We start from the raw sequence: 136,757 nt of genomic DNA on the forward strand, positions 1-136,757 counted from the left end.
CCTGCCTGGAAAGCCCACAGGAAGGCAGGAGATTCATATGCAAGTAAAGGTCGGTCTCCATCATAAGACTGCCAGCAGATCAACCTGGATTTTCATATCTAGCAAGAGGAGGGCGGAAGAACAGTACAGCAGCGGCTGTGTATTGCATAGTTCCTCTGCCAGGAACTTCGTGAGCAAGGCCACATGCTTATCCCAGCAGGACAGTGCTTGCTCAACCCTGTTTGTTGCTTTGTGTGTGGCCTCCAACAAGTTACTTAATATTTTTGAGCCTTGATTTCATAATTTTTGAAATTGCGATGAGAACGCAAAGGATGTGGTGTTTGAGGCTCCTAAAGTTCAGGGCTATCTGGATCACAGTGGGCACAGAACCAGGTACTAGAAGGCCCTAGAAGATCTATTCTGGCCATATGTGACACCCAAAGAGCATTCTTCAGTTTGGTTACAGCATTCTTTCTGGAGGTTGCTTTGAATGACATGGGACTGTCCCTAGAATTCTGATGCACACACAACCCCAATACTAGTCTCCAGCAAGGCAAAGCAAAAATAAAAAGCCAGGCCCCTGACAGGAAGCAAAGCTTTAAAAGAGCATGTGACCTCCCTGGGGAGCCCACTGGGGGCCTACCCCCACACTCACATGGTTAGGGCCCGTTAGGGGTGTGGATCCCATGAGGACTGGCTGCCTGATAGGAGGGCTGCTGTGCTCTCAAGACTAGTGACCAGGCAAGGCCGCCAAGAGGAGGAGGCAGCCTACTGCCCCAAGCAGCACAGTGGTAAGGGGTTCCCTGGAGGGGTTGGTCTGTGGGGAAATGAGGCTCAGGGGAAGTGAAGGCCAGAACACACAAGCCCCTGAGTGCTGGGGAAGAGGAAAAGCAGAGTTGGTGTGGGTTGGTGGAGAGTCAGGTGGGCCCAGGTGGAGCAAGGGCTATGAAGATGGGGAGTCAATGAAAATTAAAAATATTCCAGACAGAAGTAGAGAGGACAGGGTGAGACAGTCTCAGGCAAACCTAATGGTACAAACCAGGACTTGGTGGAGGGCCAGGAGTTCACCAGTCTGGTGAGAAGGTCCCAGGCTAGGAGCAGACTGTGTAGCACCGGCCCGATGGGGGAAGCATTGGAGCTCATGACTCAGGGCCGCCAGGCTGTGGTCAGTTGCTCATACCCAGCTGACCCAAATGCCAATAGGGGTCACTTGCTCTCAGGTGGCCTGAGGCTCTCGAAGGCAGACATAGACACCTTGAGCTGGCCAGAACCCCTAAGAAGAAGAATGTACTGCCCCTCAATCCCTTAACTGAGGACGACTCCCCTCCCCCTCGCCCGCAGCTGTCTCTCCGGACCAAGGGAGGGGGAAGTGGCCAGAAGGGGAAGTGTGAGGAGTTCCCCTCCAGCCTTTCACCAGTCTCCTCAGGTCTTCGGAACAGAAGGCCTCGGGCCCAATCGTGGCCATGGAGCCCGTGGAGACTCCCATCAAGGATGGCGTTCTCTACCAGCAGCACATCAAGTTTGGCAAGGTGGGGACCTCTGGCTGCCAGATTGCTGCCCAGGACTAGCGGTAGGCAGAGAAAGGGGCCTCTGCCCCAGCCCCGGATAACCCACCTGGACCTGGGAAAACTGGGAAGGGAGTCAGGATGGAAGATGGAACCCAGAATTTCTTTTTCTTGCAGCATTAGGAATTGAGCCCAGAGGTACTCTGCCACTGAATTACACCCCTAGCCCTTTTTTATTTTATTTTTATTTTGAGATAGGGTCTCACTAAGTTTCAGAGGCTGGCCTCAGATTAACTATCCTCCTGCCTCAGCCTCCTGAGTCACTGGGATTACAGACATACCCTATGGTGTGTGGCTGGAACCCAGGAATTGGGGAGCAGAATAAAGTCCTGTTGTCTGCCTGAGAAGGTTGAGGTTGAACAGGCTTTTGAAACCCTGTTTTATTTTAGAGATGGAGTCACCAAGATGAGGGAAGGGTCTAAGAATCAAAACCTCTAGGCAAGGCAGAGCCAAGCAGCCTTCTGACCCATCTAATAGTGAACTGTTACCCATGGAAAGGGCCAGGGGCTGAGCTGAAGGAGCCCCTGGAGGTAGAGCCACGCCCTGCAGTCAGGGCTGGGCCCCAGCTCTGCGGAGGGCCTGGCCCTACACCCCACAACTCAGCTGCAGCTGCTGCTCAGGCAGATAAGTAGTCTGTTTCCTTTGTTAGAAGTTATTTGCATGTTTCCTTCCTAGCCATCATGAGGCTCAGGCCTCCCAGCTTCACCCCAATGTCTTTTTTCTCTTTCTTTGTGTGTATATGTGGGGGTGGGGGGTGACAGGTGGGCAACCAACATAACAGCAGTGTGCCCAAGACACTAGATACTCTATAGATAGAGAAGTCCAGTAGAAGACCAGCCTCACATTCTCACAGCCTCTTGAGAGACGAGGACACTGGGGCTATGGAGGTCAGAGGAAAGGGCATGGTGGATTTGAACCCAGGGCTGACTGAACCCAAATACAGACTTTTCCCCCTGCCTGGCCCAGCCCTGGCAAGGTCTCCTTCCCTAGCACCTGAAGACTTATGGGAGGGAGAGGCGAGACTGGGTAGACAGGTGTAGTTGCTGAGTAGCTTGTGCTGAGCCGAGTGGTAGGAAGAATCTGCCACCTAAGAGTCTCTTCCCCAACCCTCTCTCCCACAGAAGTCCTGGCGGAAAGTGTGGGCTCTGCTGTATGCAGGAGGCCCATCAGGCGTGGCTCGGCTAGAGAGCTGGGACATTCGGGATGGTGGCTTGGGGCCAGCAGGGGACAGATCTGCAGGGCCTGGCCGGAGGGGGGAGAGGAGGATCATCCGCTTGGCTGACTGTGTGTCTGTGCTGCCCGCTGATGGTGAGAGTTGTCCCCGGGACACTGGTGCTTTCCTGCTCACTACCACTGAACGAAGCCACCTGCTGGCTGCACAACACCGCCAGTCCTGGATGAACCCCATCTGCCAGCTGGCCTTCCCGGTGAGTACAGGATGGGCGGGCGAGCGGGTAGGGCAGTCCAAAGGCCGGCTTGTGGGGAACCACATCACCCTGTGCTTGCTTATCTCCTTTCTCAGTTTACATCCTGTCACTCGATAAGCATTGCCAAGCAACTGCAAGGCTGGGAAACAGCCCAGAAACCCAGAGAAGGAAAATGAAATACTGGGATGGAAGTGGAATAAATGGAGGAACTTTAGGCAGAATGGTCAAGGAAGGCCTCTCTGAAGAGACAGTGGGCCTGATTCTTCAATAACAAATAAAAGCCCACCAGGCAAAGGCCAGAGGAAAGGCCAAGCAAATACAGTAACATGAGGAGTGTTGTGAATGAGGGGGCAGTATGGGCAAAGGTCCACGGGCAAGAAAAAGTGGTGTGTTCACCACAAAAGGGTCAGAGAGAAGACTGGTGTGGCTGAAGGTAGAGATCAGGAGGAGTGCAGGAGGTAGAGAGGTCGGAAAGCTCCCTGGGAGCCAGCTGAAGCCACTTTGGGCTATGTGTGGGATTTGGGATTTGTGTCTGAATCAGAGAAGCCTTTGGAGGGTTTAAGCCAGACACTGATGTTTGTAAAGATTAGCTTTTTCAACCGATCTTGATGGGCCAGAACAAAATGTCTGGTGATTCCTCAAAAAGTTAGTCATGATGCCAGGCAGAGTGACACATGCAGGAGGCTAAAGAATCTCAAGTTCAAGGCCAGCCTCAGCAGCTTATACCCTAAGCAACTTAGCAAGACAATCTCAAAATAAAAAATAAAAAGGACTGGAGATGTGGCTCAGTGGTTAAGCACCCCTGAGTTCAATTCCTGGTACCAAAAAAAAAAGTCAGTCATGAAGTTATCATATGACACAGCAACTCTACTGCTCAATATATATCCAAGAGAACTGAAACAGCTATTCAAACAAAACTTACACATGGATGTTCTTGTCAGTATTATTCACAGTTGCCAAAAACAACCCAAATGGCCATTCCCTGATGAATGAATAAACAAAACATGTTCTATCCATATAATGGAATATTATTTAGCCATAAAAAATGAAGCTCTGATAACATGCTACAACAGGAATGAGAATTGAACACATTAAAGAAGCCAGACACAAAGACCACATATTGTATGATTCCATTTATACGAGAGGTCTAGACTAGGCCAATCTATGGTACAGAAAGTAGATTGAAAGAAAGAAATGGGGAGTGACTGCTAATGAGTAAAGGGTTTCCATTTGGGGTGATGAAAAAGTTCTGGAATTAGGTAGTGGTGATGGCTGCACAATCTTGTAAATATAATAAAAACCACTGCATTGTATGCTTTAAAATAGCTAAAATGGGAATTTTATATTCCATGTATTTTGTTACATTTTTACCTTTTTTAAAGGAACAGGATTAAACAGACAAGTGAGGAAGCAGTTGCATTTGACCCTGGCCATTCTCCCATGGGCCAAAGTGGTCATGGTGGAAGTGCCAAGAGTCAAAAAGAACATGAGGACCTGCTAAAGAACAGGATGTGGGATGAGGGATAGGAAGGGTCAACAGCCACTGGTTGGTTCAATCTTGTGTGCTGCCCCTGAGGCTCTTACTTGTCAAGCTATTAGAGACACCTACAAGCCAATCAAATCCAAGGCCAAGCTCAGGGGCTATGGGGGACATCCTCTTGTTTGCACAGTGATTTATAGCTGTCAGACACCTGTAAGCACAGCTCCCCCTTCCCCAGCTCAGCACCCTCAAGAGAGAGCCCAGTGGGGACTGCCACCTATCATACAGGTAGGGAAATAGCCTCAGAGGGGTATCTAGAGTCAGGCACAACTGGGACTATCACCTGGGGCCCCAGATGCCCTTACTTGTAGCAAAATCCAGGGGTGTGGACCCCTTGGGAGGGGTGGGGAAGAGAAGCAGGTAGACTCTAACCTCTGACTTGAGCCCACTCCCCAGGGCACAGGGGAGTGCTCCTCAGGACCAGGAGAAGCTGAGTCGCCCAAGAGGGGCCTCGTCCCCATGGAGGAAAATTCCATCTACTCTTCCTGGCAGGGAGGTGAGTCACGGGAGGCCCTGGGGCAACTTCAGCCCCTCCCACCCAGGATCTTTGGGGGACTGACAGGGTACCCTCCTGCCTGCCTACAGCGAGTGAGTTTCCAGTGGTGGTGCAGAGGACTGAGGCTGCTGTCCGCTGCCAGCTAAAGGGACCCTACCTCCTGGTGCTGGGCCAAGACACCATCCAGTTGAGGGGAACTGCCAGCCCCCAGGTCCTCTACAGCTGGCCCTACCACTTCCTGCGCAAGTTTGGCTCTGACAAGGTGAGGTGCTGGGTGGCTTCCCCACTTCCGCAGGTCCCTACAGGGAAGGGCTGTAGGTGGTCAGCAGGCTGACCCCTCAGCCCCTGACCCCTACCCATGTCCTTGTGTCTAGGGCGTGTTCTCCTTTGAGGCTGGCCGCCGCTGTGACTCAGGCGAGGGCCTCTTTGCCTTTAGCAGCCCACGTGCCCCTGACATGTGTGGGTCTGTGGCTGCTGCCATCGCCCGCCAACGGGAACTGCTGCCAGAACGGGCTGTTGCCAGGCCTTGCCCCCTGCCTCGCGCCACCTCCCTTCCCTCCTTGGACCCCCCTGGGGAGCTTCAGGAGGTGTCACCAGGGGCTGATCTGCCCACCTGCAGAAGGGCACCTTTGGTCGATCCCGGGCCCCAAAGCCTACCGTTACTACTGGGCCCTGCGCCTGAGGAGCCAGTGTCCGATCTCTACGCCTCGGTGTGCAAGCGTGCCAGTGGACCCCCAGCCACCATTGAGCACCTCTACGAGAACGTGTGCCTGCTGGAGGCCAGTCCTGGACTGCCCAATGGGGGCCCTGAGCTCCAAGAGAGCCTTTCTGGTGGCCACAGCCCTGTAGCCAGCCCCATCTATCACAATAGCGAGGACCTGAGCTGGTCCGGCCCCACCCACGATAGCAACCTTGAGGCTCAGTACCGGCGACTGCTAGAGCTGGAGCTTGATGAGGCAGGTGGCACCAGCCGCTCTGGCAGTCAGGTAGGCTTCAAGGCCAAGCTGGTGACACTGCTGGGTCGAGAGCGGAGGAAGGGTCCTACTCACTGTGACTGACCCTGAAGACCTGGGCAATGACGGCAGGATAGAGGTGCTCCTGGGACAGGAGGGTGGGCAAACTCCTGTCTACTCTGGCTTGCAGGAGCAAAGTAGGCAGCCTGGGAAGGATCCACACCCTGCCCTGTGTGTCCCCCAGTGTACAGTGTACAGATTAACCAATAAAGTGCCAGCTACCCCTCAGTTTTGCCTGTGGCCCACGCTCCATACCACCTCACTTCAGCCCCTGGCAGTGGCACTTGAGGGTCCCCATGAACATAAAGACCCTCACATTCATTGCACCAAACACCAATGTCCTGTCCTCCAGGGACACAAATGTCCTAGACCTGACTTCAGCTACCAGTGGGCTCAAATCCACTGAAGCAAATGGATGTGATGGCAATAGTTTGGGTTCCATTTGTGCAGTAGGAATGACATGAACAGTCAGGTGGAGGGAGACAGGAAGCTTGTTGAAGAGGGAGGTGCCCTCTGCCTTGAACTGGAGGGGCAGGCAGGGCCCACCAGGTGGATAGTGAGCCCAGGCCTTCCAAGCTGAGGACAGATATGCATGGGCCTGAGATGATGAGGAAGATGTGGACAAGAGGTACTTTGAGTGCCCTGTGGTGAGCTGGGTCTCATTATCAGGGGAGGGACATGGTCAGACTCAATGTGGAGACTGCACTTGAGGGGGCAAAATTGGAGACCAAGATGCCCAAGCTGGGAAGGAGGGAGTGGGGTTCAGAGGATAGTAAGGAGCAGATAGAAGGGATTTCAATGATATACACACCCAAACACTTGTTCCCTGCAGCAACAATATACAGATACTTCTGGGGGACTTCAGGCCTCAGTTTCCTCAACTGTAAAGGATCAAGACTAAATTAGGGGCTAGGTTTGAAGCTCAATGGTAAAGCACTTACCTAGCACATGTGAGGCACTGGGTTTGATCCTCAGCACCACATAAAAATAAATTTATAAAGGTATGTGTCCATCCATAACTAAAAACAATTCTATAAAAAAGATTAAAATACATGTGGGCCAGGGTATGGTTCAGTGGTAGAACTCTTGCCTAGCATGTGTAAAGCCCAGGGCCAGCACTGAAAAAAAAAATTACATATTAGACTTATTCATCAGAATTTTACTGTACCAGAACACTGTGGGACAAGGCCATGTTCACAGCTTTAGTCCTGTTCTCAAGGAGCCAACATTCCAGAGAGAGATAAGCACATTTCTAGAAGGCTTTAGTCCCTGCTTTCTCCTTCTCTCCTCTGCTGCTCCTGCTGACAACCTTGGGACCATCCATGCATACAATGTGATCCCAAGGATATGGCCTCTTTGTCCCTTGACTTCAATTCTATCTCAGCTGCCCTTGGCACATCTCGGATCTTGTCTTCAAACAGTAACACACTAATCTTATTTCCACCAAAAGAAAGATTTTTAAAAAGGTGTTGAATAAGCTGAAAAGCTGAGGGAGTCCAGGCCCTGGGTTCGATCCTCAGCACCACATAAAAATAAATAAAATAAAAGCATCCTCTTCTGGCCACTCCTCTCCCTCCTTCCAGCTAACTTCCTCTAGCATAGCCAATATTTCCTTTCCAGGCACAATGACCTACAGGGATTCTTTTCTCATGATCGGTAAGGTCCCTGTCTACCTTCTATCCTTGTCCCCTTTCAATTTCACCCGCAGAGTCATTTCTCACTCTCTTGTCTCCTTCCATCTTGTTTGACTGGCAAAGCCCCCAGCCTCAAGGGAACCCAACTTATTACTGTGCCTGTTCTCTGGCAGCTGCCCACAGTTGGAGAAATTCACATAAGCAGGCTGACTGCCTTGTGACACAATATTATTGCTGGTTCTCGAGGCTGCCCTCAGATCCTGTGTTGTACATAGACGGCTTTTCTCTTCCCTGAGACCTTCAATCCTTTCCTCTCCATTCCCTCTCATTTCCACTTCACAGATGAAGTGGGACAACAGCCATCAATAGAAGTGAACTTTCCACCACCTTCAGTCGTCCACCACTGCACCAGCAAAGGGGCCAGCGTCTGCATCCATCTTCTCCTGTTCCTACAGTGGAAGAAGTATCTGTCCCCAGCCATGTGCTCTGCCCCCAGCTTTTCTCAGTTTCTCAAAGGCTGGCACACCAAGATGTCACCTTTCTCTTCCGTTAAATTAGTCTCTCCCCCTTCCCACCTACTCTCTCTTTAGAGTTGGGGACTGAGCCCAGAGCCTCATACATTAGACAGTGACTCTATGACTGAGCTACACTCCCAGCTCCCCTTTCTCTTCTGGAGCCATCCATGATTAGATCATTATTGCCATCATCATCGTCGTCGTCATCATCATCACCATCATCATCATCTCCAGCCACATGCAAACATGGTGTATCATTTCATAACTTAAAAATAATCTTCCCTTGGGCTGGGGTTGTGGCTCAGTGGTGGAGTACTCGCCTGGCACGTCCGAGGTCCTGAGTTCAATCCTTAGCACCACATAAAAATAAATAAAATAAAGGTACTGTGTCCATCTACAACTAAAAAATAAATATTAAAAAAAGAAATCTTCCCTTGACCTCATATTCCCCTTTAGCCACCTCCCCATTTGCTCCTCCTCACAGTGAAACTCCTCAAAAGGGTTGTTGATTACTCTCATTTCCACTTTCTTACCTCCCATTCTCTCCTTAACTAACTACAATTTCCCTTTCTCCTCACCACTCCATTACACGGTTCCTACCACAGTTGCCAACCATCTTGCTCCCCAAAACAAAAGTACCCGGACTCTCTCAGCTTCTCAGCTTATTCAATAGCTTTTTTATTGTTCTTTTGGTGGTGGTGTTGGAGATTGAACCCAAGACTTCACACATACTAGGCAAGCACTCTACCACTGAGCTATATCCCTAGCTTAACACCCTTTCCTTTTTATTTATTTATTTTTATGTGGTGCTGAGAATGAAACCCAGTGCCTCCCACATGCTAGTCAAGTGCTCTATTGTTGAGCCACAACCCCAGCCCTTGACACCTTATTGAAACACCTTCTGTTCACTCAGTTTTTCTCCTCCTATCTCATGGTCTCTCCTTCCTAGCCTTTTTTTTTTTTTTTTTTTTTTTTCAGTGCTGGGATCAAACCCAGGTCCCTGTACCATCTTGCACCCTGTTAGGCAACTCTCCACCACTAAGCTATGTAGCTGATCTCTTTGTTCTCCTCTTTGTTAGAGTTCTTCCCCAGGGGGTCTGGCCTCAGACAAGGTGTAGCTCAAGTTTGGCTACACATGTCATCACCTGGAAACCTTTGAAAAATTCCTACATTCATCCCCAGGGGCTCTGACTTCATCAGTCTGGCAACATGGGATCTAGGCTTCAGTATTTGGCTTTTCAATTTCTGGGTGATTGTGGTATGAATCCTAGGTCAACAACCACTATCCTGAGTCAGTAAATCATGCATAGATTTCATATACATGAAATGTAGATTTCATATTTTAAGCCACCTAAGTGCAGATTACTCCCAAAGATATATCTTCAGTACACACCCCTGAGCTCCAGATTTAAGAATCTAATTGCACATTAGATATCTGGATGTTTAAAAGTCATCTTCAGAGCTAGGGTAGAACACTTGCCTACCATGTATAAGAATCTGGGTTCTATTCCCAGCACTGCCAAAATACAAAAGGCATTTCCAAATTTAATGTGTGAAGGGAAGTTTGGGGAAGGGGTCTGCATGCAGTGCTGCCCCAGGGTGGATTTAACCACAGAGGGTAGAGCCCAGGAGGATGTTGGAGCCAGGTGTAGGCAGATCTAGCGTCACTTATGGAAAAATTCCTGACAGGTAAAGGCTTCACATGATTGAGCAGGCTGCCATGGAGCAAGGTGAGGCCAAGAGTTGTGGCAATATCAGGGACCCCTCCTTTCAGTGACAAATCCAGGGCTGGGGCTGGGGCTCAGCAGTAACACACTTTTCTGGCATGTACGAGGCACTGGGTTCGATTCTCAGCACCACGTATAAATAAAAAAAATAAAGATCTATCAACAATTAAAAATAAAAAATAAAATCTAAGTCCAGGACTTGGCAGCTTAGAAAATCCCAGGATAGTTGGGCATGGTGGCACATACCCATAATCCCAACAACTCAGGAGAGACTCTGTCCCCACTCAAATAAAAATAAAAAGGGTCGGGATATAGCACAGTGGTAGAGCATCCCTGGGCTCAATCCCCAGTACTACCAAAAAAAGAAGAGAGGAGGAGGAGGAGGAGGAGGGGGAGGGGGAGGGGGAGGGGAGGGGGGAGGGGAGGGGGGAGGGGAGGGGAGGAGGAGGAGGAGGAGGAGGAGGAGAGGGGGGGAGAAGGAGGAGGAGGAGGAGGAGGAGGAGGAGGAGGGGAGGAGGAGGAGGAGGAGGAGGAGGAGGAGGAGGAGGAGGAGGAGGAGGAGAAAATCCTAGAACACACGAGTTACCCAGAAAAGGTCATGACCACAACTGGAACTCAGGACTCTGACCACAACTGGAACTCAGGACTCTGGGTCTCCAGTCTGGCATCCTTTCCCTCATTACAAATCTAAGCCTCTTTGTTACTTGGCAATTTCTGTGATTTTCAAACCAGACTTAGGAAAAGTCCTTGGAAACCTCCAGGATTCTAGAAGCCTTGTCTTGGAGTTGCAGCTCTTCCCAGCAGGGGGCACTGTGTCCTAGTCCAGCTCCTGTTCCTACTCAAGGGCTGCCTGTGCTGGGAAGGATATGCGACTTCATCCAGGCCTGAACCTTGGAAGAGACCTCAAGGGTCCTGACCCAAGGAAGAGACCTCAGGGTCCTCTCTGCTGTAAGACTTCCAGGAACCACCACCCAGGCTGCCACTTCTTCCTTGCTCATTTGCTGTTTCACTTTTGCAATCCTTCTTTCCTTCTTTTATCTGTTCATTCACATTCACCATGTATAGGCAATAGGGAAATGCTGGTGAACGAGAGACAAATCTCTGCTCCCATGGGATTGACATTCTAATGGGAATAAAGGATGATAAACAATATCATGTGAGAGGGTGGAAAGTGCTATGCAAAAAAATAAATCTGTGTAAAAAAAAATTAGGGAAGGTCCCTTAAAGGCGGAAATATCTGAGCAGAGCACAGTGGAAAAGACTGTTGTTTACACATTTGGAGAAAAGTATTTAAGCAGAGGGAACAGTAAGTGCAAAGGTCCAGGAAAGTGCAGGAATATACTTGGCATGTTGGAGGAACAGCAAGGAAGCCAGAGTGGCTCCACCAGAGTGAGCAAAGTAGTGGGAGGGTTGACCTGCTTTCTTAGTGTTGTGTAGGTATAACAATTTTAGTTTTATTTTAAGTACAGTGTGATTCCATTGGAAAGCTAAAAGCTGAGGTGTGATTTCTGCCTTAAAAATATCACTTTGGGTTGGGTGTAGTGGTGCATTCCTGTCATCCCGGTTATTCAGGAGGCTGAGGATCGAAAGTTTATGGCCACTGAGCAACTAACTTAGCAAAATCCTGTCTCAGAATAAAAAAAAGTGGGGGCGGCTAGGATGCAGCTCTGTGGTAAAGCTTGCCTACCATGCATGAATCCCTGAGTTCAATTCCCAGGACTGCAAAAACATAATAAATATAAATAAAGACATCAGGGGCTGGGGATGTGGTTCAAGCGGTAGTGCGTTCGCTTGGCATGCGTGCGGCCCGGGTTTGATCCTCAGCACCACATGAAAACAAAGATGTTGTGTCCGCTGATAACTAAAAAATAAATATTAAAAAAATTCTAAAAAAAATTTTAAAATAATAAACAAATAAATAAAGATATCATGGGGTGAAAGAAGGGAGACTTTCTAGGAGACTGTTAAGGTGTCCAAACACAAGATGACAGTGTCTGAAGCAACAGTGGCTACAACTGGGTTCCAGTGATTAGATGTGCAGACATATTGAAGGTAGAATTTGCAGAGACAAGAAGGGAAGGATAATTTTGTTTCTGCTGAACTAGTTGGATTATTGGTGGTGCCACTGCCAGGTGAGGAAGGGGTTAGAGAAAAATTACAGTTTTGAATTGGGACATATGGTTTGAGATATCTCAGTAGTCATCTTGACAGGCTATTAAGTATTGGAGTCTGCAATTCTCAGGGAGAGGTCAGGGTTGGCCACGCAACTTTGGAGTCTTTGGCATATAAGTGTTACTTGAAAGTCATAGGACAGCATCGGAACTTAAGGAATGAGTGTAGCGATTGCTAAGGGAGATGGAAAATAAGAGGTTAATGAAGCAGCAGAGGAGAAGCTTTGAAACCAGGGGAAAAGGGTGATTCCAGAAAAGAAAGTGATCACCCTGGACCAGTGCTGCTCCTAGGTAAGGTGGGATGAAATCTGAAAGCCACCATGGATTTGATGAAAGTTACAGAAGACCTTGAGAGCTCTTAGAGGACTGGTGTGGACAAGAGCTTACTGAAGTGGACAAGATAGAACAGGAGGAAAGGAAGTAGAGACAGGAAGGCAGATAAACTATAAAGGAAGTCTTCAAAGATGACAACGCCTACAGAGATTTGGATAGTAAGGGGAATGATGCAAAAAGGGAGATGTGATAATGGTAGAGAGGGAAGAACAGCAAGGGACAACATCCCAGATGAAGAGATAGGGTCTCTCAGCAAGAGGAAGACAGATGCCTCCTCAGTCACCCAAATACTCACCTGTATTCAATCTTCTCATGGCCAGCCACAGTCGCCTGGCTGAGGCTGGGGGCAAAGTGGGGACTCTGAGCAGAACCCCACTGGAGTCTCCAGCCCCGTTCTACCCTCACTGGAGGTGCTGCCTGCTCTGGAGTAGGGTGTAAAGGGACCATTCCAACAGAGTGCTGGGATTAAGCTGAGTCACAGGGCTGCTGGCTGTTGACTCTACCCAGCAGAAGCGATAGAAGTGAGGGCCCAGACCATTCTGTCAGGCTCAAGATGGACCAAGGGTTCTTTCTAGCATCATTCACTCCAGCGATATTTTTCTGGCTTCAGAAATGTTCTGCAAACCTACGTTTGGTTGGTGTAGGTACTGGAGAAAGAACCTAGGGTCTCATACATACCAACCAGGCACTTTATCACTGAGCTACACACCCTCAGCCTCTTCAAACCTAACTTGAAACCCTCTTGCCCCCTCAACTTACCCCACCTCGACCTGCCCCACTCCTCGAGTCTCTCGGATTTAGAAATTCTGGGGCCACGGATACTGAGCCTACCATACCCGACCTTCACGGCACCCCGAAATAAAGAGTTTTATTGTTCCATTTTTCGGAGGAGAAAACTAAGGTGAGATAAAGTCCAGGTCTGTCTGGTTTCAAAATGCCGCTTTCCCACCACTCCGCCAGCGGGAGGCGCACAGGGCTGGGCGAGACACAGGAGACGACGGATTAGAATCTCTGGGTCTCGGCGTCCGCAGCTCAGGCCCTGCTCGGGCCCCGCCCCACTTAGGCGGACTAGGAAGGGCAGAGCCCTCAAGCTCAAGGGAAGTTGGGGCTTCGTGATTGGGTGGGGCGTTCCAGCGGCCGGGGGAACGCCCAGGGGCGTGGCTCTGAGGAAGGCATGGACCAGGGCTCCGCCCCCTCCCGCGGACTCAAAGCGGACGGCGTCCGCGGAGGCGGGGTCAGAGCGCCGGCGGTAGATCGCATCGCTGCTGTTCCGAGCCCGCCGCCTACCAGCGCCCCGGCGGGGCAGAGCAGGTACAGGTGACCGCCCAGGGCGTCTTGGGCTGGACCAGACAGGGCCCGGGAGCCTGCTAAGGGCTCCGGAGGGCACTGGGGCTCTTGGCCAGAGCTGTGCTTTCTCCGGCGAGCTGGGGCCCCTGCCTCTGCCCCTACCCCCGCCTTCCTGAGGCGATGCCGGCTGTCGCTGGGCGGATTGGCGCCTGCGCCGCTTTCTGCGGCCGGGACTTGGCCAAATCGTGGGGCCCAGGCGAGAGACTAAGGGGAAACTGAGTCATGTCGTGGTGGGAGCCGTGCTGCGTGGGCGGCACCACTCCCACTGATTTCCAGGGTAGATCCCTTTCCTGACCACGCTTTGGGATCCCAGCCGCCGCCGATCTCCGGCAGCGCACCACTCCCGTCCCCCTTCTTCTTCTCCCAGGGGTCCAGCGTTGGCTCCCTGCAGCATGGACCAGTCCGGTATGGCTAGGACTTGCTCCAGCCGCCTCCTTTCCTTCTCCTCCCCTCCCCCTCGCGTCCCGAGCCCCCAAGTACTCCCTCCGCTGGCTCTCCGCACAGTGTCAGCTTACATGCCTTATATAGTCCGAGCAGGCTTCAGCCGCGGCCTGCCTGCCGGGATCTGGAGGCGGGGGAGAGGAGAGTGGCCCCTGACTCACCCCACCGCGCCATCCGAGGCTCCAGGCTGGTTTGGGGAGAAGCCGTGCCAAATTAGTCTCACAGTTCACCTCTGGATGGAAAGAACCTCTAGCATAAATGAGGGCTCCCAGTTCCTGGGCGGAGGGGGTCTGCCCTTGTGTTTATAAGTGAGGTCTACCTGACAAATCTGATAGGATACCTACTCACCCATGCCTTGTGTGTGCCCAGTGTCTTCCCCTGGTGCTTGGCAACTGTCCAAGGCTAGTGTCCAGCACTGGGCTGGCCTTCCTGCAATGCTAGCCACTGATCTTCTCTTCTCAGGAACAGGCACCATGGATTCCTTCAAGGTGGTGCTAGAGGGGCCAGCACCTTGGGGCTTCCGGCTGCAAGGGGGCAAGGACTTCAATGTGCCCCTCTCTATCTCCCGGGTGAGCCTGGGTTGAGGAATGGATGCGGGGGGGGGGGGGGGGCAGTCTGTGGGTCTTAGGTCTTCAGTGGGTGATGGGAGGGGAGGAATCTGAACAGGAACAACAGGGCTCAAAAGACCAGGAGGTGTCCAGAAATATGGTGGACACCTGCCATAAGGGCTCCCAACTAGGTGAATCCTGGAATAGGAATTCCTAAACTTCTCTAGCACTGGCCTAACTTGATGGCATTCCACCCAGCTCCTGTGTCCATACCTGAGGGCAAACAGGAGGCCTCCTTTGCAGAATGGGAACCTGATGTCTCCAGGGAGTGTCTGAACCTAAGGGAGTATTGCATGGAGTCAGGCCTCAGGCACAGCACTTTGACCATAGGATCTTATTTTAAGTTTGCTTTCAATCAGGGAATAACAGTTGCCATGCTGTTTTTCCAAATGAGACTACTTGGAAAGGCACAGGGGGATCATTCTGCAAGTCCATGGCAAAGCAAATTTTGAATTTAGGCGCAAGATGGCCAGCACTCTTGGTGGCCTAGAGGAAAAGGTTTCTTCCCAACCTTTTCCAACTCTTCTCAGCCTATGTCCCCATCAAGTGGTCCTATTCAGATTGTGGTAGCCCTTGACCCTGAACAGAGGTATTGTAAGACTGGGCTTAATAGCCCCTGTTGGGGGCTATTAGGGTTCTGACTCTTAATTCCTAGAGTCTGCCCTGGTGGGGCGGAGCTGGGGGCTGGCTCCTCCCTGTGGCAGGGGGATTGCCTTATAAGCCCAAGAATGCATCCCCAGCTGGCATAGCCAACAGTGGTTAGAGTCTACAGAGACCAAAAGGGCTAGCCTAGACCTGGACCCCTGGACTCCATTGGTGGGCCCCTCACCTGGTTGTCAGGTGGCAGCGCCAGCAGTGGGGTCCAGTTGTGGTAGAAACTGCCTGCCCAGAGTAGGTGAGACCAGCCTTTGGACTTGGTGTCTCTGATTGTGGCCTGGGGGTCAGAAGGGGGTGGGAACTTCCTGCCCCCACATCCGCCTGCCCAAAGAGGCCCACCCAGCCCCCTGTGGGCAGGCAGCTATTGGCAGGAAGCCCAGGGCAAGCCCAGCCTGGCAGGGGCCAGAGGTTTGTGGAGGCACTGCCCAGCCTAACAGGGGCCCCAAGGCAAGAGTCTGTCAGTGGGAGTTGGGCTTGGTGGTCTGGGCAAGCAGTGTTCTTTCCAGGAATCCTTCTATGTGTTCTGGAAAATGCCCCGTCAGCAGGATATCTAAGGGCAGTGGTCCTCCTACCACACAAAAATAGTCCCCTACACAATCTTTAAGCCTATTCTATATTCCATTCCCCTTCCTTTCCCTGGGGAAAGTGCTGGCCAATGTGGCTTGTCTCAGCCTCAGTTTCTTCATTGATGATGACCTTTTATATGTGTCCTGTTGGGGGCACTCTGGGTCTGGGCTCCCTTGTCAGCAGCCTTAGCATGTGGGTGGGGCCACCAGCTGAGCCCAGCTCTGAAGTTGGATTTAGGCCCTGATGGGTGGCCGGGTGGGGTGGTCTTTTCTGAGCTGGGCCAGCCCCCTATCCCTCCCCTGACCCCAGAGTAGAGGGAAGAGGGACGGGCTAGGGCTGGCTGTGGGCCCAGGCCTGGGAGATGAGGTAACGTCTGGGACTGGGGGGTTGGGCTTCTCGTTGGAGCCCTTAGGCTGACTCACCCCCCGCCCCGGTACAGTGTCCAGCCCCCTGGCTTTTCCCCTCCTTAATCCTTAAGGCCTCCTCCTGCTCCTAGCCTGAATTCCTCCTGCTTTCCCCTTCTAGCCACCTCAGAGCTCTCTCTTACTTCTTTCTCCACCTTTCTGACCATTCCCCTACTCCTCCTTCTGCCTCCCTTCCTCCAGGGAAGGAAGTAGTCCTTTACCTCCTCACACACCCCTTTTCAGGAGCCACCTGCTCCTGTCCACCCCAAGACCCCCACCTCAGACTCAGCCTATATAGCCTCCTGGGAGCCAGCTTGTGTGCTTAGAGAGTGACTGAACCAGGTTTCCCCTCCTGACTCACCATGACCTTAAGTAAGTCACTTCCCCTGAAGGTTTTTACTTCCCCATACCCATTGTAAGGGACTGTGTTGAACTAAAGGTGAGGCAGGGAATCAGGGAGCCTTTATAGGTGTGTTGATCCCTCGGTTGGGTGCCCACACTCAGCAGAGGTGGCCTAGAGTGGTGGAGCCTTAGAATCAGGGTCAAATCCTGGCCCTGCCTCTTAATAGCTGGGTGATTGAAGGTGCTTAATCTCCTTGTCTGTGTGAGAAATGGGTATATTCTCGGATTCTTCCACAGAGTATTGGAGGATTCACTGTCAATGTGTGCTCCAAGTTCTTAGTATTATTATTTAGCAGGTAAAGAAGGGTCCATCATCTTCATGTTCTTCTAACCTTTGCAAGCATGAAATAGAGCCATTGAACCTAGCTCTCCCTTTTGTCCCAGTGCTGGCAGTCTCTGCATCTGGCCCTCTGCCCCTGGCACCTCTCTGGAACCTCTCATTTCCCCTCTGCTTGCCTCAGCAGTTCATGTACCAACCCACCTGAGAAGCCTCTTGAGGCCTCTGGCAGCCTGTACCCCCCAATTCCCACCACCATCTGTGAAGTATAAATTAAGCCTGCTCAATGCAGTGCCATGCCCCTTGCCAAATAGCTGGGTAGTCCCATGGGCTCAGACCCATAGACAGCCATCTGCCTGTGTTGTGACTGGAAGGACTCAATTTGTTTGTCAGGGTCACCTCTGCCAGGGGCCTGGGAAGTGGCCCCTCTACTCTCAGGCCTTTATAAATAGACTCTCAGCCCTTCAGCAATGCATTCCATTTTCCTTCGACCAAGATCATTGCTTTCCAAACAGCTAATGCTGGTGGCTACCATTTCTCCCAGCCTGCTGTATCCCTCATTTACAACACAAACCCGGGATTTCTGACTCAGAGCCCAAGGGGTTGGGGGCATGGAAATGACATCATTTTAAAGCTATGAAACTCCTTTGGCACCATTCAGGCACCATTCACAGGGAAACTGGAGATGACAAGACCTACTCCAAGTCTAGACATAACCCTACAGAAAGCCCTGGGATAGGGTGATAGTGTAAGAGGTCAGTGAGTACACTCAGTGGTGCCAGGGATGAAGCTGCCACAAGCACAAGCCAGGGGATATATCTGGTAGGTGGAACAGCCTGAGAGGGAGGCCAGCAAGGGCCTCAAAAGACTGATCAAAACCTGAGGGTGGCTGTTTGTTGACATCATAGCAGTGTCTGGGTTGTGAAGGAGGGTCCTGGAGGTGCTTAAATGAGCAGTGTGAGGGAGGAAATTGTGCAGTGGATGAGCACCACCTCCTCCAAGGTTGCTTTAGAATCCAGCAGCCGCCTAGAAAAATGTTGACTATAATGGCCTCTGGGTACTGGAAGTGGGGCTAGTCAGGATGGACAACTGTTGGCCTCAGTTTGGGTTGCACAGTCCTGAGCCTCATTGGGTGCAGTGTCACATGTCTGTAACCCCAGCAACTTGAGGTTGAGGCAGGAGGATTGCAAGTTCAAGGTCAGCCTGGAAAACATACCTGTTTCAGAAAGGACTGGGGTATGTAGCTCAGTAGTAAAGCACCCCTGAGTTCAAACCCCAGTACCAAAAAGAGAGAGAGAGAGAGAAATCCTGGGCCTTTGTGACCCTTTCTCTGTCCACAGCTCACTCCTGGAGGCAAAGCTTCTCAGGCCGGAGTGGCTGTGGGAGACTGGGTGCTGAGCATTGATGGCGAGAACACAGGAAGCCTCACGCACATTGAAGCCCAGAACAAGATCCGTGCCTGTGGGGAACGCCTCAGCCTGGGTCTCAGCAGGTACCGCTGTGGCCTGCTGGTGGGTAGGGGCACCCTCTGGCTGGGCCCACAGTCACTTCCTTCTCTTCTTCTCCAGGGCCCAGCCAGTTCAGAGCAAACCGCAGAAGGTAGGCAGGGGGAAATCCGGGCTTTGGGCAGGAGGGGCATGGACCCCTGAGCTGACCTGCCTTCCCTGGCATAGCCTTGGCACCCAGTCCCAACTGGGAGCAGGGGGCAGATGCCAGAATGAGCAAGGTCTGGGGAAATGGGAGTGGAATCCAGGGCTGCCGCACGGTCCCAGCACCACGCATGCCTGCCCGTCTGTCCGCCTGCCTCCTGTGCTATGTGCCCACCCACACTTGGTCCTTCCTTGGCCCCATGTGGACTGAGATTATAGCTCCCAAATGGGGCCCTTGAAATTTGAGTCGCCCCCTCCCTGATGCCTTCAGCCAGATGTGTGGGGTGGAGCAGGAGCTGCCACTGCCCTTTGGTGGGGAATCGCCCCATTCCCACCCAGGCTCCCACCCTCGCCCTCCCTGCTCGGCTCTGTCTCCGCCCAGGCCCTGGCCCCTGCCGCGGAACCCCCGCGGTACACCTTTGCACCCAGTGCGTCCCTCAACAAGACGGCTCGGCCCTTTGGGGCCCCCCCGCCTGCTGACAGCGCCCCGCAGCAGAATGGGTACGTCAGTTCCTGCCCGCCCACCGCCCACACTGTCCAGTCCTATGTTGGCCCCACACCCACTGTCGTTGCTGCTGCTCAGTGTGCACTGCGCCCCAGCCGGGCGGGAACCGTGCGGCAGCGACCCCTGGCGGCCGGGGTGGGAGCTACAGGCACCGCCCTTCTGGGGGACTCTGAACAGAGTCATTGTCCCCCACTGGTGGCCTGGGTTGGGGTGTGGTGTTGGGCCAACTGAGCCTCAATCAGCGACACCTCGCCCCCAGCTCCTCCAACCCTTCCCCATCTTTTTTCCTCCCTTTGTGTCTGTCCCTTTATCTGTCCATCTATTTCCTTCACAGGTGCAGACCCCTGACAAGTCAGTGAGCCCCCTCTGCCTGTCCCTCTCTTCCTTCTTTTTGTCACTCTGGGCGGTGGTCCCTCCCCACCCCGGCTGGCCTACTCCCCTCTCTCACTCACCCACCCACCCAGCAGGGCCCTTAGCCTTACCCTTCTCCCTCTCTCTCCCATCACGGTGACCCATTTATACCAAATTCTGGGAGGGCCTGCCCCTACTACCCATCCCCATTGTGAGGTTCTGAGCCACACCCTTCCCACAGACAGCCGCTCCGACCGCTGGTCCCCGATGCCAGCAAGCAGCGGCTGATGGAGAACACCGAGGACTGGCGGCCAAGGCCAGGGACAGGCCAGTCCCGCTCCTTCCGCATCCTTGCCCACCTCACGGGCACCGAGTTCAGTAAGTGCCATCCCAGGGCAGGGTAGACTCTCCTGGCCCCAGCCCAGGCCTGACCCTCTGCCAAGGATTAAGGCTGGGTTGGCCCTCATTTCTCTCTGTCAATGCCTGCCTCTGCCCTCTCAGTGCAAGACCCGGATGAGGAGCACCTGAAGAAGTCGAGGTAAAATCCAGGCACCAGCCTGTCTCCCACTTCCCACCTCTTCCATCCCAGCACCACCCCTGTGTCTGCCCTGGACCTCCCCAGCCGGGCTCTCCATTCTCCTTTTCTTCTTTCCTTCCTTCCATCCTCCCTCCCTGCTTCCCTTCCATCTCTCCTTCCTTTCACTTCCTCCTTTCTCTGCCCCTCAGGGAAAAGTATGTCCTGGAGCTACAGAGCCCACGCTACACCCGCCTCCGGGACTGGCACCACCAGCGCTCTGCCCACGTGCTCAACGTGCAGTCGTAGCCCACCCTCTCCGGCCGGCTGCCCTCTGCCTCTTTCTCTGTTCCTCTTGCCCAAGGCACTCCCTTTGTGCCTCCAGCTTTTGCTTACCTTACCCACCCCTATCCTGCCCCTGGCCTGAGCCTTCTGCGGGCCTGGCCCCAGAAGCCGGCCTGGCACAGGGCCTGACTTCATCTGACACTGCCTTCCCTCTTTTGCCCTGTGGTACTGCTGTCTGCCGGTCTGCACTGCCTTGGGCATGGAAATAAACATTCTCAGGCCTGCTTTCTCTGCCTCTGTCTTCTCTCTATCGGCCTGGTTTGCATTTTAGGTACGGCAGTGTTAGATGGTTCAGGCTCAGTGTGGGCCCTGCCACACTGCCATAGTGGGAGGGGGTACCTGGCAAAGAGGGGGCTTTATCCCGCCAACAAAGTAGGCTCTCTGGGGTAAGGGGAGCCCAAGAGTTACCCTAAGGAGCAGGAGCTCTGCTTCACCTCCCAGCGCTACATGACAGACCAGATAGCTGGGACCTAGCTAAAAAAGCAACCCTCCCCATCCCTACTCTAGAGGGACCTGGAGTCCAGCTCAGCAGCTCTCATGTACCCAGGGCATCTCCCAGGGGCCAGCAGGACTAAACTGGGGGGTGGGACATGCCAGATGCTTCAGCCATTCAGTGCCTTGAATGGCAGATCTTGCAGCCAGGTGTCCAGGACAGAAGCCCCAGTCCCAGCCTCAACTACAGCCCAGGAACCCTGGCCTGGTGAGAGAGCGGGCTTGGGCCTCGTGAAGGGTGGGAAGCCTCCAGGGATGTGGTGGTGGTAGGCTCCTCTGAGCTGCCCCAGGCTCCACCCTCTACTCTTTGGGATCCCTGGGCACCCCTCTGGAGCCATTTTCCTTGGCCTTGGCAGGCCCTACCACCCCCAGCCCCAGCAGCCGCCCACCCTGGGCTGTGGACCCTGCATTTGCCGAGCGCTATGCCCCGGACAAAACAAGCACCGTGCTGACCCGGCACAGCCAGCCAGCCACACCCACCCCTCTGCAGAACCGCACCTCCATTGTACAGGCTGCTGCTGGAGGAGGCCCAGGAGGGGGCAGCAACAACGGCAAGACTCCTGTGTGCCACCAGTGCCACAAGGTCATCCGGTGGGTGACCCTATTTCCTTCCTACCCTAGCCTAGACCTGGTCTGACTATTCACCTACTTCTAAGCTGCTACTGAGGGAGAATAAGGATTCAGTTCCCAGTGGAAGCTGGGGTAGGGACCTGGCCCAGGTCCTTAGATTCTGAATCCTATACCACCTACTCCACCCTACCACCCCACTCATGCCAATCTCTAGCAATATTTGCCCTGTTGAAATGAAGAAAGTCAAGTGACATCTTGAAGCTGTACTCTGGGCAAAGAAGGGGCTGTCCTCTCCCAGCCCATCTGCATCTCTCTCTCTCTCTTTCTGCTCTTTCTGTTAAGCCTCTGCTCTCAGAGTGGACAGGTCAGAGGCCCCTCCCTCTTTGCACTGCTCCCTGGGGCCAGCAGAGTAACATATCACCTCAGAATCAGTGTGCCAGACTCTAGAACCTTCCTAGTTCTCATCTCCAGCCCTGCCCTGCTTTTGCCTCCCATCAGCTCTTAGGCAGATTTGCAAAGTACCCTGCTCCTTCCTTTTTTTTTTTTTTTTTGTACGGGGATTGAACTCAGGGGCACTCATTCACTGAGCCACATTCCCAGCCATATTTTGTATTTTATTTAGAGACAGAGTCTCACTGAGTTGCTTAGTGCCTCACAGTTGCTTTGAACTCGTGATTCGCCTGTCTCAGCCTCTAGAGCCACTGGGATTACAGGCGTGCATCACCACCTCTAGGGATCCCCCTCTTTCTTAGACCCCTATTTATCTAAGACCTGCATGCCCCTCCCCAAGTTGGAACAGGCAAGCAGGACAGGGCAGGCCATGGGATCTTTCAAGTGTTTATCAGCATGCAGGGCTTCCTGTCCGCTAGGGCACCAGTCCCTTAGGTGTGTCTCATTAAACTCAAGTCATCAGCTCCCACCATTCTCCTAGCTTCAAACTGACTCTTGTGTCATCAATTCTATGCAACATGACAAAGCTATCTCTCTTCAGTCTTCATCACTTTCACTTGAGGGTTCTGGGGAAAACAGCTTGGACTAGTCACTTCCTAAATCTGTACTCTGCTTTTTGTTGTTGTTATTCATTTGATGGACCTTTATTTATATGCAGTGTTGAGAACCCTGTGCCTCACACATGCCAGGCAAGCACTCTACCACTGAGCCACAACCCAGCCCATATATTCTGCTTTTTTTAGGGGGGGAAAAATTAGAATGAACTTCCTCATCTAAAATATCCTACTAGGTGCTAAATAAGCCCACTTGGAGCTCCCAACTCATTCCCTTTCACTGCCCTACCTCCCTATAGGGGCCGCTACCTGGTGGCACTGGGCCACGCTTATCACCCTGAGGAGTTTGTGTGCAGCCAGTGTGGGAAGGTCCTGGAGGAAGGCGGCTTCTTTGAGGAGAAGGGGGCTATCTTTTGCCCTCCCTGCTATGATGTGCGCTACGCCCCCAGCTGTGCCAAGTGCAAGAAGAAGATCACAGGCGTGAGTGAGGCTGGCAGAGGGATGGCAGGTGGGAAGGCAAATCCTGAACATGTCAGCGTTGAGGAGTATGGAGCACTGCCTAGCCTGTAGCTCTCTCTGCATGAGCCCTTTGGATCTTAAACAGCCTAGTAGGGGTAGAGGTGTAGCTCAATGGTACAGCACTTGCCTACCATGTAAGGCCCAGGGTTCAATCTCCAGCACCACAGAAAACAAATCAGGCAAAAAACAAACAAATAAACAAAAAAACCAGCCTAATAAATGGGTTGCTCTATTGGCCTCACTTTATATCATCCAGGATCTTCACAACCAAAGATCATAATTCTGTTCAAAAAGGCTTAAGCAGCCGGGAGCAGTGGCACATGCCTGTAATCCCAGCAGCTTGGTAGGCTGAGGCAGGAGGATCATGATTTCAAAGCCAGCCTCAGCAAAAGCGAGGTACTAAGCACCCAGTGAGACTGTTTCTAAATAAAATACAAATTAGGGCTGGGGATGTGGCTCAGTAGTCAAGTGCCTCTGAGTCCAATCCCCAGCATCCCTGCTGAGCCCCCCAAAAAGGCGTAAGCAAATTAAAAAAGAGAAAAGAAATGTATTAGATAGCTCAAGGCATTAACTTCAAGCCCACTAAATTCAGGTACCAAGGCCATGAGGACTCTTGCCTCACTCTCCCCAGGGCAGGAGTCTGACCTCACCAACCTGGCAGGTATTCCAATAGATGTTCTTACTGCTCAGTGGTTCCTTGAAAATTCTCCTTGCCACTTACTTTGTGCCACAGAATTGGCCAGAAGCTCTGGGGATTACGGGGAGATAGTAGAGACCTGGCCATTCTAGGTATACTCTGAAGACCCCTGTGCCACTCCCACCAATCCCTTATTCATGCTTTAGCCACTCTAACCTCTTCATTTTGACAGTGAATTCTGTTCCTTCCACCACAGGGCCTTTGTACACTCTTACAGCCCTTTTTTACCTCTCTCCTTCCTTCATTTAGAACTCAACAATCACTTTCCCTTGGGAACATCTTTCCTGACACCTACCCTCCCCACAGATCAGGCTCCCCAGTTTGCTCACTATACTCCAGTCATTTTGTCTCCTCTTATTTCCCTGGGTGTGAACTCCACTGGCTGAGAACAGGAATGTTTACATCAAGCCCTGTGCACTGTATATAGGAGGTTGTCAGTAAACACTTGAACAAGAAAGAAGTGGCCTCTAAGTGGAACTTGACCATGAGTAGGAATTCATTTGAGAAAATATACAAGCAGAGGGAACAGCTGTGTCATAAGGCCACACCTGAGAAGGGCGTGAGATAGGCAGAAGAGGTAGGTGGGGTTGGGTTAGGATATGGAGCTGGGGCTGATGAGGTCAGATGTTCCTCAAAAGCGTCTTCTGGGGCAGGGTTGGAGGTTGAGCTAAAGCCAGGGAACTGGGTGCTGCTAGGGTCTAGACCAAGACAAAAGGAATGCCAGACACTAGGGAGACAGATGTAGCATGCCCTAATCGGGAGACACACAAGTTGAGAACTGGCCCACAGGTGGCTCTACATACAGGCAGAAACCCCGCTCCCAGCTCTGGGCACTAGCCCTTGCAGTCAGCCCCTGTGGGTGCCCCCCTCCACTAGTTGGAGGCGTAAGTTCCTTCACTTTGGCCTGTTTGTTAACTTAGAGGGGGCAGCATCACTCTGTGGGAAAGGCCAGTTTTGGAGTCAGCCAAACATGGGCATAAAACCCATTTCTGCCCTCTATTGGCCATGTGAACAGGAGCCAGTTTCTTTCTCTGAGCCTCACTAAAGGGGTGGCAGTAACTCCTGACCAGTATGGTTTCAAGATTTACATGAAACTGAGTACAATGGCGCATGCCTATAATCCCAGCAACTGGGGAGGCTGAAGCAGGAGAATCACAAGTTTGAGAGAAAAAGAATTAAAACAAGGAAAAGGAAAAAATCATTATATAAAAAATTGCTATCTCAAAAAATTAAAAAGCCTGGGGATGTAGCTCAGTGTTTGAGTGCCCCTGGGTTCAATCTTCAATGCCAAAAAAAAAAAAAAAAGAAAAGAAAAATTAACACAAAATATGATACAGGTGTTGTAAAGGGTACAAATGAGCCATCAAGAGCTAGGTGTCACCCATAATTATTTCTTCCTTGGCCATCCTTTCATTTCTAAGTCAATGGTTATCATTTAAAAATCAAGCTGAAACTGGGCTTAGTGGCACATTCCTTTTATCCCAGTTACTTGGGAGGCTGAGACAGGAGGACCACTAGTTCCAAGCCAGCCTGGACAATTTAGTGAGACCCTATTTTAAAATAAAATTTTTAAAGGCAGGGGATGTAGCTCACTTGCCTAGCGTGAGTGAGACTCTGGGTTCCATCCCCAGCACTGCAGGACAAAAATGAAAAAGGAGATTTTACTTTCACACTTAGGTTTCAACCTGAGCCATCTGGGCATTCCTGAGTGAACCTATCCACACTGCCTCCAGAAGCAGAGCAGGTAGTCCCCCATAACACAGTCCCCCGCCCGGCCCTTGAGAGATTCAATCTGGACCCCTTGCTTCAAGCGTGGGGTCATTTTCACACCAGCCCTACAAGTCTAGGGTTAGGTTTCCAATTCATGAGGGAAACAACTGCATCTCCAGAGAAGGTAAAGGTATTGGCCATGTTGCCCTCTGCCTACTCCAGATCTGAATGCCACTGTCCCTGGTTGGCTTGAGGGTTCTGGGGAAAACAGCTTAGCCTGAGGGAGAGCCTGTACTGTGAGCCTGCTTCTTCCCACCTCCAGTAGAGCCTAGTTAACTCAACTCACCCTGATTGGTGAGGACCCACTACAGGCCAGGCACTGTTGGGATAGATTAGTTAATAGAGCAGTTAATGCTTCATGTCCTCCTGGCCCACGATTTAGCTAGGAGAATGGGGGAGAGAAAAACAGTAATAGACAGTAAAAATGTTATCTGTTAGATACAGAAAAAAGGAAAGGGGAAAGTAAAAGGTACCGGAAGCATGACATAGAGAAGGTGAGTTGGAGTGACTAGCGCGGACCACATGGAGCAGGTGACGTTTATGTAGAAACGAAGGAGGTGAGGAGCAGGGGGATCTTGAGATATCTGGGATGGAGAAATCCGGGCAAAGGGGACAGCCAGTGTATAACCCAGGACATTGGTGTGCCTGGCATGTCATGTTAGTGGCAGGCAAGAGTCCAATGTATTGGGGTCAGTGTGAGAGTGTGAGAGGACAAGGGAAGGAATTTGGCTAGAGCAGATAAAAGAATGGAATTACTAAAAATTGTGGGAGGAGCAGGTTTGTGGTGCAGAGTTGGGTGCTGAGTTTTGCACATGGTGAATCTGAGGGCCTAGTGGACATGCATGTGGAAACGTGGGGTGGGTGATGGAGTAATGAGGGTCCTGGGTGAGTGGATGTAAAACTTAGCAGGAGAAAGACTCTAGCCCAAGTCCAGCCTTCCTGCGTCCTGTGTTCTGGAAAGGGCTGAGCCTGATGAAATGACTGTGGCCCCCTCTCAGGAGATCATGCATGCCCTGAAGATGACCTGGCATGTGCATTGCTTCACCTGTGCTGCCTGCAAGACGCCTATCCGCAACAGGGCCTTCTACATGGAGGAAGGGGCACCCTACTGCGAGCGAGGTATGGGGTTGCCCGTGGAAGGCAAGGGCGGGCAAAGCGTGGGGCAGACAGGAATCCAGGCCCCTTTTTTTCTCTGCCTCCATCCCTAGACTACGAGAAGATGTTTGGCACCAAATGCCGTGGATGTGACTTCAAGATTGATGCTGGGGACCGCTTCCTAGAGGCTCTGGGCTTCAGCTGGCATGACACATGCTTCGTTTGTGCGGTGAGAGCCCCCACCCCTGCCACCCTCTGTTCTTCTCTAGCCCCATTCCTATATCCTACCTGTGGGATGCATGAGAGATTGGCAAAGGGCCTTTCCAGCTACCTATGACCCCATGTAACTAGACCTTTCCTGTCCCCAGATATGTCAGATCAACCTGGAAGGAAAGACCTTCTACTCCAAGAAGGACAAGCCCCTTTGCAAGAGTCATGCCTTCTCCCATGTGTAAGCCCAGGACTCGCTCAGCCTAAAGAGTGAGAAGTCTGGAGTCATTGCCCCCAACATTTCTGGGTAGGGCTGGCAATGGTTGCCCCAACCCCAACTCCTGGCCAGAGCCTGGGGTTCCCTGGACCCTGTCCCAACCTCTTCACTTACCCCCCATACACACTTCCTCCACCACCATCACATTACCGGTGCTGGCCACACCAGCCCCTGTTCACCTCCAGTGCCACAATAAACCTGTATCCAGCTGTGTGCTCTGTGCCTTTCCCTGTGCTTCAGTAACGGTGGGACTTGAGGCATTTAGCAGGGTACCAGTTAAGATAGTTTTCTTGGAGTTGGGGATATGGAAGGCATATGGTTACTGCCTCTAAATGTGAGGGGAGCCACTGGTCTGGCCTGGCATGGAGGTGAGAGTAGAGGAAATAGGGGCAGATCTACAGAGATGGGGTGTGAAAGACACTGACAGCCAGTATGAGTCCCCACAGGTGCCACCCACCATCTATATGCCTAAGAACTGAAACAGTGGGGCTGAGAACCACATCCCCAGGTCCTGGGAGGCCACAAGTGCCAGGCTCAGGTGCTGGAGCTCTCTTTAGGAAAGGAAAAGGCAGGACAAAGAGTTTGAGATAGTGAAGGAACCAGTTTGGATTTGTGTTCTTGAAAGAGGCCCCGATGTTAGTGAGAAGGAGGAAGGAAACTAGAGGAAGGTTGGGACAAGGATCAGAGGGCAAAGGCCAGGGGAAGAGAGTGGCAGAGATGGGACCCAGTGACTGGACCCAGGGAGTCCAAAGTGAGAGCCCAGGGAACAAGGGACAGGAAGAAGAGGACCAAAGCTAGTATAGGCATCCAGTATATACTGTATGTTGTTTACATCATCCCCACAATCTCCCCACCAACCCTAGGAGGTACCTGCAGTTACTTACTCCTTTTCCAGATGAGGTTAGAAAGGTTAGGAGACCTAGCAAAGGTCACATAACCTCTAGTCACAAGCCAGGCCCGAAACCAGCTGCCACTTGGTCCCAGTCTGGTATCTCAAGGATTGGAGGTTTTGTTGGTGGCCCATCATTCCCTGGGGCTTCTTGCTTCCCATTGATGCCTTCATCTTTCCTGTCCCAAGCATGGACTGGAGAGGGACTGAATGAAGAGAAGACTCATACTAGGAGAGTGCGACAACTCACTGTGCTCATGGTCACTGGTTCTTTGGTGCTCTCTGGCATGAGGACTTCAGCATATCCGTGGCCTCTTCAACATGTCCTTGGGCTCTGGATATGGTAGAGCACTTCCTTATCATGCACAAGACCCTGGATTTGATTTCCAGCACCACACACCCAAAATCCTTGGGACGATCCTCTTTAAGAAAAGGTTCTCTGTTGTGTTCTGTATGGGACCCTTGGAGAATGAATGCAGGGCTCTGTGTTTTATTTTCATGATGTTCTGCCAGAGGCTAGAACAGTGCTTGGTATATAGTGGATGCCCAATAAATGTTTGTTGAGTGACTGAATTAGTTACCTGTGGGACATTTAAGAGACAAATCTACAAGCACCTGAAGATTCAAGTCTAGATTCGCCTTGGATTCAATTCAGGAATGAATTTAGGACAGGTTTTGGGCACTCAACGTTAATGCTGATAATTGATACCTAGACAGAGCACGGAAGCAAGGCCTGGGCAGGTAGTATCAGGAGTAAAGCAAGTGGGAAGTGGCTTTCTTTCAGCCTAGACATCTCTGGCATTTTAACACTGAGTACCTCTCACTTCACAAGGAAATGTACTCTCTCCCACTTCTTTTGAACCATGAAGCCCTTTCAGTCCATCCTCAGTTTCCATGGATACAAGCGAGCAAGAGTACAGTGGCGGATGGCAATTGCTGATGGGAGCCGTCTGGGGGTAGCCACCCTTTGGCCTGAGCCAAGGGCTGCCGTGTGGGAATGCCAGGCAGTGCAGCCAGATCTGCCAGTTTATCGACAGTATCTAGAAGTTCAGATTTTATGTGAGAGCTAGATTTTGAATATTGGCAACTATATATATTTTTTAATCCTATTTAAAAAATAATAAATATGGGCCAAATCCAGTGTGAAGATGGCTAGCTTAGAGAACTGACGAAACCTGGAACACCAGCATCACAGCACTGGGCAAAGAAAGCAGATGGAGTCGCCAGAGAGGAAGGATGACAGCCTCCAGAGAGCTCTGGAGCAGGGAAGCCAGGGCCGGGCAAGAGTGTTTCCAGAAGTTGCCAACAATGTCAACCAGGCAGATAAGGCCTAGGAGTCCCCTTGGTGTGTTGCAACAAGGTGACATTTGCCAGATCAGTTTAGCTGAGAGCTGGGGCGCCTGCCAGGGTTAAAGAGGAACAAGGAGGGGGAGAGGTGAGGATGTGGAAGGAGAGTGCAGACAGCTCTTTTAAGAGGCTTGGCTGTTGGCGGTGGTGGGTCTGAGGAGGACATTGTCAGCTCAGCCATCAGTATCTGGGTGGAGGGAAGCAGCTGGGAGACTTCTGCCAAAGGATGGTGGTTGAAGAGGGGAGTTAGTGGAAGGGAGGGCATAAGAGAGAGTAAGATGAAGAACAAAGAGGCGTGGAATCAATCTGGGAGCGAGGAGCTAGATGGAAGTGAAAACAGGCACCTCCTCTGAACTGTACGCTGGGGAACAAAGCAATCCCTGCATGCCACTTAATCCTCTCAGGCCTTCCTGTACTCTCCTGCCCCACAGTCCCCATCTCCCCATCACCACAGGGCTGCAAGGATCACAATGCTCCAAGGCAGGGCTGCAAGACTGTGCGGGCGGAGGCCTCAGGGACTGGGAAATAAATGTCATTGTGCCAGGCAGAGGGGCTATTAGCACCCTTGGGTAGTGCAGTATCCCCAACCAAGGAGACAGAGCCCGTGGCAGGGGGCTGAGTGGGCAACCGGAGAGGCAGCAGGCAAGGAAGGGTTTTTCCAGCTCCCAGAGACTTGAGCTCATTTGGAGTCAGCAGGGAGAGGCGGTGGAGGGCGAGGGCCTGTTTCACCAGAACTGATGATTCTGTCACTGCCTTCTCAGTACTGGGCCCCATGTGGCCTTGGTACACACATAAGGTACACACAATCCCTCACTCTCCAAGCAGCCTCGCTATAGGGAGGGAGCTAAAGGACCTGGCTGCAGGTGGCCTAGTGAGCAGCAGGTGGGCTGGGATTTGTACTTGAGTAGGCCTGAATCCAAAGCCAACCCTGAGCAAAGGAAAAACTCCTTCGGATGGGAGGAGATCAAGTACTTTGGATTATGGGGGGTCATGATGGGACAAGAAGAAGCTTGCCTACTGGAGCCTGGGGAGAACTAGGAAAGCCAGGTGCTTGGGAGATTATACAGCGGGAGTCACTTCAGAGGCATCAGTGAGGACCCCAGGACCAGATGAAACCTCTTACTCAGGGACTGGGGGCATTAGAATGCCAACTCATGTTTCACCCATGTCCCTTGCCACTGATAAAAATGACCAGTACTTGGGAACCAGATAAATGAAGAACTGTCAGTACAATTCAAAATGTTTACGCAAAAACAGGGATAATGTACCTGAAATAGTTAACAGTTTTAAGTGCCCAGGGGTGTCTCTTGTGCTCTCTCCATCCCTCTCCTCTTCCCTCAGTGCCCATTTCGTTCTCAGGAGGCATTCCCTATTATTGGCAGAGACAGCCCCCAGCAGCTCCAGGTCCATATCCTGCCAATGCAGCAACCCCAGTGGCCAGAGAGAGTCTTTCTTAATGGTTCCAGCAAAAATCCCAGGGCTGATGCCCACTGGACTGACTTGGGTCATGAGTTCATCCCTGATGTAGTCACTGAGTCTGACCCACCAAGTCTGGATCACGTGCTCCCCTCTGGAGTTTTTGATGGAAAATCAGAAGACAGGGGCAGATTGTTGATCACGCCTGATGGCAGAGGGGGTGTCCACTGCACTTCCACCCCTCCTTGACACTCCTTCCAGAGCTTTCATCTGTAACCTTGGGAACTGCCTGTGACCAAACCCCAGACCAGGCCATCCCCTGGGTGTGAAAATGGAGGTAATAGAAGGGGAAGCAGGGAAAGGGTTTGGTATGCTGAAGTGACCCAAGAAAGACCTGGCTTCCCAAGTACCTAGGTTCAATCTTCAGTAAGAAAGAAATTTTTAAAATCCCTATCTAGACTTTATCACTCACTAGCTGTATGCTTCTGGGTGAGTCACTGTCCCTCTCTGAACCTCAGTTTTCCCATCCGTTAAATAATAATAACAGCTAATACACCCATAACACCTACTATGTACTATTACCATTTTAAGCACGTTCTAGATCCTTTTTAAAAATCCTCAAGCTGGGGCTGGGGTTCTGGCTCAGTGGTAGAGCGCTTGTCTCACATACATGGGGCGCTGGGTTGGATCCTCATCACTGCATAAATAAATTAATTAAAGATATTGTGTCCATCTACAACTAAAAATTAAAAAAAAAAAATCCTCAAGCTGGGACTGGGAATGTAGTTCAGTGGAAGTGCTTGCCTAGCACTCATGAGGTCCTGGGTTCAATCCCCAGCATCTCACACACTTGCAAAAAACAAAACAAAACAAAAAAAACTCAAAGCAGGGTTACAGTTAGCAGGGCCCAGCAGAGGCAGGGCCGGGGGTGGGGCATCAGGCTAGTCAGGAGCAGAGCTAATGTGGTGAATGAAAGTGATTGGCCCAATGCCAAGGGCGGATGCCTGGGAAGTGCTGTGAGCTTTGTAACAATGAGGGGGCACTTTTGAAGGTATGCTGGGTAGAATCTTGCAGAGGCATGATGAGACCAGAGAAGGCTTAACCAGCTGATGCTGAAAAAGTCCTGCAGCCCACATGCCTCCCCTCAGCCTCAAAGCCTTCCCTGAGAGATGTGGAGGAACACAAAACTGGAAGGTGGGGGTGGAGGGCAGGGCTGCCAGGAGGAAGGGAGAGAGTTCCCATTTTATCCTCACCACAGGTTCTCAAAAGGAAACTCAGAGAGGGGAAGGATTTCACTCAAGGCACACAGCAAGGAACCACTTTCTGGATCCAAACCCTCCTGGTTCTCATCTGCTCAACTCTGGGGTCCCAGAAGCCATTGGACCAGCCTCCCTGTATGTGGGGAGCTCTTGGGGTGGGAGAGACCAACATGTCAGTGACTTGAAGGGTGATCAACACCGGCAGGTGGCAGATACAAAGGCTTAGTGGGAGGACCTCGAAGGAGGCACCCACCAGCATGCCACCCTCTGAGACAGTGTGTGCATTGGGGGGGGGGCAGCTGGTAACTGAAAGGAGGCATGTTCTCAGAGGACAAAGTGACTAGTGGTCATCCACTCCCACAGTCAAGGAAACTGAGGACTACAATGGGTCCACTGAATTTGGCAGTATAGGGAGACCGTACAGGGGGACCTTGACTGAAGCACTGCCAGGAAACACAGGGAAGAGAAGACAAGTTACAGGTGAGAGACATTTGTATAAATCCTATACAAATTTTACGCTGAAGACGATGTGGAAGGTTGAAGGGTGAGGTGTGTCCTCCAGGATGTGCAAACAGGGGACCTCCCCCCTCACTCCTCTGAAAACAGGGAAAACTGGGTCTCGGGTTTATGGGAACTCTCTTTATGTAAACCTAAAACTTTTTTTTCTTTTTGTAGTGCTGGGGATCTAACCCCAGGCCGCCTGCATGCTAGGCAAGCACTCTACCACTGAGCTACACCCCCAGTCCTAAAACTGTTCTTAAATAGAAAGTTTATTTAAAAATATACATGGCAAGAGGTGAGAGTGGGTGTGGCTGGAGAGAGTCAGTAGGAGGCTGGTGGGGAGGCAGGAATTTGGGGGAGAGCTTTGATGACAACGCACATAGGGCTTCTGTTTTTTTGGATGTGAAATTGAGTGAGCAGGAGGCCAAGAAGGGACACGATCCGGGGGCGGGGGAAGTGGGAGGAGCTGTGAGCTAGGACCAAAGGAAGCAGGAAGGGGCTGAGGCCAGAGATGCAGATGCCCAGCCATCTGCCTCCCCATCCCAGACACCCCAGGGCCCTTGCTATAAGTTCTTCTCCCTCCCCAGAATCCTATTCTTCGTGCCTAATGATGGAAGAAGCTTGAAGCTCTGTCCTCCCCAAGGATCCTTACCCTTTCCCTTCCTGGCCTGGGCCACCCACTCCCTTAGTGATTTCCAATTGCATTTCAACTGCACCTACTGGCCATTGAGGTCTAGAGCAGAGGGCCTGAGTCTGACCCTGCCTGGCTTTCACTCTGAAAAACTGCCAAGGCCAGATGTCCATGAGCACAGTGAGTACCAAGAGTTCCTGAGGCAGGGACCTGAGATACGTTTTGAGTTTAAAAGAGTCCCCTTACTCTAAAGTGCTGGTGTGAATGCACACACTGCTGTCCTCTTAGTACAGCCTATTATTCAACTCAGGCGTAGCTGGAATCACATCCTCACCCCCCCACCAGAATGAACCAGGTGAAGTTTGTGCTGTTTCCTCGCTGGGACGATAGGGTTGGGATGTTTCACTGTCATGGAGAAAGCTTCTGAGAGGACTGGGGTCATAGCTCAGTGATAGAGTGCTTGTCTAGCTTCTTTGAGACATTGGATTGGATTCTCAGCACCAATATAAATAAAGGTCCATTCTGAGAGCTGTGGAGGGTTTCAACCCCCACCCTCACCCCCATCTTCAGCAAGGAATAGAGCTGTTGCAGGAGGCCCTGGCAGTGGTGTCCACTTCTCACCAAGGAACTTCTCTGAGGCCTCAGTGCCTTTTGTGCATAGAGCTTTGAGAAGTAAGGAGGCCAGGAGGCTAGCCATGGAGTGTCCCTGGAGGAGCTCTGCTCTGAGAGTCTGAGGTTAGATGCTGCTTCTGGGACTCTACTTGGGATTCCTCTGGGAGGTGTGAGGCTTAGGAGAGAAGACTGGATCTTCTAGGCTGGTCCTACCAAGAAGGGTACAGGCATGGATGGGGAAAGCTGTTGAGAATGGCAGGTGATTAGCTGTTGGGGCTGGGAATGGCCTGAGTAGGTCCTGGACAGGAATGGAGGATTGTAGTTAGGAACTGGGATAGGGATGGGACTAGGATAGGCTGGACTGAGGGATGGGAGTGGCAAATAGGTGGAGGTGTGTAATGCTGAGCAGAGGGCTGGGAATGGGGCTGGAGTTGGGATAGGAAAGAATTGGGTTGGATATGGAATTGGACCACAGAGGGTACTGGATAGTGATGGGGATGACTCGGAATGAATCTTGAAGAGAGGAGATGGGCTGCAGGCAGGTTAGAGGTGGGCTGGCATGTGAATTGTGTGGGGACTAAGAGTTGGGAAATGGGTTTAACATGGGGTAGGACAGACCTGGGAGTGGGGTGAGGCTGGATTGGAGATAAGTCAAGCAAGGGGGCGCTGAACCCGTTGAGTGGTGAGAGATGGGAGAAGAGAGGGACGACGCTGGGGCTGGGTGAGTTTGGAATCTTGGTGAGGTGGGGACCTGCTGAATTGGGGGCTGAGAAAACTGTGAGCGCCTAGGTTGGGGACAGGCACAAGGTAGGTGAGGGTATGGGGCGTATGTGGGACGGGCCCTGGGAGCAGAAAGGCAGATCGCATTCAGGGTGGCGCCCCACGGGACTGTAGGCGATGGGCTTGGGGGCGCCCCGGGGCAGGCCGGGAAGGGGGGGCGGACCTCCCCCTGGGCCGGGCCGGGGCGGCGCTAGGACCGAGCGAGCGGAGGGAGCGAGCCGGGCGGAGCCAGCGCCCCCCGCCCCCCGCCGGCCGGCTCCCCTCCCCCGGCCGCTGGCTCGCTCGGCTCGCAGCGCTGCAGAGGCTCCGAGGCGGCGGCAGCGGCGACTCCCTCTTTTCCTCCCTCCTGCGTCCGTCGGTCCGTCCGTCCGTGCGTCTGTCTGTTCGGCCCCGGTCCGGCCCGAAGCATGGCCGGCGTCAGCTTCAGCGGCCACCGCCTGGAGCTGCTGGCAGCGTACGAAGAGGTGATCCGGGAGGAGAGCGCGGCCGACTGGTGAGCCCCCCGCCCCCGCCCCCGCCCCCGGCCCCTTTGTCCCCGCGTCGCCGCCGCCGCGCCTTTGTTTCCCTCCGTCCCCGCGGTCCCGCAACCGGGAAGGGAGGGGGAGACCCCGAAATGGTGCATCGGGGCCGGGAGGGTCAGGGAGGGGCTGCCTTTGTGCGCGCCGGGGGAGGGGCCGGGCCGGGCCAGGCGGAGCACTGCCGGGTCCCGAGCGCCCGGAGGCGGCCCCAATCGCGCGGTGGGAACAGTGACTGGACTTGGGCCGGATAGACACGGGTCCAGATGTGTGACCCCGGGCCGCATGGCCCTGCAAGAGCCCATCCCCCTTCCCTCCCTGCCCCCTCCACGGGCCCGAGGGACAGGTGTGCACCGGCCGGCCAAGGGCACCTTCGCCACCTTAGAGCGGGCGAGGACCGGGCGGGGACGGGGCGGGGACCGAGCTAGCGGAGCCAGCGCAGCCTGCCTGGCCCAGCCCGGCCCGGCCACAGCACAAAGAAAAGCTAGGACGGGGGAGGAGCAGAGCCGGTTGGGGGCCAGGGCGCCCCGCCCACCGGGGGCTTCTCGGGAGTTGGCAGCTCCTATCCCCAAACCTGGGATGGGGTGTTGTGGAAGGAGATTCACTGCCACATGGCGACCGCGAAATGACTCCTTTACCCCTCGAGGGTAGCGGAGGAGGAGGCAGGGATGAGCCCTCCTTTCCCCAACGTGAAGGGGATTGCAGGGACTGGGCTGCTGGGCTGGGGGAGACCAAGGGGACGAGCTGCTGGTCTAGGGGGCCCACTGGAAGGAAGCATTCAAAAGAGGAAGAAGGATGAGGAGATGCACTGGGTCCCTAACCCTTTCACCCAGCAGCTAGAGGCGGTGAGCTCCTGATGGGGGAGGAGCTGGGCTGCCTCTCTCCCCCTCCCCAGCTGTTGTCTTCTCCTGAACTGGGGGAGGGGACAGGCCACCTGCTTTGGAGTTAGAGACCCCAGGGTGGCAACAAAGCCAAGAGATTCCACACTGCCCCATCCTGGACTCATCATCCCTCAGAAAACATTCTTCTCCTGGGACAGGTGCCCATTTTGTTCCTAGACCTCCTCCCCTGGCAGGCAGGAAATAGGCTCTTCTCAAGGAAATTGAGGCACAGAGAAAGGGCATGTCTGAAGGAAGCCAATTAGACTGGCCTTATCTTCACCCTGGGAGGGCGTCTAGGAAGGGACACTGACCTGGGGGCTGGAGGAGGGGACAAGATAGCCAGGCGTCCATGCCTTGGTACTGCAGCACTGGCTGGCAGCCAGGCCTGGAGGGATGGACTTGGGAGACAAGCTCTCGTGTCCTACAGGTCAGTCACAGGAGAGGCCAACACAGGCTAAGCAGGCAGGCGGCCCACCCGTTGTCCCAGCCCTGCCCCTGGGGGGCTGAGATCATGGGAGGAGTTCTGGGCAAGTAGCCGGTCTTGGCCTGGTGGAAGATCTGGACTTGGGATATAGCCCTGCCTAGGGAAAGACACAGTGTGCCCCAGAATGCCTCCTCGTTGGGGGTCTTCTACCAACATACTACTTGCCCCTAAATCCTCTAGAGTGTAGATCTGGCAGCCCAACACTGGGGCCAGCTAGCTGTTGCTGCACAACATGCTGCTCAGCAGAGGTCTGGGCTCCTACCACCCAGAAGCTTCCATGTGGCCAAAGGGAGTTATTCATCCCTGGTGCGTCAGCCCCCATCTGGGTTGTGTGTGGGACACACACAGATGCATATATGCTCCCTCGCATAGACACACATTTGCTCACTCCCAAGAGCCCAGATAGCATTCTGAAGGGTGTGAAGATCCCATTCTATGTGTAGGGACATGAGTATCCCCAGAACCAGTTCTGTGAGATTTCAAGACTCAGGGCAGACCCTGTACTTAGAGTGCAGAGAGTGGGGGTATTTTAGGTAAAACCGCTACCTGGGCAAAGGGAATTTGGTGCTGCCCTTTCCTTTAAACAGAGTGGAGTGGGGTTGAGAATAGCTCACATTAGGTGGTGGGATCTTTGAAATGGACCACTGCCTCCACACTGGGAGCTGAACACCCAGGAAGAAGTCAGGCTGTGTATGTAGTAGGAAATACCAGTCCCTGGTTGTGATATGACTCACCGAGTGACCACATGCAAGTTCCTGCTTCTCTCTGGTGTGCTGTTTTTTTTTTTTTTTTTTTTTGGTACCAAGGATTGAACCTAGGGACACTTAACCACTGAGCCACATCCCCAGCTCTTTTTATTTTTTATTTTGAGTCAGGATCTTGATAAGTTACTTAAGGCCTTCTTAAATTACCGAGGTTGGCTTTGAACTTGCAATCCTCCTGCCTCAGCTTCCTGAGTCACTGGGATTACAACGTGCGTGCCCCACCACACCTGGCTCTGGTGCTCTTGAAAAGAAGAGGGGATTGGGCACAATCATATCTGAAATTCCTAAGGGCTTTCTAGCTCTACTATCCTAAGAACACAATGGTCCTAACGGGTCCTGTGCCTCCCACCCCTCAGCTGGCCCCAGGATTTCCCTGGAGCTACCACAGTCCAGCTCCCACTTTTGGCCTGGAAGATTTCTAAGCATTTGTATCAATATTGCAAATACCTATGGTGCTACTCTGTGTTGGACCTAGGACCAGAGAGCAATATGAGTAAGCTGAGCCAGATTTTCTGCCTTTGTGGGGAGTGTCTGGGTTAGTGTCTGTCTCTAGGGTTTGAGGTTGGGCAGATGTGTAGATTCAGGGTCTCCCTCCTCCCATCCTCTTTCCCTAACTCCTACTGCCCAGGCCTAGGTTGCCTCTGATATGTTAAAGAAGCGCTGATCCAGCAGGGTGGTTGGTCCAGGTGCCTCTTGTGTCCCTGCTGGGGTGTGGTAGGTGTTCTGGGGAGATATAGTTCAGGTGAAGCTGCTGGGGTAGCTAGCACTGACTGTCCTGCAGGTCTAGCCCTGGATGTGAAGTGAACCACATATGCAAAGGCTCCAGGGTGGGAAGCATCCAGAACGATGTTTGGGATCAGGGAGCCATCCAGCGTGGCTCAGATGCCTGATATGAATACAGATGGGCATTGGGATAGAAAGGCAGGCTGGGGGAAGCTGAGGGATGAAGGCTGGCTGAAGCACTTGAATTTAGGGATGGTTTCTGCTGGGGGAAGTCTGTGGCCATAGCATGAAAATGTAGCTGGTGGGAGGTGGGTAGGCAGGGATGGAAGATAGAAGGGACGTCAGAGAGCCTGGGCAGGGCTGAGACAAGTAGCCTGTCTCAGAGCCATGCTGTCTAGAGCAGGGTCTGGTTCCTGGGCTTCACCTCAGTTTCTCATCTTTGTGGGGAGAGGTGTACACTCCATTTCTGAGGGCCCTTTGTTCCCAGCGGTGAGTTAGGGCAGCGTCAGACAGGTGGTGGGACAGCTGTGCTGGGAAGCAGCTGTCAGGGCAGCCACTGGGACAACAGTTGCACCAGGACCTCCCAGCCCTGCAGCCCACCTGTGTCTCTTTCTGGACGGAGGGAGGGGCTGGGATGCCATTTGGCCCTGGCAACAACTTGTGCTAATCTCTTGGGGTGGAGCCAGACTCTCTCCTTCTTTCCCTCCTCCCTTCTCCCCCTCCCTCCTCTTCCTTGCCTCCTGCCCTCCTTCCTTCCATTTCTTCCTCCTGCCCTCCTTTTCTCCTGTCATCCCTCAGTTCTCTCCTTCTCCTGCAGCTCTCTCCTCCTCCTCTTCCCCTCCTTTTCTCTTCCTTCTCTCCGTATTACTCCTTCACTCCTCCTGCCTAGGCATTAGGCAAATGGGATTGGGGGAAGGGTTTGAACCCTTCTGAACCTCAGGGACAAGGCCATTCTTTTTGACCAAGGCCTCTCGTCCCAGTGGGTCCCCAGCCTGTGCCTGCTTTGGGACCGGAGGTCGGTCTGCATTCCCTTCCTGGAGATGGATGCTATGCCACTGCCACCTAGGGAATGAAAGAGCCTGGGAAGGAAAAAACTAGGGAGGAGGAGGAAGGAGGAAGGCTGCTGGGTCAGCTTTCCTGCAGGCAGGAAAGACCGGCAGTCCCAGGAGGCCTCAGCCAGGGCGGAGGCAGCCTAGGGGCTGGAAGGCCAGGAGAGCACAGCGGAGCCCAGCAGGCCATTCAGGGGCCAGCGTCTGGGAGGGAGTGACCATAGTGACCTCATCCCCATTTCAGAGAGGCGGAGATTGAGTCTGAGGGCGGGTCCCCGGGGTCCTTTGTGTTCGAGGAGAATGCAGCTCTGGTGGGCCGGTTCCACTGCCAATTGCTGGGTTACCATGGTTACTGGGGGATGCCCAGTGCTGTGCAAGCACTGAGTTTTCTCTCCTCCTCCTCCCTCCCTGTAGGGGGAGGGGCCGTGGGTACCAAGACACGCGCCAGGTAGATTCCTGGTGCTGGCCAATGGAGGATGAGGATTGTGGTAGCCAGGGAACGGTAACCAAGGAACCGTTGCCTTGGAATCTCCATCGCAAACCAGCTCCACTGAGTTGTGGGCTGCCAGGGCCAGGGCTGGACGCGCTGAGCTCAACTAGGCAGCGATTTCTACCCCCATTTTCGGCTCCCCATCTGACCTGGGCCTCCAGGGTTCTCAGATGCACCCTGCTGGGCTCCAGCCTACAATGGGGCTGGCCTTGTTGTTATGGAGATAACAGAAGCCCTCCCCTGGCCTGGCCTGCTTGGTGTTCCTCTCCGCTCCCCAGCTCCATCCCCACCCAGAATTGGCCGCCTGGGCCCTGACAGTTCTCTGAGCCACCCCTCCCTCTCCCCAGGGCTCTGTACACTTATGAGGATGGCTCAGATGACCTCAAGCTTGCAGCGTCAGGAGGTAAGAATTCCAGCCATTCCTTTGCCTTCCTTTCCACCCCCTCCTCTGGTTGTTTTCTACCCCACCCGCCTGGCTTCCAGCCACCTTCCCGCCTGCATCCAGCAGACCCACACTTGTCTGGCGGTTGTCCTTCCTCTTGTCATCCTTGCAGTCCTCAAAGTGGGGAGGGAGGGAGCCTTGTTTCCTGTTTGTCTTCTGAGAAGGCTCAGAGAGGGAAAACGGCTTGCTCAAAGTCACACAGCCATGAGGGAAGGTTCCTAACAGGGGTGGCCCAGATCAGCCCCACTTTTCCAGAGCCGGAAGATTATTTATTAAGAAAAGCTTTATTTTACCTCATTGGGTAGCACCTGGTGAGAAATGAGGTGTGTGAAGAGTGAAAAATAAGGATGTGTGAAGAACAAACACCTCAGTCCTATCCTGAGTCAGGCCCTGGAGGATTCAGAGGCAAAGCTATTTTCTGTTTGCCCCCTCCCCCAATACCAACACAGAACTCTGGGACCTCAGATCAGAGGTCACAAGACCCTGAGGGTTCCTGTAGAGTCCACAAGCTTGGGCGGAGGCAGCCTAGGGGCTGGAAGGCCATCTTTCCTTGGGGTTCCAGGCCCTCTTGGGGGGGGGGTAAGGCTTTAGGAGATGGAGAGTCCTGACACCCTCCTGATTCCCCCAGAAGGGGGCTTGCAGGAGCTTTCAGGCCACTTCGAGAACCAGAAGGTGATGTACGGCTTCTGCAGCGTCAAGGACTCCCAGGCTGCTCTGCCAAAATACGTGCTCATCAACTGGGTATGCAGCTTGGGCTGGGGGGCTGAGAGCCTTGGGACAGTCGCACTGTACCCCCTCCACCCCCTGGCGCCATGGGGGAGAATCCCACCAGCCCTGAGGAAGATGACCCAGGCCTTCAGGCACTGCTTACCTCCTGCCCTTCACTGTGTACTTTGCAGGTCGGTGAAGATGTGCCTGATGCCCGGAAGTGCGCGTGTGCCAGCCATGTGGCTAAGGTTGCCGAGTTCTTCCAGGTGTGTGGGGCCTGAGCTCCAAGAGGAAGGGCTGACCACCCAGGACCAGGTCTGTATGCTGGGGTGATGGAGGGAGTCTGGATCCACCCAAACACGGCCTTCTTCTCGCAAAAGGGCGTCGATGTGATTGTAAATGCCAGTAGTGTGGAAGACATCGATGCGGGTGCCATTGGGCAGCGGCTCTCCAACGGCCTGGCACGGCTCTCCAGCCCCGTGTTGCACCGACTGCGGCTGCGGGAGGATGAGAACTCAGAGCCTGTGGTCAGTGTGTGCCTGGGTGTTGGCCTTGCCCAGGGGTCTGCCTGCATGGCCTGGCCCCTGCGACCCATCTGCCTAGTCCTCTTAGTCCTCACGCTGTGCTCAAGTCAGGGGGTTTGACTCTGCAGGGCACCACCTACCAGAAGACTGACGCAGCAGTGGAAATGAAGCGGATTAACCGAGAGCAGTTCTGGGAGCAGGCCAAGGTGCAGAACCCTGACCCTGGCCTTCAGGCCGGGCTGCTCCTCCCACACTCAGCTGGGTAGCTCTGAGTCCCTCCCACTTCAATGGTGTGTCCCATCCACATGCCGCCACCTCCCCCAGCAGAAAGAGCAAGGTCTTTTGACCTCTGTGCACAGGCTCATCCCTGAGTTCCTAGAATGGCCACCTCCTACCCCGTGAGGGGTGGGAAGGAGGGTCAGAGGCTGTCCCCCTGGCTCAGGGTCTACTCTTCTTCTGTACGGGGGATACAGAAGGAGGAAGAGCTGAGGAAGGAGGAGGAGCGGAAGAAGGCCCTGGACGCAAGGCTCAGGTTCGAGCAGGAGCGGATGGAACAGGAACGGCAGGAGCAGGAGGAGCGTGAGCGGCGCTACCGAGAGCGGGAACAGCAGATCGAGGAGCACAGGTGAGCCCACCCAGCCCAGCAGACTGCCCCCCAGGCCCCAGCCCACCCTGAAGGGAGTGCTTGTGGCTTATCATTGCAGGAGGAAACAGCAGACTCTGGAAGCAGAAGAGGCCAAGAGGCGGTTGAAGGAGCAGTCTATCTTTGTAAGTTCTTGACCTGGGTATTCCTGAGGATCAGTGGCTTAGAGACAGTGCTGGGTGTTCTGGGGACCTGCTAGAGTATGGCTGACGTGGAATGGCTCCTGACATCCCATCCGGTGGGCCTCCTGCCTCTGCCTATGGAAAGTGACTTCCTAGGGAAAGTTTGTTCTCTAGATTGGAAGAGAAAAATCACCCTGATCTGAACACTCACAGGCCCAGCTCCCCCTGCCCCTTCCCCAGTAGGGGAGGGGCCTCGGGTAGATGTCTACATGGCTCTTGGGGGCCTGAGGCCTGGGCCCCACCACAAGAGTGCTGTAGAGCCACCTGGGTGAATTCTGGCCAGTGCTTTGAGCACCTATATCCTAGTATGCTTCTTTGGAGCATTCCCTCCTTTCAGGGGGTGCTGTCCAAATCTCCAAACATTGGGAATGGCTCATGGGTTTGTGGATTGGTCCCTGGAGTTACATCAGAATGCTTTTCCTGCTGGGGGAGGAGTTCTGGAAATTGAACCCAGGACCTTGAACAGGCTAAGCACATGCCCCACCACCAAGCTACACTCCTAGCCCCTCAATTGAATTTAGAGTTTTGGAAATACCTAAGGTCATTCAGGACTGAGCAAGATATAGTTCAGCAAGAGTGGTGTGGTGATACTTGTTGGAGTGGGACCATCCTGTTGGGCTGTGGGGTCTTGAATGAGTTCCACGGTCACACCCACAGGAGGCTGAATAGGAGGGGTCAAGATGGTCCTGAGGCATCAGCATTAAGTATCTAGGTCACTCTAGTTGCATCATCGTGGGTGGTAGAGATGGTCTATGGTGGGTAAACTGAAACCTCAGTATTTCATCCAGCGAACTCTTGCCACCTGTCCTGTACCAGGCATTGGAGACATTATGGAGAACAAGATGGAGGATGTCTTTTTTAAGATTAATGGACTGATTTGTTTTTAATTATGGTGAAACTTATATAATGTAAAATATACCATTTTTGTTTTTTAGTATCTCGAATTGAACACTTAACCACTGAGCCACATACCCAGCTCTTTTTATTTTTTAGTTGAAGACAGTCTCAATAAGTTGCTTAGGGCTTCACTAAGTTGCTGAGGCTGGCTTTGAATTTGAGATCCCTTGCCTCGGCCTCCAGAGTTGCTGGGATTACAGGCATGCACCACCATGCTCAGCTCATTTCAAGCATTTTTAAGTGTACAGTTCAGTAGCATTAAATATATTCACATCATGGTGAATCACCACTGTCCATTTCTTAAGACTCTCTTAGGAAACTGAAACTACCCATTAAACACTAACTCTCCATTCTCCTGGCCCCAAAGCATCAGGCAAGCACCATTCTACTTTCTGTCTCTGTGAGTTTGACTGCTTTATTTATTTGGCCTTTTGTGACTGGATTTTTTACTCAATATAATGTCCTCACATTTCATCCATGTTGTAGCACACATCAGAATTGCCTTCCTTTTAAAAGTGAGTAATATTCCATTATCTGTATACATCACATTTTGTTTGTCCACATATAGCAAGTTTTTTTAAAAATATTTTTTAGTTGTCGATGGGCCTTTATTTACTTATTTATTATTTATATGCAGTGCTGAGAATCAAACCCAGTGCCTCACACATGCTAGGCAAGTGCTTTACCACTAAGCCACAAATCTAGCACAACAAGGTCTTTTTGATATAGTTTATTTATTTTTTAAATACTTTTTTAGTTGTAGATGGACACAATACCTTTATCTTATTTCTTTCTTTATTTGTTTGTTTGTTTATGTGGTGCCAGGTATTGAACCCAGTGCCTAGGCAAGCACGCTAGGCAAGCACTCTACCACTGAGACATAACCCAGGCCTGAAAAAATTCATTTTTACAGAAAATTTCAAACACACATAAGCACATATGCACAAAAATAGACAGAATAGTGTATTGACTCCCCTGAGTTAACCTTGCATCTTCCCCAGTTCCTAACACTTTGGGTAAAATCTGAAGGACCTCACATCATTATTTTATAGTTCATCCTGCCATTCAGGTTAGCTCATGTGATAGTGACAGCAGATATTCTAGCAAGTCAGTATAGTGGCATTATGACTTCAGGTCCTTTAAGGAAGGTCCCACATGAAAAAATACTTTCTTTTGGTTTAAGAGCTGTTCCGCTTTTTCTGGTCCCTCCCACCTTTTCTTTTCCTTTTTGTTTTGTTTTGTTTTGTTTTGTTTTTTGGTACCAGGGGTTGAACTCAGGGACACTTAACTACTGAGCCACATCCCCAGCCCTTTTTTTATATTGTATTTTGAGACAGGGTCTCTCCGGGTTGCTTTAGGGCCTTGCTAAGAGGCTGGTTGCTAAGGCTGGCTTTGAACTCACTATCCTTCTGCCTCAGCCTCCCAAGCTGCTGGGATTATAGACGTGTCCCCCGCCTGGTTCCCAGCCCTTTTTTGTATTTTTTATGTTGAGACAGGGTCTTGCCAAGTTGATTAGAGCCTCACTAAGTTGCTGAGTCTGTCGTAGAACTTGAAGTCCTCCTGCCACAGTCTCTGGGATTACCAGCGTGCACCACCTTGCCTGACTGGGTTCCCTTTTTGCCTGGGCTGTCAGGGGATTCCCATGTGTCTGAAAATGCTAAGGAAATAGTTATGCTCTTGACCTTTATGGTTAACATATTGATCTCTGTCTTCTACCCATAGTTCTTACTTGTTTCAGTGGTGTTCTCACTGTTGCTAACAAGCCTTTGTGGTAAGCTACCCTCTGGCTTTTCTATTGAATGAGGCAGAGAAACTCTTAAGATTTTAGTAGGAAAGTTTACATTCTAGGTTATATTCTCAAAAAAAAACCTAGTTTCTTCACCATCTTATCTGTAGCTTTTTCTCCTCCTCACCAACCCCTCCTGTCTGATTTGCCCCCCAAGCAGCAGGGGACATTAAATAAGGTTTTGGTGTAATGAATTCAGTTGAGCAAACGTACCAACCTGTGCCAACCACTCACACAGTCCTGGATCCTCCTCCTGTGTGCTCATAGGGAATGGGGAAGATGACCTCAGAAATAGGAAATTAGTTTGTGGTGGATGCTGGGAACACCCTCTGGGGACTCAGAAGGAAATAACCTGATGGGGCAGAACTTCTTCCCCAGAAGGCAGTTCCTAAATTGAGGCTGGAACCAGGGCTGGGCTTGGGGCAGGGACCGGGCATTTGGGAGAGGCATGTCAGTGGGAAAGGACAATGCATGGGGGTGCTGGGACTGCGTCATGCTAAGGACTTCATGTCCACATCTTATGGAGCACGTGGGGGAGAAGACGGGAGCTAGATCAGACAGGGGCATGGGAATATTCGACCTATACTGTCTGGATTGTGACATCAACACATGACAAGTGAATTGGGCAGGTGAAGGGCAGTAGGGAGTGGTAGTGACTTCAGAGAACTAATCAGCACATAACCCCTGTCAGGGCAGCTGTGGCATCGCTCTGGCCAGTGACTGCTCTGGGGGCAGGAAGGCGAGTGTGGCTAGGACTTTTGGCATTTCAAAGAAACTAGGATTCCAATTTCAGTTCAATATGAAACTTTCTGGGGATTTTTTGCTTTTTGTTTTTTGCAGCACTGGGGAAAGAACCCAGGGGTGCTCTGCCACTGAGCTACATCCCAGCCCTTTTATTTAATTTTTAATTTTTTTTTTTTTTTTTTTTAGAGAGAGAGAGAGAGAGAATGAGAGAGAATTTTAATATTTTATTTTTTAGTTTTCGGCAGACACAACATCTTTGTTTGTATGTGGTGCTGAGGATCGAACCCGGGCCGCACGCATGCCAGGCGAGCGTGTCACCGCTTGAGCCACATCCCCAGCCCTTATTTTTAATTTTGAGAGCTTAATTTTAAGTTGCCCAGGCTGGTTTCAAATTTATGATCCTCCTGCCTCAGCCTCCTGAGCCCTGGGATAAAAGGCATTTGCCACCATGCCTGACTGAACCTTTCTGATTTTTTTTTTTTTTTTTTTTTTTTTAGTTATAGATGGACACAATGCCTTTTTGTTGTTGTTGTTGTTTTGTTTTGTTTTATGTGGTGCTGAGGATTGAAACCAATGCTCCGCAGGTGCTCTACCACTGAGCTACAACCACAACCCCAAAACAAAACGTTCTGATTTTTAAGTGGTGATAACTAAAACACTATACCAGCAAAACAAAAGCCATCTGTGGGCCACATTCAGCCAATGGCTCATGATACCCCTGAGGGATTTTAAGCTAAGAAAAGTTGTGGTCTGGTCTGGATTTTGAAAGGTCTTTTTGGGGCCTTTGGAGACAAATGAAGGGAAAAGAACAATGTGGCAGGGAATCAGCAAGGAGGCTGTGGCCCTAATATCAAGGTCTAGGTGGCCACAATGGGGGCGTGGTGACTCAGACAATGGGGTAGGACATCAGAGAAAGATAAACTTTAAAACAAGGGGGTGTTTTTAAGCCAGGCACGGTGTCGGTGTCGCATGTCCGCTCAGGAGACTGAGGCAGGAACATCGAAAATTCAAAGCCAGCCTCAGCAAAAGTGAGGCACTTGGAAACCCAGTGAGACCTTGTCTCTATGAATGATATCAAAAAAAGGCTGGGGATGAGGCTCAGGGTTCGAGTGCCCCTGAGTTCAATCCCCAGTACCCAAAACAGTTAACTAACTAACTAAATAAAAGAAGGGGGTGTTTTTAGATGGCTCTGTGTGCCTGGTTAGACTTGGGGGTGCGTAAGCAGGGTGCCCAGGGCCTGATCAAAGCCTTCAGGCCTTCATGGCTGGATGGATGGTAAGGGGAACAGAGGTACCACTTCTGAGACCTTCCTGTTGGATCATGGAAGAGACATGGCCAAGAACCCCTGTGGGGGCGAGTGCCCAGGACACAGGACACTGTCCCTTTGGTTTCTAGGGTGACCAACGGGATGAGGAGGAAGAGACCCAGATGAAGAAATCAGAGTCGGAGGTGGAGGTGAGAGCTGAGCTATAGGGCAGGTGAGATGGGTGAGGGCTGCCTTAGCCTTGCCCAGCCCAGCCCTAATCTTTTCCTGGTGCTCTCAGGAGGCAGCGGCTATTATTGCCCAGCGGCCTGACAACCCACGGGAATTCTTCAAACAGCAGGAACGAGTTGCATCAGCCTCTGCGGGCAGTTGTGATGTGCCCTCGCCCTTCAACCATCGAACAGGTAGTCCTTGGCCCCATCCCTCCTAGACCTCCACTCCTCAGGTTAGGGCCCTGGGCCCCTCTGGGACTCTTTCTTGGAGGAGAAGCCTTGCCCAAGGATCCCTTGGAGAAGGCAAGACTGCTCATACAGCGTGCGTCCACCACAGCTTCCAGGTGGCAGCACCCTGGGCGGGAGCGGGCAGTGTGGATGTCGGGCCTTGGCTAAGCAAAGGGTAGTGCTGGAGCCAGTTGCACAGCTGTGGCATGGGCACAGGCCACTGGCAGCAACCCTGCTGGTGGGACTAGGTCTGGCCTGTGGGGCTGTGGGTGCATGTGGGGTGGGCTCTTCCCCTGACCCCAAGTCTGAGCAGCCTGGAGCGTGTGCCCAGAGTTCCCTGTTTGGCTTCTACCTGTGCAGCTTCCACCTCCCCCTGAAGCATACCCTTGCACTCCCTGTCTGCTGATCTGAGTATTTGCATCACTGTGTGCCGGTCCCTTTGCTGGGGTCCCAGGGGTGGGGCAGCTGTCCCCAGCTGTGCTACTGCTCAGAGAGGCTGGCTGTGTGTGGCAGGCTTCTGGTGTGGCTGTGTTGTATCTGGTGCTGGTGGGAGGCATCAGATGGCTTGAGGCTGTGGCCCAGCTTGGCTAAATGTGTGCTCTGGCTGAAGGCAGCTTGGACATCCAGGGCCAGCCCCGAGGTCTGGTAAGGCCTTGGGGCGGGGGTAGGGGAGACTGACCCTCTCTTGTCCTCTGTCTCTTTCTCTGTCTGTCTCTCTCGGCAGGTCGTCCGTACTGCCCTTTCATAAAGGCATCGGACAGTGGGCCTTCCTCCTCCTCCTCTTCCTCCTCTTCCCCTCCACGGACTCCCTTTCCCTATATCACCTGTCACCGCACCCCAAACCTCTCTTCCTCCCTCCCATGTAGGTAGCAGCCCCAGGCCTCGGTGGGGGGGTAAGGAGGGCCCCGCTTCCCAGCAGCCCCCTCACCCTCACTCCCCCAGCCTGACTGCTGATCTCTGGTGTTGTCCCCAGAGCAGGTACTGCCTTGCCTCTTATCCCTAGCCTTGTGGGGCGCTGGCCCCCAGGGGCTTGGTTTGCAGGGTCTGGAGCTGTGGTTTGGTCCCTAGGGACCTGGGGAGCTCCCAGCCCCCACCCAGACTCCAAAGATGAGGTGCTGGCCAGGCCCCAAGGTGAACAATCCTGGTCCCACCTGGCTCCCCTACCCTCACTGACCAACCTGGGGGTTTGTTCCACAGGCAGTCACCTGGACAGCCACCGGAGGATGGCACCCACCCCCATTCCTGCCCGGAGCCCATCTGACTCAAGCACAGCCTCCACCCCTGTCACTGAGCAGATTGAGCAGGCCTTGGATGAGGTCACATCCTCACAGCCTCCACCACTGCCACCGCCACCCCCACCCACCCAAGGTAAGAGGGGGCCCACCTGCACTGGATTTCCCATCAGTCTCTGGGCCAGGAACCTTAGGTTGCCAAGGTAACAACTCCCTGGCAGGATCTGGACCCCCTATCACTGAGACTGCACTGCCCTGCAAGGGGCTGCAGGGAAAGTCCTGGTGTTGTGGTCCGGCTGACTCTAAACCACAATGTCTCATGTCTTAAGTGGGAATTGAGCCTTCCTCCCTCCCTGTGCTGCTGCAGAGACACTAAGAGACACTAAGTAAAGGGATAATGGGGTGCAGTTGGTGCTGAAGTGGGCCCTGTGTGGAGGTCTTTGTGAAGGTGTTCTTTCCCAGAAGTCTCAGACTCTCCTGCTTGTCGGCGGATGGGCAGGGTATTATAGAGCAGCCCATCAGGGTCTCCGTCCTTCCCTCCAGGGATCTGATTGTACATGTCTCCTCTATTGGTCACAGAGACCCAGGAGCCCAGCCCCAGCCTGGACAGAGAAGAGACCAGCAAGGAGGCCAGAGAAGTAGCCGCTCCTCAGGCCTGGGCCAGCCCCATGGAGGAGGCCCCTCAGGCACAGGAGCCTCCCCCCGGGCAAGGCAGCCCCTTGGAGGACTTGATGTTTGTGGAGTCTCCAGAGCAGGCTGTCCTGGCTGCCCCTGTGGAACCTACCACAGCTGACCCCTCAGTAGCCGACACCCATGCAGCTGACACCATTGAAACTGCCACTGCCACCGCTGACACCACTGTTGCCAACAATGTCACCGCTGACACTGCCAGCCTCAATGACCTATGGCCTGGCAATGGGGAAGGGGCCTCAGTACCCCCCGCTGAGCCTAGGGCCCCCACACCACCCTCAGGCTCTGAGGTCACCCTGGCAGAGGTGCCTCTGCTGGATGAGGTGGCTCAGGAGCCACTGCCACCAGCAGGTGAAAGCTGTGCCAACCTTCTCAATTTTGATGAGCTGCCTGAGCCACCAGCTACCTTCTGTGACCCAGAGGAGGAAATAGAAGGGGAACCCTTGGCTGCTCCCCAGGCCCCAACTCTGCCCACCACTCTAAAGGAGGTGGACCAGGAGCCAGAGCCAGAGCAGGAGCTAGAGCCGGAACCCCATCTGCTGACCAATGGCGAGACCACCCAGAAGGAAGGGACCCAGGTGGGGCATGGGCAGCCCGATGGGAATGGGGAGGGCTCCAGCAGGAGGCTGATTTTGCTTGCAGCAGTACCCCCCTTTCTCTGTGACCCATATTATTAGGGGAAGCTCCATTCCACTCCCCCCTCCCTGGGCCAGCTCTGCTTTTTGTTCCCAAGGCAAGCATCCATGTTTCCTTGGCAACCACTGATGGGATCATTGGTTGCTGAGGAAACTGGCTCAGTCCTGATAGGTCAGCACTAGTTCTGGTAGGTGGGGCCTAGTGACGGGGCTTTTTCTCCTGCAGGCCAGTGAAGGGTACTTCAGTCAATCACAGGAGGAGGAATTTGCCCAATCAGAAGAACTGTGTGCAAAGGCACCACCTCCTGTGTTCTACAATAAGCCTCCAGGTAGTACTGGGATGGATGATGGGGAGGAATTCAGGTGAGGGTGCCGGGGGTTTGAGTGTGGGTCAGCATTATCTCCTGCACAAAACAGCTGGCACAGGTCCTGGAGGCCTTGGGGGACACAGTCATGGATCTGCTGGCCATCTTAACTTCTGTCCTCTCCCCAAATCATAGAAATCGACATCACCTGCTGGGATGCAGACCCAGTACCAGAAGAGGAGGAGGGCTTCGAGGGTGGTGATTAGTAGTGGTGCCTGCCCTCTGGCTTCCTCGCCAAGACTGCCCTCACCAAGGCTACTCACTTGCGCCGGCCTCTGGCCAGACGGCCCACAGCGCCTGCATTTGCAGCAGCTCCGCCTGGCACCCACTCTGGATTCTGGTCCTGGCTGGGGACTTGTCTGCTTCCCTACCCACAGGGCCTTTTACAGCTTTTCTTTTCTTTTTTTTAAAGTTGATAGGAGACTTGTACAGTTGACTGGTTTTCTTCCCGTTGGTAGTTGAGACGCTGTTGCAAATTCCACCCCTCCCCACCGAGTCCAGATTGTAGCTTAGTCTTCCCCGCTCAACTGGCGGGGTGGAGGCCTGGGGCCTGGTGTGGGGAGAGCTCCAGTGGGAAAACGTGCCCCACCTGTTTTCCTAGTTTTATGTTTCTCGGAAAAATATCACTTTGTATTCTCTGTCCAGGGCTTCAGATATTTTGCACGAATTTTAAAACATGGCAATAAATGGCTCGTGGGCTCTGGCTCCCTGGGACCCCCTCCCTGCCCTTCTCTTGACCCCTTCCTGCCTGACTCAAAGGAAATAGCAGGCCCAGCTGGGGCCCCTCGGCTTCCCCGCCCTCTCCTGCCGGGCAGGTCCCAGGCTGGAGGCCCTAGGCCCTAGGTGTGATTCAGGTCAGGGCTATGGTTGGGGCCCAGGGGTTGGGTGGCCCCTTCCCAATTCCTTCCTCTTTGCTTGGGTTCCTTTTTCAGTAACTGTTTTTTTGGAAAGCACAAACTTCTGTAACGGGTCGTGCTCATGTCTGTTAATAAAGAAATCCAGATCCCTTCGGGCCTGCTGCTCTGGGCCTCCAGGGGCTGATCTGGCCTGGGCTGCCTGCCTGAGCTAATCCCATTCCCAATTCCTCCTACCACAGAGGGTGCAGTGGGCCCAGCACCTGCTTCCAGCGGGAGCCCTAACCCTGATCTCAAAGACAGGCTAAATGGGGTTTGAGGCCCCCCAGATGAACCAGTTTCTGGTCAGGCCAGCTTGTAGCGAAAATGCGGGATCAGGTCCCTTCCTGCTAAGGCCCCGGGCATGGCTGGTCACCAGAACCTCGGGCGCAAGCAGCGGGTGTCCCTTCCGCTTGTACCAAAGCAGATCACACACCTTTATTATCCTCAAAATGTAACAAACGGGGTAAGAAATCCCTCCCCCCCACACCCCGCAGTCCAAGGGAAGCATTTAAAAAGCCCCGCAGTCAGGCCAGGAGTCCGCCGGTGGGGCCCAGGACGCCGGGCGCCCCTCTATACGGCTGTAGTCCTCCCGAACAAGGGGATGGAGACCGGCAGGCGCCAAGCTCCGTGCTCCAGGGGCTCGCGGCTGCTGAGCTCTGAGTCGGTCCAGCTGGGGAAGACCCGGCGGCCGCGGTCGGCCTGCAGACAGAGGGCAGGGCAGGGGGCTGCGGGCCGCGGGGCACTGGGTAGGTGCAGCGCCGAGGTGTAGCCCCGGTCCAGGAAGAGCGGCTTGTAGCTAGGCGGCGGCTGCTCCTGTTTCTCCGCGCTGTCGCGGCGGCTCAGAAAGGGCGTGACGATCTTGCGGTAGAGGCCGCGCGTGTCCGTGAGCACCTCGCTGTAGGGCGGCGGCGGCTCGGCCATCAGCACCGCCTCTTCGTAACACGGTGGCTTGGACATGTCCGATTCCGCTGCGGAACGAGAAGCCGTCCGAGGTGGTGAGGCCACCGGTCCCCAGCCTCCCGCAGAAGCCTTGGCCATCCGCCCGCCCCAGCCCAACCCTCCTCCCGAGTGCGTGGGGGCTGCGGGAGTCTGCTCCTGCCGAGGTCCCGCCCACTCCTACTGCCAGCGATAGGTCCTAGCTGAAGAGTGGACTTACCTTGGCGCGGATAGCTCCAGGGCCGGGGCGGCACCGATAGGTGCGGCGGTGGCGGGTGCGGCAGCGCGTGATGGTGAGAGTGCGGGTGTGCGTGTGGCTGCGCGGGCCCGTGATGCAGCAGCGGGTGAACGTGCACGTGCGGGTGCGCGTGCGCCGGCGCCTCCAGGCGGCCGCGGTGCGGTGGTGGAGGTGGCGCCAGGCCCGGGGGACTCCCAGCCATGCTGCCCTCAAGCTCCAGGGGCTCCAGCTCTAGGGCACGCAGATTCTGCTCGCGCAGTCGCTCCTCCTGGCGCCGTTTGAGGCGGCGGCGCAGGAAGCTGCAGAAGCAGCAGAGCAGGACGATGAGACCCCAGATGAGCCAGAAGCCGGCGAAGCACGTGAGGAACGTGTAGGTGCCCTGGGACATCACCATGGCGGCGGTGGGTTCTCAACAGCTTCACTGGACACTGGGCTCCTCTGCGTGGTCCCGAGCCCGCGCCACGCTCCCAGGTGCCGCCAGCGTCACTCGGGGACCCGCGGCCGGGGGTTTCCTGCAGCGGGGCTCAAGTCGTGCGCGCGCCGGTGGGGGGCAGCTGCGGCGCCCGCTCCTTCCCATGGCGCCGGCGGAGCGGGGGCGTCCCTTACCCTGGGCCGCGAGGGACCTGCGGGGCAGGAACAGGGGGCAGTGAAGCCGCGCCGCAGCTCCCGATGACTTCCCGGCCCGCGCTCGCGTCGTCCCGGGGAAGCCTCTTCCGTGGGATCCCCCGCACTCCCCGGGGGCCCGGTGACGTCACCGTTGGCGATGACGTCACGCTTCGAGGTTTCCCCGGTAGGGTTTCCCCGGATCTGAGAACCCGGCCGCCGCCGCCGAGCTCGCGTGCTGACGGACCCACGGCGGGCCAGCAGGGGGCGCGCGAAGGCCAGGCTTGGTCGCTGAGCCTACGCGAGATTCTCCACCTAAAACCCACAGGCTAGCCCTGCTCTGAAACGCTTTCAGAGACCTGTGGACTCCAGGGCGCTGAAGAGGAGTCTCGGCGCGGTCGCTTTGAGTGAACAAAGGGCGGTCCACTTCCTCCAGCCCCACAAGAAGCCCAGCCGGTGCCCAGCTTCAGCCTTGCACTCGCGGCCTCCTGATCTTCCCGGCGCCATTAGGGGCGCTCCGGCTGGTGGGTGGGTCCGACCGCCACTGTGTGCCTCTGGTCCTTCCTTTGCGCCTGACACGCGGCGCCAGGCGTGGGCCAGGCCTTCTTCCTTTCCTCTAGGCGCCTCCGCCTGCCTGCCGGATTCCAGCTCCAACTCGGCTTCCCCGCCTCCTACCCATGCGCAGCCCCACTTGGCTCTGCCACTCTATCTCCAGGCTGCCATTTCCCTTCCCCCAATTCCTTTCCTTCTCTGCAGAGGGAAGGAAAACTAGATGAGAATTGGAAGCTTGTCTTTCAGATTCACCTGGACCTACACTTACTCCAGACCGTCTGCTCTAATTCCACTTCCTCTCCACAGCCAGGGCTGAGAAGGGCAACCCTGCATCCTGAGTCAGGAAGGAGCCCTGGTTTTTCGAGGGAAGAGCAGCAGGGGACTGTTGACAACCCCCATGGACCAGAAATGAGCCCTCTTGGATGCCTCATACCAGGAGCTTTAACGTACAATCTTTTGGGGTAACGAAGTATTCCACTTTACAGGTGAAGAATGAAGAAGCAATTCACTGTGTAGTGGCAGAGCCTATTTGAACACAGGCCTGGACACAAAATCCTAGCCTGAGCCGGGTGGGGGAATGCTGCTGCTTGAGCTACACTATGGGCCTCTTCCAGGACCCCAAGGACCCCCTACCCTCAGCAAGCCCAAGGCATGGGACATACACTTAGCTCTGGGGCCCACAGTCTGCCTGAGCCCCAAGCTGAGAGGATGCCAGACCACGAGCCTCCCACCACCCCGAGGCCAGCCTTTTCCCCCAGATGGCTCCTGTCTGACTCTATGGCTGCCTTCAGCCATGTGCCACTTGGTGCCCGTGCCAGTCCTTTTCTCCTGGGCTTGCGTTCCAGAACAGACAATGGCAGGAACAATAGCTCTGCCCGCCCCCTCCACAACCCCGCCATGAGGCTGCCATGGCGACGGCAGCCCAGATAAAAACACGATGCTGCCAGTCACTGGCAGTTAATTAAATCTGTTGTTCTCCTTTTCTAAGCCCTCAGGAACAGGAATGTTCTGAGGAACTGGCACTAACTAGAGGTCCCCCTGGTCCGCAGAGCAGGAACAGCTCTGGGTCAGAAAAGGCACTTTTGGGGTTGAAACTAACTGGGCTTAGCTAAATTAGGGATATCTGTCAAGAGCCAGGCCCAATTACCCAGGCCAATAGTCCCAGCTACTCAGGAGGCTGAGACGGGAGGACTGCTTGAGCCCAGGAGTTTGGGGCCAACCTGGGCAACATAGCAAGATCCTGTCTCTAAAAATAAATACATAAAAGGTATTTTTAAAAATTTTTCAAGACCATCAGGACTTGTTCCTCTCTCTTTTTATGCACAATCTTACATGATTGTCCACACCACCTCGTCACTAGTGGTTGTGCCCTTTTGGCAGATGAAGAGGCAGGCTTAGAGAGGGAGATGACTTATCCCAGTTCACACAGCTAAATTAAGCTAAAATTAAGCCTATGTCTAATTCAAACTGTGTCCAAATACTGTGCCTATGTGATGAGTGAGGTATAAATGAAAAGCCCAGTACTCGTGAACAGTCAATACAGCAGGACTTGGCAGCTGCAGGGGCATTGGGCACTCTGGCCAGTTAGTAGCCAAAATGTGCATTCCTGTTCCTTCCCACCAAGGCCCTGGAGCACATGTCTACCAGTCACAGCAGCCATGGAAAAGCGAAGGGAAATGAAGGGAAGGCTACAGGATGGAGAGATGGGATGTTGGCCTCAGACTTTACAGGGAATGAAAAACAGGGACTGTACCCTGCGGGTGCTCAGCTCAGCAGGCTGTGCATTAGACTAGACCAGGACAGGCCACACTCCAAATCTGCTAGGTGCCACTGCCACCCCTTAGCCAGGAGGTAAGAATCATTGCTGCGTTTTACAGATGAGGCAGCTGTGGGTCAGGGGAAGCCTCCTGCTTGAGGTCTTACAGATGAGGGCCCTCTGATCCTAGTCTGGCTCCAGTACCCAGTTTGAAGGATGGGGATTTGATGCCTTTTTACAAGGGCTGCAATCCAGCCTAAAGCCTTCCTCCTAGGAAGACTCAGCATATAATCATCTAGTCCATAATATGTATTCAGTATGTATAACTGAGAGATTCATTCAGACCTGAAAAGGCTCTACTGACCTGACCAAAGTTCTTGAAGCCTCCCCCAAAGGCTTTACCACTCCATGCCTCTGTGCAAGCTCTTGCCCTTGTCTGGGGAGCCCTTCAAATTCAGAGCCAGCCTCTTGCCCTCCCTCAGCCACTCCTCTTGCCTCACCCCTTCAGACTGTTAAAAGCAAACACCTGCCACTTGTCCAATTCTGCTGTTAGGAGCCCCGCCCTTCAGATGAACTGATTCTTAAGTCTGCCATCTTTGTTTTCTGTCCTCCCCCCCCTCACATTCTTGCAGGTTATTTGAACATTCTTTAGGATTCCATCTTGATTTATGTGTAGTGTTTTGGGGTATATAGTTTTGTACAGTTTTCTTAGGCCACACTTACTGGAACCAAAGTAGGGGGACAAAAGTGAGATCTCAGTGTTACCTAACACTCATGCTGACTCAGTTTCTTCATCAATGATTACAGTAAAGACTGAGCTAATCCACGCCAAGGGAGTGGAGATGAACAAAACCCTTAGTCCTGATGATGGCAGCTTCTGACCTGGGGATGCAGAGATATGTCTCTCTAAGGTGCTGCCTGCCTAGGGGCTGCACAAAGAGCTCACAATCCTAGGAAGTAGATTAGCATTCTCTCCATTTGACAGATGAGAACACTTGGTTCAAAGAGATTAAATAACATCCAAGGACCACAGATCTCATATTCTAGAACCTGGCTACACTGCTGCATGAAAAACCCTGGCCCCTCAACTTTAGACTCCAAAGATCTGCTACTGGGTCCTTTATTTCAGCAATGGGCCCACCCTTCACTCCAGATAGGAAAGCCTGTTGTTCCTATTCTTGGGGTAGTATCCACACCCTTTGGTCCTCTTGCCAGTGCCCTGGCCAGGTCACTATTACTTTTTACCATTGCACCATCATGCCGGACCCCTGCCTAGTCAACCAGTTCTCCACATTGCCCATTTCCCCTAGGCTCTCTCCTTTCTGAACCCTCCAATGCTTTTCCACCATCTCAGGAGACAATCCTGGCCTTAACATGCTTCTAATTGGTGTCTCTCAAACTTGAACAAGCATCCTAACCACTGGAAGGCTGGGCTCCACTCACAGCATTTGATTCAGTAGGTCTGGGTGGGACCTCAGAGTTTGCATTTCTAACAGATTCCCAACAGATGCTGAGCCAGTGTTGCTGATCCAAAGGAGCATCCTGGGACCCAGATCAGAGCCTTCAGGATGAGCCCCTGCAAGGTTGCTTGGGCTCTGGTCATTCTTTTCTGGATAAGTCATCCCTGAGCCACCTCACCCCAACAGCTGGAAGATAATGAAGCCCAGTGACCAGAAAGTTCTGGAGTAGTTTGTGTCCAACACCAGAGGCTTCGTTTGTTTTGATCAACTGGCACATGGTAGCTCAAAAGCCACTTCTTGAAGGAATGACTAGAGGTGTCCAGTTACCTGTTTGGTCTTTTAGCTGTAGGACAGTGACACCTCAGGAGCTGGGTCTGCATCCAATTCATTCCTGGGAAATGTCGGTCATTCACCAAAATGTCACTGAGAAAGAAGCCATCACCCAGCCTCAGCCCTCGCAGGGTGGGTTATAAGCAAACCAAGCGCTCATATATCTATGAATAAAAGGAAAAGATGACATGGAGGCTCGCACCAAGGGCTCTGGAGCAGAGAGGAAGTCCCGGGCAGCAGGGGCTCTGGGTGAGTCCTGGACATGAGGCCCAGAGACAGGAGGGAGGAGGAGGTGTGGTGTGAGGCGCTGAGGGCAGGTGGAGGAGGAAGGTGACTGTCACCGTGTCTTACATGCCTTGCACATGCCATCAGCCTCTACAGTCGTGATCTCACTAACATTCAGGAGGCGGCTGTTTTCACCTCGCTCTACAGTCAAGAATGTAAGTGCAACAAGGAGCTAGGTCCCACTCAGGCCACAGAGTCAGGTGTTCATGAAGCTATAGCAATTGCAAAGCCCATTCTCATGGCAGGAAGGGCATTTCCGAGAGGCACTGGTAACATTTTGCACCTCTCCCACACCAGGACAGAACAACTGAGGTCACAGAGGGATGGCAGAACTTGCCCAGCTCCCCAAGTCAGCCAGGCATGGAGCTGGCCACTGTATCATTTCCAGCAAGGCTAAGGTACTGGCTTGGCACCCTGGCCTGCAGGTAGAATCTCTGTGAGTCATCCCTGGCAGTGGCCTAGGAATCCAGGGCTTGAGAAATTGCAAACTGAAGAATAGAGACTGGGGCCCCAATGGGCTTGTGTGTAAAAAGGCCTCATGTCCATTAGATTCAGCTCTGGCCCACTTGGGGGCTGTGAGGCAAGATACTCAAAGATCAGACTTTCCTACCAAAACCTCATTCTGGAGGCTCCCTGTGCCTCCATCCCCTCATTCAGTGAGGGAATAATTATCTTTCCTTCCAAGGGAGGCGGCCACAAGGTAGTGGGGGCAGTCTGGTTTAACACATAGAGCAAGAGTAGGGTAGCCCTGGGTTCAAATCCATTCTGGCTACTCCCATCCCTAAACTTAAGTTTCTTTGCCCACAGCGTAGCGATGGTATAACCTTCCTGACAGTGCCAAGGGGTAAGCACAACTGATGAGGAAGATGAAAATACTTCAAGACCAATGTTCACAGCTGCATGTGGCCAAACACCAGTACCTTGCAGCCAGAGAGGCTCAAATGTGGAAACCAGCCCATGGTACTATACTGTATGCAGCCTGAGGGTGTTCCAGCAAAAACTGCCCTCACTTTACCAGACAAGAGGCCTCAGACTCATGATACTCAGCTTGGACACAACTCATGGATGTTTTGTTGATTCATAGTCTATTTTAAAAATATCCTATCAACATTTAAAAACCAGATTTTGTATGAAGGTCTAGATTTCTGGCTCATCTAGAAAAGCAGGTACAATCTGGTCATACCAAGTCCACACCTTACATGATGACATCAAACAAACTGAGGCTCACCTCACTCATCCTGTTGCCCCCCAGCCTCTGGGCCCCTGAAAGCATTTGGGTTTACAACCTCTGAGTTAGACTGGGCACCACAGGGTCCAGCACTGCCTGGAGCCATTTTTGCTAAACTCTCCCACAGTCAGGACCATAAGCTTTGGACACAGAGCCCATGAACCAAAGACTAGATGCTCAGGGTTTTCCCAGGGGCCTGAAGCAGCCCTCACTGCTTGGACTCAGCCAGAGAAAGAAAATGGAGGGAGGGAAGAAGACAGGCTGGTAGCAGCACAATCCTATAAAGCATCTGAGGGAGTAAGAATCTGGAAGGAAGAAGGAAAAGGTGTGTCACAGCTTGAGAGACACTTGCTTTACTGGAAGAATGTGAAGGAACGACAACAAAATGATCCTCTGGGAGGCTCTAGGATTCTTTTCTGCCTGGGTCACCCAAGCTATGTCTAGCAGATTGAGAAGGGTTTTGCTAGCAGAGAAATCTTCAATGGAAACCTAGCTCTACCACTTACTGGCTGTATGACCTTGGGCAAGTCACTTCACCTCCCTGAGCCTCAGAGTCTCCTCCTTTAAAATGAAGATAATAAACTTACCTTGCACAATAGCTGTAAGAATTAGTAGATAATGGACGAAGAGTGCTCAACATAAGTCCCACACAGAACAGGGAAAGAATGAAAAAAGACTAATTCCCAAGGTTCCCCTGCCTACAAGAGACTCAGGCCTGACTTCCCAAGCAGCCCCCATCTAATGACATCTTATGCCAAGGCCCCAAATGCCCCAGATACCTGTCACCTCTGGTGACCAGGATACTTCCTTAGATGGGAAAGGAAACCCAAGCGTGGTTGTGGTCACATAGATGCTGTATCCCAAGATTGTGGTTGGGGTTGGTATCTGCTGAGTCAGGCCCTGAAAAGCTGATAGGGGGGCCATTTCTCTCTCCAGCTTACTACCCATTGAGGGAAGGTTGGGAGGGGAGCCAGAGGTCATTTCCTCTGACTCAGCGGCCATTCTCCTCCCAGAGGAGCTCTTCTGGAGGACCAGCACCTCCATGTGGCACTGGTGTCTCTGCCAGCCAACCTGATTGCCATCCAGCATAGTCGAGGCATTGTGCTCAGACAAGAAAGGGGCACTTGTGGTCCAGACAATGGGCTGGGTCGCTTCCAGTTGGCCTGGGCTTCAGCTTCCCTGGGTCAGCAATGTCCTTTCCTCTGCTCCTGCCCACTCCTCTTCCACCCCTTCCCGGAGAATGGTGGCTAGGAACACTGAGCAGAGACCCACAGTCAATTCATGGGCAGTTTGGCACATGCCGTGGCCATAAGGAGAAGGAGGGATGACAGCTTCTTTCCTCTCTCCTGATAAGGAACATCACCTCTGGGGAACACAACACCGGGGCAGGCCACAGTCACAAGGGAACCCGAGAAGGCCTGGGTGCTGGAGTAGGGGTTACCGAGACTCCTGACCCAGCCTCCATGCCTCCACCTCCCACGGCAGGCCCAGGGTCTGGGCCGCCTCCACGTTTGCAGCCACCCTAGGAGCCCTGCTGCGACGACTGCAGCCACGTGGGAACCAGCTCGTGCCCACGGAGCCTTTCGCCCCCCACCCCCACCCTCGACGGGCGGTGGAGGCAGGCACACCCAGACCCGCCAGAGGGGCCACGTTCCCCTCTTCGCGCACCCGCTCTCCCTCCCCAGCGCCAGGGGCTATGGCCCCGCGTGGGGTGGGGAAGGGGGGAGGGGGCGTCGCTACCCCGCAGTCGCGTTGCCGGGGAGCGCAACCCCGTTACTGTGGCAACGGTTTCCAAGCGAACTGGTGGCGGCTCGCGCCCCGCTCAGGCTCCCTCGCTCACTGGCGCTCTCCCTCCCTTCCTCCCTCCAGTGCTGGCTGGGGGAGGGTCTGCCCACGGCCCCGGGCCCGGGTCCTGGGCGGCGACCCGGGCCAGGGCTTAGAGCCGCCCTCGGAGAGGGGCTCATCCCTGGGACAATCTTCCGCTCGCTCTCCGAGCCCGCCCGGCCCGCAGCCGCCGCGGTACTCACGGGCCCAAGCATCTTCTTCGAGCTCGTTCTTCTGCTTTGGAGAGAGAGGCCCAGAGGACAGAGCCCCCGGCCTGGGGGAGGCGGCAGCGGAGACGGCCCCGGGGAACAGACAGTGGCAGTGAAAGCGGCTCCCAGCGCAGGGCTGGAGGCGCGGGGCGCGCGCACGGGCGCGTACACGGCGCGTGCCGAGTCTGGCGTGCGCGCGCGCGGCAGCCAGCAGAGGGCCCCCCGCCCCCCGCCACACGCCGCCGAGGAGGCTGCCAGGAGAGGGTAGTGGGTGGGAAGGACGCGGTTTCCACCTGCCGCGCCTAGAATAAAAGCCCTGGGGCACTGGACTCACACCCCCGAGGGCATACTGCACAGAGCATGCACGTGCCACCCAGCTCCTGGCAACAGGCTGCCCCGCCGGACACGGCAGCAGACCCAAAGCACATATGGGTCGCACACGGTGGATGTTCAACCAATCAGCTGAGGTCAGGAACCCCAACACGCACACAGCTCAACCTGGACAGCACACACAAGTGCAAGTCCTGGCCACATGATGACAGGCGCTGCACACACGCCCCTCGGGCAGGGGTTCTAGCAGTGTGGCTCCCTCTCCACTCATTACACACCTGAGATGTCCCCAGCAGGGCACATCACCAGTTGCCTGCTAGGAAAAAACATAGGGGGAAGGAACAAGTGCTGAGTCTATAGCCTTGGCCCCATGAGAAAGAGATGATCCTAGGGCCCCACCCTGAGGTGGCCTGATAGAGGCTACTATGAATCTGGGTGCCCTGGCCTTTTAACCTAGTTCTGTTTCTACTCCAGCTTCTCTATGACAGTTAGGGTGATCTACCAAAAGAACTCTTCATCACCATATCAGTTGGGAGTTGAGGTTTCAAGGGACAGGACTCTAAAATATATAGGCTTGAGCCCACAGGGTCTGTGTCATGTAACTGGAAATGAAAATCAAGGGCTAGATTCTCCATTTGATTCTAGTTGTTTCAGTAACAGCATCGGGCATGTATTTGTTTCTTGCCATCTACTTTCTCCTGTTTGCATCATCCTAGGACAAGTTGTCCCCAAGTAGTCGGGAGACCTCCAAGGCTTATATCCTGCTATTCATCCCCAGAGGAAAGAGAACTCCCTTTCTTTCCCAATAGTTCTAGCAAAAAGCAAACAAGCAGACCAAAAACACCACAATGATTCTTTTTTTGGATTCGTTTGGCCAAGTGTGCAGCAGTGAACCAATCCAGGAGTACATGCCTTGGGGGAGGGGATTATTCCAAGTGGCTACCCAGTTTCTGTTCCTTTTTCTTTGGATATGAACACCCAGATTCCATTGGAGGAAGTCATTGCCCAATCACTTTGGGTACCAACATGGTGGACACCTCTGAACCCAAGTACTCTGTTCCCCCTTTGAACATTGAGCAGGTTTCCAGCCTGGCTATTGGGACTCCTTGGGCTGAGTCTGGTTCCATGACGCCAAAGGACAAATGGCTTAGCATCTTGTTTCTGGTAGTCATGCCTTATGAGTGTTTCTTGCCATCTACTTTCCTGATGAGAAGGGAGTCTGCAACTAATACCTCTGGCCCTTCTTGTCTGAGCTCCCCTATGTCCTTTAACATCAAGTTATCTGGAAGACAGTGCCATTCCTCCCCAGGTCACACACACTAGGTATGTCTAGTGTACCTATATGCAAAGAGTGCAAGCCCAGCACCATCTAAGCCACACAGAATGAGAAGGGGTTCCTCAAGGGAAACTTGGGGTGCTTCTATAGCTACTGGGACAAACCAACACAACCAGTCAAAACCCTTCAGGGATTCCCTCACCTGCCAGATGAGGCCCCACATCCTTAACATGTCTTTCAAAGCTAGAGATTTGAAAGCATTGACCTCAGCTGCAGCCACTTCTTTTTTTTCACCCTGCCCCATGCTCAGCCATTCTAAACCACTAGCAGCCCTAAGACCATCAATATGGTCCTGTGTCCTGGACAGTACCAACTCTGACATCTTCGAGGCCAAAGGGCTTTCCCTGCTTGGTGTTGCCCCCCAGCCCCAGCCCTCTGTTGCAGTGCTGATCACACTAGGTGTCACTGTTCTCATGTCTTCCTGCCTACCAGACTGAGCTCCAAGCTGGCAGGGACCTCATTTCCATCTGGGTCCCCAGTTCCCACAGTAGAGCTGAGCTTAGCAAAGACTTATTGGGAAATGAATTCTGGGAGTTTCCTCTTGTAAGGATTTCAGGTGAGCTTGACCTTAGTCAAGTTCTGTAGATTCTTTCCTCACTCAAGGGGGAGCTTGGGAAGGGTCTGATTCCTATCTACCCCATCTCACCCCCAAGCAGATCCTGGTGCAGCAAGAGAAATACACCTCAGGCCCCAACCTCATGCCTCATGAACATGATCTGGCTTTCCTATTCTCACCTGGTTTCAATTCCCACCCTGCAATGGTCATTTTCCCATGGGAGACCTAGAGCAACCCCAGCAAATACTCCATACACCAATAAGGGGCCCTTTCTGCTGAACTGGTGCTGGGCATCTTTTGGCTGCTCTTATGATAGTTGCTAAGCTTGGTAACCAGCACCCATTCCTCTAGCTGGAAGTCCTGACAGTGATCAAGTGATTACTAGCTGCTGGTCTCTTCCTTCAGGACTCAGGATTGAACCGAAGGCCCCAGGATCTCAAGCACGCTAGGCAAGTGCTCTACCACTGAGCTACAGCCCCAGCGGCCCTGCAGGGTGATAGCCATCACAACTATCTTCCTAGTTAAGGGAAGGGCCTGTGCAAAGCCAGCTTGAAAAGTTGCCAAGGCTGTAACTTGAACCCACAACTGTCAACTGCAAAGCTCAAGTGGCTTCTGCAGCCCTAGGTACTTAGGCCAGAGGTAAGAAGCAAATCTTACAGGGCATTCTTGGTGGCTGGGGACACTGGAAAGCTACCAAGCAGTGATGGGTTTGCAGTCTGGGACAAACTTGTAATCAAACAGCTCTCGCCCCTAAGTATTTACACAGGTGGTCCACTGCAATGTTCTCCCCAATCCCTTTTGTTCTCCATGTGCCTCTCTTTCAAGCCTGGCTAACCATTACCTACAGAAACCCTGAAGGCCTTCTTTCCAGTATCATCACCCATATTTAATGTTTCAAGGGCAAAACTGAGATGGGTCTCATGCACCAACCCAGGGCCAGGTACATAACAGGGGGCCAAGTTAGGAGACCAGAGACAAGTGTTCCTAATAGCAGCTCTCACCTGGCTCCCTAAGCTGTTGCAAGTTCACATTAAGGCAGGTCACCTTGGCTTTGAAAAGCTCAAAAGCAGACCAGTCAAATCCACACCCCAGGGGGAACGGAGGCTTCCTTCCTCAGGCCCCATCCCATTTAGGAAGCTGAGAAACACCAGTGGATGAGCCCAAAGGCCACACCAAGGCTACCTGCAAAGTCTACCCTAAGATTTGTCCTAGGGACTTGGAAGGGCAGCCCCTCATAGCCCTACCAGGTCCACCTCCAAACCTTTCTTACTTCTATGGACCAGAGAAGCAGGAAGATCCCCTCGAACACCAGAAGCAAGAAAGAGGCAGGCAGGGGCAGCTGGCTAGTTTTGTGCTCAGACTGTATTCACAGAGACACGTGGCAGCTTACATTGGACAAAATGAGTAATAAAAATTGGCTTTAAATATGGAAAATCTAGGGCCCTATAATCCCATGTTACTCTAACACTGGGACCAGGATGGTCATCACAGTCTGGGAAGGACCAGGGCTGGGACCTAGGGCACAGGCACAGCCTTACCTTGCCCCCTTCACACACAGTTACACACACACACACACACACACACATATACACACACACGCTCCTCATGGGCACACACAGGGAAGGCGGATTATTGCTGGGCACGTGTGTCTGTTGTTATGAAGAGATTCTGGAATGATGGAGGTTTGGCCAGGGACACCCCACACCCTCCTATGGTCTGAGCTGGAGCATTTCTGAAGAGGTGTCTTCAGGACAGGGCCCAGCATAAGAGACAAAGTGCCCTGGGTGCTGGAAGGCAGAGAAAGACCCATCTGGGACAACCTGGGCAGTGGACTGATGGGTCTCATGGTCAGCCCAATCTCTGGTCACACTTTGGCACAGGCCTAGGGGACACTGAAGCCCCAGATCCAGTCTAACAAGTGCTTGAAGGGACAATATTGGGTCTGAAATGGTGGTGGCCTGAGCCCAGGACAGTGGGGGCAGGCACAACTGTCATTTGGAGGTTGGTGGTGGCCAGTGCAGTGCTGGGGACTCAAGGGTGTGGCCTGGCCCAGCCTCAGGCAATCTGAGCTGGGCCTGAGAAGCCTCGTTTGGCAGTAACTCCTCTGCCAGCTCCCAGCTCTCCTGACCAGGGCTGGCTGCACAGAGGAGGGGAAGCCAGGGCGCCAGTCTGGGGTGGGAATTAAGAGCGCTCTGGTTGCGATAGACACTCGTACAAATACATAAATACAGAAAGCCCCGAGCTCCGGAGAAGAGCTGAAGGGACGCACCTTTGTCCCAGGGACGGCCCAGTCCTTGCCAAACTCAGCCAGGCCAGGGGCTGAGGGGCAGAGGACACTGGGGACAGCTCCGGCTGTGTTCCCCAGGCCACGACTTGAGTGGACAATGGGGAAGACCACTGTGCAAAACTGTAAACAGCGTTCAGAGTAGCTGCTACCGCCAATCGCCGGTGGGGGCCTCAGGCTGGGGACTAGAGGCGGGTGGGGAGTTCTTCCTCACTGTCGCTGCAGTTCCCACAGCAATCCTGGAGGGACAGGGAAGACACGGAGGGAGAGAGGCAGAGTGGGCGCCATTAACCACCTGTGATGTCGCAAGGGGCCAGCTCTGCCTGAGCAGGCTGGGAGCTGCCTGGGGTCATGTTCTGGAGAAGAGGATCCCATGAGGGGCCTGGAGCAGCAGATCAGGCCACACATGGGTAGGTGTCAGGGCATAGGCTTCCGGCAAAAAAATAAAATAAGTTGGACTAGAGAGACCCCAGGACCTGCCAGGGCAAGGCCATTGTCCAAAGGCATGGCATGGGGAGACAGGCAGCTAAGCAAGGCTAGCAGCTTGAAGGGGACAGGGTGCAGGGAACTGCAGCAGCGGGGAAGGGGATAGAGGAGCGGGCACCAGACTTCTTTCTCCCACATCTCTCCTCTGCCATGGAAGGGCTGCCTGGGGCTCCCCAAGGCCGGGCAGGAAGGCCAACCCACGGGGAGCCCACACTGCTCACCTCTGGAAAGAGAAAAGAGGCCATGAGCCCAGCCAAGGGTAGGGGACAGGTGGGAATGAGGCCAGAGACCTTGGGCACCGCTGGCAGGGCTGGAGGATGCCCATATCCAGTGCAAGCGGGCACCGGCTCTGCCTCCCACCAGTGTCCCCTAGAGCCAGGCTGGGGGCCCAGTTAGTACACTGTCAGGGCTTACCTGGCGACTAAAGAGTCTCTGTAGCAGTCCTTTCTTGGGGGGTGCAGGCGGCTGGCCTTTCCAGTCCAGGTCTGGAGGAACTGAGCCATCCAGCCCAAAAACATTCAGCTCCTGGAAGCACTCAGTCTCCACCATCTACTGAGAAACAGGCAACTGAGAGAGTTGCCCCCAGGGCCAGACCCCTGGAACCCATCCCATCCCAACAGGGCAGACCCCCACCTCGTTCTGCCAAGGGATGGGCACACTGCCAGTGGCAAACTTCTGGTAGAAATCCTGGTCGGTGGGCTCCAGCTCCACACCTTTAACTGTGGAGAATTGTTCAATATCCAGAACATCCTTGCAATAAATAGCCTGGGGCTGGGGGCACAAAGGAAATAATCAGATAGGAAACACACACACACAAGGAAGGCAGCTCAGCCTTGATTCTCCCTCTGGCCCTTGATCTAGTTCTGCTCCAATACCAGCAGAATCTGGGGTCTAGAGTAAGCAACCAGGTACCCCATACACTTGCTAAGCACAGCAGTCCTTTTTCTGTGTAAACTGGCTTCATTATCCCTCACTGATCAATGACTGAATGTGGCTGTGTACAGACTTGATGCTGGGCCACTCCCTCACCAGCCTGGAGGTGAGGAGTGCAGGCTAGGGAGAATTACACGCTGAATCTCAGTTGGCTTCCTTATGCTGGGCCTGAAGTGGATGGGTTTCCACCCAGAGATGTCCAGTGGCTTGCTCCATCCCCCCTCATAGCCAACCAGAGGGCCAGAATGAGTCTACAACAATCTCCCCAGGCCCCTGTACCTTAGCATCAGAAAGCCACTTTCTTTTCCATCTTTATGCTGTCTTTCAAATCCTACCATTAAGGATGTCAATTAAAATATTATGAGCCAGACATGGCGGCCCATGCCTGTTATCCCAGTGGCTGGGGAGGCTGAGGCAAGAGGATTGCAATTTTAAAGCCAGTTTCAGTAACTTAGTGAAGCCCTAAGCAACATAATGAAACCCTGTCTCAAAATAAAAAATAAAAAGGGCTAGAAACGTGGCTCAGTGGTTCTATACATAGCACCAAAAAAAAAAATAATAATAATAATCATGAAAGTGGGGGTATAGCTCAGTGGTAGGGCTGTGCTTAATAAACACAAGGCCCTGGATTTAATCTTCAGGTCATTTGCACATATCTCCTCATCATCATGTAAAATGGTGCATCCATAGGGCTGGGATTGTGGCTCAGTGGTAGAGCACTTGCCTAGCACATGTGAGGCACTGGGTTTGATCCTCAGCATTACATAAAAATCAATAAATAAGTAAAATAAAATTGCATCCATCTACAACTAAAAATATATATATTTTTTGAAAAAATGGTGCATCCACTTTTTTGAAAAATCTGACAATATCCTTTAAAAGGTAAATCATGTTAGCATATGACCTAGTAATTCTATACCTAGGTATATGCCAAGAGGAAATATCAACATCTGTCCACACAAAAACTTGTACAGGAATGTTCATAGCAACCAGGCACAGTCGTGAGCACCTGCAGACCTAGCTACTCAGAAGGCTGAGGCAGGAGAATCCCTTGAGTCCACAAGTTCAAGACTACCCTGGACAACACAATGAGAACCCATCTCAGAAAAAAAGAATATCATTGTTCATAATAACCAAAAAAGTGGAAATGGCTCTAATGTCTATCAACTGATTTGAATAAACAAATGAGTTAGGCCCGGGGAGATAGCTCAGTGGTAAAGCACTTGCCTAGCATGCATAAGGCCCTTGGTTCAATCCCCAGCACCACATTAAAATAAATAAATAAGGCCGGGCACGGTGGTGCACACCTATAATCCCAGTGACTTGGGAGGCCGAGCCAGGAGGATCACAAATTCAAACGCAGCCTCAGCAAAAAGTTGAGGCGCTAAGCAACTCAGTGAGACCCTGTCTCAAAATACAAAATAGGGCTGGGGGTGTGGCTCAGTGGTCAAGTGCCCCTGAGTTCAATCCCCAGTACCAAAAAATAAACTAACTAATTAAATAAAATAAACAAACCAAATAAAAGGAGAAAAATAAATAAATGAGGTATTATCCAAACAATGGAATATTATCAATATTGCTATACGCTAACATGGATGAACCTTAAAAACATGCTTAGTAATAGAAGCCAGTCACAGAAGACCATATCTTTTATGATTCCATCCACATATATGAAACATCTAGAATAGGCAAATATATAAAGACAGAAAGTAGATTAGTGATTAACAAGGACTGGGGGAGAGAAGAAAGGAGAATGACTGCTAGTGGGTATAGGGTTTTTTGTTTTGGCTGGGTAATGAAAATATTCTAAAATTTATTGTGGTAATGTCTGTATAACTCTAATAAAAGGCAATGAACTGCATCCTTTATATGTGTGAATTGTATGGTATGTGAATTAATCCTCAATAAAGCTCTTAAAAAAATACATCATCATCAAGCTTGCTTTTCATTTATTGCTTCTAAAACATTAAGCTCCAAGGCACTGATTTTATCTCTAACTTTGAACTAAAGACCACAAGCAGTGAGATTATTTCAAGGTTACTTAAGATGATGTGCATAGGAAGCAGTCTCAGAGGTAGGCTGATGGAAGTCAGGCCCACTTGGTTCAAGTGCTAGCCCAGGACAATACCCACGCTTCAGCATTCCATGGAGACCTACTACACAAGATACAGAGGCAGCAGCTCCCTAGCTGGCCTCCCCACTTATACCCACACCCTCCATGGACCCACTCCCTACTCTTTACATTCCTGCTCAAACTTCCAAAGCTCTGTCATTTGGGGCTCACATTCCTCTTTCCCTGCATATATTTGCTCCAGGCACACTGGTCTCCTCACTGTGTTTCATCACACTAGACTGTTCTTTTCCCCAGGACCTCAACACCTAGCTGCTCTTTTTGCCTGTAATGCTCATATCTTGGCCTGGCTCTCTCCCTCACACATTTCCAGTTTCTGCCTAACCATCAAAGATCCCCCTGTCTAAAACTATGATGCCCCCACCCCATCACTCTCTGCCTTCTTAGCCTGTTTTATTTTTCTTTGTTGCACTTAGCGGTACCTGAAATTCTTTCTAATTTATTGGTTATTTTGGTGTGCCTTCTCGATAGAAAATAAAGACAGACTTGGGTCCTATGGACCTTATTATTTTCAAGGTCTGAGCACTCATGTATTTGTAAAATTAAATGTGGCTGGCAGCAATCAACCCAGCCTGCCTATCACCTTCTAGTCTCCCCAGTGCTCCTGATGAACTGTCAATCACAGGACCCAATTTATAAAAAAAAATTTTGTTTTTAGTTATACATGGGCACAATATTTTTATTTTGTTTATTTATTTATTTTTATGTGGTGCTGAGGATTGAACCCAGGGTCTCACACATGCCAGGCAAATGCTCTACCACTGAACCACAACCTCAGCCCCACAGGACCCAATCTTTATAGAGCAAACACATGCCCTAATCCTGGCCAATCAGAACCTTTCCTGTAATATTACACACAAAGTAGCCTGAATTCAGAGAGAGGGATACAGTCAACAGGTTGAAGTAGAGCCAAGCGATGGAGAGTTGGCAACACAGCATGAAACCCTGGTGTTGACCCTACTCAGGAACTTTCTTGCCAAAGGAACCAATAAACTCCTTGTTAGACTTAAATAAGTTTGCATTGGGCTTCTGCCACTTGGAATCTGATGACTAGAAGATATTTTTGCTTGCAGGGTGCTTGACCCACGAGATAGTTAATAAATCCCCCCACTGGCACCTCCATCTGGGTTTTCCTTTGGGAGATGGATCACTCCCACTCAGTGGTCCAACTGGGTATGTGATCCAGGGATGATCAGTGAGGGTTCTCCGAGCCATCAGAGGCAATGAACATCAGCCTGAGGATTTTTCCCCTTTGGTATTTCTTTTGAAATCTCTAGGCAAGAAATTCTATCTATGGGGAAGACTGAACTGGAAGGATGTAGGGCTGAACTGCTGGAGGTCACTCTTGCCACGCCCTGGGGAGAGCCACCTGACAGTGAAGACTATATAATCAACAGTACATTGTGGAGGGAGAAAAATGAATTCCTTCAGTACTACTGGAGTCACCCCACCTTTATCCCTCCATCCAGATATGCCAAAAGCCAAACCTATCCTGCGGTTTTTCCATTCTTATGAATCGAGTGAAGTGTGTGTGTGTATGTATACTTAGCTAAGTCATAAGATTGGATTTTCCAACATCTGCAGTGCAGATGTTTTGACCACTACTCCACGGGACCCCAGCCCCAGCCCTACTTGGCCCTGCCCTCAGCAGGAGTGGGAGGCACTCACATCAGGCTTAAAGGGCGGTTCCAGCATGCCAGCTCCCAGCCGCTTGAAGTTCAGTTTCTTGAAAAGGGGGTGCTCCTTCACCTCTCGAGCGCCACCCCCACGACACCCTAGGCGCTCCGCAGGGTCTTTGCAGAGAAGCTATGGCAGGGCAGGGATGGTCAGGGTGCCCTTGGGTGGGCAGGTTGGTGAGGTGCCCCAACTCCAGCCCTGGTCAGTCAGGTCTCCCCCTTGCTGCAGTACCTGGGAGCAGAGTGAGCGGGCCTGCGGGGAAAAGCGCTCAGAATACTCCTCAGGCACTTCCTTCACCAGCCGCTCCACCTCCTCCCGCTTGATCTTCTTTTTCCTTTGCTGGAAGGGCGACTGGCCTGCGATCATCTCATACAGGAGGCAGCCTAATGCCCACCAGTCAGGGCTGAATGTGTACCGCTCATTCTTTACCACCTCTGGAGCTGGGCAAGGGGCACAGGAGCCAGGGCTGGGTAGGTGGCAGGGAACAGACCCTTCAGGCCCCAAGAATGCCCATGAAATTGGGGGATCAACTCAAATACCCAATGGCCAAGCAGGCAACATCAACTTGATAGTGACCTTGGTGAGTATAGAACACACACCCCATCAAAGGGAGTTGATGTGGCCCTGCAGAAGCACCCAGGATCCCAAGGTCTTGTTTTGTTTTTTTCTTTGTGGTGCTAGGAATCAAACCCAGGGTCTTCCATATGCTCAGCAAGTATTCTACCACTGAGCTACAAACCCAGCCCAGAAATCATTTTTATATGAAGCTGTCTGGCTTATGAAATGTTGGCAACCAATTAGAATTGTTTTAAAAACAATTTGACTTCAATACAAATATGACAAATGGGGCCCATGTAGCTATTGGCTTGCAGCTTCTGGATTTCCTAAGGGAGAAAAGAGAGAGGGCAGAACCTCCTACTTGCTGATCCCTTCAAACAGCCAGGGGAAGGCACCTGGGAGTTCCCCTCCACTTACTATCTCTTTTCATCTCAAGGCTACCGGGAGGCAGTACAGATAATCCGTTTGCAGTAGAAGAGAGGCAGGAGAAGTGGACCGCATAGCCCAAGGGCACAGGACAGGCAAGGGGTGGAGCCTGTAGAGCCCGGACTATGTCCACTGTGGGGTCACATTTTGGGCCCTACACTGGTCTGTACCACAGATAGGGATGCCTACTCCAAGCATGGGCAACTCAAGGGAGGGCAACAGATTCGATTCTCTTCGCCCCCTTCCCTGGTAGCCACCTGCAGATCAAGCCAAGAGTAGTGCTTCATAAGTATTTAGGGAATGAATGATATTGATTCACAATGTGAGACTCTGGCTGGGTCTTGGTCTCCTCATCTACAAAAGAAGAACACCAATGTGGGCTCTCTACTCCCTAAGGCACAAGAGTCCTCCATACAGGAGTGGGTGGGCTAGACCCAGGACACTGAGGGAACCCAGGAGGTTGTGTGATGGGGCACAGGGAGACTCACCCATGTAGCCCACGGTGCCCACCCGGCCTTTGATGGTCTGGCCTTCTGGTACATGCACAGCCAGTCCCAGGTCAGAGATGCGGATGTGGCCTGAATGGGGGTGGGGAGAAGTAGGAAGGCCTGTTAATAGGCCAGGCCTTCCCACCCCACCCCACCCCACCTCTGTGCTGCCCCACCCACCGTGGTCATCCAGTAGGATGTTCTCTGGCTTCAGGTCCCTGTGGGAAGAGAAGAGCAGGGTCAGGTGCTACTTAGGTTGTTAGAAAGCCACACAGGGCCAGTCCCTTCTAGCTCACTTGGCCCCTGGGATTAGATGTGGAGCAATGTTTAGGACCTATTTGGTGTCAGGGTAAGAGGGAGCCCTGTCCCTGACCTCCTGTAGTAGCCCTGACTCAGGAGAACAGATGAAGGCTCTACCAAGCTAGGACTCCAAGAAACTTTGTAGGCAAGTAAAAGGCAGCCCCGAGTGGGGGACTCCACAGACACCACCAGCAGTCTCATTCACAGCTGGTGTCAAGGAGCTCTCTCCTGTTTGTGGCTGACTCTACCTTTCCTCTGTCAGATGGGGCTACCTATCCATCCCCTCATGGGTCGTTAGGAGGCTCAAATGAACTCATCAGCAACAACTATAATAACAGAGCTCTCCACTACTGGGCCAGCCTGTGAGTTAGAAATGGCAGTCTGCCATTTCCAAAGGAATAGTGTAGGGAGCAAAGAGCTCACTGACTCAAGGCCACACAAAGAAGTCTGTCAAAATCAAGATTCTCAAGTGAGTCAGCCAGCCCCCAAAACCTAAGTCTGAGCCACTCAAGTCCATTCAGTGTAAGAAGAGTGCTGGGCCCAGAGCTGGCCCAGGTCGTGTGTGGTCGCAGCCCTAGCACACCAACATCCTTCTACTGCCTGGCCCGATCCGCAGCCTCAGCGCCCCTACCTTCAACTGTACCCAGCTGCAGCCCCTTGCTGGGAAGGGCCAAGCCCCGGCACCACTGCCTGAGGCAGCTCCTCCCCACCTGTACACAATCCGCTCCCGGTGCAGGTCCTCTAGGCCACAGCAGATCTCAGCAGCGTAGAAGACAGCTCGTGCTTCAGGAAAGCCAGCCTGGCCCATGTGGTAGATGTGGAACTTGAGGTCGCCTCCATTCATCAGTGTCAGCACGAGGCACAGTGCGTCCTTGGTCTCATAGGCATAGGCTAAGCTCACCTGTGGCCAGGGGACCCGAAACCTCAGGTAGGAGCTGTGGGGCACCCAAGGGCCAGGCTAATGCCAGTTGCCCAAAATATCCTTCTGAGTGTCACTCCTTAGGATACTCTGGCCTGTCAATACTCTTTTGGCATCGCCCAGAGCAAGGAAGTGTTATCAGAGGGGGCAGGGCAGGGAGAGGGTAGTCCCTTTGTTAGAGGCAAGGAACTTTATGCCTGTTGAGGGCAGGATGAGCCAGCATGGCGAATGGAAGGGAGAGGTCTCCTTTCTGTACTTACTACAAACCTACTGTTCACTTTCTCCAGGATCTGCTTCTCATTTAGTGCCATGGCCTCCCCTTTCCGCTTCTTGATCCGCTTTTTCTCCAGCTTCTTGCAGGCATACATCTTGCCTGTTGCACGCACCTGGCAAGCACATACCTGTGGCCAGGTAGAAGCAGGACATGAGGGCCAGTCATGCTCTTGCTGGTAGTGTAGGGCTTGAACTAGGGTACTCTGCCAAGGGCACTGGCCTGGCCACTCACCTCCCCAAAGCCACCTTTGCCCAGGACTCGGTACTGCCTGAAGGTGTTTTTGGTCACTGGCTGCCTGTGGGCAACAGATAAGGGAGCAAAGGCCCATGAAGCATCTCCACAACCTGGCCTGTCCTTGCCCAATTCGGCAGGAACTCACCTTTCCAGCCACTTCCACTGCAGGAATCGGTTGAAGTAGATGCTGTCGAGGTAGTCGGCAAAAGGGGCCATGCTCAGGTACTCGTGGGTCAGCCTGTTGGAAGGACCAACCCAAAGGTCAGCCTGACACTCCAGATTCTCAGCTTGATGGCCCAGGCCTCCTGTGATGTGCATGCTCAGCCCACAAAGCCTTATCCTTGGCCAACCCTCCCGCCAACCCACTGAGGAGAGACATGTTCATCCTGTGCTGAAACTAAGGATGCTACAAACTACCAAGGTCAAGGCCAGACCTCTGGGCACACAGAAGCCCCCTCTTTGGGGCACAATTTCAAGCTTGAGGGCAGGGTGGCTTACCGGGTCAGCTCCTGGAAGAGGTCTTTGCAGGGCCCCTGCTCCAGCCGCTGGGCGCAGTTAGTAACCAGCTGCCGGGGAACCTCAGGGATGAGGTCAGGACCCTGGGGACAGGCCAGGATAGGTCAGTGCAGGGGGCTCCGTTGGATGGCTGCTCACTCCCGGGGCAGAGCCAGGCATCTCTGCCAGCACTAGGGATAGCAGCAGTCGGGTGGTGCACTAGCTGGTCTCGGGTTGCTGGACTCTCTTCTGGCTACTCCCCTCGAGGCCGGGTGAGGGAGAAGTGCTGGCAGCCCGCCTGGCCTGGGTCTGGCCCTGGCCCACCCCCTGGGCTCCATGCCCACAGTGTTGTCTGGAGCAGCTCCAAGGCACTCACTGCCCAGGCTGTGGTCACTCCTCTCCCTGTTGTCACTGAGCCCTGCCAGCCGCCGTCATCTCTCCATCACTGTTCACTCACCGTGTGGCTCAGAAAATTCTGCATTAGCCGTCGCCCACATGCCTTCCGCTTCTCGTCAGGGGTCACTTCGTACTCAGCCTGCAGGGTAGAAGGTAGGGCAGCTTGGGGTTTGAGTGGAGCAATAAGTGTGGGGAAATAGGACAGTGGCTGGGACCTCCATCTGCCCTCAGAGTTGGGCTGGGCCCCAGGGCAGACTGCACTCACCACCCCGTCCAGGAAGGCAGTGCAGCGGGTCAGCTCAGGCCTCGTGGCGCAGAACTCACGGAACAGCAGGCGCCCGATGGGCTGCCGCTCACACAGGCTGTGGTAGTCACGCTCTGCAGGCCGAGATGGGAGCTGCTGGGGTCACAGACCTGGAGCTCACTGGCAGGATGCTCCTGCCCATACTGCCAGGCCCTGGGCCCCAACAACAGCTTCTAGCCCTCCAGCGTGGCAGCCATTATCTCCTTTAGAAACCTTACCACAACCCCGAGGTGGACACTATTGCTATTTCAACATACTTGGGACTGGGAGGCATAGAGAGGTTAACTTATTAGCTCAATGTCACACAGCCAGGAGCCTGAGCTTCAGAGTCCAGGCCTCCTCTCCTTCCCCCTGTAGTCTCCTGGTTCACACAACTTGTATATGTCACAGTGCTGGGGCTGGGTGCGGTCTGTGAAGTTCCGGCCCCAGCTGGGCCAAGCCCACACCTGTTGCCTGCCTGGCGAAAGTGCGAGAGGAAGCTGTGGCTTCCTGCACACTCAGCTGGGCCTCCTTCCCAGGCAGTGGAAGCAACCATGGCCCACTCTTAGCCCACATACGGGATATCAGAGGAGCTGGGCAAATCATAGGTGCTGCTTAGACCTGGGGCCTCCAGCAAAATAAGCAGGAACTGGAGTCCTAGGTCCTTCTGTCCTCTTGCAGAAGTAACCCTGTCACACTGCATGGCATTGCTGGGCATCCCCCAGGGCTGGCTAGGTGGCGCTAATGAGCACAGGTGTGGGGCTCCTAACCCAGTCAACCTGGGAACTATTCCCTCTGTACTTGTGGGCCCTGCTCCCCTGGACTGGCACTTCCTTGGTTTCTCTCAGATTGCACCCAATCTGCCCTTGCCCTCCTCTCCACACCCACTTCAACCAACTCTAGTCAGTCCCTGTTCTCCCTCTGCCCTTCACCCATCTCAAGTCCAGGAACTGAAACTGGACTGGGTGGTGCAGCCTCAACCTTCTTGGTCACTGGACCCCCTAACTTTGCCGCTATGCTGTAGGGCAAAGTCTCAGAGGAGGCTCCCCTAGCATTACTGGTCCCCTGCATTCCAGCAGCCCCCAGTCCACCCGGGCCTCACCGAGGCTGAGCCGAAGCTCTTCACACTGGCTGATGTGGGGGAACTGGAGCATCTGCCGCCATTTCTTGCTCTTGCCTTTTCGATTTCCACCACCACCTGTAGAAGCAATCAGATGCTGGGTCTCATTTGAGTCAGGCTGCCAGTACGCCTCCACTCAATCACCAGAGTGGTCCCGAGGCCTTCAGGGCACAGGCTGCCTGGGAGACCTTCCTCCTCACACTCTAGCATGCCCTTGCTATGTTCCAAAACACACATGGTCCTCCTGGGCCCTCCAGTTAGGGGCTGGGAGAGCCAAGAGGGGCAGCAAGACCACACCAGCAAGGAGCTCAGCTTCAGTTGTTTTCCCCAGCCAGTCTGTAGGAGTTTCCCAGGTGAAGAAATTAGAGAAGGGTGTCAGAATGATGGGAAGCCAAAGCCCATAAGAGAACAATTCCAGGTCATGTGGGACAAGCTTGAGAGATGCCAAGGATAGACAGCAGCCTGTGCTACCAGAGAAGCTCACAGGCCTTTATCAGGAGAGCATCAGAGTTTTATTCTTTGTGCTTCTCTTTGCCCATAAGCAAGGTGGCAGCATGAGGGCTGGCACTCAGGATTCCCCCTCTCCTGCCTTGCACACAGGGGCTTTCCCGGTCCTGATGCTTGCCTCGTTTTACCTAGCTGATCTCCTGTCTATAGCTGCGGACATCCCAGTAGCAGCTGAAATGCCTTCAGAACCCAACAGGTAGGGAAAATGTGGGCCAGATGTGAGGCAATAGAGAGTGGTGGGGAGTGTGATGTTGTAGCTACTCATACTGGAAGAGGCACCAGGGAATGCCCCTTCCACCATGGGCAGCTATAACACAACTCCAGATGATTTACTGGTCGTAGCTAGACAGAATGCTGGCCCACTCTGCCCAGTTCTTCTGAATTTTCAAAAGCAGCTAGAAATCTAGACTAACACATGAAATGCTGGTTCCATTGATTAAAAATTGAGGGGGGGGGGAAGCCGGGTGGGGTGGTACACACCTATAATCCCAGCAACTTGGAAGGCTGACACAGTAGGATCACAAATTCAAGGCCAGCCTCAGCAACTTAGCAAAGCACTAAGCAATTTAGCAAGACCCTGTCTCAAAATAAAAAATAAATAGGCCTGTGGATGTGGTTCAGTGGTTAAGCATCCCTGAGTCCAATCCCTGGTACCCAAAACAAAACAAAAAAACTGCTGCAGCCAAATAAATAAAACATGTCAGAGAGCCGCCAGATGTGGCCTGTGGGCTATCAGGTTGAGAAAGGCGGGAGGGGCCTGAGTCTTAGCCTCTCAGACTTGGGAATGGATCTCCAATTCACACTTGGCCCATCACTTGCACTCAATGACCCTCAATTTCTCTTTGTGTCTTTCAAGTCCAAAGCTACCTTCAGAGGTATTATGAGAGTGGTCAGGAGTCTGTGTCCAGCACTCAGGAGGCTATAGCAAGTAGTGGGCCCAGGTCCAACAACTTAGTGGCAACCTTAGCAACCACTTGCCTTTTCTAACCTCAGTTTCCCTTCAGGTTCCCCATCCCTATCTCCATCTAGCCTGGATGGAGGTATGTATAGGTGGAGGAGCTGCCTTGGGTGGGGGGGGGGGGAGCGGGGCTGAGTCCCTCAATGGGTTCCCTGACTGAAGCTGCCTGGAGGAGGAAGTGTTGCAGGGGCCCCTTGAGAAACCTGATGGTGGCCCTTCTGCAGCCTGCATTTGTACCCCACAGTCATTGCTTCACTGTGAGTGAGCAATAAACCTCCACCCCTAACCCAGGGCAAGGCCTCCCCAGAAGGGGAACTCCTCCCCCACCCCCACGGGTCCCTCACCCAACCCTCCATCGTCCTGCTTCCCCCACTAGTTACTTCCTCCTCCCCCTCCTCCCAGCCACATCAAGGCAGCAGAAAAGTCACATGCAAATATCCTGTCCTGAAACTGACAGAGGACTCCACAGGGCTCCTCTCCACCTACCTAGAATTCTCCCAATGCTTATGGGCACCTGGAAAAGGAAGGCAATACAAGGGAAAGCTCATACCCCCAGTGTTGTTCCACTTCACCCTCACAGCAGTCCTACCAAATTGGGCCCAATTTCATGAGAAAATACATTCTGAGTAAAGAAACAGTTTGACCAAGATCCCAGAGCCAGAAGGTGATGGTGGCAGGATTTGAATACAGCTCCCACAACTCAAGTTCCTTTCCCACTTCAAATATGCCTGGAATTTATTAGGTGCCAATTGTATACATATGACAAGGGTTTCCCAAACGACTTAGGTCACTCGGATCATTTGGGAAGCTGTCAAAGATCCTGGATCCTAGACCCAAGCTGTCAGCTAGCACAGCTCTTCCATGGGTCTGGGTTCAGAACTCAATGCCAATCAGAATATCCTTTAGTCTTTCTAATCCCACCCAACCATTCCACAAAAAAGGATAGTGAAGTTGAGGAAAAAGAGACTTGCCTAGAGCCATGAAGATGGGAGGGGCAGAACCAGCCAGGATAAGGATTCCCTAATGTAGGCATCAGACCCATCTGGCCATACAATCTTGCACCTTGCTTAGGGTCCAACAGACCTTGACAAAGATGCCCACACTGTATAGCCAGGCAAGGCAATGCCCTCAGCAGGCTTGAGGCCTGAACTGGCTATAGCCCTAGGAAGGGACGCCTGGCAGGGCTCTCCCCACCCCTCCTCCCTGGCTGGCTGGATGACGAGGCAGAACAGAATCGGCAGATGCCCCCAGAGGCTGAGAGGAAGGCCCAGCCCCTGGGCTCGGTAAGGGACAAGAGATAAGACAAGCTCCCAAGGCACTAGGGACCCAGCCTGCCATGCCTATTTCCAGGCAGCATCTCACTGGGGTGACACACACTGGGTAGGCAGAGGACACCAGGTACTACACCCAGATAGGAGCTCCTCTGAGCTTCCTTACGGACAGTCCTGGGCATTCTGTGTCCTAGGCCTTGGGCAATTACAATCTGCTGTGATCTGGGATTAGTCTCTGGTCTGAGCCTTTTTTCCCACCTGTAAAATGGGACAGAAAGGCAAAGCAGACGACTCTTTCAGCCTGGAAGCCCAGCAAAAGGTGGAAAAACCGCAGGATTTCCTGGCCCTAGAGTTCTAAAAAGAAAGGTCTTGTTCACTGTTGTTTGTCCAGCACCCTGGACAGGATGGGGCACAGTACTGGTGTCTGTTGATTATGTTACTGGGGAGGACTATGGCAGGTGAGGGGCAGACTGACCACAGGGCAGTGTGGGTCAGGTCTGGTCCAGTGTCTCCCAGGACCCTCATATTGCAGGTGCCTGATAACATCTGAAGTGCGAGCCATGAGGAGCTCTACACACACACACACACACACACACACACACACACACACACACACGGTCCACCAGAATGGCTTCCCCAGCCTAACCAGCCCGGAATGGGCTCCTACTTATTTCTATCTGCGTTTGTTCCAGTAGGTCATGGGCTTCCTGAGAGCAAAACCATGACCCGTTCACCCGTTTTCAGTGTCCTGGGGTTCCTAACAAGTGACAGTGCTGTTGGTAGTTTATATGACCAGGAGTTTCCCCAAGTCGGGTGAGTTGTGCTACGCAACTGTTCATTCATTCTTTGACCTTTAAGGAAAGCTAATTTTGTGCAGTTCAGGGGTCTGGGCCCAGGGCACGTGGGGCATCTTCTGGCCTTTCACCTGGAAGAGGCCTGAGAGAGGCTCTCTTGGGGCTCAGGTCTCACCCTTCCCTCTTCCTTCCTCTCTCCTACCATCACCCCCTCACAACCCCTCCCTCCCCCATTGTAGCAAGGGCGGCGGTCTGACCCCCGCCCCTTCCTGGGCCCCAGCTCCCGGGGGCAGGTGCGGAGGAGAAGGGCGACGGGCCGGAAGGGCTCGTGCCAGCCTGGGGTTCGGGGCGCGGGGCCCGCGGCCCTTAGGACTTAGGAGATCCGGCGGCTGGGGCTCCTGCCTGTGCTGTGAGGCCGTGTGCACGCGATCCCGGGGCCCTGCCGCCCGCCCGGCTGCCTCACCTTCCCGGGCCTTGAGTAGCACCGTGTTCGCTACGATGTTCTCGAGCTCCATGGGCTGCTGCGCCGCCGGGCCCACCGGGCCGCGCCGCCGGCCGGGGTAGCTCTGTAGAGCCGGGGCCGGGTGCGATCGGCGCGGCGCGGCGCGGCGCGGCTCGGCTCGGCTTGCAGTGACCGCGCCGCGGCCTCCCGGGCCTCCCCGGCAGCCGCCGCCGCCCGCCGCGCACTCTCCGCCCCCTCCCGGGGGCCACCCGGGCGCCGGCCCGCCCCGGCCCGCCCTCTGTTTACTTTACTCGACCAATAACCGAGGGAATGCTCCCCGCGCCGTCTTCCCATTAGCCCCCCTCTTCTTCGTCACCGCCTCCAGAGCCAGGGATTGGCTCAGAGGAGCGGGGGTGGGGGGACGGGACTGATCGCGTCACCCCTTCCTGGTTGGCCTGAGGGCGGGGTTCGGCTCCGAGGTTCGAATTTCTAGACCTGGGTAGGACGTCGAATTGTCAATTAGGGCCGAGCCCTCGGTCGGGGAGTCGGAGGTGGGACCGTGGGTCACGCCCAGGAGGCCGGATGTGTAACTGAATGAAGGAAGCGTCGGTTATTCACAGAAGCACGTTGATTGGGCCCTCAGACGGGGGTGTGGCCTGGGAGCCTGGGGCTCGGCGGTTGGCTGTTCGATGGGGTTTATTTGGGCTGCTTCTCGGGGTGTTGGGCCTCCTGCTTGCCGGCTGCGAGCTGGTTGAGGCCGTGTGTCCCCCTGGGTCGGCCCATCCTGGAGAGGGCGTAGGTCGGAAGCGATGGAGGAGACTGCTGGCCTCCTTAGCGGTTCCCCTGCCTCGGGTCCCGCGGCCGCTGGCACCCCCACCCCGCCTCCGCAGCCGGATGTTGTGATTTCTCTCCACCCTCACTGCCTCGCCCGCCCTCGGCCTCTGTTGCCTTATAAGGCCGCGCTACCACCCCTAGACATTGGGATGAGCTCACACCCATTTTACAGGTGGGGAGCAGAGGCGCCGGAGGTTGAGTGGCTGGCTGCAGGCCGAAGACTAGAGGGAAAACAAGGCCCAAATTTCACAGCTCGTCAACACTTCTAGCTCAACACCCCATTTCCTGCACCCCCACTTTACACAGCAGGAAACGGAGACTTGTCCAAAGTCAGCGAGTAAGGCGGAGTCTATTCGACTGGGTTTCTCTGGTCCCTATTCATTCACCCCAAAAATACTTATAAAGCACCCGCGTTGTCCCAGTACCAAGTCAGGTGTTGAGGAGTACAGTGGTGTCAGCAAGAGAGCCAAGCTACCTGCTTACATGCTTGAAGGGGAGGTGGGAAAGTAAAGGTAATAAACCTGTAAATAAACAATTAAATGGATGGTTTCAGAGAGTGCTAAGTGGGGTTAAGACCAGGAGCTGGGGACTTAGCCTGTGGTAGAGCATGTGCTTATTAGCATGTGCTCCATGCCTTAGGTTCAATAAAGATAAGGGTCATGATGGCCTCAGGGTGTGATATTTGAGTAGACCCAGCAGAGGCAATAGCAAGTGCAAAATCTCCCTGGAGGAACGTGAGACAGAAGTAGCAATAGAACTGGCTAAATCAAGGAAGACTTCGTAGATCATATAAGGAGTCTGTTTTCCTAAGTAAGACATAAGGAAAGAATGATTTACACTTTAAAAAGATCACTCTGACTAATGGTCTCTTAGCCAAGAGTGGAAGCAGAGAGCAACTGGGAGTCTACAGAATGTCCAGAGAGAGTGGATGGTGGCTTAGATTAACAGGGTAGCAGCAGAGATGGAGAAAAGTGGATGTATCTAGGACACATTTGGGAGTTTAGAGTGACCAAGGGGACAAAGGGCAGTGAAGATTTTTGTGTTCAAGTGAGATCCCTGGGTTAATGAGAACATGGAGGTTTCAAATTAATGGAGTGAGGAAGGAAAAAGCCTTCAGCATAGAGGGATGCTGCTTGTTCAAAGATCTGTAGAGAACTGTGAGAGGCTCAGGTATTCAGCACCTGAGGATAGAGCCTGGGGCTAGAGTTTAAAGGTGCACATTGTGGTGTATATGGGGGAAAGTAAATAAGGCTAAAGCCTTAGGAGGCTTCTGGATCAGGATATGATTGGAAGTTGGGTAAAGTGTTTAAATTTCATTCTAATGTTAGCAAGGAGTCTTCTAGGAGATTTGAAGCAGAGGAGGATCCGAAAAGGGCTCTGGGCTGCTTTGTGGGAGCTGACTACCCCTGATTGGTGGTCACCTGTTGTTTTGGTGCCCAGCATCTTCAGATCTTCATTTTCATCATCTATTTGGAAGAAATCCTATGTGATACAGAGGCAGGTTCTGCTTTCCACTAGGGAGATCAAAGAGGGAAAATAAAATTTTCTTTCCTAGATCCCTGGCAGCTGTAGCATGTTCCCAACCAGGTCTTTGAAGCCAAGCAACAGATCAACACATCAGGGGCAACATTTAGAACGCATTGTAGGGGATAGAGGGAGGAGGTCAAGCCAAGCCCTTCTGGGGAAAGGAAATTAGCAAGCACCACTGGAGCTGTTCAATAAGTCATTGGTTGCTTAAGTTTCTCTGAACCTGGCTTTTTTTTTTTTTTTCAGGGATTGAATCCCAGGGGCACTTAACCTATGAACCACATCCCAGCCCTTCTTCATTTTTTTATTTTGAGACAGGGCTTTACTAAGTTGCTGAGGCTGTCCTCAAATTTACAATCCTCCTGTCTCATTTCAGCCTCCTCAGTGGCTGGGATTACAGGCATGGGCCACTACACTCAGCCTGGCTTGACTTTCTTGCAGGTAAGTATCTTAATTAAGATAGGAGGTAGACCTTTTAGGAGGAATCATGAGAGGAATGATAGTTCCTTATTCTGGGACAGCAGCCATGGTATGCATCCAAATGGACAGATTGAGAGCTGTCATGGAGCTGGGATGAACAGAACTTGGCAATTGATAAGGAGTCAAGGTGTCATAACTCTCAGGTTCTGGCTTTTCAAGCCATTCTCTACTTAGAGCCAAGCTGATGTCTTTTAAAAGGGAAATCTGTCAATCATCTGAGATATGCATTTTAGGAATCTAACCTACGAATATTACTGCACCCAAACAGAAGAAGAAATGCTCAAGGTTATTCACTGCACAAAATATAGATTGTATTAATTGTCCTTAATAGTAACTGGTTAAGAAAAATTTCACCCTTTCCTTTACAGGAATACTGTGTAGCTATTGAAAAGAAAAGTGTGGATGAAGTGAGATGTAGCTAACTGGTAGAACTCTTGCCTAGCATGCTAGACCCTGGATTCTAGTTCCAGTAATAAATATATATTATTTATATATATATATATATATATATATATATATATATATATATATATATATTTATATATATATATATAAATACTCCTGTACTTATATAAATACTCTCCAAGATACATTGGTAAATGAAAAAAAATCAAGGTACAGAACAGCATATAAGAATTATTACCACTTGTTGCCAGGCATGATGGCACACACCTGTAATTCCAGAAACTGGAGGCTGGGGCAGGATGATCTCAAGTTTGAGACCAGCCTCAACAACTTAGTAAGACCCTGTGTCAAAAAAAATAAATAAATAAAAAGGACTAGAGATATAGCTCAGTGGGTTTGATCCTTAGTACTTAAAAAAAAAAAAAAGCCTCAGCAACTGAGCAAGGGCCTAAGCAACTTAGTGAGACCCTTTCTCAAAATATATTTTAAAAAAGGGCTGGGGTGTGGCTAAGTGGTTAAGCACCCAGGGGTTTAATCCCTGATACAAAAGGGGGGTCCACATAGGCTAAGTTATGCTGCAGTAACAAATAATCCCCAAATTTCAGTGTCCTAAAACAACAAAAGTTTATTCCTCATGTATATATGTCCAACACTGGTTGTTGGGGGGGGCATTTCTATTCATAATAGTCACTTAAGGTCCTAGTATGACAGGAGCTTCATTTCAGTTTGTGCTTCTACAATGGCAGGCAGTAAAATAAAAATGTAATAAATATACGATAATCTTTAAAACCTGAATCCAAGATGACACAAATCACTTCTATTTGCATTTCATTGGTCAGAGCAAACCACTTGGGCTACAACTTCAATCATGTGTCATTTCGCACTAGGAATAGCTTCTAAGAAGGGCATCAGGTGGGCAATTTAGTCATTGTGCGAACATCATTGAGTGTACTTACACAGAACTACATGATCACTTAATGTGTCCCCTGGGTGCAGTCAAAAGAATTCAATGGATAAGGCTGCTGCTGGCATAATATAGCATACTGTTTTACAGTAAATTTTTTAATTTTTTTAAGTAGCAAGGTTTACACTTTAAAATAATCAGTGGGCACAGTGGTGCACACCTGTTGTCCCAGGTATTCCAGAGGCTAAATTAGGAGGATCATTTGTGCTCAGGAGTTGGAGTCATCCTGGACCCCATGGTAAGACCCCTGTCTTAAAAATAAATAAATAAATAAATAAATAAATACTGAAATAAATAGTCTAGTAAATATATAAACCAGAAACATGTTGTTTATTTTACCACCAAGTATTACTATAGTTTTGTGCATTACTACATAATTTTGCATTACTATATTTTTGTGTCTGTGTGGTGCTGGGGATCAATTCCAGGGCCTCACACATGCTACTCAAATGTTCTACCACTAAATGACACCCCCAGCCCCTGTGCAATAGATTGGTTTACACTAGTATCACCACAAATGTGAATAATGTACTGTGCTATGATGTTATGACAACTACAGTGTCACTAAGTGGTAGGGGTTTTTCAGCTTCATTATAATTCTATGGGACTACCTGTATGTGGTCCTCAGTGACTGAAAGGTCATTATGCCGTATGTGACTAGCTATAAAGAGGTATAATCCTACTTTGGCAGTTTGTATTTTCCAAAGATGAGTGTAGCAGTATGTTCCCACCCCAAAAGCACTTCTGCAATATGACCTTAACACCTTCACATGAAGAGATGGAATGTAATTTCCCTTCCCATGAACTTCGTCTGCCCTTTATGATTTCCTTGTCATCAGTAGAATATGGTAGAAATGATGAAGTGTGAGGTCTGAGGCTGAATCAGAAAAGGTCAGTCACACAGTTCTTTTGAAATACTTGTTCTCCAGAAGCTTTCTCATGTCTCTGTTCTCTTAGACTCAGATCCTGCTGTGAGAGACTCAAATCCAGTCAAGAGGACACATGTGTACTCTGCTCTGGGTGACAGTCTTAGCTGAGCCCAGCCTTCTAGTTGTCCCACTTCAAGTACCAGACAAAAGTGAAAACAATTCTAGAATATTCAGCCCCTGGCCAATCAAGTCACCTCCAGCCATGCCAATATTCACACTTGCAGTGCTCAGCGTGTGGAGCCAACAGCAGCACTCCCTTCTGAACTCTGCCTGAATTCCTGACCCTAGGAATCCATGAACATGATAAAATAGTTGTTAAACACTACTAAGTCTGAGAGGTTTGTCCTGCAGGAATAGACACCTGGAATAACTCCTATACACCTAGAGAAGAATAGATTTATAAAATATTTGGTGAACAACATTAATGCATTTGCTTATGCACATGTGGACCCTCTCCAGAAGACCACGATGTTCTGGGAAGGGGGAGTTAAGTGTTTGGGGACAAGAATGGAAGTGAATTTTTTTTTATCCTATACCCTTTTGAATCTTTAATCTAATGTGATTGGAATGCCCATTTTAATTTTTAAAATTTTTTTTCTTTTTTTCTTTTGAGTGGGGGGTGTCTTACTTTGTTGCTCAGGCTGGCCTCAAACTCCTAGGCCCAAGCAATCCTCCTGCTTCAGTCTCTGAGTAGCTGAGACTATAGGTACAATGCCATTGTGCCTGGCTGAATTGCCTATTTTTAAAACAACCAACCTGATCCTGTCCCTCTCTTACTGAGAACCCTCCAGTGGCTTCCTGTGGTGTCCAGGGTCCCAACCACCTCTGTTTCCTGGTATTCACACTTTGATGTTATTCCCTTCTCTTGACCATGGGCTGAGACAGCAGACTCACTTAAAATGAAAAGAATGCAGAGGCCTGTGCTCAGTGGCACACACTTGTAATCTCAGCAATTCAGGAGGATGAGGCAGGAGGATCACAAGTTTGAGGTCAGCCTCAGCAACTTAGTGAGACCCTGTCTCAACATACAAAAATAAAAAAAACTGGGGGTGTGGCTCAGTGGTTAAGAACCCCTGGGTTTAATCCCTGGTACTAAATCGATCGATTGATGAGTGGACTGGGATGTAGCTCAGAGTTAAGCACCCTGGGCTCAATCTTTAGTACAAAAAAAAAAAAAAAGGAATGCAGAGAAAGTGATGGCTTATCTCCAAGATTAGGTTACTAAAAGACTGGCTACCCTTTTCATTTTCTGTGTTTTCTCTTGCTGGCTCATGTGAGGGAAACCAGCTTCTATGTTTATACTACATGGAGAGGTCTATAAGGCAGGAAACTGATGTCTCTGGCCAACAGTCAAAAAGGACCTAAAGCCTGCCAACAGCTTCGTGAGTGAACTTGGAAGCTGAACAGTACCAGGCTCCTGACCCATAGAAACTCACACATATGTATTTGTCATTTTAAGCTGCTAAATTTAGGGATAATTTGTTAGACAGCAATAGAAAGCTAAGACACTAACCATTACACTTAAACATAAAACAGCAAGGTGCAGTGGCACAAACCTGTAATCCCAGCTACTTGGGAAGCTGAGGCAGGAAAATCTTAAGTTTGAGGCCAGGCTGGGCAAGACCCTATCTCAAAAAATAAAATTAAATTAAACAAAACCAAATATCTCCCAGTGACTTACAAGGGCACAACTGAATCTGAGCCCAACATTGGGGTTCAGAAAGTTTGAGTTCCTTATCCATCATCACAATGGGAGGGGCATTGGCCAAGATAGGATTGGAAGGTTTCCTGACTCAAATCCAATTTGTCCCTACCCTGTTCCTAAGGTCACTATTTTCTTACCCTTTAAGCTACTGACTTACACAACCCATCATGATGAGGGGGTTTTTGTTTTGGTTTGTTTTGTTTCAGGAACTTCCTGGTAACAATGTTTGAACTCTTGCATCAGTTAGGACTTTAGGTTGTAACTAAAATTGGCCTAGGCAAAAAGGGAAATCATCGATTCAAATAACTGAAAAGTACAGATGTGGTTCTAACTTCAAGTGTCTCTGGATCCTGGGTATCAAATGGTGTCAATCAATTCTGTCTTTCCCATATTTTGGCTATGCTTTTAAGGTTTTCTGGTTTGTTCATTTGTTTTGGTTTTAGGGTTGTTGCTTTTGTGTGTGTTGCTGGGGATCAAACCTAGGGCCTCATACATGTTAGGCATATATTCTACCACTGAAATACATCCCCAAATCCCCTTTTTAATTTTATTTTGAGACAGTGTCTTTCTAAGTTGCCCAGGCTGGCCTCAAATTGCAACCCTAGCCCCCTAAGGAGCCAGAACACCCAGCTTGCTTTCTCTTGTGTGAAATTAATTTGAACATCCCTAGTATGTAAGCTTGTGAGTGAACTTGGAAGCTAAACAGTACCTGGCTCTTGACCCATAGAAACTCACACATATGTATTTGTCATTTTAAGCTGCTAAATTTAGGGATAATTTGTTAGCAACAAAAAGCTAAGACACTACCCACTACACTTAAAAATAAAACAGCAAGGTGTAGTGGCACATACCTGTGATCCCAGCTACTTTGGAAAGCGTCCTAATTCCAGGTAGCAGGGACAATATGATCAGGGCACAGGTTGCTCACTGCCAGTCCTCCAATTCTTGCTGTCTTGGATCCAGAATTTAGGGTGAGAGCACCCATTGGCTGAGTTTAAGTTCCTCTGGCTTTGGTATGGGGGAGAGAAGTTTTTCTGGTCCATTAGGCTTCCATAATGGGAGATGATCACTAAAAGTCACCCTTTCACCACACAATTGGAGAAGAGTGATCACAAATAGTAACTGTAAGTCTAGGGTTGCGGTTGTGGCTCAATAATAGAGTGCTTGCCTAGTATGTGTGAGGCACTAGGTCTGATCCTCAGCACCACATGAAAATAAAGAAAGGAAGGAAGGAAGGAAGGAAGGAAGGAAGGAAGGAAGGAAGGAAGGAGGGAGGGAGGGAGGGAAGGAAGGAAGGAAGGAAGGAAGGAAGGAAGGAAGGAAGAAACAAACTGGGAGACTAGAGGAAGAAGGAATAGCAGTGATCAAATCCCCATGATTGTCTACCTTTGGTCCCAGTGGACCTCAAGCCTCATCTCACACTCCCTACTAGGTTCCCCAAGCTCACTACATTCTTCATTTGACCTGCTGTATTCAGGCTTCTTTGCAGTTGTATCACTCACTCTACCTGGAAGCATGTCCCTCCCTTTCCCATCTGCAAATTCCTTCCCATTGTGTAGACCGGTTCAAAAGTTCCCTTCCATTTCAAGGGAGAGCTGGCTTCTCTCTAGGAGGAAGGAGCGAATGTGGGTCAGGCCCAGGGGCAAGGTCTCTACTCAGGTGTTATCAAGAACTGTCAGAGGCACTTTCACTTTGATGAACTCACCTGTACATCTCATAGTTCTGCTTTCATCATGTGGACTTAACAGCTGTCACCTCAATATGTTCTCTTTGAAATCAAAGGTTTCTCCTACCCTCCTCTTACTGTGTTTCTGTTCCAAGAAATCTCCCATGGCCTGCCTTTCTTCTAGCAGAATTAGTAAGTGACTACATTCAATCTTGACTTCCCATAAATTACCTTGTGTTAGTGAAGACTCCAAGTCTATTGAAATTGGTTTTATTTGATCATATAACTCAGAAGTCCTTTTTTTTTTTTTTTTTTCTTTTTGCAGTGTGTCAGATTGCCTTGCACATGCTAGGCAAGTATTCTACTACTGAGCAACGGCCCCAGCCCCTATAACCAAGAAGTCTTTTTTTTTTAATAGATTTATTTTTTCATTTTTTAGTTGGGGATGGATAATGTCTTTATATATTTATCTTTATGTGGTGCTGAGGCTCGAACCCAGTGCTTCACACATGCGAAGCAAGTGCTCTACCACTGAGCCACAACCCCAGCCCAAGAAGTCTTTTTTTTTTTTAAGAGAGAGTGAGAGAGGGGGAGAGAGAGAGAGAGAGAGAGAGAGAGAGAATTTTTAATATTTATTTTTTAGTTCTCGGCGGATACAACATCTTTGTTGGTATGTGGTGCTGAGGATCGAACCCAGGCCGCACGCATGCCAGGCGAGCGCGCCACCGCTTGAGCCACATCCCGAGCCCCCAAGAAGTCTTAATGATGCTTTTAGTTGTAGGATCCAGGCTCTCAAAGTCATCAGGAATCAATCCCATCAGTATTAGTTATCAAATTTTGTATATAACAAATCACCCTGGAACTTATAGTTTAAAACTTCAACTATCAATGATTGTTTCTCAGTTTCTGATGATCAGGCTTTCAGGAGCAGCTTAGCTGCATGGTTTTATCTTGAGATCTGCTATGATTATATATGATCGAGTGTCTCCCAGGGGTCCATGTGTTGGAGGCTTGGTTCCCTGGGTGGCCACAGTATTGGGATATGGTGTGGCCCTTTGGGAGATGGGGCCTAGTTGGATGTCCTTCATTGAAGGCACTGCTGTTTGGAGGGATTAAGGTATTTCATGTGGGATCCTGGTTGGTTCTCACAAAAGGGTCATTAGTGGCAAACCTGGCCCCTCTCCCATCTCTCTGGCCTCCTGTTTCAAGATGTAATCACTTGGTCCCATACACACTCCTGACATTGCAATTCACTGTAAGGTGATGCAGCTGAGGGGAAGCCATCACGAGAAGCTGTGCCATGCAGTTTGGACTTTCAGCCTCCAATACTGTGAACCCTTTATAACTTAAACTATCTTAGGTATTTAATTACGGTAACGTAAAGCTGGTTAATACCAGCTCTGTCATGAGATTGCAGGCTAGAAATCAATCAGAGCTGCACCTATTTTTGAGGTGCTTTGTTCATATGACTGTCAAATTGGTGCTAGTAGCTGGCAGAAGACTTTACTTTCTCCATACATGCATGGGTGACTCTGCAGGGCTGCTTGAGTGTCCTCACAACATGGCAGAGCCCAGAGTGAGTGGTCCAAAGACCAAGGAAAAAACTGAAATAACTTTTATGACCTGGGCTTAGAAGTCAATTCCACTGGACACACAATATATCTCTGATTCAATGTGGGAAGAGACTATAAAGGGTATGAATCCCAGGAAGTAAGGACTATCTTGCCGGCTGCCTGTTAATGGCATTCCTCTGTCCTTCCTTCTCCATTTGCTTTGCTTTTCGTATGTCTCAGACAGGCCATCTTTAAGTATGACAAAGATGGCCATCAATGTCACCAGGCCCACATTCTAACCTGTTTAACAACCCCAGTGGAAAGAAAGTATCTCCTTCCCCAAGGTTCTGGTAAAAGTTTCAAAGCAGACCCTGATTGGCCTAACTTGTACATATGCTTACCTCTGAATCAATTGCTGCATTCTAAAGATATCATACTCTGGTTGGGAAGACTCAGATCACACCTCCCAGTCCTAGAACTAAGGGTAAAGTTGGCAGTACTAGAATGACAGGGAAGAAGTGAGGAAGGGATTGTTCCTTAAAGAAAAATTAAAGTGACATTACTAACCACAAGAATTCTGGGCAGGAAAAAACAGCACAAGTACACCCCATCTCCCTCCCTGTGTTCTGATTGCACAATTTAATGTCCCCTAGTTTAGCAGTTTTTCCATGGGATTGTGGAATTAATTCTAAGATGAGCCCAAGATCTTAAACTCCATTGTATGTGTACTTTTTTTTTTTTTTTTTAGACTGGGGATTAAACCCAGGGCCTTACATGCTAGGCAGGTGCTCTACCCCATAACTTTTTACATTTTGAGAAAGGGTCTTGCTAAATTGCCCTGGCCGGCCTTGAACTTGTGATTCTCCAGTCTCAGCATCTGCAGTATCTGGGATTACAGGCATGCACCACTGTGCACAGTTGTATGTGCCCTTTCTTCCAGTTATTCTTCCAATTAAACAATGATCTAGGTTCTTCTATAAAATAATTTTTGTGGTACTGGGGATTGAACCTAGGTAGGGTCTCACACATGCTAGGCAAGTGCACTACCACTAAGTCACATATCCATCTCTCTGTAAAAGAATCTTGTATATGTAATTAAGATCCCAAATCATTTGACCTTAAAATGGGAAGATTATCCTTGGTGGCCCTGGCCAAATCAGGCAAGCCCTTGGAAGGGACAAGGTTTTTCTTCCTGGCAAAGGAGATTCAAAATGTGAAAGATTCAAACTAAGAGAGATTTGAGAACAACATGACCAGAAATGCAGGTGGCTTCTAGGAGCCCAGGTGGCCCCTAGTTGACAGCTTACAAGGAAGCAGGGCCCTCAGTCCTATAACCACAAGGAATTGAATTCTGACAACAACCTGAATGAGCTTGGAACTGAATCTTTCCCTGCAGCCTCCAGAGAATTCAGCCTTAATCTCAGCCTTGTGTTACTCTGAGCATAACACCTAATCACACAGTACCTAATTATTACCTACAGATTTGTGAAGCAATAAACAGGTCTTATGCAGGACTTCTAAGTTTGTGATCATTTGTTATGCAGCAATAGAAAACTAATATTCTTCATGATGGCTTCTTTTTTTTTTTTTTTAGAATTTTTTTAAATATTTATTTTTTAGTTTTCGGCGGACACATCTTTGTTTGTATGTGGTGCTGAGGATCGAACCCAGGCCGCATGCATGTCAGGCGAGCGCGCTACCGCTTGAGCCACATCCCCAGCCCCATGATGGATTCTTAACATTCCTGAAGTTGGGGACTTCTTTTTGACCACCTTAACCCCCTCATCCTCAGTAGGACCTGAAATACAAGTATGTCTCTCTTCCTACTTCCAGTCCCACTGTCCGAGAGAGAGAGACCAGAGAGCCCTGCCCTTTACTATTCTACCTTCATCCACCAACTCCCAAACCCCTCCCTCAGGAGCCTACCAAGGAAGATGCTCTGCATGACTTTCCACAAACACTAGGTGCCCCACCAGGCCCAGGAGGGCAGCTCGCCCAATCCCTACTTCCCAGGCCTCAGAGACCTTTGCCCAACCCCATTGATCTGGACTCCTGGGTAGTCAGCTGGATCAAGGGACAGACGCCATGAGGGCTCTGCTGCTCCTGGGGTCCCTGCTGGTGAGCCTGGAGCCAGTGCTTTCGGTAAGGGGTGTGGGAACCAGGATTGGGTAATGATGGCCCTGCGGGGCGGGGCGGGGGGTGAGGGGGGGGTCCCTATCACAGCCTTGGCCTCTACCCATGACCTTTTGGTCCAGGAGACAAGGAGGCCTTTGTGGGAAGGTGAGTCCAGCTCAGAAGGCCCAGGCAGAGGAGATAGATAACCAGAGCGGGTAGATATGTGAGCACGGCCTCCATTTCTGTAGGGGAGAGGTCTTTGAGGAGACAATGGGAGGAGGAAGGAAGGTCCAGATCTTGTGGTGAAATCTCTGCGCTTCCAGGCTTTGAGAGCAGGCGGGGGGCTGGCATAGGCTCAGGGGCAGGCTATGAATTTCTAGGCAAATTCCTAGAGTCCTTTTCTCCCCTGTAGATCCCACCTTGGAAAGCTCACAGGGTACATAAGCAAGGAACCGATGAGCCCACAGTAGGTAAGTGGCCTGGCTGCCCCTCAGAACACACACTTGGTTGGGGTGAGCATGGTGGGGGCATGCACAATCTAGGGGCAGTGTCAGGTCCTTGGAGCAAGGGGAGGGATCCTGAGCCTTGGGTAGTTGTGGCTCACATTTGGACTTGAGTGCCTACTGTATGCCAGGTCTTGGGTCCATGGGTGCCAGGGACCCAGAATGATAGTGAGCTATGTGTTCCCTGAGAACAAGCTGTATCTGAGTGTCCCATCTTGAGTTTGGCCCTAGCAGGGGCTTCAGGTGTCTGCTGTTATGCTGTTACTCCTGGGATCCTGCCAGTTTCCCTCATTTTCCCTATCTTCCCTCTTTCTTTTCCTTCTTTCAACATATGTCTTTGGCATCTGTCTATCACACAGAGGCCAGGGATCTTAATAGGCAAAGAGGGATCCAGAGCAGGGTTCTGGACACCAATATCTCTGAATCCCAGTTTTATCACTTGTGAGCTATGCAACTCTGGGTGAGTGACTTGACTTCTCTGTGCTTCAATTTCCCCATGTATAAAATAGGTCTATTAATAGTGAAACTCTCAGGGTTGGTTTGTTTTTGTTTTGGTACTGGGGATTGAACTCAGGGGCACTCAACCCCTAAGCCACATCCCCAGTTACATTTTGTATTTTATTTAGAGGCAGGGTCTCACTGAGTTGCTTAGCACCTTGCTGTTGCTGAGGCTGGCTTTGAACTTGTGATCCTCCTGTCTCAGCTTCCCAAGCCTCTGGGATTACAGGCATGCACCACCATGCCCAGTCTCTCAGGGTTTTTGAAAATGAGAAATGAGTTGTTGACCCCCCGTAAGGTACTCAACCCAGAGCCTGATGCATGGCAAATACTTAAAAAAATTTTAGCTCTTAGTAATTCTCCAATAAAAGTATTTAAAAAAAATATATATATATATATATATATATTAGATTTAGCTCTTCGACTGGGAATGTAGCACTATGGTAGAGTGCTTGCCTAGCATAAGCAAGGTCCTAGGTTCTAGCCCAGCATTGGAAAAAAAAATTAGCTCTTATTGTCAAGCTCACACTTAGAAGAGGGGTGCCTGCCATCTCCCCTTCTTCCAATCCTGCCAGTTTCCCATTACCTTCATTCTTCCAGGCACTAATTGTGTGTGTGTGTGTATGTGTGTGTGTGTGTGTGTGTGTGTACGCGCATGTGCATGTGAAAAAAGAGAGAGATTAGATTCCTATGTGTGTTACCAGGGACTGAATTCAGAGGCACTCATCACTGGCTACATCCCCTGCCCTTTTTGTTTTTTATTTTGGGATAGGGTCTTGCTAAGTTGCCCAGGCTGGCCTTGAACTTGTGATCTTGCCTCAGCCTCCATAATAGTTGTGATTACAGGCATGTGCCACTGAGCTTGACCAGGCACTAAATATTTCCCTAGAGCATACAACATTCTGGGGTCTGTGAACTAGATGGATCCTACTCTGGCGAGCCTGACCAGGTGGGGTCAAGCCCAAGCCCTGGAGCATGATGGCAAAGCCTAGCACAATACAACCCTGGACTTCAGCAGCCTCCTCTCCACATCCCACTGCCTGCTCTCCCTCCTCTTGCCAGAACCAACCTTAGTTCCCAGTCTTGGCCTAATTACCTACCTAGGGTCTGCCTCCTCTCTGTCCATCCCATTTACATCTTAAAGATCCAGCTCAGATCCCTCTCCCTCCCTTTATCATCCAGGCCCTGGTTTGGCATTCAGCAACACTCTTTGACAACCAACGGCAGAAAATGTTTACTGAGAACATACTATGTGCCAAGCACAACATTCTCATTAACCTCAATAAAAGACATTTTCTTTTATTTTTATTTTTGGTTCCAGGGATTGAACTCAAGGGCACTCGACCACTGAGCCACATCCCCAGCCCTATTTTGTATTTTTATTTAAAGGCAGGGTCTCACAGAGTTACTTAGGTTCTCGCTAAGTTGCTGAGGCTGGCTTTGAATCTGTGATCCTCCTGCCTCATATTCTGGAATCTTCTAAATTGCCCAGGCTGGGATTACAGGTATGCGCCACCTCGTCTAGCAGCAAAAGACATCTTATTCAAAGTATATGTTGTTGGCTCACTAGCAGTGACCTCACAGCCAACAGCACTATCACTCATGCCCAAACAAATATTTCTCTGACACACATTTACTTCCTAACATACACTGAAGCCTTCTCGCACTTTGAAACAATAGACAGCACTTCAACATAGGTTTGAGTGTGTGTGGGGGATTTCCAGTGATAAAATCACCCACAAAAAGCACAATGTGGAAAATATTATACTAAACAGACGATGAAAAGGACACTTGTTAATAGTATAAGAGCTGAAAGAGAGCTGAATATTGCCTCATTGGACCTCAGCTGGGAATGTGCAAATTTGTCTGTGTGTGTGTGTGTGTGTGTGTGTGTGTGTGTGGTGTGTGTTGCTGGAGATTGAACCAAGGACCCTGAGCAAATGCTTCACCATTGAGCTACACTCCCAGCCTGAATCACAAGTATTGATTTGAAGGTTACAAATAAATTTTGGCAAGTAGGCAGATTTGCAAATATGGAATCAGTGAATAAGGAGGATCAACTATATACTATTATCTTTGCCATTTTACAGATGGGAAAACCAAAAGCTCAAAATGGTTAAGTGGCTTTGATGCTCAACAAATAATTATTAAGTGCTAATTTTGTGGCAGGCACTCTTCTAGTCTTGCTCAAGTTCACACAGCTAGTAGGTGGTGGAGTTAGGAATCTGTTCCAGCTATCTAACTCCAGAATCCAGCTTCTTAAGCAGAATGCTGTCCTGAGCACACAATGATATTTTCCAGTTGGACCCCATGAGGTAGAGTCTGGGCAACTGGGCACAGGGGAAGTTCTCAGGAAGTGTGTTATTCCTACAGTTCTTACTGTCACTGGGGAGCCCTGCCACTTCCCCTTCCAGTACCATCGGCAGTTGTACCACAAATGTATCCACAAAGGCTGGCCAGGCCCCAGACCCTGGTAAGGTTCCCCAACGGGGGTTGGAGCAGGGGTCTGGGATCCATGGAATTTGCCCCTTGTTCTGTCCAAGAAACCCTGCTTGGAGAAAGGAAGCTAGGGGTGGGGTGGGGCTAGCCTCCAGGGCAAAGCAGGAGAGCCTGTGTTTCTGCAGGTGTGCTACCACCCCAAACTTTGATCAGGACCAGCAATGGGCACACTGCCTGGAGCCCAAGAAAGTGAAAGGTACTGCACACAAACTCTGGGTGGCCCAGGACCCTCTACATCCCCCTAATTCCTCTCCTGGCTATCATCAGATCCCACATGCCTGGGATTCTGGGCCTAGTCCCTCTTCTCCCTCAACAATACCTCTCAGAAGCTCAGAGGGAGAGTTCTGGAAGGAATAGCCTCATTTTGCAGATGAATAAACTAAGGCTTGGAAAATTGGAGTCTCAATGACCTATGACAAATAGGTTCAGGTAGGGACTTGGCCCCCACCTGTGTGAGTTGGGCTCCTCATTCCATCTCTCAGACCACTGCAGCAAACACAGCCCCTGCCACAAAGGAGGGACATGTGTGAATATGCCGAAAGGACCACACTGCCTCTGTCCGGAACACCTCACTGGGAAGCACTGCCAGAAAGGTAAGGAGGTGCTGTCTGCCAGGGGAGGGGACACTGAGGAACAAAGGTAGCCCCAGGCCTGCTGAAGAGGTCTCCGTATCCCTGGAGACTTGTCATGATCCCAGCCTCTCTGGAGACCTAGCCCTTTTGTCCCCAGAGAAGTGCTTTGAGCCTCAGCTTCTCCGGTTCTTCCATGAGAATGAGATATGGCTTAGATCTGGGCCAGAAGGTGTGGCCAAATGCCACTGCAAAGGTCCTGATGCTCACTGCAAGCCACTGGCCAGCCATGGTAAGAGGATTGATTGGGAGCTGACTGTGGAGGAGGGCTGATCAAGAGACTGGTGGGAGGCTGGGTGGTGTGCCTAGGGGTGGCTCAGTTTGCTCCTTCCCCCAGCCTGCCACACCAACCTGTGCCTCAATGGGGGCCGCTGCCTGGAGGCCGAAGGACAAAGCGTGTGCCATTGCCCAGTGGGCTATACCGGACCCTTCTGTGACTTGGGTGAGTGCAGGGCTCAAGGCAAGCAGGAAGTCAGCCCCCATGTGGGAAGGGCATGACAGAGAAGGGCAGAGGAGAATGGAAAAGTGGACAAGATCCTTCCCCTAGCTTCAGGAAGCCCCTTCACTCCCTAGATGTTGAGGCAAACTGCTACCATGACCGTGGGCTTAGCTACCGTGGCAAGGCCAGGACCACTCTCTCCGGTGCAACTTGTCAGCGGTGGGACTCCGAGGCCACCTACAGGAACGTGACTGCGGAGCAAGCACTAAGCCGGGGACTGGGTCACCACACCTTCTGCCGGTGCACTGACTGGATGGGGCGGGGAAGGGCAACCCCTTCCAGCGTAGGGCCCTGGGGAGCTCCCCCACTCTCTAACAATGCCCTCTCTTGAGATTGCAGGAACCCAGACAATGATACCCGCCCGTGGTGCTTTGTCTGGAAAGGTGACCGGCTGAGCTGGGAGTATTGCGACTTGGCACAGTGCTGGGCCACAATCCAGGCAGCACCTCCACTCATGGACGCCCTTGGGCGTCAGGACCTGCCCATGCCCCAGCCTTCAGCACTGCAAAAGCCTCAGCCCACGACCCAGTCCCCGCCTCATTCCCGGACCCCAGGTAGTTAAGTTAGAAAGGGCAAAGAAGTCTGAGCAAAGAGGGCGTAGGGCCAGCTAGATTCCGGCCAGCCGCCCATAGGTCTCCCAGTCCTCTGCCTGGGCTCTTCCCACAGCCCCCTCGAAGCAGCCAACTCGCCTGTCTAGGACCAGCCCTCCCAGCTGCGGACAGCGGCTCCGGAAGAGCCTGTCCCCGCTGAGTCGAATTGTCGGCGGACTAGTGGCGCTGCCCGGGGCACATCCCTACATCGCAGCGTTGTACTGGGGCGGTAGTTTCTGCGCCGGCAGCCTCATCGCCCCCTGCTGGGTGCTGACCGCGGCTCACTGCCTGCAGAACCGGCGAGTACCCGCCCGCCCAGCGCCCCTTGGGGAACCCTAGCCCGCTCCTTTATCCTGACCCCAGTTTCTGCGCCACGCCTGAACCTGTACCCTATTTTCCCCGCTCCTCTGGAGCTCCCTTGAAAGGAGCTGAAATCGGGGAAAAGGTTCCAGAGCAGGATGCTCCCCCAGCACGCCTGTGAGCACGATGCCTCTCCCCCACTCCCCGCCCGCAGGCCGGCGCCGGAGGACCTGACGGTGGTGCTCGGCCAGGAACTCCATAACCAGACCTGTAAGCAATGCCAGACGCTGGGCGTGCGCTCCTACCGCCTCCACGAGGCCTTCTCGTCCAACACCTATCAGCACGACTTGGGTGCGTGGGGGCGCTGCTGCGGGGTTGGGGACAAAGTGTGGGAAGGTCTCAGGTCCCAGGGCCTCCTCCTAACTAACGTTCTTGCCGACCGGGTTAGCACTGCTGCGCCTTCAGGAGAGCGCGGATGGCAGCTGCGCGCGTCTTTCACCTTACGTTCAGCCAGTGTGCCTACCCAGCGGCACCGCCCAAACCTCCGAGCCCGAGGACATGCTTTGCCAAGTGGCGGGCTGGGGCCACCAGTACGAGGGTACGCACAACACCTGGGGGCGAGCGGGAAAGCTTTGGACACCGGGATAAGCCAGAGAAGCCCTCAACTGTGGCAGAAGAAGCATAGATCTGACGGGCTGTGAAAGCGTGCAGGGTCTTTGTCCCTGTAGTCCGCTCTTCCCAGAGTTTGGGATTCACTGTTGAGGTCCCCACATCTCTTGGGGAGACAGGGAGAATCGACTTTCTCCTGGTTCCCTCTGGGTGGTGCTGGGCTGCAAGGACTTACTAGGATACCGTCCCAGCTTTGGAGCAGCGAGCAAACTACTTGGATAGCCAAGTTCTGAGACACTGGATGGGAGGGACAGGTGGTGTTCCTGATTCGGCCCCGCCCATTCAATTCCTGGTTCCTCTCTGGGCCTCTGTTTCCTTGCCTGAGAAATTGAGTTAACGGCATTTCCTTCCCCCTCGGGCTTGCTGTGCGGGAGGAAGGGTAACGGTGGGGGCAGAAGCCTGGTGCAGGCCAGTGCTCTAAGAAAATCTGCTCTGGGTTTTCAGGGGCGGAGGATTATTCCACCTTCCTGCAGGAGGCACAGGTGCCTTTCATCTCTCAGGAGCACTGCTCCGCCTCTGAAGTGCACGGGGATGCTATCCTCCCTGGAATGCTCTGCGCTGGCTTCCTCGAGGGTGGCACAGACGCGTGCCAGGTGAGTCCTGAGTGCCTTCCCCGGCCAGTCAAGCTCAAGGCCAAGGAACTGAACTGCGTGTTCCCGACACAGGGTGATTCTGGGGGCCCTCTGGTGTGTGAGGACCAGGCTGCAGAGAACCGGCTCACCTTGAGAGGAGTCGTCAGCTGGGGCTCCGGATGTGGCGACCGCAACAAGCCCGGCGTCTACACCGACGTGGCCAGCTACGTGACTTGGATCCAGGAGCACATAGCTTCCTAACTACCCAGGGATTTGTCTTTCCCTCCTAGTGGGAGGGTGGCTGGGTAATGAACACTGACTAAAGATTGTGCCACATTCCTCCCAGTGCCACCAGCCAGGTGCCAGGGGCACAGAAACTCAATAAAGTGCTTTGAAAATGCCCTTGGGGGTCGCCTTTGGAAATGTCAAGAGAATAAACCTGCACACAGCTCCTCCCCTGCCCTCACAGAACAGGATCTGTGAGATCTTAACATGAGAGATTTGAGATTCTTGTCCAAGTCATGTTTACCGCATACCAATCCCTATGCAAGGTGACTGCTATTCCTCATAAGGTACTGAAACTTTTAAGCTTACAGAACATCTGTTCTCAGCCTTGACTACTCACATCGGGATCATCTGGAGAATTTTGAGCCTAACTACTATGCTCAAGATCCACCTGAGACCAATTAAATCTGTATCTCTAGGAATGGGATGAGTAGTGGTATGTTTTTAAAACTCAGATGATTTCACGTTCAGCTGAGATTAAGAACAATGGTTAGAAATGTTTAATACTAGGGGCTGGGGATGTGGCTCAAGTGGTAGGGCGCTCGCCTGGCATGCATGCGGCCTGGGTTCGATCCTCAGCACCATATACCAACAAAGATGTTGTGTCCGCCAGAACTAAAAAATAAATATTAAAAAAAATTCTCTCTCTCTCTCTCTCTCTCTCTTCTCTCTCACTCTCTCTTAAAAAAAAAAAACAAAAAAAGAAAGAAATGTTTAATACTAAAACAGTGGTGTGGACCCCAGCCCTGGGAACTCGGAATACCCACCCAAACTCTCACCAGGGCAGCAGCCTCGCCAAGGAATTAGACAAGGACATTCTTAGGCTACATTCTATACTAGAAACTCCAGGGTGGGACCCAGCAATCCCGCAGCCTTCCAGGGTTTTGGATGTTCTCTGAATCTTGAGAACGCCATCTAGGGATCGAATGTTTCCCTTACAGGCTGAGAAGTCCGGTCCAGACATGCATCTTTCTTTTTGTTCTTAAACCCATCTTTTAAGTGGGCCATTTAAGTTGGTTTTTCGAGGGTCTCTGGAGTCCTGGATTCCATCCTACAAGCTAACTTTAGAACTTCAACTCGTGTAATACGCGAAAGCCCCCACATTCTCCAGCCTAGGTAGACTCTCTGTGACGTCGCCTCATGCCACACGTGGCGTTGTCTCCTGCCACGGCCCCGCCCCCGCTTTCGTCACAGCGCCGCAGGCGTCCTAGCCCTCGGCACAGCAGGACATCCCTCCCAAGCGCCAGACGGAGGGACGCACTGAGCAGGATGGGTGACTGGAAGGGCTACATCAGTGCAGTACTGCGAGACCAGCGCATCGACGACGTAGCCATCGTGGGCCATTCGGACAATCGCTGCGTGTGGGCTTCGCGACCCGGGGGCCTGCTGGCTGCCATCTCGCCGCAGGAAGTGGGCGTGCTTGTTGGGCCCGACCGGCAGGCCTTCCTGCAGGCGGGCCTGAGTTTGGCGGGCCGCCGCTGCTGCGTCATCCGCGACTATCTGCTGGCAGAGGGAGACAGCGTGCTGGACGCGCGCACCAAGGGGCTGGACACGCGTGCCATTTGCGTGGGCCACACGCCGCGCGCGCTCCTCGTGCTGATGGGCAGACGCGGCGTGCACGGTGGCATCCTCAACAAGACTGTGCACGAGCTGATCCGCGGGCTGTGCACGCAGGGCGCGTAGCACAACAGCCAGGCCGCCCCAGGTGGTAGCTGGACCAGAATAAACTCTGAATGGTTGTCGTGGGCTCATCCTCTGGTTCTCATGAGGATTTGCAACTACAGAAACCGGTTTATGGGAAGATCCTTGCAAAACAATTCCTAGTGGGGTTGGGGTTATAAATCTAGAGGCTGCCCAGTCTGCTACCCACCCATTCATGGGTGCCTTGCAGAGGCCTCTACCTGACTGCTGCTTCTAGGCGCCTTCCAAGATCCTGGGGAGGGGGGCTGGGGATGTGGCTCAGCGGTAGCGCGCTCGCCTGGCATGCGTGCGGCCCGGGTTCGATCCTCGGCACCACATACCAACAAAGATGTTGTGTCCGCCGAGAACTAAGAAAAAATAAATGTTAAAATTCTCTCTCTCTCTCTGTCCCCCTCTCTCTAAAAAAAAAAAAAAAAAAAAAAAAAAAGAATTATTAAAAAAAAAAAAAAAAAAAAAAAAAAAGATCCTGGGGAGGACCCCACAGTTGAGAAGGAGTCCAAGGAGAGGCCTTCTCTGCCTCAGGCCTTAGATTCATTTTTTTCCTACAGAAACCAAATCATCTAGGCAGGACAAACAGTAAAAGGAGTCCCCGTTATTATGTGGAGACCTCTCCCCAGGCACACATCAGCTAGGGCCTGTGGTTTTAGAATTTCAGCCTTGAGGTTAGTGTACAGTAGTCCCTCGGTATCCTTGGGGATTGGTTCCTGGACCTCTGTAGGTAATAACATCTTCAGATGCTCAAGTCCCTTACATAAATGACAGTATTTTGTGTACTTCAAGTCATTCTAGATGACTTGTACTGTATGATACAATTTAAATGCTATGGAAATAGTTTCTTTTTTTTTTTTTTTTTTTTTTAAAGAGAGAGTGAGAGAGGGGAGAGAGAGACAGAATTTTTAATATTTATTTTTTTTTTAGTTCTCGGCGGACACAACATCTTTGTTGGTATGTGGTGCTGAGGATCGAACCGGGGCCGCACGCATGCCAGGTGAGCGCGCTACCGCTTGAGCCACATCCCCAGCCCCGGAAATAGTTTCTATACTGGCTTTTTTTTCCCTTTTTTTGCACTGGGAATTGAATCCAGGGGCACCTTACCCCGAGATACATTCCTAGTCCTTTTTAAATTTTTTATTTATCTTTTGGTACTGGGGATTGAACCCAGGGGCATTTAACCAATGAGCCTCATCCCCAGCCCTTTTTTGTATTTTATTTAGAGACAGGATTACACTGAGTTGCCTAGGGCCTCACTAAATTGCTGAGGCTGGCTTTGAACTTGCAATCCTCCTACCTCAGCCTCCAGAATTGCTGGGATTACAAGCATGTGCTACCGTGTCTGGCTAGTCCTTTTTCTTTTCTTTTCTTTTTTCTTTTTTTTTTTTTTTTTTTTGACAGAGTCTTGCTAAGTTGCTGAGATTTTCTCTATGTTGCTGAGCCTGGCCTCAAACTTGCATTCCTCCTGCTCAGCCTCTGGAGTTGCTGGGATTATAGTCATGTACCACCATGCCTGGCTACTATACTATGTTTTTGAGGGATAAGGGTAAAAAAATATATATAAGATCAGTACAGATGTAATTAAAGAGTATTTTCCAATCCACAGTGGGCTGAATCAGCAGATGCAAAACCTGTGGATACAGAGGTCCAGGCTGTACTTCCGCCCCTTCCACTTGGTGGAACACCAGCAAACGTTGTAAATGGGTGACAGAATGGGTGTGGTTGCTTGAGAGCAGTTTTGGAGCTACTAGGCACCTGAATCTCCCCACCATGCCTCAAAAGAGGGTCCATCGCTGGGCGTGGTGTTACACACTTGTGATCCTAGCAACTCGGGAAGCTCAGGCAGGAGATGGCGAGTTCAAAGCCAGCCTCAGGAACAGCAAGGCACTAAGCAACTCAGTGAGACCCTGTCTCTAAATAAAATAAAAATCAGGGCTGGGGACATGGCTCAGTGGTAGAGTGCTTGCCTAGTATGTGTAAGGCACTGGTGAGGCACTGGGTTCGATCCTCAACACCACATAAAAATAAAGGTACTGTGTCCATTTAAAAAAAAAAGACTTCCAAATGCATAATGAAATTTTAATTCCTTTCTCTTTTTCATGTGGCAGGGGTGGGAAAGGATTATAGTGGTGATGCTTGAAGCCCTGGATGGGGATGAGGAGACTGGTGTCGTGGGGGAAAGAAGGTGGCACAGAGGGGCTGAAATTCAATCAGTGACTCAGGCACCCACAAATGAGCACAAGCAAACAGCCACACAATCACCCATTCAGAGCCACCCTTACTCCTGTCTGTGGTAACCAGTCTTGTGTACACAGGGACACAAGTGCAGGCCTCCATGCACACATGCTAAGGACTCAAAATCATACCCAGATCCCCTGGAACCTGCACACAGCCTCCCACTGGTATGTCTTTGCACATGCATGGGATCATACACGTGTACACAAATACAGGCTTCTCCACCTATACACATAGACACAGACTCACCCCAAACACACGTGCACATGAACACTGCCTCTCAGTCACAAGCCCAGACCTCGATGGACCAGCATAAGGACAGGCACACACACAAGGTGGCATGTACCACATGCATGCGTGCACACACACATGCGCGCACACACTCACACACACCTTTGCCCTTCCACGCTGAGCTCTTTCACAGGCCTTTCCCTATTCCAGGAAGTAGTCTGGTCCTGCAGCCTAGAGGCGGGTGGCACTGTGGTGAGCAGGTAGTGCAAGGCGGGGGGAGGGTGTGGCAGGGGGCAGTTCCTCCAGGAAGACCCTGGCAGGCAACTGGGGTGAGCGGGGCTCAGGCCTGGCATAGCACAAGGTGGCACGGGTGATGAGGCGGTCTAGGGGCTGCAGGGAGTGCATCCAGCGGGGCAAGAAGTCCCACGTCTGCAGCCACTTGGGCAGGCGTCCAGGACTTCGACTCTGCAGTATATTGATGAATGCCACAAAGGCCAGCAGGGCCCCAAAAGGTGCACCCACACCTACCATGGCCTGCCAACCTGCCATGGAGATACCAAACACCAGCGAGGGCAGCAGCAGGAAGCACACGAGGAGATAAAGGACAGCGAACCATCGGTACTTGGCGGTGCGTTTGCCCAGAGCCTTGGCCATGCGGATGGGCAGGCGCGTGCAGGGCAGCGGGTACCACAGCAGGATGCCCGAGATGTTGAAGAAGAAGTGGCAGAGAGCAATCTGCAGGGGAGGAGGGGAGGGGCTGAGGAGGGCAGGGCCTGCCATGTCAGGTCAACAGGGACAGTTATTAAGGAGCCCAACTTCATCTGGGCAGCAGGAAAGCCACTATTGAGAGCTGACATGCCTACAAGTGGCGCCAGAGTGACTGCACTGGTTATTAAAATATTAAGATACTTCTGGACTAGTTGGTAAATAACCACTGCCCTGAACTTTTGTCCCTACTGACCCCTCTCTCAGGAATTCCCCAACAAATATTGCCAAAATCCAGTGGCCAAAAGATAAATACTAGTTTCTGGCTCACCATTCTGGGCTCTTAATTGGTCAGTGTCTTTTTGGGTGGCTTCTAGAACAATTTCCCCTTTGCCATCTGCCTCTTCCCCCCAACTATACTCATCCATGATCCCCCAGACTGGGCCAGGTCTCCTCTTACAGTACTGTTTTTGATTAAGCCCAGGGGCACTTAGCCACTGAGCCCTAGCCCCAGCCCTTTTTAATATTTTATTTAGAGACAGGGTCTTGCTGAGTTGCTTAGGACCTCTCTAAGTTGCTGAGACTGGCTTTGAACTTGGGATCCACCTGCCTCAGTCTCCTGAGCCACCAGAATAACAGGCGTGGGCCACCACACCCTGCCTTGTCATAGCACTTCTTATAGCGCAAGTCCAGCTTGCTATTACTTTTGGTGTGATTATTGAGCAATGTTTCCAATGCCCAGGTCTCGAGGTGGGAATCAAGCCTACTTTCCCATAATGGCTTTCCAGGGATCATTTTGGGTGGCCTCAGTATGCAGTCCAAAATATTCATTATATGTGGTCACACCCATGGTCAGGCCCTGCACCCCAGCCCCAGCCACAGGCAGGGCTGTTCTCCCAACGCACCTGGAAGGAGCTGGACAGCTTCTCCTTGGGGCTGGCCAGTGCAGCCAGGATGGCCGTGGTCGTGGTGCCAATGTTGGAGCCCAGCGTGAGCGGGTAGGCCCTCTCGATGCTGATCACACCCAGTCCTGGCGGGCAGGGGAAGAGGATGCAGAGCCTCCCCAGCCTCCTCCTTCAGCCCTTCCCCTCCCAGCCCCCCTCCCCTGCTGTTCAGCGCAGGCACTTACCGATGAGTGGGGTTATGGCCGACGTGAACACAGAACTGCTCTGGACAACAAAGGTCATGCCAGCGCCTACCACCATGGCAAAGTAGCCTGTGACCCAGGTGAAGGGGGCAGGCAAGTCTGCAAGGAAATCCCATCCCAGCAGGCGGGGTCAGTGGGAGAGCACTGGGAGAATAGGCACCCTCTTTGGGACGGAGGTACTTGTATGCCAGTCCCCTGCTAAACTTCAGTGACTTCCACTTCCCCATCTTTGATCTTGCGTTAGAGGCCTCTCTTGCTTGGTGCCGTCATGGTATCATGCCCCAGTTGTTCCCTCTGCCCAGAATATCCTAGTCAGCATCTAAATATGGTCATCCCTTAACATCCACGAAGGTTGGGTCAAGGATGCCTGTGGATACCAAAAGCCATGGATGCTCTAGTCCCTTCAATAAAGTGGTATAGAATTTCCAGGCGTGGTGGTGCATGCCTGTATTCCCAGCAGCTTGGGAGGCTGAAGCAGGATTGTCACAAGTTCGAGGCCAGCATCAGCAGCTTAGCTTAGGCCCTAAACAATTTAGTGAGACCCTATCTCAAAATAAAATATTAAAAAAAAAAGAGTTGTGGCCCCTGGCTTCAATCCCTGGTACCTACATAAAAATAAATTAAAGAAAAACATTTTAAAATGATGTAGTATTTACATATAACCTATACACAACCTCCTATATACTTTAACTTATCTCTAGATTCCTTATACTATTTAATAAAATGGAAAGGCTATGCAAATATCTGTTGTATTGTTTATGGAATAATGACAAGAAAAAGGTTTGCATATGTTCAGGACACATGCCATTATTTTTCTGAATATTGGTGATTCATGGTTGATTGAATCTGTGGACTTAGATCCCAGAGATACAGAGGGTCAACTGTATTTAACTTCAAGCTCAGCTCAGATAGCACCCGCCTGCTAGGAAGCCCTCCCTGACACCCCCTATAACCTACCCTTTTTGCTTTTTCCTTCTCTGAGCTCCCTGTTCCCACATGTCATTCAGCCTCTCCTAGTGCCAAGCAGCATCCCCAAAGCTCAAAATGAAGTGAACAATGAAAATTCGCTGATGTCCCTCCCCTGCCCCAAAGCCTGTGTGCTTTCCCATTACCTACAGCAAAGTCCAGGCTGGGAGCAGAGCCTAAAGGCCCTGAGATTTGGCTTCCTCCTCATCCTGACCTCATTCTGCCTAGAGACAGAGCCCTTCTGCTCCCATCACCCTCTGTTTGTACCACAAACCAGACAAGCTGGGTCCTGCTTCTGAGCCTTTGCACTTGCTGTTCTCTTCATCTGGAATGTTCTTCTCCACATTTGTTTTTTTCTTTTTCTTGCTGAAGACTGAACCCAGGGCCTCACCCATGCTAGACAAGTGCTCTAGTATGAGCTACATTTAGGCCTCAGCTCAAGGTCTCCTTCAGAGACCTCTGACCGCCCCTTGAAAAGCACCTTTTCCATACTCTATTGCATTGCCAATTTTGTTCTCCCCTTTGCAGTTACCTTGCCCTTTCTCCAAATTTATCCCCCTCATTCATTTATTTTGCACTGCCCATCTTCCCCTTCTGGGCCGAGAGCCCCTTGAGATCAGGATCCATCCCTACTTGCCTCACCCCTCTTATCCTGTGGCATGCAAAAGGAGACTAAAGTCTATTTGTCGACTGAATAAAACAATGGCCTCTGGGAATCTCCACCAGCTAGAATGGAACTACAGCCAGAGGCAGCCCCAGTTCCTCAGCTGTCAGTACCTCAGGAATTTCCAGAATTACCCAGCCCAAACCCTTCTTTGTTCACACCGGGAAAGAGGCTCACAGATGGTAGGGGTGTGCCCAGATCTAGGCAGTGGCAGGACTTGGCAGGATCTGGAAGGAGCCATTTTGGAGCCCTGCCCAAAGCCCTGTCCTGCAGTCTTCCCACCCACTGCTCATGGCTCACCAGTGTTGATGACCTTCTGGATGACCTTGGCCACCTGGCCCTTGAGCAGAGAGTTGAGCATCTTGACGAGGAGGATGAGGCAGGTACATAGGAGCACCAGGGAGCCAGCCAGCAGGATGAGTCCCACAGCCAGGTCAGGCAGCCCCGTGTCCACGAAGATGTGGTTGCCTGCAGGAGGTGGTGTCAACCGCTGAGAGCTGGCCCCCAATCCCACATTTGCTACCCCTTGGGCTGTGAGCCTAAGACCCCACCTCTTGGGTCACCAGCCCTGACCCAAGCCCAGGAGCTGGACTGATGGGCAGCTGTCTTTCCTGGGGCTGGACGAAGCATGGTTGGGCAGCTCTGTAGCTTCCCTGCCATGTAGGATACCTCCCATGTTGCAGGTACTTACATTTCTCCATGGTAGCATTTCCAAGGGTCTGGCTAGCATTGGCCTCTGCCCTGGACATGGAAGTGGAAACCTATATTAAGAAGAAAGTGACATAGAGAATCTAGGAAAACAGCCTGAGGTTGGGGGCTAAGATGGGAAAGCTGGAGATAAGTCTGCAGGCTCTGTGACCGTGGACAGGTCTTTTGCCCTCTCTGAGCCCAAATCCTCCACTGAAAAGATGTGAATGCAAAACTTGCCACACAAGCATCTGGCTGCAGTAGGTCCCCTGCTTACTCTGTCCATTAAGCCACTGACCTGGCTATCCCTGAGACCAGTAGGGGCTTCCTGATTGCCAAATCCAGAAGCATCTTGTCTGTTTTCCTTTCCCTCTCAGTGGCACTGGGTGCCATGGACCATGATCCCCCTTTCCTGAAAACTCTCCCTTCTCCCTTTTTATTATCAGTCTCTTTCTTGGTGTACCTCACTCTTCCCCAGGACACCCTTTCCCCAGACGCACAGTTTGCCAGCTCCGTTCTCTTTGTGCTCAATTTCTTATCCTGAAGGGATCATATAGAAGGGGACAAGTGGTGGGGTCCAGCCCCCACATCTCTTCCTTCTCCACCTACTATCAGTGAAATGAGGGTGTCTCCCAGGGAGACCCAGATTCAGAGGGCCACAGGGCTAGGCAAGTAACCTGGGCTCAAGGCCCAGACAGCGCGCGGAGTGGCTGGAGAGTGTGTATGGGGCCTGGAGGGACAGTAACTACTTAGATCTGGGCCACTGTCTCCATCCAGGGACATAGTCCATCATAGACCAATTCTACAAGAAAAACAACAATTTTGAACTTTTAGATAAAGTCTCCCAATCTCTATAAATGCTGTACCCATCCTGAGATATACGTTATGATTCTAGCAAGCACAATTCTAGGGTCAGCAGGAGCAGTAGCCCATCTGGCCTCTGGACCACCTATTTGTAGCCTCCTTGGATAGCCCCATTGCATTATCCAAAATGCAGCCTGAGTTTCCTTACCTTTCTCCAAAGAGCCCAGAGACAACAGAGTAGTTGGGTGGGCTTGAAGGGGAGAAGCCCATCTCACAAAAGAAGAATTGGGCTTCAGTAAAGAGTGGTAACTCCCAGGGCCACACACCAGCAAGGGCCACCAGGATTCTAAGCAAAATTCAAGAGCTACAACTTCTCCCTGTTTTCTCATTCTGCCTCTGTTGAGAGGCCCTCAGGGGCTCTGTGTCAGGGACCTTCCAACCCTGACCCCCTCTGATGCTGAAGGTCTGGGATTAGCTGGGGTATTGGCACCTTGACGCTTACGGTTACTTTAGGTTTTGTTCCAAACTATGTGCCATTTAAAAAATGTATGACGGGCTGGGAACGTAGCTCAGTGATGCAGCATTTACCTAGTAGGCAAAGGCCCTAGGTTAGATCCCAGCACCACAGGGGGAAAAAGATGGAGATAAGAACTGTTTATGGCATCTGGTTTTAACATCAGGGTTTATTTTAGTGGGATGAGTTCCCTCAAATGAGACAATGTGCTCATCTGCCTTCTCAGTTTGCTGTGTCTGACCCTTGGGGTACCATCAAGCCTGGAGGCCTGAATTGCAGGCCAAGAAATAGAGAGAAAAATCATCTCTGATGGCTAGAATGGAAAACCAGGCTGGGGAGTGATGGTAGCTACTGTGTCAGCAAGGGAGAGAGCTGGGTGCCAGGGAGACAGAGAGCCAGGTATTTGCTGTTGAGCAGATTTGAGTTCAAATTCTTTTTTTTTTTTTTCTCTTTCAGTACTGGGTGTTGAATCCAGGGGCACTCTACCACTGAGCTACATCCCTAGACCTTTTAACTTTTTATCTTGAGACAGAGTCTCACCAAATTACCCAGGCTGGCTGAATTTGTGATCCTCCTGCCTCAGCTTTCCAAATTGCTGGGATTACGGTCATGTGCCACCACAGCAGGCCAAATCCTACTTCTCATACCAACTACTTGGATCAGTCAAGCCACCTCTCCGAGTCAGTTTTTTTTAAAGCAGGATAGTAGCTTGGGTTGTGACTCAGTGGTAGAGCACTTGCCTAGCACATGTGAGGCACTGGGTTCAATCCTCAACACCAAAGAAAGAAAGAAAAAAAATAAAGCAGGATAATCTTGGTTCATGACAAGCTTTCAGTAAATTGTGTCTCCAAATAAGCAATAGATGATTTCCCTCCCCGGACCCATTCAGGGTCATGTGGAATGTGGTTGAATTCCTAGGTCAGGACCAATGGCTCTGGCAGACGTGCCCAAGGATCCTGACCCTGTGGGGAGGAGCTTGGTGACCTTCCTCGGGGTGCCCAGCCTGGAGGGAGGCCTAGAAAGCAGATGACTCCCTGAGATAATTGAGTGCCTGTCCATCCCGTCCCCACTAACACTAACCTTCCCTGGGCCGAGACCGGGGATATCCTGGGAGAGGGGCTTGTGGGATCCTGGAGAGGCTAGAGGATGATGAGGAGCTTTGCTGGGGTCCCACCTTAGGGAAAATCAGGGACAGGGCAAGGCGGAGGGCTCAGACCTTTGGTTTTGGTGTTTGTTCTGTTTTGCTTTGGGTGCTGGAGACTGAACCCAGGGCCTCACGCATGATACACATAAGCCCTACCACTGAGCTATTTCCCAAATCCCTCTCTGGAGTTTTAAAATGTTGATTTTTCTATTTGGGGGTGAACCCACAAGAGAAGTTAGAGATCTTAAAGGGCAAAAGGGGAATGTAGAGGTAGCGGCAGGGCAGAAAGGTGGGTAGCCTGCAAAATCAGCTCCCATGAACCAAGGGAAGGGAGCATACCCTGGGGCTTTTTGCAGGACAAAGGGAGCTGATGGAAACTCCAGCCTAAATAATAGAGCTGGAAGGCCCAGGATCAGGAGCATATTCCTAGGATGTGACCATCCTGTCTGGGCCTGCCGTGGAGGTGGAGGCTGGAGGAGAAGAAAACAGGTTGGGGAATGAGTGTCAAGGGTGGAACAGAGTGAATGGGCCTTCCATACCCCTGGGCTCTCCCCATAGCTGAGCCATTTTCAGCTGTGGGACACTGAACCACACACTTAAGCCTCTGGCCTCCGTTGCCTCCTATAGGACCTGAGGTCTACAATGCTGTGACTTTCCCCAGGAGCTTGATTGGAAGGATCTTAGAAGAGGGAGTTGGGATTTTAATGCCTGCAGGGACACGCCCAATTAAGGAGACGCTTCTGGGAACGGAAGGAGGTTATTAAGCTCAGAGAGGACTGTTGGGTTCCAAGAATCCTTTCCCAGGGGAGACACACTCAGGGTGTGTGCCAGTGAAATAGTTTTCCCCCTGGAGGAAGGGGAGCTCCAGGTCTTTGTTCCTCCGAAGGCCGGACAACGCCGGACCACCAGCGCCATCTGGTGGCTAGGAGGAGAATTCTTGAGAACGACACCCATTTCCCACCTTGGAATGTCTCTCAGAGTGGCCTGTGACATTCTCAAGTTACTCTGTGGCATTCAAGCCCAGGGGTGGAATGGGAAATAAACACATATAGTGGAACCCCAGGTTGGAATCTGGGAAAGGTAGCGAGATGAGGAGTCAGAATTCTACCAGGACTTGCACCCCATCTCAATTACATGAATTAAAGCAAACCACTGTGCCTCTCCAAGGCTATAATGCTTGCGTCCCATGTTGCAAGTCCTCAAAAGATGCTTGTTTAAATCAGGCAGGTATGGTTGGCAATCCGCAATGTAATCCCACAAGAAGGTAATTCCTAGGGTAGTGCCAAGGTTCTTGGAACCTCCAGAAATGTTTGAAAAATCAGCCTCTGTTTTTTTTTTTTTTTTTTTCTCTTTCTCCAGTCTCCTATTCTTTCCTTGGTGACAAAGGTTTCCTGGAGAATGGTTTGGTTAAGGTCAGGTCTCACATGATGAAAGCTGGAGGCAATGAGAAGTGGCTGGAAGTATAGGGGAACTTTGTGGTCAAAGGAAAAACTTAGGTGCAGTCTTTGGTACAGGAGGAGTCACCAAAGCTTATCACAAGAGCACACACAATGCTGCATGAGTCCCATTCTCATAGGGACAGTCCCAGAGGGAGGGTGAGAGCAGGGATCTCAGATCCCCCGCCCCCAACTACTTTCCAAGCCAAGAAAATCCAACCTGCTCTTCAGGGATAGGTTTCCTGATGGAGTGGGGACATGAAACCAGTGCTTTGGCAATTGACAGCTGGGGCAGAAGAGAAGAACCTGAGGATTGCCCCAGCCAGGTGAATTGGATAGTTAGTCACAACACTGAGCTTTAGCTCCCTTTAGTGTAAAATGGGGTCCTGCCGTCCTCTTTGTCAGCACTGCAGGAGGATTATCCTGGGTGAGGAGGCACACCCTGCAAACGGGACCTCAATACTGCTCAATGCTGCAGCAGGTGGACAGTGGGCCTCTCAGAGGAATGAAGCTCTTTTCCATGGCTTGTTTTTTTTTTTTTTTTTTTTTTGTGGGTGTGTGTGAAGATCAAAAGGTGTGATTCTCTCTCTTTCGGCTTTTACACTGGAAGTAGAGAGGCGGTGGAATTCCAGAGAGCTCACAGAGTGCTCAGAGAGCTCTTGGCTGACATGTTAAAGAGGTCACAAACCAAGCTTAAAAGCTATCTACAAGGGCTTTTTGATGTCAAGCTGCCTTGAACTCTCAGAAGGCCTGAGCTGGAGCTGTGTGCCACTTCAGATGCAAAGGAACTCTGTAGGGCCACTCGATTGAGTGCTTTCTGTTCACGCTGGGATAAAGGTCCAGTAACATCAAGTAGTAAGTGGAGAGAATGAGGGCAAAGGGCTTGTATTGTGTGCTTCAGATTTCCTCGTAGCTTGTTCTAAATGGCATCACTCCTTATATGCAGCAATTCAGAGGCAAATTTGGGAGATCATGGTTTGGTTGAAGCATTTTCCTTTTTATGGCTGAGTAAGAAAGTGTGCTAATTGCTTGTGTCCTGTTAGCCTGGTATAATGGCTGGTCCATGAGTGTCCAACCAATCTGAACAGTTTTTTATTCCAGGCAGCAGAAACTGTGCAAAGGCATAAGGGGCTCATACCTGTGACAGTCTCCAGACGGAGCCCCTATGCCAGCAAAAGTGGCTACTGTGTCCCCAAGGTAGTCTCCATGCAACAGCTCACCTGGCCTGCTCCCGAGCCAAATTCCTGTTCATCTTACTCTTCCCACTCCCTCCCCACATTGCCGGGGCCCCAAAACATGGTAGAGCTGAGTCACTAACCCTACTGGTACACTCTGGGCTCTGACAGAGTAGGACAAGTTCTGGCAAATTTCATAGTCTTTCTGAGCCTGTGTCTCTACCTGTGAAACCAGAGGGTTGAACTAGTTCAGTGGTTCTCAAACTTGAGCATGGAGCAGACCCAGAGGGTTTGTTGAAGCATAGACTCCTGGGCCCCACCCTGAGTTTTTCTGATTCAGTAGGTCCAGGGTAGGCTGTATATCAGATGCACCTGATTTGCATCTACTTTGCATCTCCAATATGCTCCCCAGTGGTATTGATGCTGCTGGTCCAGAGAAAATACTTTTGAGAATCACTGGGCTAGATCAATTCCATGCCAACTCTAATTGATTGGTGATGTCTGCCTGAAGCAGTGTGTGAGGCTTGGGGGGATTCGCAATGTCTGCCATGGGCAGAGTGTCACAGAAAAAAGTGTCACATGTATACTCTGTCCTGGCTAAATGATCCCCAAGGTCTATTGAAACCAATAGACCAAGTCTGAGACTCACCTCCAAAGGTTCTGGGTTGCACCAGATTCGGATGAGACTGTGGTTCCTCAGGGACTCATCCCCTGTGGCAATGCTGGTGATCACAGACTTGTCCAGCTGTGGGCAAGATGAGGGCAGAGGGAGTGAGGATGATGGCCCTTATTATCCTCCACCCCATGTCAAGCACTGGCCCCCACCTGGATAATGAGCTTTGTGAAGGGCTCCGTGATGATCTTGAGAAGGTCAGGGGCATCACGGCCACCACGGATGTTGAAGGAGGCGACCACGAGTCCAGTGACATGGTGCAGGTAGCCCGTGGCAGCCTCAAGGGGCAGCAGGACCAGAACGGACAGCCAGTTAAAGCAGTCGTGCACTGTGGCCCCCGCGAAGGCCCTGGACAGGGAGGCTACGTTGCAGGGCAGCCTAGAGCCTGGGTGTGCTTGTGCTGGGGCTCTGGGCATGCAGGGCTGTCCGCCCCCCACCGCCACCACAAGCATAAGTCTCCATCCTAGTCCCCCCACGCCTCACCGCCGGAAGTCAGTTCTGTCTCCTGCCTGCATCAAAGCCACGATGGTGTTGGTGACAGAGGTACCAATGTTGGAGCCCATGATGATAGGGATAGCAGAGCTCACCTCCAGCACTGGGAGAATCAGGAACCGCTTAGCCAACTGGGTGGGTGCCACCTAGCTTCACACCCACAGGAGCTCCTGCCGGACCCATGACCCATGTCCCAGCCCCAAACAGCCTTTCCTGCCATACTGTTGATTGCCAAGACAGAAGGCCACAGGTCCATATGGGCAGGTGTTGTGTATTCCCAAGTGTGTGTCTTGCAAGTGTGTGACTAGAGGCGAATGGGTGCATGTATAAGAGTGTATTATGAGGACTCATGTGCCATATGCAAATATATATTTGTGCTTGTGTATGCACAGACACATGGAGTGATGGCTGGCTTTATGTCAATTTGGCTAGTCTATAGTACCCAGTTATTCAGTCTAGCACTAATCTGGGTGTAGAGCTATTTCATAGCTGTGATTCTCATCTACAATCAGCTGACTTTAAGTAAAGAAAATCATCCTTTTATTTTTTAAAAATATTTATTTATTAATTGTAGTTGGATGCCATACCTTTATTTTATTTATTTTTATGTGGTGCTGAGGATCGAACCCAGGGCCTCGCACACCCTAGGTGAACGCTCTACCGCTGAGCCGCAACCCCAGCCTCAGGCAATCATTCTTGATAATCTAGGTGAGTCTCATCCAATGGGATGAAAGGCCTGAAGACACAAACTGAGGCTTCCCCGAGGAAGAACTCCTACCTATGGACTACAGCGTTGGCTTCTGCCTAAGAATTCTAGTTTGACCTTCCAGATGGCCTGCCTATGGTTTTCAGACCTGACTAGCCAGCCTCACAATTATGTAAGCAAATTCTTTGCAATAAATTATATATCTCCTACAGGTCTGGTTTCTCTCACTGATGCAATGCATGACTATGTGGCCATCTGAAGATGAGCAATCCATTTGCTCCCCTCCCCAGCTTCCCGGGGTACCCCCTCTGGCTCAGATTCTTGGCCAGACTTTAGAGGACAGAGTGGGAGATGCTGGAACCCTGCCCTTTGTCCTCAGTTCCCTGTCCCTGCTCCTGCCCCCATCCCTCAGCCCTGACATGCTTCCCTAGCCCTGCTGGGCCAACTCACAGCCAGAGGAGACCATGCTGACAATGATGGATGTGGACGTGCTGGAGCTCTGCACCAGCACGGTCACCAGAATCCCTACCACCAGTCCCGCCACGGGGTTAGACAGGATGGCATTGTCCTTGAAGATGTCACCAGCCACCTTCCCTAGGAAGCACAAGCCAGCATTGTCTGAGGTCCTTCCAAGACCCTTCCCCATCCCTGTCCACCCAGGCCCTACCTCCAGCCAGCTGGAAAGCTGAGCTGAGCACGTCCAGGGAGCAGACAAAGAGGTAGAGGAAGGCCAGCATCAGCGGCACCTTGAGGAGCATCACACCAGCCTGGCGCAGCTTCTGGGCCAGCCCAAGCTCTGGAGGTGGGCCAGGCATGAGCAAAGTGGACCGGGGACCAAGGCAGTGACTGCCCATGCCCTTGCCATCCCCCCGCCTGGCCCACCTGGCTTCTGCTCCTCCTCCAGGGCCAGCTTGGCAGGTAGTGGGTCAGGGCACTCCAGGACCTCCCCATAGGGGCAGCTGTGCTCTGTGAGGGTCACTGGGCTCAGGCTGGGGAAGGCATAGGCAGATGTCCCTGGGATCCTGTGCAGGACTGAGGTTGGTCAGAAGTTACCAGAGGCCCTAGCAGCCCAGGGACAGAAAGAGCAGGTAGAAGGATAGGGACCTCACCCAGGATGTGGGCAACTGTGGGCAAGCAGGGTCCGGGGTGTGGGAACAGCACTCACCCTGTGGGCTGGGCACATAGGCGAAGGCTGCCCCGTGTACCATGTGCCCTGCGCGGACTGGAAGTGGGGAGACGGCAGGGGCCCCCAGCCTGTCTCCATAGGATATCATCCTGGATACCTGCATGTCAGGGAGCAGTGATGTGAGGGACAATTGCTGTGTCCTGGATACTCACACCCACACACATGTAGATGCACATGCATGAACACCCATTATGTGAGGTGCCACCCAACCTCTTCCTGGACAAAGCCAGAGATGCACCTCAGGAGCTCAGCACCAATATGGGCATCTATTCATTCATTCAGCAAGTTTTATATTGTGTATGTGGTACTGGGGGTTGAACCCAGGGCCTCACACACACTAGGCATGTGCTCTTACCACTGAGGTGCATCCTTAGCCCCAGGAAGAATTATTATTGATGATGACAATAGTACTAGGGACGAACTCAAGGATGTTTTATGATTAAGTGGTGTCCCTAACCCTTTTTATTTTGAAACAGGGTCTTGCTCAATTGCCCAGGTTAGCTTCAAACTTTTAATCCTCTTGCCTCAGCCTCCCAAGGTCTAGAAGATATTTTTGAGCATCTACTCTATCCAGGCTGTGAGCTAAATGCTGGGGTACAGTGGTGATTCAAGACAGAAACAGCCTCTGCCCTCAGAAAGCTTAAAGTCTAGTGGGGAAGCAGACATTTTGAATTAATCTCTCAGTGGATGGAAAATGGCGAGGGGTGTTTTGATAGATAAGATTAGAGTACCCGCAGTAGGTGTGGGCTCATGGGGGAACAAAGAAACAATCAAACTGAGATAACTGGACGCAGAGGAAGAAGGGCAGATGTGTATGGAGAAGGAGCCCAGGAACTGGGATGGTGGCCATACACAAGCTACAGAGAGCCAGGGAACAAGCAGTGTCAGCAGAAACTGCCTGTGTGGGCCAGGGCGGGGCCATGCAGGATATTTTTCCATCCTAAGAGCAAGGACAAACCATGGACACCTACAGGCTCATGGGATCAGAAGTGCACACTCTTGAGTCTGTGGTTCCCTGTCCTGGATCCCAAAGTCTTGGCTTCCCCTTACCATGCACTTCTGTCCCCCAAGTGGCAATGAACAACTACTGAGAGTCTTTTCCATAAATGAGGCTCAGACCAGGAGCTCTCTAAGGTACCCCCTGCACTGTCCCAGGAGCTCCTGGCTACCGGGGTGGGGTACCTCAGCTTGCCTCAGCATCTCGCCCCACTGTTCTGGGCCCTTGACTATCCAAGCAGAGGAGGGTGCAGAGCTGAATTTCAAACCCCAGAAGAGAGCTGGGACTATAGCTCCCTGAACAAAAGAAAACAAATCAAACCCGGGAAGAGCATGAGTTTTTTTTACTTTGAGGGAGTGAGGCCCGCTGGGCTGGGACTGGGATGTTACTGGAAGCAGGAAATGGGATCACAGAGAGAACAGAGACAGGGCTGAGTGATGGTTATTTCCTACTAAGAGTTGGGGAGGGGGTAGTAGGAGTAGGATGTGGGGCTCCTAGACTCACCTTGAGGTTCTTTGTTCCAGCTCCTGTTCCAGCTCAAAGAAGCCTGCAGGGGCCTAAGGAGGAGCTGGGACCCTCTTCTTTATACCTTTGGGTCAAGGGCAAAGTCCCTAGAATCCTAGCTACCCTCCCTCTGTTCCCCGATTAACCTCACCCCTTAGATTCCTCCCAGTTAATTGCTAATCGTCAACTCTGCAGGGGGAGTCTGTGGTCAGGCTGTCCCTCCTCCACACAGACACTCACCCAGACAGGGTGCAGACACATCCCCTGCTCCCACGCACAGGTACTGACGCCCCTATACACCTTGTTCTCAAGGTCCTGAGAGAGATTAGGTAGCTCCCACTCCTTCCCTTCCTTCCTGTCCTCACTGGACTCCCCAGAGAGTGGCGCCCCAGAAAGTGAACCTCCTGTGGCCTTTTCATGCGTCTGGGGAGTTTGTGGGACTATCTCTGGGACGTCTGTGATGTCTGAGAGAAGGAATATGGGAGGGAGAGGCTAGGGTGTTGACTTGTGGAGGTCTCCGGTACCTGACCATGGATCCAAGATGAGAGACTGTTACCAGAGTCTTTGGGAGAAGACTCCAGCCCCAGTGGTCCCAGGCTCTGCCACACATCCCAATATGCCAATCAAAGAGAGGATCGGCGGTAAAGGGCAGGCAAAGAGCTTTAATCAGTATGGCCATGCCGGGGAAGAACAGAGACAAGAACACAGGAACCAAAGATCTGTCTTCAAGGAATTAAGGAATTGACAGAAACTTTCAGCTTTGTAAAAAAAAAAAACAAAAACAAAAAACGAGGAACAAAGGGAAGGGTTGGGGGCTTGCATGGTGGGGTGGGGGGGATGGTGGTTGCATAGCTGGCAGGGTAGGTCATCTTGGTCAGGACTGGTTGATCATTATCTCAGGACTGGATCTGTGAAGCTTTGAGAAGGACATCAATGCTTGAGCAGGCAATCGGGCTCCCGCTTAGGGGGGCAGTTCTGGTTTTGTCATGGGGTCATTGCTGCTTAAAGGGACAATCTCATCATAGAATGATCTGTTCTGAGAGACTCACTGTTGTGTCATAAAGATGCTATCAACAATGCCTGTTGTTCCTGGAATGCAAGATAACTGCAGAAGAAAGTGACTCAGAGGAAGGGGGTGTTAAAAATGCAAAAGGAGTCAGAGAAGGACAAAATGGAGTTGGTTAGGTCCGTGATAGGCCCCTCCTTCAAGACTGTGAGAATGTGAAGCCACTGGCCAGACTGGGAAGTGCTTTATCTGCATTTTAGATTGATTTCTCTGGGATGGGGTTGTGATGTATCAAAAAGGAGGGGATCTAAGCTGGATGCAGTGGTGTACGCCTGTAATTGCAGCAGTTTGGGAGCATCGTGTGTTGAAAGCCAGCCTCAGCAACTTAGAGAGGCCCTAAGCAACTCAGCGAGACCCTGTCTTTAAAAAGGGCTGGGGATGTGGCTCAGTGGTAAAGCACCCCTTCAATCCTCAGTACCCCCCGAAAAATAATATAAATGGAGGAGATCTAGAAACAGAGAGACCAGTTAAAAGGTCCAGGGAAGAGATGTGAGGCTGCACTGAGGTGGGAACAGAAAATATAGAGGAGAGGATGCATCCTAGAGATACTTGGGCAGTAGAACCGATAATGGGGGGCAGGAAGAAGAGAAAAAAATATGATAGGATTGGGAGTCTGATGATGGTACATGGACTACGTAGAATTCTGGAGATACAGAGGAGTCTTAGGGAACATTTGAGAAGCTTATTTCCCTTTTATGGGACTGTGGAGCCTGAATTGGGGCCTAGATTCACAAAGTAATAAGAAAGTAGCTTTTGGATGAGATTAAAGATATGAAAAGATAAGCAATTGTGAATTCTACTCAAGAGCTAGCTTAGGAACTGAGCAAACTGCCTAACATCATCAATCCATCCTCCTTGTGGCTCATCCATTCACCACCAATCCATCCCCCTCGCTCCCCAGCCCGCCCGTGAGGGATGTGTCTGTCCATCCACTCCTCAGCACATCAGTTGAGTTCCTACTCCATGATGGGCCAAGATTGGCAAAGCCAGCTTCTCGTCTGGTCTAAGCAATATCTGACTCAGCTTAGGATTCAAAGGCAGGTCACTTCACCTCTCTACTTTTTTCACCTATAAAATGGCAATTAATTAGCAAGCAGTGTTTCTTCTGCAAGTTGAGACCCACGACCCATCCCAGTGTCTAGGACAGCCCCTAGGACTGCCCCTTCAGTTGTCTCCTTCATCCTTTCATGCCCTTTTCACTGAGCCTGCAGGATACCGAGATGCCCCAGCCACAGGGATGGCCCTGCCCTATGTCACGCCAGCAACTCTTCATGACTTACCAGCTGTCCTTTGATTTCTCAGGGTCCCTTGAGCGGCAGTCCCACTTAACATCTTCAGGGTAAGGCAGACCCAGGCTTTTTCCATCAAGGAGGATGAACATTTCTGCACATTTGACAATTAGGTTAACTAGTCAATATTTAATTGATAGTCTGAGCACAGCAGTCATCCACTAACTTTCTGTGAAGTGACCAGGAGCAGAGAACAAGCCAGCCCAGATTTGGATCTGTTCTCGACCACAAAATGACAGTTTAGCACACAGAATGCACAGGGATATAGGGTAGGGGAGGTGGAGGTGCTGCTGGGATTGGATTTTTTTTTTCAGTGCTGACAGACAATTGAACCCAGGCCTTGCACAATGCCTTGCCACTGAGCCACACCCCAGCCCACTCTGCTGGAATTGGTTTGGGGCACAATGACTGCAAGACCTGATTTACTTACCTATGTTCTGGTTTATTGCTGCTAACCCAGGGGCCTATTTCATTTTGGAAAGTGTCCTGGTTTGGACAGGAAACCATCTAGTCAGCCTGTTTGTGGGGGATTCTGGGGAATGGAAGTGCTAACTATGAGATCTTCAGGTTAGCCACCTCTAAGTGCTAACTATGAAGTCTTCAGGTTAGCCAGGAACAGTGGTGGACACCTCTTATTACAGCTACTGAGGAGGCTGAGGCAGGAGGATAAAATGTTTGAGGCCAGCCTGGGCAACTTAGTGAGATCCTGCCTCAACACTTAAGAAACAATAAAAGAAAGAAAGAAACAAAGAAAGAAAGAAAGAAAGAAAGAAAGAAAGAAAGAAAGAGAGAAAGAAAGAGAGAGAGAAAGAAAATAGAAAAGAATTGGGTTGTAGTTCAGTGGTAGAATGCCCTTGGGTTCAATCTCCAGTACTGGGAAAATTTTGTTTTCAATTCTCAAAATAGCAAAAAGGAAAACAATCCTACTTCTCAGAAACAGCACCTTAACATTTTGGAATATTACTTTCATCCTTTTTTTTCCTGTGTCTTATTTTGGGGGGAGGGGGGACCTGGGAGTGCTTAACCACTGAACCACATCTCAGCCCTTTTTATTTTTTTTAATATTTATTTTTTAGTTGTAGCTGGGCCTTTATTTTTATTTATTTTTATGTGGTTCTGAAGATCGAACCCAGGGCCTCGCATGTGCTAGGCAAGTGCTCCACCGCTGAGCCACAATTCCAGCCCTTTTATTTTTTATTTTGAGACAGAGTTTTGCTAAATTGCTCAGGGCCTCACAAAATTGCTGAGGCTGGCCTTGAACTCGCATGATCCTTCTGCTTCAGCCTCTGGGAGCTATTGGGATCACAGGCGTGTTTTCTATAAGACTATGTCTTACTCTTTTCTCATTTACTATTAGATCAGCCCTTTCCTGTGTAATTTCTTTCTTTCTTTCTTTCTTTCTTTCTTTCTTTCTTTCTTTCTTTCTTTCTTTCTTTCTTTCTTTCTTTCTTTCTTTCTTTTTTTGTAGAAAGGATCTGGATATGTTGCCCAGATTGGTCCTGAACGCCTGAGCTCCAGTGATCCTCCTGCCTCAGTCATCTGAGTGGCTGGGACTATAGGCACACACCAGCATGCCTGGCCAGATGTTATTTTTAATGATTATTTCACATTCCATCATGAACTCTGATTTACTTAGTAAAATTTTGTGTGTCATAGCACCTTTTCAGGCTGGAGGGCATGATTTGGGTAAGGTTGGAGTTCGTGTGCAAGTGGGAGGGGTGTCAAGTCAGACGTAATCATTCCTGAATCATGTTGAGATACATTTGTTACTGAGCTCTTGCAGTATTACCTCTCCAACTGTGAGTTTTCTGTGGCCGGGACAAATACCTGAGCCAAACAACTGAAAAGGAGGAAAGATTTATTTTAATTCATGGTTTCAGAGATTTTAGTTTGTGGTCATTTGGCCCTGTTGCTTTGGGCCTAGGTGGTACTGGTCATCATGGTGGGAGTACATGATAGAGGAGGTCTGTTCAAACTCACAGCAGCTAGGAAGAAAAGAAACCAACGGGAAGGGGCTGTGATCCCAATATCCCTCTCAGCGGCATACCCCACCCCCAGTAACCTAATTCCTTCCTTTAGGCCCTTCCTACTGAGGTTGCTACCACCCCAACAGCTCCACAGGCTAGTGACGGGAGGATATTTAAAATCCAAACACCATCCTTGGGCTCAAAGTCTATATAAGCATGTTTCTGGAGGCTCTCTGGGCCTGAGAAGCCCTTCATGGCAAAATCAGTAACCCTTGTTCACATGACCTGTTCTCCCTTGTCCTGCTTGGGTCAAACCCTGAGCAGGAGCAGTCACATCCAAAATGCTCCTGATGAACTAGGGTTCTTCCCCTTCTTATTAAAATAAGATTATGAGGGGCTGGGGATGTGGCTCAAGTGGTAGCACGCTCGCCTGGCGTGCGAGCGGCCCGGGTTCGATCCTCAGCACCACATACCAACAAAGATGTTGTGTCCGCCAAAAACTAAAAAATAAATACTAACAATTCTCTCTCTCTCTCTCTCTCTCTCTCTCTCTCTCTCGAAAAATAAATAAATAAGGTTATGATTCTTTACATTTTGAAGTCTACATTCCCAGTCGTCATGGAGCTTGGGGCTTAGTGGGGCAGACAATTATTGATTAAATGTATCCTAAGAGATATAATTCTCAAATGCTGTGAACACATCCAGCCACCACTTCCAAAGGCATTTTCCTAGGGCTGCTTCAGCCCTAGAGAAAGCAATGGAACTTTGGAACTGACCAGAGTGGCTTTCAGAACTCCTAAAATCAGCAGAGAAAGTGGCTCCAATCCAGCCCTGAAGCATCTCATCTCAGTCCCTCTGTCCCCGCTGCCTGACTCCCCCATGGTTGGTGACAGAGTCTGTGTATTCCTTTGATGGTAGCTCCCACTCTGTCTGTGCACCAGGACTCTGGCCACAGCCTCCCAAGAGCCTCTTTGGGCTCAGATCCTGGCTGACTGGGGGTGTCTCACATTGGGAAGAGGTACCTAGGGGGAGCCATTTTGGGGAGAAGATGCCAAGATGCATCTGTACAGGCTGTGTTGGAAGGGCCTCTGGCACGAGCAGTTGGCTCTGCGGGTCTGAGATACTGAGCACCTCGCCCCATCCTGGGCCTCTTTTGCGTTCCCGATCTTCATGTGCAACACTCGGCCCATCCATGGAAGCCAGACACCAGGAAGGCATCCTCGATGCTTGCTTCTCCTCCTCCTCCTCTTGGCCTCCAATCCTTCCTCTTATTCTCCCAATTTTACTTCTCTAGGAGCTCCCCGATCCGATCCTCTCGCTGTTGATCCTCTCTGTGGTGACCTCCCTGGACGAGCCACCGTCATCTTCCCTGAGGGATTGCAATGCCCTCCCAAATGTTCTGCCTGCATCTGCCCTGGCTGCCCCTCAATTGTTTCTCTAAAAAAAGCCTCCAGTGACCTTTCAAAAATCCAAAGTTAATCATGCCACATGCTTTCCTTTTAAAAACCTGTCCCTGGGGGCTCTGGCTCAGTGGTAGAGTGCTCGCCTAGCACACCTAGTACACGTGAGGCACTGGGTTCCATCTTCAGCACTACATTAAAATAAAATGAAGATGTCTACTTACAACTAAAAAATAAATATTTTTAAAAATCCATAACTTAAAAAAAAAAAACCGTGCCCCTAACAAATGCTTAGCATAAAAACTAGCATGTTACCCAGGCATAGTGGCACATGCCTGTAATCCCAGCAGCTCAGCAAGCTAAAGCAGGAGGATTAGAAGTTCAAAGCCATACTCAGCAATTTAGCAAGACCCTGAGCAACTTAGTGAGACCCTGTATCAAAATAAAAAAATAGAAAGGGCTGGGATGTGGCTCAGTGATTGAACACCCTTGGGTTCAATCCCTGGTACCAAAAAATAAAAAATAAAAAATAGGGGCTGGGGTTGTGGCTCAGTGGTACAGCGCTCGCCTAGCACCTGCAAGGCCCTGGGTTCGATGCTCAGCACCACATAAAGATCAATAAATAAAATAAAGGTATAAAAAATTATAAATAAATAAATAAATAATAAAAAACACCCAGCATCTTGTCAAAGTCCGGGAGGAGCAGTGTGACTTGGCTTCCTGACCACCTTGTTGGCCTCAGGCTGTGCCCAGGAACTCACACCCAGGGAGAATGTGTATAGAGAGGACAGCAGGGGCCCAGGCCTGAGGCTAGAGGTGCACTTATATTTAAGGGAGGTAGAGAAACCAGTAAAGGAGACTAAGAGGACGACTAGCAATTAGAAGAGCAGAATAGCAGATCCCCAAATGCCAGTGTTGACGTGTTTTGAGAGAGAGCGCTGCTCAGCTGGGTCAAATGCTGCTGAGACTTCAGGTAATCTGAGAACAGAGTGGATTTAGCAACCAGGGGCCCATCTGACCTAGGAGAGCCATCCTAGGGGAGGAGCTAGCTGCCATGGTTTGGGTAGGAACAGGTGTGAGGGAATGACAACAGCATGGCCAGCGCGAATGTGAGAGGCTGACACACATATTGAATTTCATCCCGCCAATGAAAACGATTTTCCCAGGAATGGCATGAACAGAGGCAGAGAACAGTCCCAAGAACAAGTGTGCGCGTCCAGGAACAGAGCAGGCTGTGGAAGTTGGCACTACCAGCGATTCTGCAATTCTCTGTTAAGATCAATTTGCTCCTTAAATACTCACAGTTTGTGGCATATGAGTTTCCTGCAGGATCTAAAGTTTGAGGACAATCTAGGGAAGAAAAATCAACATTCGAGAACATTCTGTCTCGCTAGTCTCCATCGACATAGTTTGAGAATTCCTGCCTCTTCTCACGAGCATTAGTTCATCCAAGCCCTGGGGCTGGGGCTGGGGCTCAGCTGGAGCGCACTTGCCTGGCATGTGTGAGGTATTGGGTTCGATCCTCAGTACCACATATAAATAAAATAAGAATCTATCAACAACTAAAAAAAAAAAAAATCTGGGGCTGGGGATGTGGCTCAAGCGGTAGCATGCTCGTCTGGCATGCGTGCAGCCCAGGTTCGATCCTCAGCATCACATACCAACAAAGATGTTGTGTCTGCCGATAACTAAAATAAATAAATAAATAAATAAATTTTTAAAAAAATCTGAGTCCTACTCTGGGTAACACAGTGCTGTACATGGGAAGAGGGCAGTGGTCACTTCATCCCAGGATTAAGACCACCACGATTGCACATGAATACTGTTGTGAGTGTGCATTGCTTATGCCATGGACACATTCCTTCCATATCTGTGGTCAAGGCGACAGTTCTCACCAGCAGGCTGGCTGATAAAAGAGAGGGACCACCTGCCTCCTCTCTCTGGGGAACACAGCAGTCCCTCCTCTGGCATTCTGGACTTTGTCCTCTCTAGGAGAACCTAGATTTCAATTTGAGCTTCCCAATGCCAACCCAGAGCAGGCAGGGCCCTGAGACATTTTCTGTTTTCCAGTTGGGGAAACCAAGGCTCTTCCTGGGCCCAGGGCTGGGATTGCTGACCTGAGGGTGCCCCATTCCTGTTTAGGGGATAAGCACCCTGTATAATTATTAATCCTGTTGGGCCAAGGCCTTGGTCACTTATTTATGGACAAGGTCAAAGTCTGTGGCCAAAAAAGCTGAGGCTGCTTTGAACTTTTCTCAGAACTCACCTTTTCCCTGTGGCTCCCTTCCTCATGTGGCTCCAACCTTATGTCCTTCATGCTGACCTCAGGGTCCAGGCCAGAGAGTGAGGTTCTGGACAGGATGGTCAGCACAGACAGCATGCGATCAGATAATAGTCCCATACTCTGGTAGTTAGGTTCTGGCTTTGGACTTCAGGTCCTGGGTTCTATGTGTTTGGCCTGGAGCTTAGCTCCACATTCTGAAATCTACTCTAATTCTACTTCTGGAGTGGAGCTCTAGGCTCTGAGTTCTGAATTATTAGGTCCAAGCTTTGGATTCTGGGCTTTGGGATCTGAGTTCCAGTCTGCTAGTTCTAGTGTCAAGCTTTTGGATGTCAAGTTGGGGTTCTGGTTCTAGGCCCTGGGCTCCAGGTTCTGGGCTCCAGTCTCCAATTCCAGATTGCTGACTCCAGGTTCTAGACTTCAGGCCCTCAGGTCCTGGTTCTGGGTTCTGGGCTCCATGCCCCAGTTTCAGGCTTTAGGCTCCAAGTTCTAAGCTCCAATTCTATATTCTGGGCTCCAGGTTTTGGTATGGGTCTAGGATCCTTCAGTCCTCAGAAATCTTGTAGGAACTTGGCAAATCCCACTGGGATTATTCCCATCCACTCATCTTCACCAGCCACAACTTCAACCTGCCAGCCGGCACCCTAGGCTGAACTTGGATACCGGTTCTACAGTGTTCCTTTTGCTTTTTGTCTCTGCTCTACCCTCAAGCCAGTTCTCAGGATACAGATACTAAGATGGTCACAGGTATCCCTGGGACACATCTGTACATTCACGTTCCCAGAATTTCCTGTCCCCACCAGGACTATCAGGAATGTGAACAGCACCCCCTGGAGTTCCGTGGCTCTTGGCCCTGTGTCTGTCCTGGGCTCCATCTGATTCAATGTAACCCACCAGAAGCCAACCTCCCCACCTGTTTCCCTGTGGAAATGAACTCCAGCTCCCACAACCCTCAGAATCCAGAGTCACCTGACTACCAGGCCAGATCCCTTCAAGTGCAATGTGTGCTCACCCTTGTAGGTAAGGATGGCTGCCCCGTGGAGCACCAGCCCACTGCTGCATCACTGGGCTAGCAGTGACAAAGAAGGTTCCTTAGGGAGTTCTTCACAGTATTAAATTTATTTGTTAAATGCATCCTTTAAAAAATTCAATCTAAGGTGAAAGTCTCCTTTGACCAATCCTAGTCTCCTCTCTGTCTCCTTGTTAGTTTGGTGTATATACATCTAGAACATCCACTCTCCTTTCTGTGCACTTGTAGGCTGGTTCTTGTCTGTGGTTTATGTAAAGGCATTACTATCGTTTAAATGTGTCCCCTAGAAGCTCATGTGTTGGGAGCTTGGACTCCAGTGCAGCAGTGCTGAGAAGTGGGACCCTTGGAAGATGACTGGGTCATCAAGGTCCTGCCTTCATTAGTGGATCAATCCACTCATGGATAAATGGATTACTGTGTTATCCGGGGAATGATTTTGTTATGAAAGCCAGCTCTTAGGCTAGCTTGCTCTGTCTCACCATGTGATGTACTTCACCATGTTATGATTCAGCAAGAAGACCCTCACCAGATGCCAGCACCATGCTTCTAGAATTCCTGGCTTCTAGAACAGTGAGCTAAATATACCTCTATTTTAATTTGTTTTAATCAATTAATTTTCTGGTGTGGAGAATTGAAATCAGCATATGCACATGTTCTTCCACTGAGTCATACTCCCAACCCAACATACCTCTATTCTTTATAAATTACCCAGTCTGTGGTATTAACTTATAGGAATAGAAAATAGATTAAGACAGGTATCTTGCCATATGCGTTGTTCTGCTTTATTTCATGGAACAATAAACTGTCTTAGAGAGTTTTCCACATTAGGAAGTACTGTACCTAATTCTTTACCTGCTGTGTGGTATTGTAGAGCATGAACATGCCACAGTGTGTTTTATTATCCCTACATCTCACCAACATTTGGTTGTTTGCCAAATTTTGGGTCACAGGTAACCCTGCAGGATCTGGCCTGCTCATGCCCAGAGTGATTCTCTAGTGACATTGCTAGGGGTCACATACTGTTTTAAATTTGTAGCAGAAACTCCCAAATCACTGCCCAGAGTAGCTGTACCAATGTACCTCCCCACAAAGGGCCCTGGCTCCTCACCAAGGGCTTCTACATGGCCCAAGCCCTCCCTGGCATGTGTCCCTGCATCAGGCAGCCTGAGTGCTAGTGAAACACCAGTGACAATTCTTTGCAGCATCCTGGGCTAGTCACTTCCCCTCCTGCATTGTTTGTTGTGAAGACAAAAATGATGGAATATATCTAACTTGGGGACCTCAGTAACTGTGCACTCCTCTCCCGAAGGGGCTAACTTTTGGGGGGTGGTGCCAGGGATTGAACCCAGGGGTGCTTGACCACTGAACCATATCCTCAGCCCTTTTTGTGTTTTATTTTAAGACAGGATCTTGCTGGGGTTGTGGCTCAGCAGTAGAGAGCTCACCTAGCACATGCGAGGCCCTGGGTTCAATCTTCAGCACCTCATAAAAATAAATAAAATAAAGATGATATTGTATCCAACTAAAAAAAGAAAAAAAAAGACAGGGTCTCAGTAAGTTGCTCAAGGCCTCCCTTAGTTGCTGAGGCTGGCTTTGAACTTGGAATCCTTCTGCCTTAGCCTCCCAAGTTGCTAAGATTATAGGTGTGCACTATCACACCCCCAGAGAAGTTAACTTCTATGGGGGAATCTTCTACCTGACCCATGACTGCTTTCCCATGGGGCAATCCCATTGGTCCCTAAAGAGTAACAGGCACCATGGTTGCATCTGCAGAGGTTTAGGATTGGGTGAAGGGTGGGTTTGACCTGCAAGGTCTGCCAACTTTGGAGAGATAGCCTATCAATTACCTGGTACCCCCATCTAGCTATTCTGGGGCACAAAGAAGGGAGTCTCTTTCCACGCAGGAAAAGATCCACATCCCAGGAAGTTTGGCAGAAGGTCTATGGCTGGTTAGGGAATGGATAGGACTTTGTCTCCCTACTCCCATCCCTGTCCTCACATAGTGACCCTAGTGCTATACAATCCCCTGCCAGAATCCCACATGCCCTGTTGTCCCTGCACACTTTGCTGAGAATGAGATTGCTGGGATTGTCAATGAAGTAGCGTTTTTGTGGTTGCAGGTCTTAGAAACCCAATTCACAGCTGTTGCAATGGCGTACACCTGTAGTCCCAGTGGCTCAGGAGGCTGAGGCGGGAGGATCGAGAGTTCAAAGCCAGCCTCAGCAACTGAGCAAGGGCCTAAGCAACTTAGTAAGACCCTGTCTCAAAATAAAATATAAAAAAAGAGCTGGGGATATAGCTCAGTGGTTAAGCACCCCTGGGTTCAATCTCCAGTACACACACACACACACACACACACACACACACATTTGGTTTCTAAGGAGAAAGTCTAGGGGTGGTTGATTGATTTCAGGCATAGTGAACGTTGTTGTGAACTTTGTCAGGACTCTCCTTCCATCTTTTCTCCTGCTCTCCAGTGTTGGCTTCATTTGCATGCAGAGTCTCTTCCTGTAGGTCCTTCCTACAAATCCCCAGGGGATAGTAGAAAATGACCCAGGTTGGAATTCTGACTGGAACACCTTGGTTAAGGAACCACCCCTCAACAAACTCTGATTGGCCAGGGAAATGGAGTGTCTGACTGGCCAGGCATGATCATCAGCCCCTCCCAGCAGTCTGGGGACCTAGTTAAACCAGCTAGATAAAATGGGCTGAGGGGGCAGAGGACTAAAGTCCCCAGAGGAAGTCAGGGTGGTCCAGCAAAGCCCATGATCTGTCCCATAATTTTTAAGGATGAAGAGGAACCAGTTAGATGAGAAGGGAGAATATAGAGGAAGTTCCTGGCAGAGACAGTAAATGCAGCCTGACCTGTTTGAGTCAGGAAGGATTCCCCTCACCCCTCAGGAGAGGCTCCCTCAAGTCTCCTTGCTTCCCCTGTGGAAGCACTTACCTCTCTCATCTGGGACCAAGACTCAATTCTCTCCCTGAAAGCTGGGGGCCCCCTCTCCGGGAGGTCCTCCCTATTTCCAGGAGAGAAACAGAGAAGACCACCCAGCCAAAGCAGGCAAAGGTGAGATTCTGCCTCCCCATAGCCAATGACCCCAAGATAGGCCTTTGATGCACTAAGGGAGCCCCCAGGTGTGTGCATAGAGATACATTGTGTCCCAAATTGAAGCAGAGAACAGCAACCAGAATGACATATTCAGATCCACAGAGACAATGGAACAGCTGGATGATAGTCGAATCACAGCTGTGAAGGGAGGGATCTCTCTTTTATTTCTCTCTCTCTCACACACACATGCACCCCCACCCCCATATTATTTGCAGTCAGGAAGAGAGATTCTGAAAACAGGAAGTCAGGAGGTACATCCTGAGTCCCCAAGAACTTCCTGGCACTGACCTTGGTAACAGAGGCATTGTGGTTAGTTGGGGGTGGTGGTGGGGTGTGTGTGCATAAGGCAGACTGGCACACAAGGAACAGACCTCATGGTAGAATAATAATAATTATTATTATAATAACAATATCATATATCCAGGACAAACCCAGCTGCCCCAAGCCAACTGCAAAATCCATATGTCCAGTAGAGTCTATGCAGGTGGAGGAAGGGGCTGCCCACCTGCACCCCCAGGCCTCACTTATACCAACGCCTTAAGAAGGGGCCAGCCCCTCCTTTTTCCCACTGCTAAAACTTGGCACAGGCTGGGGAGGCTGGCACTGCCAAAGCCGTCCCTCTGTGTTGGGCACAACCACACCAAGGGGCCATACCCACCTTCCCCCCAGTGACCTGGCTGCAAAAGATGGTTGAATGAGCCTGTGAGAGACCAGGTAATGGCAGCTGTGGGTATGGCTCCTCTGAGTCTCCTTTCTACCCACTCCTGGCTCTTCTTGCTTGGGCCTGCCCATAGCAGGAAGAGGCCAGGGACACCCATGGCACAGACAGGGCATGCAAAGCGGACTCATAACATGCTTGGCCCACCAGGCGCCATGCAGCCAGCCTGGACTCTTACACAGGTGTCAGAGGGCTGGGTGGACAGTAGAGTCTGAGGGCCCCTCCTTGGGCTGGACAGATGATTCAGTTTGTGGTGGGGCCTTCTGGGAGCTGGGCCCTTGAACAGGCAGCTGCAGAAATTCTGGAAGCACTAGGTCCTCTTTTCGAAGAAGGCCCCTCTGATCATGGGCCCCGCTGCTCTGCACCCGGTTCAGCAGCTCCACCAGGCCTGGGAGCAGCCACAGTCAGCAGGCCCTCTTTCACAGAGCTGCTTATGTGAACCCACCTCAGTCCTGCTGTCTCACTGTGGCCACAGTCTCCCTAACCAGCACCAATGGCCCTGCTGGTCCCAACTCCCAGGCCCCCAGCCCTCCTGCTTCAACCTCAGTGGTACTCAGTCCCCTGTCTTAGCTCAGTCCTCTCTGATGCCACCCTCAATAGTCCCTAGCCCTACTTCTCTAGTCCCTCTGGTCTCCAGTTTCCACCATCCCCCCAAAGTACCTTCAATATCACAAGTTTGCCGTTTCCCAGTAGAACTACTAGGTGCCTCTGCCAGTGAACTGGGGGACGTTGGAGAGGGATGAGAAGCCTTTTCCTGGGCTCTAGGAGGACATCCCTACAAAAATGTGAGGTCAGAGCCACAACTTGGAGACAAAAAGTAGCAGATGGAAGATGCACCCTGGGTGTTTGCTCACCTGGCTGTGGCAGGGGGATGTGTTTCGGGTTTCACGGATCTTTCCACCTGTGACAGTGAGAGCCACTGTTGGAGTTTGCATCTCTACTAGACCCTCTTCCTTCTAGGCCGGAGCCATACCAGTTGATCAAGCCCCAGGGCCTTGGTCCCCTTACCTGGAGGAGCATCCAAAACCAGTCTCTGGGCCGCCACTGAGCTCACTAGCTTCCCCAGATCCATCGGCTCCTTCTCTCCTGCCTGTGGGGAGAGGTCAGCAGCTCCAGGGACAGGAAACTCGCTCCCCACAGTACTGCCCCCGCCCGGGTCACAGGCCCCACTGCTCACCCGGTGCAGTTCCACCTGTTCTAGGCTCAGGCCGTGCTTAGCCAGGATGGGGTGCAGCGCCTCCTCCAGCCGCTTGGTGGGCTTGGCCGAGATTCGCACGACGCGCTCTAGTGCTGCCAGCTCAAGCCTGCACAGGACCCTTGGCTGCAGAGGGCCGGGCAGCCAACCCCTCTCTCCCCCAGCCCTCCCGCAACTGGCCTTTTTGAATGGTCAGAGCAAAACTGGCTTGGGGTGGGGCTTTAGACAGGGGTGGGGCTTCTATCACAAGGGGGCGGAGCCCAAGAGAAGACAGAGAGACCAATAGACCAGAACCAGGCTTGAAATGATGTTAGGACCAGAGACCTGGCCTGGGGGCTGGACACTCACTCGAAAGTGATCCTGTTCTCCAGCCGCACTTCCTGGTCCGCCAGCACAGTGCAATCCTGATCCAGGACGAGGGCCTTCTGCAGATGCCAGGCAGGTTCTAAGGGTCCCTCCCCCAACCCTGAGCCATGGGGGGGGGTCTTGGGGAACCACCTTTATTTCCTCCTCTGACCTCACTGTGGCCCATAGAGAAGGGCCCATAGGTAACAGAACTATATGGAGGCAGATGGAGTAACTTGGACAGGCTGGAACTGGAGCCTGATAAGGTCAAGGCCAAGGAGAAGAGTGGCAAGTATTCTGGAGGATGCTCAGAAAGGTTTTGGGAAACAGGGATGCTGTGGACATTAAATAATAACCGAGATGCTTTGGTAAGAGGCAGACAGGTCCTGGATCACTAGTCTGCCCTTGCTAGGGCAGGACAGGATCTGCCCCTTGGACAGCTGCCCCCTTGTCATGCAAAAGTCAACCAGAACAGCAGGATACCTTTCATCCCTCACCACACACCTTTGGTTAGTTTTGTCCCCTTTTAAACACTTGTTTGCTTGTCTCCATTCCCTCCTTACTAAGGGCATTTCTTGGGCTGGGGATAAAGCTCAGTTGTAGAGTGATAGCCTAGCATGTGTGGGGCCCTGAGTTTGATCCCTAGTATCACAAAACAAAAATACTAAGGATGGTTCTTGCCTCCTCACAAACAAACAAACAAACTATCTCACAAAACTGCTATGAGACCAAAGATGTAAAGCATCTGGCACAGTGCCCAGCACACGGTAGGTACATAAACAGTAACTCTAGTGATTACCACACTCAGAGGCCTCACTGCCTATGCCAGCCCAGGGGTGGGGAGTGTGGGAGGGAGGGGGACAGCCTCTCCCAGACAGTAGGCCTGTGCTGTGTGGCAGGGACAGGTGGAGTGTGGGTGGCAAAGTTATATTTAGCTGGCATGAAAACCCATCTGGGCTACTGGCAGCTGCTCTGGTGGCCTGAGATCAGAGTGGGCAGAGTGCCTCCTACAGTTGCCCTCAGAGCCCTGCACTCCAGGTCCCTAAAGGTGCCTGCAAGAATTGACCTCCAGACCTTTACTTAAGCTCTTTCATCTGCCTGGAAGGTCGTCCCTCACAGCTGTCAGGCAAACTCTTCCCCATCCTCAACAATTGCTGCCTCTTCCATGAAGCCTCCCAGACCCTGGCCAGAAATACCTACTTGCCCCCAAGAGACTCCCTCTGGAGGTTTGATTCCTCCTCCTAGTCATCTCTGACCTGGCTCACCTCCTGCCTGTGAGCCTGAAGGGCAGAACCTGGGTTTGGGTCCCTCAGCTCCTCTACCTTACCAGGGCTTTGGGACTTGGCTACTAGGTAAATGAAATCTTGATTGTCCCCTGGAATGCAGCATTGTTCCTTCTCCTCCCTCACTGGATGGTTTTGTTTTTGTTTTTTTTTTTTTGCTTTTGTTTTGTTTTTGGTTCCAGGCAGGGATTGGACCCCCTGGCATTTGACCACTGAACCACATCTGAAGCGCTTTATTGTAATTTATTTAGAGACAGGGTCTCATTGAGTTGCTTAGGGCCTTGCTTTTGCTGAGGCTGGCTTTGAACTTGAGATCCTCCTGCCTTAGCTTCCGGAGCTGCTGGGATTACAGGCATGTACTACCAAGCCAAACCTGGGTGGTTTTGTTTAAAGCAAATTTTCCCCTAGGCTCCTCTTTAAAACTTAATGCTAGTTTGCACTTAAAGGAAAGTTGTTCAGGGCTGGGGTTGTGGCTCAGCGGTAGAGTGCGTGCCTAGCACGAGTGAGGCCCTGGGTTCGATCCTCAGCACCACATAAAAATGAATAAGTTAAATAAAGGTATTGTGTCCAACCATAACTAAAAAATTAATATTCAAAAAAGAAGGAAAGTTGTTCAGAGGTTAGGTGCAATTGGATGCCCCAAGCGGCAGAGGAGGTGAGGCTTCTCCCCAACTGGCAATTTCAGAGGTGGGCCTGTGTGAATGACAGTCTGAATGGTGGGAGTCAAGCCAGGGGATCTCAGATCTAGTAGTGACTTCTCCGGGCTTTACCTCCCTGACCCATCACAGTAGCTGGAACCAGGATGGCATGGAGGGAAATAGGCTTTTTGTGGAACATGGGTGGATGTTCAAGTTTAAGTGAAATATTGGTACTGGGGTCAATTTGGAGTTGGCATGGGATAGGTAGGGTTGTAGTACAGGATGAAGTTAGAAAGAGGGTGGTGATAGGGAATGGGGTTAGAATTAGGGTTTGGTTTAGTGAATTGGGAATTGAGTTGGGGTCAGGCCAGATCAGGTTCGCACCTGCTCGTTGCCCACCAGGTAGACCTTGATGTCAGGTAGAGAGAGGCCTCGTTTCTCACAGATGCCTGCCAGCATGTCTCGGATAGTGAGGCCAGGTCGGGCCAAGGCCAAGGATGCTGTGCCATCAGGCAGGTACACACAGCAGTACTTCCCTGGCCGGCTTTCACTGTCTCCCTCGGTGCTCCCAAGGCTCTTCCGGTGGCTCTGATTGTGGGCAGGAATTGGGGAAAGTTGTTTGTACACATGCAGGTTATGCAGACACAGAGACAGGTAAGCTCACCGGGACATACACACAAGCCAGGACACACCTGGAGGCAGCTAAGAGGCATCCTCCTAAAGGAACAGAGGCATGCACACCCAAGCTTGTGGGCACTCAAAGATAGGTACACCCATTAACACAAATATATGCTGTGTTCACCTGGGCACCCACACATGCACACACATCTGCCAGCTGAGGATATGGACCCATGACAAGAATGGGGACCATGAAGACCTCTCCGGTGAGGACAGGGAGAAATGAAGGAGTAGGAGGGATTAGCTTTGCAGGGCAAGTCAGGAATGGAAGTGGGAACATTAACTGGGAACGACAGGAATCACATAAAGGACCTCTGCATAATGGTCCTAACCTGTACGAACTCCACTTCCCCCGGCAGTCAACTTACCTCAGATTTGCTGCTGACAAAGGCAAGGAAGCCGAGGTCCAGACTGGCGGAGGAATTGAGGGAGCCCTGAGACTCTCGGCGTAAGGCTGAGTTTGCGACCCCTCCAGATAGCTCTAGGGGAATTGAAGCGATAAGCTGGAATAGCCCACTTCCCTTCATCCATTCCTCTGCTGAAACCGCTTCCCCACTTGAGGACCCTGTTTGGAGCTATCTTGCAGAGGCCCAATGTGGTGTGGGTCGCTAGAAGTATTGCTACTATGAAGGTCTCCCTAACTTCTGGGGATTAGTATGGGAACAAACCACCTGGGGAAGGAGGTAGTCTCAGGGACCTGCATCTCTTTCTTTTTCTTTTCTTTCCTTTTCTTTTTCTTTCTCCTTCCTTCCTTCCTTCCTTCCTTCCTTCCTTCCTTCCTTCCTTCCTTCCTCTTTTCTTTTCTTTTTTTTTTTAATTGTTGTTTTGTTTCTTTGTTTCTGACTTACTGATTGTTAGTGGGCCAAGAAGGAGGAAGAGGACATTCCCCAAACTTGCCCAAACTCCCCCACCCCTTCTCTAGGGCCCTCTCCTGCTCTCACCTTTACGGAAAGACTTGCGGAGCGGGCGGCCACCAGGACCCTCAGCTAGTGGCAGGTGCCCCAGCTCCTCCACGCCCAAAGGCAGCGACTTCCCAGGTTTCAGTTTCGGCTTCTGCGGGTACAGGGAAGGCCCCAGCGCGCATCCAATTCACCGGCTCACACGCGCAGATCTGCACTTAGCGGTGTTCCCTCTTGAAGAGAGTCCGCTGGGAACCCAGCCTCCCACCGCCCCTCATCCTCACCTTCCTCGTGGTGTCAGGGCTGCCGAGGCGCGAGGAGCCAGGTTCCCGCAGGGGGCGCCCCTCCGCCTCGGCCAGGAGGCACTCGCGGTACAGCGGAGATTTGACAAAGCGGGCGTAGCTGTCGAACTTCATCAAGTTGAAGATCTACCAGACAAACGTGCCGAAAGTAAGCACGGGGCTGGGTAGGTGGGTCTCCACGCCCCTCCTGGTCCCAGGTCCCAACCGAGGAACAGAGGTGTGCACACCCAAGCTTCTGGGCACTCAGACAGGTACACCCATTAACTCTTCCCAGCTTCTCAGTTCCAGATGTCCACCTCCAGGGCCTGCCCCCCCCAACTCAGGTAGGCTCCGCCCTCAGCCGGTCCTTCGGTACCACTCGCAGACCCCTGCTTTTGGCTCTAGCTCCGCACCCAAGTTTGCCCCCTCCACACCACGGCTTAGGCTCCTCCCCTGCATCTGACCTCGCCCCCTCCCCATTTGTCTCCTTCCGAGGCCACGCCCTCTCAGCGCAGGCCGCGCCCCTTGACACCGCTCACCTGAAGCTGCTGTGCCCGAAACATATCCGGCCGGGGTTGGGCCAGCACCTCCTCGCCGAGCCAGGCCTGCCGGTCGATATTCACGGGACTCAATGCCTGGCTGGATAGAAACTCCTGGTAGATGTTGCGGGCTTCCTGGGCTAGCTGGGGGAGGAGGATAGGGGAAGAAGTTCAGGGGACAAGGCCCAGATCCGGGCCCCACCCCTCTGACCCAGCTCCCTTTTCCCCCAGCCCACCTGCTGGGTGTCGCTGGCTGGGATCTGCTGGAAGCGCTCGCAGGCCTTCCAGAAAGTCACGTTTTCCGCGCTGAACTCCTTCTTCAGGAACTCCTGGGAGGAGGAGAAAGGAGGAGGCAGTCAGGCACAGACTGGGAGATGTGTTCAAAGTGACTAGGACAGACACAGGGCCAAGAGACCAGCCAGACAGATAGGGCCAGACAGACAGATGGCTGCAGATCCGGAGGCACACCGAGAAAATAAGAAGCAGAGATGAAAACAGATAGAAGGAAGAATTCCCAGCTGGGAGAGGAGGGAGGGTGCCAAAGAAAGGCTAGATGGTGGAGAGGAGAGAGAGGAGCCCCAATCTAACCAACCTGAAGTTCCATCCATGCCCTCTCCGACGATTCCTGCCCCTCCTCCTGCAGAAGCATCTGCCATCTGCCCTTCCCATCTCACCCCATCCCAGAACTTACTGTGAAGTAAGCCAGGCCCAGTGGGTCTTGCAGCAGCCGCTCGAAGGATAGGGCCCAGCTGGCCACAGGCTGCTCCTCAGTGGGGAAGGGGCTGCTGGGGCCACTGGGGAGGCTGTGGATGCTGAGGGAGCTGCCTCTGCCCTCACCCTGTCCCTGGGACCCCGCTGTGCTGCTCAGCTCTGCAGAGGGATGGACAAGTTGGGGTAAGGCCGGCTTCCTTCCCTGGTCCCAGGCCCCACCCCACCTCCAGGTAGGCATCTACTCAAAAGATACCTTCTTGGAAAAATCTCAAGTGGCAGAGTATCCCCACTCACTTCCACCTCCCTCCCCTCTGCCCCCTAGCCAGGTCTCCACAGTCTGTCACTTACCTCCATCTGAGACAGCCGGAACCTAGAAGAGACCCAAGGTAGAAAATCAGAGCAGAGCCCAATGAGGAATTCCAAGGGACAGTTCCGACCTCCTGGGAGCTAGAACTGCGTTTTCCACTACCTGGAGAGTCGTGCTGGGTGTCTCCAGCCAGTCACTGCTTGGTCAGGGTTTTGCTCAGTCTGCCCAGGTTTATTTTCCATCATGCGCCAAACACTGTATGCTGGGACTTATGCCAGTTAACTTTTAGTGGCCCCTGGTTCTCTCTTCTCCCAGCCCTTGATGGATGAGCC

General features: G+C 51.6%; 9 protein-coding genes across 16 annotated transcripts in view; 5 read left to right on the top strand and 4 right to left on the bottom strand.

The window, feature by feature from the left end:
- The first annotated feature begins 1,429 nt into the window (after window positions 1–1,429).
- Dok3 (docking protein 3) lies at window positions 1,430–6,093 on the top strand. The gene is made up of 5 exons (XM_026398235.2): window positions 1,430–1,508; window positions 2,666–2,971; window positions 4,908–5,007; window positions 5,097–5,269; window positions 5,382–6,093. Exons 1-5 carry the CDS (start codon window positions 1,443–1,445, stop codon window positions 6,063–6,065), a joined length of 1,329 nt encoding a protein of 442 aa, XP_026254020.1. The 5' UTR covers window positions 1,430–1,442; the 3' UTR covers window positions 6,066–6,093.
- Window positions 6,094–13,607: 7,514 nt separating this feature from the next.
- On the top strand, window positions 13,608–27,295 carry Pdlim7 (PDZ and LIM domain 7). 2 transcript variants are annotated; one of them, XM_026398162.2, is made up of 13 exons: window positions 13,608–13,711; window positions 14,651–14,757; window positions 18,444–18,595; window positions 18,672–18,702; window positions 19,135–19,253; window positions 19,850–19,986; window positions 20,110–20,146; window positions 21,106–21,167; window positions 21,316–21,550; window positions 22,833–23,013; window positions 26,518–26,638; window positions 26,728–26,843; window positions 26,983–27,295. In XM_026398162.2, exons 2-13 carry the CDS (start codon window positions 14,662–14,664, stop codon window positions 27,067–27,069), a joined length of 1,374 nt encoding a protein of 457 aa, XP_026253947.1. In that variant the 5' UTR covers window positions 13,608–13,711; window positions 14,651–14,661; the 3' UTR covers window positions 27,070–27,295. The 2 variants fall into 2 exon arrangements, with proteins under 2 accessions (XP_026253947.1, XP_026253946.1); XM_026398161.2 differs by lacking the exons at window positions 19,135–19,253; window positions 21,106–21,167; window positions 21,316–21,550; ... (2 more) ...; window positions 26,728–26,843; window positions 26,983–27,295 and adding exons at window positions 19,592–19,608; window positions 20,335–20,692.
- Window positions 27,296–34,807: 7,512 nt separating this feature from the next.
- Window positions 34,808–51,035, top strand: Dbn1 (drebrin 1). Its single transcript, XM_026398154.2, has 14 exons — window positions 34,808–35,029; window positions 39,790–39,845; window positions 40,513–40,625; window positions 40,784–40,858; window positions 40,973–41,119; window positions 41,245–41,322; window positions 41,590–41,741; window positions 41,821–41,884; window positions 46,764–46,823; window positions 46,913–47,036; window positions 48,270–48,440; window positions 48,884–49,572; window positions 49,856–49,958; window positions 50,130–51,035. Exons 1-14 carry the CDS (start codon window positions 34,944–34,946, stop codon window positions 50,198–50,200), a joined length of 1,989 nt encoding a protein of 662 aa, XP_026253939.2. The 5' UTR covers window positions 34,808–34,943; the 3' UTR covers window positions 50,201–51,035.
- A 320-nt stretch (window positions 51,036–51,355) lies between these two features.
- On the bottom strand, window positions 51,356–52,461 carry Prr7 (proline rich 7, synaptic). The gene is made up of 2 exons (XM_026398159.2): window positions 52,047–52,461; window positions 51,356–51,858 (listed from the first exon to the last, which is right to left on the bottom strand). Exons 1-2 carry the CDS (start codon window positions 52,456–52,458, stop codon window positions 51,461–51,463), a joined length of 810 nt encoding a protein of 269 aa, XP_026253944.1. The 5' UTR covers window positions 52,459–52,461; the 3' UTR covers window positions 51,356–51,460.
- Window positions 52,462–52,624: 163 nt separating this feature from the next.
- On the bottom strand, window positions 52,625–79,667 carry Grk6 (G protein-coupled receptor kinase 6). Of its 6 annotated transcripts, none has more exons than XR_013344043.1 (17): window positions 79,531–79,667; window positions 75,520–75,615; window positions 74,400–74,512; window positions 74,196–74,273; window positions 73,742–73,842; window positions 73,389–73,481; window positions 73,241–73,304; window positions 72,996–73,136; window positions 72,527–72,717; window positions 71,697–71,734; window positions 71,517–71,606; window positions 70,276–70,484; window positions 70,036–70,173; window positions 65,937–66,074; window positions 65,718–65,852; window positions 64,803–65,056; window positions 52,625–52,687 (listed from the first exon to the last, which is right to left on the bottom strand). XR_013344043.1 is itself a non-coding variant. In XM_077801366.1 (17 exons), the coding sequence occupies exons 1-17, from the start codon at window positions 79,580–79,582 to the stop codon at window positions 64,966–64,968; spliced, it is 1,770 nt and encodes a 589-aa protein (XP_077657492.1). In that variant the 5' UTR covers window positions 79,583–79,667; the 3' UTR covers window positions 63,881–64,965. The 6 variants fall into 6 exon arrangements, 5 of the variants coding, with proteins under 5 accessions (XP_077657492.1, XP_077657483.1, XP_026253941.1 ...); XM_077801366.1 differs by lacking the exon at window positions 52,625–52,687 and adding an exon at window positions 65,603–65,604 and having other exon boundaries at window positions 63,881–65,056; XM_077801357.1 differs by lacking the exon at window positions 52,625–52,687 and having other exon boundaries at window positions 63,881–65,056; window positions 70,276–70,478.
- An 11,974-nt stretch (window positions 79,668–91,641) lies between these two features.
- F12 (coagulation factor XII) lies at window positions 91,642–99,167 on the top strand. 2 transcript variants are annotated; one of them, XM_026398208.2, is made up of 14 exons: window positions 91,642–91,714; window positions 92,100–92,157; window positions 95,062–95,161; window positions 95,313–95,383; window positions 95,670–95,780; window positions 95,917–96,048; window positions 96,154–96,258; window positions 96,390–96,555; window positions 96,655–96,869; window positions 96,982–97,204; window positions 97,420–97,556; window positions 97,654–97,803; window positions 98,319–98,467; window positions 98,540–99,167. In XM_026398208.2, exons 1-14 carry the CDS (start codon window positions 91,658–91,660, stop codon window positions 98,705–98,707), a joined length of 1,842 nt encoding a protein of 613 aa, XP_026253993.1. In that variant the 5' UTR covers window positions 91,642–91,657; the 3' UTR covers window positions 98,708–99,167. The 2 variants fall into 2 exon arrangements, with proteins under 2 accessions (XP_026253993.1, XP_026253995.1); XM_026398210.2 differs by lacking the exon at window positions 97,654–97,803.
- An 833-nt stretch (window positions 99,168–100,000) lies between these two features.
- Pfn3 (profilin 3) lies at window positions 100,001–100,414 on the top strand. The gene has a single exon (XM_026398252.2). It carries the CDS (start codon window positions 100,001–100,003, stop codon window positions 100,412–100,414), a length of 414 nt encoding a protein of 137 aa, XP_026254037.1.
- Window positions 100,415–103,120: 2,706 nt separating this feature from the next.
- Window positions 103,121–115,276, bottom strand: Slc34a1 (solute carrier family 34 member 1). The gene is made up of 12 exons (XM_026398220.2): window positions 115,168–115,276; window positions 114,885–115,034; window positions 114,670–114,798; window positions 114,453–114,596; window positions 113,288–113,399; window positions 112,957–113,152; window positions 112,781–112,876; window positions 107,063–107,132; window positions 106,672–106,839; window positions 104,724–104,840; window positions 104,500–104,624; window positions 103,121–103,624 (listed from the first exon to the last, which is right to left on the bottom strand). The coding sequence occupies exons 1-12, from the start codon at window positions 115,274–115,276 to the stop codon at window positions 103,121–103,123; spliced, it is 1,920 nt and encodes a 639-aa protein (XP_026254005.1).
- Window positions 115,277–129,180: 13,904 nt separating this feature from the next.
- The window catches only part of Rgs14 (regulator of G protein signaling 14), a 15,987-nt gene continuing 8,410 nt past the window's right edge, over window positions 129,181–136,757 (bottom strand). The window contains exons 2-15 of the mRNA XM_026398213.2: window positions 136,467–136,488; window positions 136,099–136,277; window positions 135,644–135,736; window positions 135,408–135,551; window positions 134,872–135,015; window positions 134,630–134,741; window positions 134,057–134,169; window positions 133,395–133,598; window positions 131,093–131,169; window positions 130,727–130,853; window positions 130,558–130,639; window positions 130,404–130,450; window positions 130,210–130,324; window positions 129,181–129,937 (exon numbers count right to left, since the gene is read on the bottom strand). Of these exons, the coding sequence (XP_026253998.1) occupies window positions 129,735–129,937; window positions 130,210–130,324; window positions 130,404–130,450; window positions 130,558–130,639; window positions 130,727–130,853; window positions 131,093–131,169; window positions 133,395–133,598; window positions 134,057–134,169; window positions 134,630–134,741; window positions 134,872–135,015; window positions 135,408–135,551; window positions 135,644–135,736; window positions 136,099–136,277; window positions 136,467–136,488 (1,662 nt within the window). The 3' untranslated portion in view covers window positions 129,181–129,734. The remainder of the gene's footprint in view (window positions 129,938–130,209; window positions 130,325–130,403; window positions 130,451–130,557; window positions 130,640–130,726; window positions 130,854–131,092; window positions 131,170–133,394; window positions 133,599–134,056; window positions 134,170–134,629; window positions 134,742–134,871; window positions 135,016–135,407; window positions 135,552–135,643; window positions 135,737–136,098; window positions 136,278–136,466; window positions 136,489–136,757) is intronic.

The sequence above is a fragment of the Urocitellus parryii genome, chromosome 1 (genome assembly GCF_045843805.1).
Source record: "Urocitellus parryii isolate mUroPar1 chromosome 1, mUroPar1.hap1, whole genome shotgun sequence".
Lineage (NCBI taxonomy): Eukaryota > Metazoa > Chordata > Mammalia > Rodentia > Sciuridae > Urocitellus > Urocitellus parryii.

What these genes read in the sequence shown, in the direction of transcription:
- Slc34a1 (XM_026398220.2), bottom strand. Translation starts at nt 115,276, where the DNA reads ATGATATCCTATGGAGACAGGCTGGGGGCCCCTGCCGTCTCCCCACTT. An exon ending in GGAGGAGGAGCAGAAGCCAG is followed by an intron (nt 114,799 to 114,884) that starts GTGGGCCAGGCG and finishes GCCCACCTCCAG; the next exon opens with AGCTTGGGCTGGCCCAGAAG. An exon ending in GGCCATAACCCCACTCATCG is followed by an intron (nt 104,625 to 104,723) that starts GTAAGTGCCTGC and finishes CCTGCCCGCCAG; the next exon opens with GACTGGGTGTGATCAGCATC.
- Prr7 (XM_026398159.2), bottom strand. Translation starts at nt 52,458, where the DNA reads ATGGTGATGTCCCAGGGCACCTACACGTTCCTCACGTGCTTCGCCGGC. An exon ending in CTGGAGCTATCCGCGCCAAG is followed by an intron (nt 51,859 to 52,046) that starts GTAAGTCCACTC and finishes CTCGTTCCGCAG; the next exon opens with CGGAATCGGACATGTCCAAG.
- Grk6 (XM_077801366.1), bottom strand. Translation starts at nt 79,582, where the DNA reads ATGGAGCTCGAGAACATCGTAGCGAACACGGTGCTACTCAAGGCCCGG. An exon ending in GGGCACCGTGGGCTACATGG is followed by an intron (nt 70,485 to 71,516) that starts GTGAGTCTCCCT and finishes CCCCTTGCCCAG; the next exon opens with CTCCAGAGGTGGTAAAGAAT. An exon ending in AACCGCCCTTTAAGCCTGAT is followed by an intron (nt 66,075 to 70,035) that starts GTGAGTGCCTCC and finishes TTGTGCCCCCAG; the next exon opens with CCCCAGGCTATTTATTGCAA.
- Dbn1 (XM_026398154.2), top strand. Translation starts at nt 34,944, where the DNA reads ATGGCCGGCGTCAGCTTCAGCGGCCACCGCCTGGAGCTGCTGGCAGCG. An exon ending in ATGAGAACTCAGAGCCTGTG is followed by an intron (nt 41,120 to 41,244) that starts GTCAGTGTGTGC and finishes TTGACTCTGCAG; the next exon opens with GGCACCACCTACCAGAAGAC. An exon ending in AGTTCTGGGAGCAGGCCAAG is followed by an intron (nt 41,323 to 41,589) that starts GTGCAGAACCCT and finishes CGGGGGATACAG; the next exon opens with AAGGAGGAAGAGCTGAGGAA.
- F12 (XM_026398208.2), top strand. Translation starts at nt 91,658, where the DNA reads ATGAGGGCTCTGCTGCTCCTGGGGTCCCTGCTGGTGAGCCTGGAGCCA. An exon ending in GCCTGGAGCCAGTGCTTTCG is followed by an intron (nt 91,715 to 92,099) that starts GTAAGGGGTGTG and finishes TCTCCCCTGTAG; the next exon opens with ATCCCACCTTGGAAAGCTCA. An exon ending in GGAGCCCAAGAAAGTGAAAG is followed by an intron (nt 95,384 to 95,669) that starts GTACTGCACACA and finishes TCCATCTCTCAG; the next exon opens with ACCACTGCAGCAAACACAGC.
- Dok3 (XM_026398235.2), top strand. Translation starts at nt 1,443, where the DNA reads ATGGAGCCCGTGGAGACTCCCATCAAGGATGGCGTTCTCTACCAGCAG. An exon ending in AGCACATCAAGTTTGGCAAG is followed by an intron (nt 1,509 to 2,665) that starts GTGGGGACCTCT and finishes TCTCTCCCACAG; the next exon opens with AAGTCCTGGCGGAAAGTGTG. An exon ending in GCAAGTTTGGCTCTGACAAG is followed by an intron (nt 5,270 to 5,381) that starts GTGAGGTGCTGG and finishes CCTTGTGTCTAG; the next exon opens with GGCGTGTTCTCCTTTGAGGC.
- Pdlim7 (XM_026398162.2), top strand. Translation starts at nt 14,662, where the DNA reads ATGGATTCCTTCAAGGTGGTGCTAGAGGGGCCAGCACCTTGGGGCTTC. An exon ending in AGCCCAGGAACCCTGGCCTG is followed by an intron (nt 21,168 to 21,315) that starts GTGAGAGAGCGG and finishes TGGCCTTGGCAG; the next exon opens with GCCCTACCACCCCCAGCCCC. An exon ending in GGCACCCTACTGCGAGCGAG is followed by an intron (nt 26,639 to 26,727) that starts GTATGGGGTTGC and finishes CTCCATCCCTAG; the next exon opens with ACTACGAGAAGATGTTTGGC.
- Pfn3 (XM_026398252.2), top strand. Translation starts at nt 100,001, where the DNA reads ATGGGTGACTGGAAGGGCTACATCAGTGCAGTACTGCGAGACCAGCGC.